The sequence below is a fragment of the Sinohyriopsis cumingii genome, chromosome 1 (genome assembly GCF_028554795.1).
Source record: "Sinohyriopsis cumingii isolate HCF-2022 chromosome 1, ASM2855479v2, whole genome shotgun sequence".
In the NCBI taxonomy this organism is placed as follows: Eukaryota; Metazoa; Mollusca; class Bivalvia; order Unionida; family Unionidae; genus Sinohyriopsis; species Sinohyriopsis cumingii.
Genome location: NC_142961.1, coordinates 50154879 through 50263573, shown reverse-complemented (window position 1 = coordinate 50263573; position 108695 = coordinate 50154879). Strand labels below are relative to the sequence as shown.

The following is a 108695-nucleotide window of genomic DNA, read 5'->3' as shown; positions in this document are numbered from 1 at the left end:
CATATACTGTGAGTTACGTTTGACATTAGACGGAAAAATAAATTAAGAAGTCACACTGACACATTAAGGCTATTCAAAAGTTTAGGAAAATTATACTTTTTAAATGATGGAAACTATTTTTATTTTGTTTTTATTATTTAGTACTGGATGATAATGGAGCTGTGGAAAGTTTGGATATAATAAATTAATACAAATTTAAGACTTCCTTGTTCGTGTAATATACGTTAGAAGAAAAGAAAAAGAACTGAACAATGAGAGGGACGAGGAATAGGCCGATAAACCAGTCCCACACCTGTAAATGATATTGACTGGCGTCCATCAGTATCAACACAGATTTGGGGGCGGGGTTGATTTATCGGACTAGTGGAGCAATACAACGTCAATGCAGTAGGAAATAAATAAACAATCAATTAGTTGCATAGCTACCTGTATGTAAATAAGAAGACGCACACGCAAAGAGTTCGAAAAAACAAAACATAGTGACAGCAAAAAATATGAAAAATTGTTGCCACAGACTAGCTCTTGCCCATTCAGAATTCACTCAAATACACCATTAACCTTAAATTTGTTCTTTTTTCCCTTGGGGTGGACCCCACTCTGGCATCTGCAACACTTCCATCTCCACCCCCACCACTCCTTCATACTGTGCATCGCGCTTATAAATTGCGTACATTATAAAATGCTTTACCAACGCCTCAAGTCGAAACGCCGTTTCCGTCTAGTGGAGAAAGAAGCAGGTAATTTGTAATATTATTCGACACTACCCTTGTTCACATGGCGCAATATAGCTTCGGAAGGAGCCAAAGTTAGATAGAACAATGGCGATCTTGTCCGTTTGCACTAGCAGCAGAGAGGGTGAACAGACCACTTGCTGGAAGGTCCAGTTTTGAAAAATAAAGTTTCCTACGAAAATTAAAAATATAAGGTCAATAATGTCAAACCGAAACCTCTAACTAAACAGAGAGTTTCTCTAATTGGGTTAGTTCATTTTGTTACTTCATTTTTGTCGTTCGTGTTTTTCACAATTTTGTATATGTTTTGTTAACCTTTCGGACATTCATTTTTGGTCACACCCTCTCTGCTACTGTAATGTGTGAGTAATTAAATCATTATTATATCAATAATGGAATCTCGCACAGCTAGATTAGCTCGAGAGCGACTAGAGTCAATTAAAAAATATATACCTGTTCGTGATGCCGTTAAGCAGCAAGTACAAGCTCGTCAGGGACAAAACTACGTGGACTCTAGAATATGCTATAACGATTCATTCATCTCAAGGATTAACTATCTCTGGTACTAATATTTGGATTGTTGATGATCTATCTAATGGTCAAATTTAGTTTATCTCGCAGTATCTCTAGTCAGAAGAACATCCCAGCTGCGGAGGGTAATTATAGACTTTACAGAAAATAATCAAACTGTTCCTGACAATAACGAAGATATAATACGAAAAAATATTAATCAGTTATAAAAAATATGACCAAAAAAAATATGACGTTGATCTCGATGTTGAATTTATCATGACGCTGAAACAACAGCAACATAATCATTGTGCGAGCTGTAACACAGTAATGATGTGGCAGTATTCAAATAATCATCCAAGACAATTTAACGTAGACAGAATTAATAGTAAGTTAGGTCAGACACTCGACAGTGTGATGCTTTCCTGTCTTGAGTGGAATCAATGTCGAGGCGCTAGTTTACAAAAGTTAATGCGGTGGTAATTAGGTGTCTTCAGGAATTACTTGTAATTGTTCACGTATAGGAGCAGCTGAATCTAGTCTGTAGATTGCAGGTCTACCCGTGGATCTTACCACGCTAAAAATGTTATGTGTCGTAATACTCCAAATAGGATCAATCGCTCTTTTTTTTTTTACCACCTTCAAGTTCACCAGGTTCACATAAATATCTTACAGTCACATTACCAAGTACTGGTTGTTTTGAAAAATCATGTCGTAGTATTGGTATATGTTTTTTTTTTTTGTAATTGCATTGGTAGGATTCATAGAAATTGCATGAGTGATTTCCTTATTTAACGCATCTTTCACATTTGGTAATCTTGCAACCCATTCACGAGATCCCATATCTTTCTGAATTATTTCCTTCGCATATTGATATCCAAATAACCGTTCAGCAAGTGTTCAATTAAATCGTTCAACAATTGCCTGATCACGATGAATTGCAGTATGTCCTCGTCTAATTTTGACATTATGTTTTTTTCATCAGGGATGATACTGCACCAAGACATTCTAAGCCAGGATCAACCTGTAGTAACTGTGGCCGCCATCGCAAGGGTCCTTGTTGATAAATTCGTTCAAAACAGATACAACTTCAGCGGCTGTTTTAGTTGATAATGGTTCTGCTTCTTTATACCTACTTGCAACGTCAACGACAGTCAACGCCTATTTGTATGTATGTGATTGACGTCTACCAATTTTAATAGTATTGTGTTTTAAAAATAAAATATCTGCTGATGAACTTCATTAGGAGTGCTGACATCAAAATGTGCATGCTGAATTTGTTTAGGTGGTGGTAGAAATTTGCCATGTTGCCTGTCCTGCTAACCAATTTGCAACAACATAACGTGTAACATTTGCTGCATCAGCAAGTTTACTAATCGTTGCTCTACTCCTCCTATATCATCTTGGGCTATAATAAATTGATTCCAATATAATAATCGGTTTGATTAATTACCGGCCCCTAATACTAGTTTACCTTTCATCGCAGATCTTATCAACCAATTAACTAATGATGCTCTGAAAGATTTTTGTAATGGAATTTAATGAGTGAATCAACTAAACATCTGCAATATGTCGTTACTGTAAATCCTTATTTTTATATGCTACATCATGAACATGACATGCTTGATCAATCGCATTTGCTGGATACTCTCCAGGTCTTGGCTGATCTCGCTCCTCAAGTCGGATATCAAGTCGGGTTCCAGGACCACAAGATGTTTTTCTCCTGGATATTTAGCCCATGGAGCTCCTGGTAATTTTCCTAATGAAGCGAAAATATCATCACCTGTTTTCATACGAGACGGAATAAATATATATTTTTTGTACCTTTTTTACACATTTACCTGTAAGTGCACGCTTTTTTATTTTCTGTTATTACTGTTGTTAATCCACTGGTGGGTGGGAGATGCTCTACATCCAACGCAATATAGATCCATATTATTATTTATTATATTTGTATAACATGGATGTCATTGATTTCACAGCGGCACGAAAGCAAGAACCAGTAAAACATATTTCAGCATTACCAAATTCCATCAGAATGATAATAATAGGCCCATCTGGGTCTGGTAAAAGGCAATTATCACTTAATCTGATAATGAGATGGCTCAAGTGGGATAAATTATATTTAGTGGCACCATTCGTAGATGATCAGCGATGCTACGATGTGCTTAAAGATTTTAAAGAAAATGCAAAATTGTTGGACGAAGATGGTTGTTGTTGTTGTTGTGGGGTTTAACGCCATTTTTCAGCACACGATAGGCTATGCATAGCGGCCAGTGTTAATGGTGGAGGAAGAACCCTGGAAAACCCCGGGAAGAACCACCGACCCACGAGAAGCTACTGGCAAACTTTCTCACATACCCACATTGACCGAATCCTAGACTCGAACCCACTCAGACAGACGTGAGATGGCAGTGATCCGTAACGCAGAGCGCTTTAGACCACTCGGCCACTCGGGGCCCCCGACGAAGATGGTAATGCTATTATTAATTTTATCACCGATATTGATGAAGCCCCATCTGCAGATGACCTCGATGGATTTATTAATAATCTCGTAGTATACGATGATGTAATGCTGGACAAACAATCAAATCCAGCTCGGATATTTATTTCGAGGCAGACATAAAAATACAGATGTGATTTATGTTACTCATCGATATCCACAAATACCTAAAGTGATCAGAGATAACTGCAATATTTTAGTTGTGTTTAATAGAGTCGATACACATACTCTGCGAAATATTCATCAGACATGGTGTTCAGGAGACATGGACATGATTAAGTTCAGAAACTTGTTTTCAGAGACACAATCTACTCCACACGGATTTAAAACAATAAATTTACATGATCCTCGATCAGGATATCGTATAGGTCTTGATAAAATCTTTGGTTGAGAGACTGATATAATAATGATTTAATTACTCACACATTACAGCAGCACAGAGGGTGCGACCAAAATGAGTGTCCCAAAGGTAAACAAAACATACAAAATTTTGAAAAACAGAACGACAAAAATAAAGTAACAAAATAAACTAACCCAATTAGAGAAACTCTCGGTTTAGTTAAAGGCTTCGGTTTGACGTTATTGACTTTATATTTTTCATTTTCGTAGGAAGCTTTATTTTTCAAAACTGGACCTTCCAGCAAGTGGTCTGTTCACCCTCTTTGCTGCTGCACTCCACCAGAGGCGAATCACTAAATCGATCAAATTTATGTATATTTCTACAGTCAATGTTATTTCTTCATTTGAAGGACATTTTAAGAAGCTATGTTTAAATGGGCCTAAGACAGCATTTATCTGGAAAGGTGTAAATAAAAGCATACATTATAAGTATTCTGGGGCAAGATTGAGAACCAAATGGCGCGGTCTGAGGGTCTAAATTCTTTTCAGAGTGCCCTGGCAACTACGTTTAAACCTCATTCAGACCACCTCGGCTATTTCTATGCTTGGATTGACCGTAGGATTTAATCGTAACTTCGAGGTGAATCTATACATTTCCGGAGTCATTAAAATTAGCAAAAGTATTCACAGTTTATAAGGGAAATGAAAAGAATGATCCAGCCAACTAACGACACACATCTAATCTGTTTTTCTTCTTCTCCAAAAAACATTAAAGAAAAACAAACTTGTCAGCAAGCATATTTTCGGATATCTTAATAAGTACCAACTCCTCCAAAAATTACAATTAAGTTTTCGACAGAAACATTCATGTCAAACTACATTGACAAAACTTTTAGACCAATGGCTGCTTGGGATTCGATCGAATAACACAAAACAAAATAAAGGGACTAATGTTTAGAACTATTTTGATATACTTCTAAGATACATACGTGTCCGCCAAGATGGTCGGCGTCGGGATAGGTTTCGCGTTTACTTAAGGGCGATAATGCTGAGTGGGTGTTAGTACCGTTTAATCTGCCGCCACGATGTGAAAGATATTTTTCTTGAAGGGTTGCGCAAACTCTAACATTTGGACTGACTTCCTCTCTTGTATCATTTCAGCGATTCGTCTTAAACATTATATAAGGATTTATGAAAAATGTGTTTACTTTTTTCTAAAGGCTCTATTGGTTGTGAGCGAGCGCATCGAAAACTGATGAGAACGCGTATATCAATGTATTGGAACGATGTTCCCCTGCATCTTAAGTCGGCCGTTTGTATAGGTATCTCCGTATTGAGAACGAGATAATCCAGTTTTGAATAGACTCGTCGCGTAACGTGATAGGTCATATGCTGCCAGTATATTTAAAGGCCCGAAGGTTGGTTGATTCGTGATTCTGATGTGTATCGTCCTCAGAGAAAGAAGAAAAGATGGAAGAGATAAATATAGAAGACGTTATTGTATTACACAGGATATAGGTGTAGTACCTGAAGAAGGCTTTCTACGACTCCAGCAATATTAAAGACGATAAAAGGAATCGTTGCATTTATCCTTGCATATGCAAGCGTCAGGGCTCGAAGATTGATCAGGCGCCGATACCAATCTCTGAGTTAAAACAGCAAGAGGGAAATGTTCGCTGCCAAAGTTGTAAATATTTCTTCACTCACGCCCCCTTACGTGTCACATTACAGATTTTCCACAGTGTATGTTTCAAACGTTTTCTTCAAGCGAAAGTTTGTTCTGAAATCGGAACAGTGTTGTAAAACAAAGCTGAAGATCTCAGATGAATTTGACTGATTTTGATCTCTGCGCTTTAGTAGAGCAATACTGTGCAACTTTTTTTTTTACAAAGTAGTTAAATGGTTTAAGTTAAACACCCACCCAAAAAATGTTTAGTTAGGAAAATCATACAAATATAATGATATTGATTCCATGCATTTTAGTAAAGCTTCGTAATGTTTCCTTTGCTAAGGCTAAGAAGGTTGTACTATCGAATATTACGATTCATCTCGCAGATGTCGAGCGCCATGTCAGTCAATGACGCCATGACAACTCAGTAAACATTATTTATATTAGTAAAATAAACATTTTAAGTATTAATGCTAATATTAAGCTGGTAAAGAACATCGTTTAAGTTTTTTATATCTAAATTTGTACGTAAAAGCAGTTTTCCCAAGTCAAGCTAAGGACTCTCAATGCAGATTGTATTAAGGCTCAAAACACGGCCACATACAATAATACCTTTATTAGGTATTTGTGTTTGTGTGTGTGCGAGAGAAAGAGAGAGGAATCAAACTGCTTGGCTAACATATTCAGAACGTCAGCTAGCTGATATATAAATCATGTTGGGTTTGGAGACACCTCCATTACAATATGCCTTCTCTAGTATTTTCCTGCAAGACTTAAATAACCCGTTTTTCATGCGACCAGATGTAATTTATTTTCTTACAGCTCTCAGCGTGTGGGCCTCGTCTTTCTCGAGAGATAATGTAACAAATCTGGGGTATGTGCTATTTATATTTACGTCTTCGTTTATAGTTTTGTAAGATTTTGGGGATTTTTTGGTTCATTATGAGGAATTTGCGTCAGACGTCATAAAGTGCGCTATTCACAAGAGGTTATCTTTATGATAGCATAAAGTAGTTTTTCAGGTATAAGTGAAATGTAACCAGAGATTTAAAAAAAAAATAGCTCTCTACCTTAGATTTATTTCTTACTCATGTGTAAGCTATCCACAAAAGTTGTTCCAGGTCTGTGATATAGAACTAATGTTATTGTGCATAAACAATTTTTCTTCTTTCAGTCACAGTGATCGTAATCTTCGATTTGTTGACCCCGAAACGGATAGAGTTTCTTCCCGAATGCGAGTGGAAGCTATCTACGAAGATTTTGTAACTGTAGACCGATGGATAACTCCAGCAATAGTGCAGAAAACGTTTTTCTAAGCTAATACGGCTTTCCTTACTACAAGTGTAACCCATTCACAAAGTTTGGCAACTGTGGATGATTGACAATTCGAATTATTATGCAGAAACGAAATTGGTAACGGACAAACGGACGGACGTCATAGCATATAACGCTCAGGCTTATGGGCTTATAGTGGGCGTCTATATAGCATATATATGAGTGGTTTTATTCTTGAAAATTCTTCAACATTGAAGAGGCCCTCAAATTTTCCCCAGAAACTGATGAAAACAAGACAATTATCAGGATATATGAATGTGGGATATTATGACTGTAATTTAATCCTTCACGAAGTTAAGTGAATAACTCTTAGTTACAAACCGAGTAATACTATGAATGATATTAAACAATATCGGTTTAATTAAGAAAATTTGAAATTTTTTGGTGAACTGAAGTCTGCTTTAGCCACACACAAAATTAGCTCCATTATTGTGGTTCATTTAAACGTTGAGAATGATCGTGGACGCGCTCAAAAACTGGTTTGGTTGGGCTGAACCCTCTTTAAGGTATTTTGTCTACAAGGTTTTTGATAATTTCAAATTCTCAGAGGTAACTTTCCTTATACTGCAGTTTGGTCATTTCTTTTCCTCAGCTGCTTTATATATAATAAATATAAAAACTGTCTTACCCATAACTATGAAATTGAAATTTTATAATTTTATGTTTTATTTGCAGAACTCTGACAAAAATATATTATAATATTGTGCAATTGAAAAATGTACTGTCCTCTCTATGGTGCTTCTTTTGAACTATTTATCAAATATTTGTTGAAAGTTCACAATTTTAAAATCTGAAAACATTTCACAAGCTTAGGAACTTGTACAATAAGGGTACAATGGGGAATATTTCAATATTAATTCTGAAATGAACGTTTAGTAAACAAATATTTGGATTCTCTGTTTGAATACTGTCAGCCATGTCTGAAAAGTTCTAACAATAAGATTATTTATAATCTTCATTGCTAAATTATATATTTATAATGTTTAATAAATTATATATATATATATATATATATATATATATATATATATATATATATATATATATATATATATATGTTGTTGTTGTTGTAGGGTTTAACGCCATTTTTCAGCACACTATATATGACGGCCAGTATTAATGAAGGAGGAAGAACCCCGGAAAAAAACACCGACCCACGAGAAGCTACTGGCAAGCTTTCTCACATACCCGCATTAGCCGAATCCGAGACTCGAACCCAGGCAGACAGAGGTGAGATGGCAGTGATCCGTAACGGAGAGCGCTTTTGACCACTCGTGTGTGTGTGTGTGTGTGTGTGTGTGTGTGTGTGTGTAAGGAAAAATAAAACTGCTGGTCTCTACGTCTTTCGAAACAGAATAAATAGGAAGAACGTGTATCTAACTACACCGCTTTAGCTGGCGGGTAGAGTTTTACTTTGATGCACTGCTGCACATACTCAGCAGTTCGCATTTGGCTAACAGAGCTGTAGGTACTACGTTTGTTTTATTTTTATATCTTGTAGACACTCTTTTCAACTGACCCCCACGGTCTGATGGGTACATTATTCAGTTCGTGTATGTGCGACAAAGATAGTCCAAGCAAAGGAAGTGTTCTTCTTTTTAAAGAATTAAAATATCACCAAACTCATAATCTATGATTCATTTTACTTCTTACATATTTTTTATTCATCGTTCCATCGTGACTTTTCGGCATTGCAACAAACTGAAGTTACGCTCGCCGAGACGAATTTGCCTGCCTCGACAAAGTTATGCTCACTTACAATTTGTGCGTGCGAAGTGATATGCGACTATAACACCTTCCTTCATTAATTTGAGAGCTGTCGTGGATGTAAGGGTAGGTTTCTGTTCACCATTCACTCGAATCAACAATTGGAATATTGTTTCATGAAAGAATTACATATATGTCTGCAAACATCAACTAAATTTTAAATCCGTCAATACAAATTTCGCTACCTCCTGAGTCAAGAGCACTTTTGTGGCATAGCGTAACTCAAGGGTTCGAATGTTATTTTTTGTGCAATTAAATAAACAAAATTGTGTGGCCTTGTTATTAACCTTGTTTTTTAATCGAAATGATGATTATCGTAGTCATTTTTGTATTATAAAGTAACTTTAGCACATCTCTGTACGTACGGGCAAGCTCTAGGTGAGCGTAACCTTGTCGGGGCAAACAAAATGCGGGCTAGTAATGTCAGAGCAAAATATAAAAGTGGTGCAGAGCAGCTTGGTAGTCTACGTTCAGTCCTTCTCTTTAAGTGATGGAATCTGCTTGATGCAAGAAATCTCATGTTTGACGTCATGGAATGTGTAAGGGTAAGCATTTTGTACATCTGCTTCTGTTGCTGAAACCATCACGTGTATATACCTCTTTTCTTGATAGCAGAATTCGTATCCTGATTAGATTTCAGAAATATAACAAATATTGGATATGCTTACTACTTGAAATCTAGTTATTTTCACTGTAACACTCCCTTTCACGAATTCATCAAGAATATTCATAATACCAGTCCACCGTACATATATCTTACCTTCTGATCGTGTTTCCAGTGTTTGCGTCGACTGTGCTCTGATCAAGCGATTAACACACGGCTTGATTGCGCATGAACGTACAGGGAATATCAAGGCTTAAAGGAGACTAGAAATCAAAATTTTCCTTCTACGTATGTAATTCTCTACAGATTTTAATTCGACTGACATGTTTATAAATTAAATATCGTAAGCGGGTAGTGATTTTATTGCATGGAAGATACCACGATTCCGTAAATTGCCGAGTTTTTCCGAGTTTTAATGAGACGACAGATCACGTGGTACCGTGACGCAATACTAGCCAGTCCTCGAATACAAACATAAACATTGGCGAGCGAGGCAGACGTAAGGAGACCACATTTGGGTTGCACATTCAAAACTTGAATCTGCAGTCTGATATAATAGTTTATGTACTGTACTGGTCAGTGTTAAAAGAATTTTTTTAGGCACAGGCCCCGGGCAGGTGACTTAAATAAACTCAAGCCCTGACTGAAATTCCACAAGCCCGGACAGTTCATACCTGTCAACTCTCAAGCCGGGAGAAAAACCTCCTGATTTTGGGGGTATTTCCTCATCTACATCTCGATCTCGTAATATCTCTAAATTTTTCGCAGCGAAGTCCCGATAACTACATTATGTCTGTCAATTTTCATTTGTCAGAAGAAGAAAAAACCAACCCCAAACCGTTTATAAATAGATATAACGTATGCAATCCACAATCTAAGCTGCCACACTGCAGACATCGTAGTGATATGACTGAAAAATTGTTAAAGCTACGTTAAAAATTCAAATCACACGCACACACGTCTAAATCCGGCACTGGACGAAATAATTAATATCACACAACATTTTTTTTCTTTTTTTTTCTTTTTCAGTAAATAGAACGTGAAAATTAAACATTATTCAAGTAAAGTTCAGATGTTTTTAAACAACTACAACAGTACTATAGTATAACAAAATTAAAAGAATACAATTGTCACCAATTAGCTTAAATGAATGATCACTGTGAAATTTTCTCTGCAAACAAAAATCGCATCTCCATTTCCGCCAAAGAAACTCGGCCAGTTAACACCTGACATTCCTCGACCGTATATGTAAAGTTTAATTACCATAATTAAATTAAAAGGAATAAAACAAAATATACCATGCAGTATATGTGGCCCTAAAGAACTAATTCTGAATAAATATTTTGTTCAGCAAACAGTGTTACATGCATTAAGACTTAAACCTGAAGTCCATGGCATCGTAAGTAACAACAAAATAGGCATCGTTTATTTTGGCAATCAATTGCTGGTGCTTACACACACACACACACACACACACACACACTGTCGAACAGGGTTTCCTTGAAGTATGTCCGAAGGGCAGTCCTTTTCACAAGATCAATGCAAGGATGGAATATGTTCATCAGTCACATCGGCTTTATTGTGATGTGATGTGATTTTGATTTTTAACGTAGCTTTAACAATTTTTCAGTCATATCGCTACGATGTCTGCAATGTGGCAGTTTATAGTGATGTCTAGCACTGGGGCATCATGCCGCAGACATGTAGCATGATGTCCCACCCAGTCACATTATCCTGACACCAGGCCGACCAGTCCTAACACTAACCTCTTAATGCTGAACGCCAAGCGAGGCAGCTGTTAGTACCATTTTAAAAGTCTTTCGTATGACTCGGCCGGGGATCGAACCCACGACCTCCCGCATCCGAGGCGGACGCTCTAACCACTAGGCCACCGGAACGGTCACATTGGCTTTATTGTTTGCGTACTTAAATCAAAACTTTAGCTATTTTGCAATTTAGCCAGAGCTGACCAGAATATGCAAAATGGGCTTGTCCTGGGGGAATAATAAGGCGTATCACATGGAGAAAAGGTACGTCCCATGGGCGCTCGCACATTGGGGCAAGGGGTTGGGTCAATAGTCCCCCCCCCCAGTTTCTATTGTCAGCCATTTAATGTGAAACTTTGACCTCTTTTCTTTTAATCGCTGTTATTTAAACTGCCCAAGGAATAATTTTATATCAGTTCCAATCATTACAGATTACCGTTTATACATACTACATGTATACAATGATTTTTTTTAAAATTTCTAATTTTTATAAGATTACTGAAAATTGTGTTTTCTCGAAACACGACAGGTTTAGAATATTATTTTTGGCAAAGCCTCCATTTGATTAAAATCAAATCTAAATTTCACCTTGGACAGTATTGATTTCATTTAGATTGTGCCGTGTTAAGGCATGCATGTCAACATCTTGAAAATACATTTACTAATTTCACCAGCGCGATCAAAGTTTCCTCAGGCAAACAATTTTTGTTTCGACAAGCCTGACGGGCACCTCATTTTGAATACAGGATGGGCCGGAACTAAAACCAGAGGGACCCAGGGTGTCGGGCTATCCGATTTATTTTTAGCACTGCTGGTGTAGATAAAAGATCTGTGAATTGATTGTTACATTTTGTGGTCACTTACTCGGCCTTCTGCCTATTTTCGTAACTCGCACGTTCAACACTTTTCCCAGGATTTAAAATATTCAACGTTATATCTGGAACAGAGCCAACTTTTTGTCTAAGCCTAGCATTTGCGTATCCTTGAGCTGCCATTTTTTCTGAATCCCTGTCGTAACAGTTCTTTGAGAAATGTAACGAGCACATAGGGCTGTATGGTGTTGCTTTGAAATCGACTCGTCTGTAATAATGTATCCATTCTTTCAGTATGCCTTTATCTTTCGGAAAAGAAAAAAAAAATGTTGTCCACTGGCTTTTCTTAATGTTTTATTACACCCGTAAGCAACGCAAAACGGTATTGTCTTTTACTCTGGCAACTCCCACTTGGGCTGCTGGAGTCGCTGCTATGACGTCACATCCCGAAAGTAACCCAATAGGCGCGGAAATTTTGCATACGAGGTCACGGAAATTCAGCTCCTAGAAGATAGGCCAATATTTTAATATTGGCATTTCGGTCGCAGATGATACTTCAGAATAAGGTTTACTGCTATAGTACCTTTATTATTATCCAATATTTCCATTGGTTTCTGGTCTCATTTAAGCACAAATTTGCTGTTGTTTGATAGATCCAATACATAATTAACGTAGCCAATTTACAGTATTTTAATGATTGATGATGATGATTCTTATAATTAATACAATACATAAAAATAGCATGGGTGTCTTTTAGCATGATCCTTTCTGTCAGATGACGACTAGATGATACATTATCAAACAACATTTACTTGGTATAATTGACGAAATAATAGCAAACAGAACAATTAACTCAGACAGTGCAAGGAAAAATGCTTTAAAATATTGATCACCAAATTATTTTCCTGTGATTCGATCTATTCACTGAATACCTTAAATCTGATTCACTGACCAAATTAAGTGTTTGCTTAACGAAATACATATTCCCATTATTCGGCATCTCCCGTCATTAAAAAATGTCCAGCAATGGTTCGATGTCTTAAATATTCTCAAGACCGTGAAATTTGGATCGGTTACATTGTTTTAAACAACATAACAGTGACGTCTAATAAATTACGTTTTCTTTGAAGTCGGAATTTCCAACCTTGACAACGAAATCTTCTTATTTTCTTCTGACGTAATAACTATGTATTCCCAAACAATCTTGATATAGCTCAATCAAGCCATTACCATAACTCGGATATTTGTCAAATGAGTGTCATTTGAAAAATGTTCGTCGCCGGAAGAGATTTAAGCGTTGAAATAAACAAAAAAACCGGAAATCTCCAATAAATTACACTGATTTCACTCTGCTCTCATTAGCAGAGTAATTCTGAGCAACTAGTTACAAAACCTCCAAACAATAAAACAATTTCTAAGGAAAATAAAAATAAAAAAATTGAAAAAAAGCAAGACGTGTACAGTGCACTGGATTGTATTTCTTTTGTTAATCCCCAATGTGCAAATCAACTACCGGTCCATCCGAAACACAATACAAAACAAAATTATAAACTGATTTCGTACGATGGTCCCATTTCAGTCACAATCCCATGTTCTTTCAGGTAATGAGTCACACTTTGTCCTTGGTTTAGAACATCATAGCCTCTAATTATTGGCGGCCGTTTATACGTATATTCAACAAAGAGAAATTAGTTAGCTCTTCATTTGAATTTAAAGGGCACTTTATATAAATTAGAGAGCTCTATACAGCAGTTGGATACCTATCTAATTAAATGATTGCCATCAATTAATAACTCTTGATATCTATACTTAATTATTTATTAAAAGTCGCATGATAAACTATTGGGCTAGACTAGTTAGTAGTCATGATGAAAAATGTCTCATCATATGTTTTCTTTCTTATACAAAGAGTTTTGTGATAATTCATTTAACAAAAAATGGATACTAAAGTAAAATATTTGTGTGATGAAAAAAATCAATTCTTATGTCACTCAAATAGTTTATCTATGACTAAAAGATCAATACGTCGTCTAAAGGTCTTAATTGCAGGTTATTAAAACTAGTGTGGATTTAGAAACGATATATCTCTCATTACCCAAAAATATATCTAAACCCTAAAGTTTAGGACAGCAAATCACAGGTTGCAGGTTTTCTGTTGAAACTGGCAGATGGGCTAATGTTTCCTATAACGAAAAATAATGTGTGCGCTCTGTCAAATAAGTTACGAATATCACTATCTCCTATCGTTTTCTTATTCTCATGATGAAAGATGAACATTTATACCTTCTTTTTACATATTTCTAGGACTAACGAAAAACAAATATTAATTAATTAATGAACAAAGGTAACATATGACTCTTAAAAAATATTAGCAGATTATTAGATTGAGTTTTCCGAATTTTGTAATCTCTGTTAGGCATTATAAAATAACATCACACATTCATGTTCTTTTTCTTGTATACCTCATATGTTTCAAACTTCAGAACATGAGTGTAATAAAATCCTCTTGCGTTGTCTTGTCTTGTCTTGAATTGTACACCTCTTTAATTAAACTGGAGACCTACACAAATTAACAAAAGAGGTCATTAATTCAACCGCAGAGCTCTCTAATGAACTTAGAGAGCTCTCTAATTCGACATCGTAAATTCGACAACTCTGTAAATTAATATGTATAAAAAAATGTTCAAATGAATTAGAGATCGCTTCAATTAAGTGATAGAGCTCTCGTATTCCTTGGGGTGGGGGTGGGGTGGGGGGTGGTGTCAGGTCACACAACAGTGTTTGCAGGCATCCAATCCCTGATTCCTTAAAATAAATAATAATTATTCTCTTTAGAACTTTGTGTCGCACTCGAATGTACACACATGGGTATAAAGAAGTTTTAAGCTATCGCTAAATACCAAAATGGCTGCACAACATGAAACAAGTTGGGAGACTAATACTGCAAATACTTGTTGTATTGAGCTTGAAACTAAAGGATATCAACCACATACATATATTTATGTAATGTATGACATCATGCAAGACCAACAGCATTCTCAGTTCGTTTACTACAGTACTTTAGACCACTCGCAATTGCGTATCTCTCATGGTACAAGAGATTGCACTGGTCCACTGAATAGTTGTACCCTCTAAACAATTAGAAAGCTCCATACTGAATGTAATATATTTATTATTATTATTATTATTATTATTATTATTTAATGTTTATACACGTATATAAAATATTGCCTATAAAACTCTACTAAACATTTACTCAGAAATATAGGTCTAGGCTCATGACTTTCTCTCATGGACAATGGGGAGTCTTCGCCTGCCGATTTGTCGATTCACTTCCTTCCACTTTGACCTGGAACAGACCACTTCGATGGCCTAAATTGTTAGAGTGTCTGCCTCTGATGCTGGAGATCTTGGGATCGAACCCCGGCCGAATCATATCAACGATTTTTAAAAACGGTACTAGAACAGCTGCCTCGCTTGGTGCTCAACATTAACAAGTCAGTGTTAGGTCTGGTCTGCCTGGTGTAAGGATAATGTAACTGGGTGGGACATCTTTCTACATGTCTGCATCATGCTAGACATCACTATAAACTGACACACTGAAGGCATCGTGCGATATGTTAAAATTATTAAAGCTACGTTAAAAATGTAAATCACACATCACACGCATGACGTGGAATGAATTAAAGTGAAGACCCTTGGGAAGCAAACATGGGAGGATAGGTTAAAATCTTGAATTTAATGGCTTTGTACGTTTACTGCATTCTGCATAAATTATTAAGACACTGTTCGCAGGGTGGTCGAGTGGTTGTTTTTAAAAAATTGTGTTATAAAAACAGAACTTTATCGAAATAAATACCATAAAAATGTGTTATAGTATATTCACACATTTAGTCAATCGCGGTTATATTGCTAAGTTCCGTTTTATGTGCAAAATATGGCTCTGCAACGTCGATGTCTATGCAATACATGATTGTTTAACTTTTAGTTTAGTTCACAAATGAATTTAATATGTCCGTGAGATTTCATAGGTCACAATATTAATGACAGTTTCTGAGACACACAAAAATTTGTAGATCCCTAAGGTATTAAACTCGATGTTTTAACAGAGACACACCATTATAAGTATGTTCTAGTCTGGTACTGGTACATTTGTATTAGCTACTTCAAAAGGGGTGGACATATTCCGCTTGATTATCACCAGAAGTTGGAGAAAAAAAATCGCATATTGCATTGATTCTGACGCTCCAAACGTCATTTTTTCATCCATGAAACAGAAAGATGCGATAAAGTCGCCACTGGATGCAGGTTAAGCGCACTATAAAAGATTCTAATTTCATATATTTAACAAAAAGGAAAGTAGATAACTACACTTTGTAACTAACTTAGATAATACTCTATATACTGCGAAGTCCTCCCTCTCTCTCTCCCACTCCTCTTTTTTGAGAATAGAATAATCAACATTAACCTTAAACCCCTGTCGAAAATAGAGCGTGTTGTTAAGTTTCTATTTTTCTTCAGTTGACGTTCTTCAAAATTAATAAATTTTGTTTTATTCATCTTCTCTATTTCATTGTCTTTAACACATTGGTGGATCCCTGCACTTTTGGTATTCAGGGTGTCAATTCGCAAAGAGAAGTAGGCGTGCTATACAACAAGGTGCTATAACTTCACCAATGATGGCAAGCAATTCAACCCCCTTCCAACCCCTCAATTCTCTCGGTTACAACCAATTTATTATCATTATAAAGCTGCACACCATCTATCTAGAATCGATCTATGTGACATTAAATTTAAATTCAATGTCACATAGATAGATAGATAGATAGATAGATAGATAGATAGATATATAGATAGATAGATAGATCTGTGTGTGTAGCAAACCAAAGATATATAATTTTATATACATTTTATTACAAATAATTAAAAACATGAACACATTTTTGTCTATACCACGTATTTTTTTCTAGTTCATATTTTAGTTGGTAATTCAAGGTAATAAAATTACATTAAATAATAGTTCTTTCCACAGTTAGTCTCCATTTAAATTCAAGTCACAAAAATAACTACCTATTGGTATTGATCCGCAGACAAACAGACAGACAATCATGGATTACATCATAGACTGCTAATGTGTTAGTTTTCAAAACTTTAAGATTTAAAGATAAGCAATTTACTTTAAAGTTGACTGCTAAACGGGTAAGTATTCAGTGCAAACTAACAATCATTCCAATTAATGAATGACACTTTAAGTCTCACTGCATTAAAACGTCGATCAAATGATGTGTCTTTAACCATTTAAAAAATCACCCCACCCCCCATGATTACTTTATAATTGTTGGTTTAAAAAGTCTCGTTTTTATGGGTTCTTATGAACAACAGTACCATAAACGGTACATTGTACGCCCGTGTATTATATTTACTTCTTTTATGTAAATCCTCCTTTCGTCGGTCGGATACTTGACCTTTCGAATCCGAAATCAATAGGTCTTCCTTGAAATAAATGCAAGCTATCCACAACATCAAGCTGAGGTAGAAGACATAGAATTCGTCAGGTCTGCGGAAACAACTTTTTCTTTCAGTCTCGGTGGCCATGACCTTTGGTTTTATTTATACCAAATCGAAAGGTACATTTACTACTTCAAAGGCAAGCCGTCAGCAGAGTCAGGTAATGCCACAAGGGATAGAACTTTAGTTACTTTGTGAAAATCGTTTTCCTTCATGCATCCTTTCAGCCTTTGACTATTCAACCCCAGATCAAGATGTGTCTACCTTGTCTTAAATGCAAGCCACCTACAAATTTCAGTTAAAGCACGTGGTACAGAACTGAAATAGTTTTATGGATATGGATATTGTTTTTCCTTCTTTCAGTCTCTGTAAACTTGACCTTTTGACCCCAAAATGAAAAGATGTCTTCATTGTCTCAAATGCAAGTCCTACACAAAGTTGTATGAATCAAGGATGTGATAAAGCACTCAGGATTCAGACATATCACACACACACACACACACACACACGAACGTGCTTTTGATGGTAATGCCTGCGAACTTAAGACTTAATACAGCGACGCATATAATACAATAGTTCTCCGGTAGGAAAAAAGGACTTTAGTTGGAATCTTGTCCTTTATTCCCTAGAAGAGAGGACCCGAGAACAACAGGTCCGTCCAAGGAATACAATTCAGACCGTCAGCTAGGAACAGTGAAGTGTCTGCCTTTGCAGCCCATTGCTATCATTTAGGTTTCGTGTCTATTTCAACTTTTTTAATCATTGTTTCTGAATATGGGTTTACTGGCTCAAATAAATCAGTCAGAGAGCAAAAAAGATGTAATATGGTGTTATCACATTTGTCATCGTTTACGTTCAAAATTGCGTCAAGTTTTCTCGAAATCCTCGGACTTGGCTGATTTTTGTTGGAGTTGGTGACGTTGTGAACACGACGGCAAATCTATGACGTCCTCATTAGTCCTGTTGAGAGACTGTTCACTGTCCGTCAAATTGTGTGTGCTATCATACATTGTTTCACAACTACTGTTATACATAAACTGTGTTTTCACTTCTGCTATACGTTCATTTAGAGTCAACAGCTGTTCCATCAGACTCAAATCCTGATCCATTAATTCAGCCTGAAAAAGAAAAGAAATAGACTAATTTGTTGTTAATCTTCAAGTTATTGATCATTAAGATGAAAGCATTCAAGTTTACGGGGGGGGGGGGCCACGTGAAATTTCTTATCTCATCCCTTCCATTATAACGGTGTATAATTTCCCCACCATAAAAGTTTCACTACATGCTTAATCACTATGCACATACAAAGTAATAATTTTACTTTTCACTACCAAGCTAAGAAATAGTTAATCATCAATCAAATTTTCGATTCCAAATATTTAGACTGTTCAGACAAACAAAATACCAAAGTTCTTGAACCAAATAAGCAAGATAAACCACATAAAAAGTGTTAATAATATATTATCAATGAAGGGTATAAATTTTCACTTCCACGTATGTATGGCTTCGTATTTAATTACTGCCAAACGTGGTTATGGCGCCGTGCCCTGTCTCGCACTATTATTAGGCACTCTTTCTACAAAACATTCATTAAAATTAGAGATTCAGTGCTTTGTTTTACTGATCTGGGTTTCGATTATAGTTTACTTGACAGAAGAACTATTTCCGATTGACACACATTTGTCACAATGACAATAATAAAAGTCAAAAGTTCGTTCTCATCTAGTGATTATCCGTCATTCGATGCCAAAAATGACTTCATTGCGTAGGACGGTTGAAAGACTCTCTAAACAAATTCCTTAAAAACACAACAAGAAATTAAATACAATGTAGTTGAGAGAGTCGATTGCGTGGCTACTTGGAATGGGGGTGGGTGTATTCCTTGGTTCTTCTGGTGAATTGTTATTGTTATTGTTGTAGGGTTTAACGCCATTTTTCAGCACAAGATAGGCTATACATGGCGGCCAGTATAAATGGTGGAGGAAGAACCCGGGAAAACCCCGGAAAGAACCACCGACCCACGAGAAGCTACTGGCAAGCTTTCTCACATAACCACATTAGCCGAATCCGAGACTCGAACTCACGCAGACAGAGGTGAGATGGCAGTGATCCGTAACGGTGAGCGCTTTAGACCACTCGGCCACTCGGGGCCCCCTCTCTTCTGGTGAATATTATAATAAATTTCATCCATCAATGACCGTCCTTTGTCCAAATTTTCCTCACATTCGGCCTCATGTATGCTGTTTTATTAATCTGCTGGTATTTTTATATTTCTGTAGTATACTAGTATTTTTAATACCAAGTGACAAACGACAAAACCAGTAGACGCACACTATTATATAGGAGTTCCTGTCTCTTGTAAAGACTTGTCATGCATATCACTTAGATGAAAATAACAATGTAAAATGTGTGTTTTTACTCTTTGTAACAAAACACAAAAATTTGTCAGAATCTGAATGAAACAATAGGCACGGTGTAATGCAGTGGTAAAAAGGAACCCTTCATCATAGGAATTGTATAATAGCACAAAGTGGAAGTGTGAGATACACGACACAACATATTCAGATACTTAAACATGTACCATGCTAGCCATATATAAAGCTATCTACCGAAATAAAAAATGTATGCTGACTATTTTTACGTAGCTTTAACATTTTTTCAGTCATATCGCTATGATGTCTGCAGTGTGGCAGCTTATAGCGATGTCTAGTACTGGAGCATCATGTCGCAGACATGTAGCATGATGTCCCACCGTCACTATCCTGACACCAGGCCAACCAGTCCTAGCACTAACTTCTTAATGCTGAATGCCAAAAGAGGCAGCTGCTAGTACCATTTTTATACGTCTTTGATATGACTCGGCCGGTATTAGAACCCGCGACCTCCCACATAGAAGGCAGACGCTCTAACTATTTAGGCCACCGTAGCAATAATAATAATAATAATAATAATAATAACCGTTATCCTCGCCTTCACCAATAGCTACATCAATAATTAAGTATAGAAACGACTATAATTTAATTTTCTATCGTCAGATCAACAGGAACATTTCGAAAAACAGTAGCAACTACAACGACGAATATGACAAACAAACAAAATACCATTTCATTCCTCAGTCTTTCCATAGCCCTGTCGAGACTAGTCTTTTTCGTGCCCCCGCGAGATTGACCAGGCTGTTTTTGTGTACGCCTATGGACCAGCTGTTTGAATTCCGCTGTCGCCTTCACCCTGTTGAGGTAAAACTCTCGACAGCTGTTTGACAGGTTAATCGCCGCCTCGTAATCATCAAGGATTTCTGGGTTGTCCATTTCTTCATCCATAGCATCAACTGTGCTAGACTGTATCTTCCTGATATGTTTCTTACTACGACCTCTAACTGGTAGTGTTGTCTTTTTCTCGTCAAATCACTTTGTTGGAAATCCTCAAGTAGATTATTTTGTGAAGACGACCTTCTCGTGTGTTATATGTTTTGCCTCCTTTCAAAAGTCAAAGGGTTTTTGAGATCCCTTTCTGGTTCTAGTTTTCTTCACCCAGTTTTGTACGAATCTTGTTCACAACTCTCCCGCTGTCAAAGATTATGAAATTCGCATTGAAATAATAATCTCCTATTGATGACGATTTTTTTTATGGTGAACGTAAAGGTTTCATAGAGTCTTGACAGAGACCCTGTTCTCTTTTGCCGGTGTAATATTTCAACTCCAAACGATGGAAGTTACACTTACTGCTTCGAGTTTGTTTACATGCGGCTAATTTCTTTGAATCTAAATGAAGTTCTTTCTTTCATACGTATCAGATCTTGTCAATATTAACGTCGCACTTCATTTTGTACACATAAGAAAATATCTCTGAAACATATTTCTTCACTTTTCATTTGTACACGTATCCAAATCTATATGACTGTGAATAACAATACATTTTGCTTGTATAAACAATATGTAATATTGGAAAGTAAAATCATGTTACTCTCAAAAGCAATGTTATGTTTGTGCCAAACATTGTTCTATGCAAGGGTTTATCAATGAATACCTGAAACACATGCCATGGTGCGAAACAGTGACTCTACACAAACAACGATGAAAGTAAAACGATATCACCATGGACAGTATACAACCCACGGTATATGACAACATTACAATATTATGAAAGGATATGGGTGTTAAGTCATTACCGTGGCGATGATACCTACACACGTTTGTGGTTTGGTATGTCTTACTCACCTGGAGATTTCATATTTTGTAATGGAACTGTCACAGAATGACTAAGTAACAACACTTAATCTGCTTTATTACAGTTAGATTGAACTGATCACGACAGAATAAGACACAATTTACAGCGACTTGTTGTAATATAATATAAGAGCACAATTTCACGTAGAACTGTTCACATGAGAGTGGATGGCTTCAAAAAGAATCCATCGTCGGTCACTGTACTTTTACTAGTGCCTGTCAATGCGAAATCATACGGTCAGATACAATGTATTGTTTAAAAACTGTAAAGAAAATACAATTACTTCGAGACACCAATATTTTATATAATTTTGTTGTAATTTATAATAAATACAATGTGAAGCAAATCTATTCAGGAGAAGTCAATTAGGTTTTAAACCTGGTTGCTCTGTAAAACAAACGTTTGTTCGATAATGCCTTGCTGTCATCTTTGATCACAGTGTGTCTGGAGAACCTCAAATGGGTAAATTAGTCTAATCACACCTGTTGCTATGGATACGACACCAAACAACAGATAATGGGATGCTACCAGAATTCATAAAAATTAAACAGATCGTGTAATAGGTGATATTCTTCTAAGGTTTAAATATACTTCATACAAATGGTTCTGGAGAAGTGTTCACAAATAAAATGAACATCAGGTTACTATGGGAACCAGATGAACCCAAATTTGCTAGGCAGGGCAAATCAGGGAAATCTGAATTTCTGGAGAAGAGATATAATTTAAAAGTCAAAATGTAGTCAACAATAACAGAGCTCAACTCTGCTGTCATCTGTCTCCATTGTAAACGTTGTCATGCAGTAAATAAATTCAGACGAAAGTGATCTTGGCTCTAGTTCTAACTAAACATGTTTTTGCAATCTTTTATCTTACATTTGAACCTTTAATCACTTTTATAAAAATTATTTTTAATTGTCACAATATGGCCAGTATTATGCGAAGTCATGTCCACATACATACTGTGACAGGACATAAAAGAATAAAAAGATCATACTTTACTATCGTATCAAGTAGACGTAATAAGTTGATAAGAAACTGATTTAGGTTGTTCATGTGTTATTTGTATACAAAAAATCATTGTTCTTTAAACTCTGCTGAATAGCTATAATCAATGTCGAACACCTACACGCCAGGTATTAATGTGTCTTAGTCACAGGCTGTGGGTAAATCTAAAAATGACAGCCAGTAGAACTTAGTTCATGCATCGATAATTGCATGGATATGATTACAGGTGAGGCCCCACATCAAAAGAATGCAGCATGCAGTCCACTCACCTAATCTCTACACTCATTCACATGTACAATACACAATTAACCTGCTGTGGGTAATATATCATACTATAAAATGTATATTAATTAGTAAAAAACGTTTACCACTGAACAAACATATATTCCCACTACGAACTGCGTTGGTCAGAAAGGGATACCCGAGGAGGCTAGGGTGTATATTTGTCTAGCACGGATGAATCGACGTAATCATAGACACGAATACTTAACTCATGATTGTAAAGATGAAAATGTAGATAACCATGTCCTTGTTTTGGTTTTAAGAGCGTATTAGTAACAGAGATGCATTAAACTATCAAGTTTCATGATTGGAACATAAACAGTGCATGAAATTGTAGAGACGATTCATGTAAACTGGTTGCTCTGCATTTGTTTTAACAGAAATTATAAAAATATACGTATTTTAGTAGAGTAACATTGATTTTGATAACTACTTATAAAAAATATGTACATGTGTGTGTATGTCCGATTGTTGACGTTATTTGCTATATTATTATTTAAAGTCGGTAACAGCTCCAAAGAGCTAATGTTTCTTGTTATGTAGATACAGTTCCGACTCCTAAATACAAGTTGTCTATGTCTAAATGACATTACACGGGCCTGTTAATTTCTCACTGCTAGAGGTGTCCACTCATTAAGAAAAGAACTTTCAGCACGTAATTGGAAGAAAGTGAGCGTGTGTGTGAGTGTGATTTTGATTTTTTGAGGTAGCTTTAAAAAATTTCCAGTCATATCGCTACGATGACTGCAGTTTATAGTGATGTCTAGCACTATTGCATCATGCCGCAGACATGTAGCATCGTGTCCGACCCAGTCACTTTATCCTTCCTGACACCAGGCCGACCAGTCCTAACACTAACATCTTAATTTTGACTGAAAAGCGAGGCAGCTGTTAGTGCCATTTTTATAAATCTTTGGTATGCCTCGGCTTGGATTCGAACCCGCGACCTCCCGAATCCTAGGCTTACTCTCTAACCACTTAGGCAACCGGAGCGGTCTTTGAAGAAAGTAACTGAGCATGAAATATAGGTCACAGAAACCTATTTTGGCAATGTGATGAAGTACTTTTCAGGATGAGTCCACTCACCGATGTGTTTAAGCTAGATGGGATAGTATGCATGTTATATGCAAAACAGGATAGTATGCATGTACCATGCCAGATCTTAAACTTAACCCATGACGGTGAAAAATTAAGTATGCGTCACAACGGGTCTCTTTTGTTGTAAGGGGTTTAATAGTAACAGAAATACATATCGCTACGAATGTCATGATTCATTCAAACATGAACAGCACCTGAAAAATTATCAACAAACTCAATATTTAACCCATGTCAACAAAGCATACTTACAGTCGATATTGGCCTTCTGCTTAAATGAGTAGTGCTCATAAAGATGCATAGCCAATGTTCACGAGTCTGTACAGGATAGCACACACAGAGCATGCCTAAGCATATGCGCTCATAACCTAAATGCAACGATTTAACAACCTAAGCCACAAAAATATTGAAATTTAGGTCACAGTGACATTTTGTGAGCACGGTGCACTTCTAAGAGAAATGTATACAATCGTCTTTGTGTGTGTGTGTGTGTGTGATATGGATTTTTAACCTAGTTTTAACATCTTTTTCAGTCATATCGCTACGATGTCTGCAGTGTAGCAGTTTATAGTGACGTGTTGCACTGGGGCATCATGCCGCAGACACGTAGCATCATGTCCCACCCAGTCACATTATCCTGACACCAGGACAACCAGTCTCAACACTAACTTTTTTAAATCTGAGCGCCTAGCGAGGCAGCTGTTAGTACCATTTTAAAAAGTCTTTTGTATAACTCGGCTGGTGTTCGAACCCGCGACCTCCCACATCCGAGGCGGACACTCCAATAATTACAGCACGAATAGCAAAAACGTCAAATTGAACCTGTCAATGAAATGTGAAATATGGGTAGCAGTGACCTACTTAAAGGTGCAGGTGTAGTACAATTCAAGATGCACCGAAACTTTACAAGTTCAGTGGTTTTCTTTCTAAAACCGATCACTTCTAATAAGTCATTGTAAGAATTGCGAACTACAAGCAAGATTTACTTACCTCCGAAATTGAAGAACTTTACAAAGTGCAAAACTCCGCACCTCCAAATATGAACATTTGACAACGGGAGTGCTCCAATAAACATCGACAATTTTACGCTTTGCAAAAACACGTATTAACACACTTTTTTTCAAAACATTATGCTTACTAGTAGTTTAAATTACTTCCAAGAGATGTATCAGACTGACTTTATTATGTCATAAAATTAATAAAGTAATACGGTCACGTGTTAAGAATGAATTTGTCTTTCTTAGCATAAAGAGGTGACCGCAGAGTTGGTCGGCGTAGGGATAACATCCTAAATTGGATGGTAAATCACCAGATAGCAGAAACACCCTATTAGCGTGAAGATGCACATTTGTCATGTTACACGATTTCAGGCATGACACTATTAATGACCAGATGAAACACAATATGTTTGTTCACGAGCTAAATGCAAAATCTTAACGTAAGCCAGTAGAATGATAAATAAATGTACGCCACAATTAATTTTTTGTGTGATAAGGGTGTGATGTGTGTGTGATTTGGAGTTTTAACGTAGCTTTAACAATTTTTCAGTCATATCGCTACGATATCTGCAGTGTAACATTTTATAGTGATGTCTTGCACTGGGGCATCTTGCCGCAGACATGAAGTATGATGTCCCACCCAGTCACATTATCCTGACACCAGGCCGACCAGTCCTAACACTAACCTCTTAATGCTGAGCGCCAAGCGAGGCAGCTGTTAGTACCGTATATGTAAGTCTTTGGTATGACTCGGCCGGGGATCGAACCCACGACCTCCCGCATCCGAGGCGGACGCTCTAACCACTAGGTCACCGGAGCGGTGATAATGGTGTGATACCATTTGGGATGTATACCATCACCTGGTTAGATGCTGCTGGCTTTAACAACGACTAAGATTGAAGCCAAGGCTGTGAAACGTGAAATATGTGTCACTTTGATCAACTTTTTGGATAATATTGTTATACTCTTATGTTACGTGTTTAGGCTGGAATAAACAGTAACAAAAGAAAGTGTGAAAACAAAAAGCTTTGAAAAATGTAACAAATAATTTATTTCCCTGGAAAAACGCTGTGAAAATGAAAAAATTAGAACTTACGGCTTTAACAATCAAATCCAAAAATAATCCAAGAATAATCCACGAATTAAATTTTAGAAGTTCTAATAATGAAATGTTCTAATGAATTCAAGTTCGAGTCCCGACGAAGAATCCAAGATGGAAGGCGATGACGTACACTGTAGCCTTTGTGGTGTTGTAAGGTCTACATTTCTGTGTTATTCACAAACAATAATCCGGTGTTTGATTTTGAATAAAATGTAGAGAAATGTCTTTGTCCAAGAACTCTGTATGAGCACTCAAATTTCTCCAGGAAAAAGAATTATCCTTTAGAATCCAAATAATCTGAATAAAAATTGAAATGTAATCCCCAAACTGGTCACAAAGAAACGAACATCTTGACATCAAGTGTTTTAAGCCCAAACTGACCAAGTATCTCTATAAACAAAGATTATACAGTACCCTGAAACGCAAAACAGATTCCCGGACGAGGGTCACGTCATCACATTCTAGAAAGATTTAGAAAATATCTACAAGTATAATGGCACGTAGCACAGTACAGCCTCGATTTCACTACCACCATTCACACATCAAAATGATTCTAAACAAATCTGTTTACTTGACCCTCATTCAAAGGTACTAGTCAAAAATAGAAACAGTGTTTCTATTTTTAAGTATTTATGAAAAGATTCAGGTCAAACTGAAGTTTCTGGAAAATATCAAATTACTAGTAAAGAAAATTACATTACATTGACATGTAAAGAACAAATTAAAAAAATATTTAAAACTTACAATTAAATTAAATCAAATATAAATTAAATCCAATATACGTAACCATAATCATCACGATACATCCCCTCAAACACATTTAATGAATCTATATTAAATGCAGGGCACAGTGCTGTTTTTATATGGTAATTATTTGGTACTAACAGAGATGCACTATCATGAACGAAGTTTTAGAAATAAAACTTAAAACTTAATTTTACGAAAGTCAGTGAAGCCTGAATCATAGGTCGTACTGAGTCAGCGAAACCCAAAATATGGGCAATACTGACCTACTTTTTGATGAGAGCGTAGTACACCATACTGAATGCTTTTCAACCATAGTAAGATCTAAAAACGACAAGGGAACTTGAGGGCCAGTGTTCATCGTTTTGGGATGAAGGGAGTAAAGCCTATGTCTTTTGTGTTACCTGCGAAGTAGTTGGAGAAGAGTGTTGAGGATGGCAGCTCACTACACTTGCAGCATGCAGTGTTAGATCCCGTTACTTCCAAGGTGTCGCTGAGATAATATGTGGGTTAGATTGCTCCATGAGGGTACCTATATAAATGGACGTTGTCCATAGGAAGTGTCTAGCAGTTATATGCAGGTTAGATTGATCCATGAATGTATGTATAGGATGGGCGTTGTCCACAGGAAGTGCTTAGCAGCACTATGCAGATTAGTCCGCTGTATAACTGGTTTATGAAATGGGTTCTTGGGTATTAAGGCAATAAACTGGACATGGTATGTAGGAAGTGCTTAGCAGCACCATGCAGATTAGTCCGCTGTATAACTGGTTTCATGAAGTTGTTGTTGTTGTTGTTGTAGAGTTTACATGACGGCCAGTATTAATGGCGGAGGAAGAACCCGGAAAATCCCCGGAAAGAACCACCGACCCTCGAAAAGCTACTGGTAAGCTTTCGCACATACCCACATTGGCCGAATCCGAGACTCGAACCTACGCAGACAGAGGTGAGATGGCAATGATCCGTAACGGAGAGCGCTTTAGACCAATCGGCCACTCGGGGCCCAGGTTTCATGAAGTGTGTTCTTGGGTATTAAGGCAATAAACTGGACATGGCATGTAGGAAGTGCTCAGCAGCACTATGCAGGTCAGTGAACTGGACAAGTTTGTTTTCTGGTGGCTGAAACTGTATGATTGATTGCAGACATGGCCTATTGCAATCCGATTTATATGGCCAAGTCCGTTCGTGAAGGAACATAGCCATCTTGGCTGGCATGACACTGTCGAATTCTTGAGGTTGAAACTTGGTACGTGATATTGATACACGTAGCTGGATCGTAATTCTGCTGTGCAAGACTGTAACTGTTGCTGCTCTCGATCATGCTCCCCAGTAAAGTATAGGGTTTTGAACTCTTCTGCATGCAAGCTAATACTTTCTCTCCCTCAGTCTATGTTCTTCTCCATAGTGTCCAAAGAATTGTTGCCCATTGACTTATGTCTGTAAAATGCAAAGTCCGACATGCATTCAAGGAATGACAACCAGAGAAAAACAACAAATGTTGAGTTATTGTCATACTGGTCTCGCCCATGCTCTAAATATGTAAGACAAAATAGAGCTGACCCAATGTACATGTAGGCCAGTGTCCTGCTTTATGAACTTAAAGTGTCCATGCAGAGCTACTCATAATGATAAATATTTGTAAAAAGGCGCATGTGGCATGTACAGGCAGAGAATTAGAGCATCACTATTAATATTTACTAAGTGGACGCTAAATAATCAAGTTAAGTCATAAGTAACATTTGGAAAGGCGAATTTGACTGCCTATACAGGTAGAATTACGGAAACATCACTTATAGCTAACAACATGTACAAAGCAGAAGGCAAATATCAACTCTAGTAACAACTTACCCGCAAGAAGGCCAAATTTTGACTGCCTATACTGGTAAAACCACTGGAGCGTCCTTATAACATTATGAGCTGAATGCTACTGGGTAAATAATGCATAGAAAACTTACGTGTAATTGACTGACCACTGCGGAAGCTATACAGTAATATAAATGAGTTTTCTATATCATACACAAAAAACTGCACACAACGAAGGCACTGAAGCATCATTATTGATACTTACGATGCAGACGCTACAATATCTATTGAGACAGTATTACCATTAGGAAAAGGTCCAAAAACGTTCTCATACATGCCACCACCACCCTAGAGGTACAAGTGTAATTATTTTTATTACAAGTGGCACAAAAATGTGTAATTTGGGCATAAAAGTGTAACCCATATATTACATGCCAGAATTACAGCACGTATAAAAATTTACATTTATGCTACTGACCTGGTTCTGCAGGTGGTCAAGATTACTGTCACAAAGGGCAAGAAACAGGGATTGGAATCTTCGAGATTCCTAACAAGCTAACGTCGAGGAACAAATGTACACCACTTCCAACTACCTTCTCTCCAGTCGTCCTTCCAGATCTGTTTGCAAATTTCTTCCGTGACAAAGTACAAACCATTAGAGATAAGCTTGACGACACAATTTTAATTGGCTCGTTGTCACCATAAAGTTGCGATACAGAATTTCAGCGGCAACAGTTAGCAGCATTGAACCTGTCTCTATGGATTTAGTACGAACAATTGTGATGAAGAGTGCACCAAAGTCATGTGAACTTGATCCAATTCCAACATGACTGCTGCTTGAGTGCTAGGATCCAATACTGCCTTCACTAGCTGATGTTAATACCTCTCTCATCCGGGGAATTCCCGTAGTTTTTTAAAACTGCCATTGTAAAGCCTCTGCCGAAGAAACCAACACTCGACCATAACGATTTAAAGAACTACCGCCCAGTTTCTAATCTCCCATTGATACAAAAAATCCTAGAAAAAGTTGTTCTATCCCAGCTTGTATCTTACCTAAATTCAAACAGTCTTTTTAGCCATGTAATTACTGAAACTACTCTTCTAAAAGTAGTTAATGACATTCTCTCTGCGTTGGATAGTGGAAAAATTAGTCCTCACCCTCCCTGATTTGTATGCAGCATTTGACACAGTAGATCATGATATATTACTTCACCATCTTCAGCATGTATTTGGCATTCATGATACAGCCTTACTGTGGTTCAAGTCCTACTTGGTTAACAGGACACAAATTGTGTTTGCAAATGGAATACACTCCAGTCCATTTGATCTATGTTGTGGTGTTCCACATGGGTCTGTTTTTGGACCTGTTCTCTTCATTCTATACACTCAGCTGCTCTCAAGTGTCATAGATCATCCAGTGTCTCACAAATTGTACACTGATGACACCCAAATATACAAATCTAGCCACCCTACTGAAGTTGATGCTACCATCCAAGGTATAGAGAGGTACATTTTCGATGTGAAATCATAGATGACATGTAACAAGCTGCTGAAGAATGATGATAAAACTGAATCCATTCTGATTACAACATAAAGACTTTCTCATTCACATCCTTTACCTCAAACAATAAATATCAGCAACACCAACATTAAATTCACACAGTCGGAAGGAAACCTAGGTGTCACTCTCGACAGTGCTCTCTCACTGTACCAACATGTCATAAACATATCCAAGGCTGCATATCTTAAGCTGAGACGCATCAGCTCCATTTGCAAATATCTTTCAGTTGTTGCCACTAAAACACTTGTGTGTTCATTAGTACTTTCAAGACTGAAATATTGTAACTCAATTCTGTCTGATTTCAATATCTACTCCAGAAACTTCAAAACACAATCAGAGCACACATCCCTGCTCTGTACCCTACACTGACTATCCATTCAATTCAGAATCATACACAAAATTTGTTCTCTGTGCTACGTTTCAACGATGGGCTCCAGTCTAACATACCTATCCAACCTCACCCATGTGAACACACCAGCAAGATACTTACGCTGCTCTTCTGACATTCGTATTCTCATTATTCCCGCTAAGAAATGCCCACTGAATGTGGACATGAAATGCCCACTGAATGTAGACACAAAGACACGGTGATCTCATTCAAGGGCGCTCTTAAAACTCACCTATTTTGACAAGAATAGAATTAAAGACCTAATAATGTTTCCTTACCTTAAATATTTTCAGCACGTTTTATGTTTTCTAATTTCATGGTGTTTGTTTTTTGTAATCATATCATTATGTGTTTTTTTATGTTATAGGTGTTGTTTAATGTTAGCACTTGGAGCTTCGAAGATTAGGTGCAATACAAAGTCCTCATTATTATTATTATTATGATACAAATACAAAATATACAAATTATTTATAATCAGCTCATTTTAACTAGTCTACACATGCAACTTTCGCTGAATAATCGTGAACTGGAATTCTGCAACGGGGATTATCAGAGTGCTGTGGTGCATTACTATCACATTCTTCATTTAAGGCTTGTAAAGTGGTGCTGAGTTGTCCATTTTCATCTAACATGTTTTGAAGCTTGAAAAAATCCATCTGCTATAACAGGGGTGTCAAACTCAATCGCTCAGCGGGCCAAAACTCAAATCACACGTAAGGTTGCGGGCCGAACAGGATAAACATTCAATAAGCGGAAAATTAAACCTTTTTTTAAACATTAATATAAATTAAAACAGAAAAAAAGTTTTAATAATAAAAAATCATTGGCATACCCATTTTCGCTCTTATGACAATTTGTCAGAGCTGGATGTTCGGCATCTTTTCTTGGCTACAAGTTCGTTTATGTTGGGAGTCACACACTTTCATCATGCAGCGCTTCAGAAACTCTCCTTCTGTAAATGGTCAGCCTGATTTTGTGATCACCTCCGCCACAATAAAACTTGCTTTCACAGCAGCTTCAGTTTGTGATTTTGCTTTGGTGAAAAACGTCTGCTGTGATGTTAGATTCCTCTTCAATTCTTCTACCTTCTGTAGCTTCTGCTCTGCATTAAGGCTTTTTAACTTGTCTTGATGTTTAGTCTCGTAGTGCCGTCTCAGATTATATTCCTTGATCACAGCCACATTATCTCCACAAATTAGACACAGGTTTACCGCCAATATCAGTAAACATATATTCAGCCTCCCAGCGGCTTTGAAAGGCTCTGTTTTCAGAATCAACTTTTCTCTTGGCCATTTTAAGGCTAGCTTTGATTTAAAAAAAAGATTGTGCATCTACCGACAGACGCTTGATTGATATCACGTTAGCCGTAGCGGGAAAAGGTGATGTAATATCCGGGCACTACACTACTTTCATTTCTTATGCGCCAATCCAAAACGAGCAACTGAACGTTGCTAGGTTACTGTAACGACGCACATCCACTCACTACACAACTTTTATTTTCGCTTATTCTGATCGAAGCGAGAACGCTCTCAGGTAGCCTATCGTTCGGCAAGGCTGCTAATTAGGGAATTTGATTTGCACTTTATATCGCAGGGCCATTAAAAAATATTTTTGCCTAAAATTCTCTCTCGGGCCGGATATAATTGTACGCCGGTCAAGACCTCTCGGGCCTGATATAATTGTACGCCGGGCCTGATGTGGCAAGCGGGCCTTGAGTTTGACACATATGTGCCATAACATTTTCCATGATACAACATCCATATCTCACACCGTAGAACTCATGGTACTAATTCCGTTCCCATAGTAAACCTATGCAAACACCATGATATTAAAAATTCAATAACTTAAAATTTCTGAGTGGTCATGATCAAACCTATATTTATCAGTATAGATGAAATCTGGATGTCAGCTTCTGTGTTGAGGAAAGGATATGAGACGTGGCATTTTCTGGACCTGCATGTGTTTGAAACATGAGCTTTCAATTCCGCACCAAAGTCAGGTGCTAATTTTAGTAATGAGTGTTCCAAACTCAAGAATGTTAAAGGACTGAAATTCCATCAATAAAACAATGTCTCTATTTTATCCACTTACAACTAGGATAAGCTCTCAAATAATTCTTTTTCCTAAAACATAACTTACATTATTAACTAATCCTGGCCAGCCTAACCCATATATACTCTATTTTATGTTCACCCATTTCCAGGGTGGTTCCCATTTTTCCACATAATTAGTAAGTTGTATCCTGTAAAGCATTTTGTATTAAATTTGGCACCATTTTATTTAAATGTAAAGACTGGTCTGCTAACTCGCTTATGAATGTAACAAATCTGAGAAAAGTTCGTATTTGGAAAAACCTGCCCGTTTTCTTGGAAATGGGTCATATACACTTGCTAAATATAGAAGGTAGGTACTCTTATGCTTTATTTTTATTTTTTAATGAATCAAAAAAGTGTAATCCATATACCACTCGGATAAAACGTAATTTGGTTGGAAAAAAACGTAATGATTATGCCAAAAGCATAATTGTTTGCATTTATTTGTGCTTAGCAGGTAACGTCAGTAAAGTGTCATGTATACAACCACAAATTAGATGCTAAGACAACATAGAAACAGAACTCTAAGTATCTTGACTCAGCAGAAATTATACAGCAATAATAAGAGTTTTCTATATCATGCATCACACATGCATCTTATAGCAATGTGAGGGACGCCATCACAACCTGTGCAGGCATGTACCAAAGGTGCCTAAGTGTTAAAAGTTGGACATTTATAGAGCACAATTTCCTTTGAAGATAAACTCCCATTTGTTATGAGGTAGAAAACATCGAAACTGCTTGTACGGATTTTGCGAGGCCTCTCTGAAGAGAACGTGCTATTCAGCACAAACAGAAGTAACTGACCCAGTATGACAGGGAGATCAGTAAGGTGGGCAGATAACTTACTGGCTTATAACTAACAAGTTTCAGCCTGGATTTGAGAAGAAGCAGTAGTTCTCGTAAGGTGTCATGGTTGGGTAACATATCTGAATAAGAAACACCTAGGCAGCTGAATAGAGTTGGTCTGGGTTGGTATTGAACCCACAACTCTTTTAATTCAAGTTCAACACCTTACCAACAGAGCTGCCATGGCTCCCTAACATAGAACCAGCAATGTAATACACAACACCACGTGTAACGAAAAGATATAATTATTCTGTGTTTCATCCCTTAATCTCCACTGCATCCTAAGTTAAAGACTGGAAGGGAAAGTGTGACAAAAAACCTAAAATTTCACTAATGAACATGAACTTCAATATACAATCTCAATTTTGTATGCAATACGCCTGTTATTGACAATATGTATTAAAGTATACCAAATGTCATCCATTAATCTTAGCTTTGAAGTTACAGAGCAGAACAGGTAGTGTCATGGAGTACTCGAAATAATCAGCTGTGAACTTACCTTGCAAATAGGACCCCTACTGAGATCTGTGAGATACCTTCTAAACATGACGGGTAAATATACCAAGCTTTACACCTCAATCCCCCAAACAGCTCAAAAGTTATAGAGAGAAACGAAATGTTTGAAAATTTGTAAGACTGAGCTATTACTCAGACCTTGATAATAACACAATCACACTCCCCATACTTTGTGACTCATCTTTCACTGATGATGTACAAGTATACAAAGTCTCATCCCTTGAAAGTTATTGGAAGGAAAGGAAAGTGAGGGAAATGTACAATGAACTGTGACCATCACAGGACTACTAATGAGGAACATGACACACCTTTTGATGATGGTGTACAAGTATACTTAGTCTCATCCCTTAATCTCATAGCTTGAAAGTTATTGGAAGGAAAGGAAAGTGAGGGAAATGTACACTGAACTGTGACCATCACAGGACTACTACTGAGGAACATGACACACCTTTTGATGATAATGTACAAGTATACTTAGTCTCATCCCTTGAAAGTTATTGGAAGGAAAGGAAAGTGAGGGAAATGTACACTGAACTGTGACCATCACAGGACTACTAATGAGGAACATGACACACCTTTTGATGATGGTGTACGAGTATACTTAGTTTCATCCCTTAATCTCATATAGCTTTAGTGTTATAGAACAGTAATAAAAGTGTGATGAAAACTGATGATCTGTCCCCTCCCCCTTGTCATGGATAGGCTAGGGACAATAATTTTAGACTCACAGCAATTCATTTTAAAGTAAGGATGTAGCAGTGCTCCAAGAATATCAAGATTTCTTCGAATTCATTTATCAGGGTGATATTTCTATAAATGTGTCCATATTTCTATAAATGTGTCCAAGTCCAAAAGTTTGGAATTTTATGAACCCATTTTATCTGACTAGTCATAACCTACTATGTATTTGTGTTGTCTCTGTAGAAATGTGTTATAAATCATAAATAGTTGTGTATTTTGTCACCAAGTAAGAAAATGCATCCATGTTGAGTGTGTGTTTTGGATTTGTAATGTAGCTTTAACAAATTTTCAGTCATATCGTTATGATGCCTGCAGTGTGACAGTTTATAGTGATATCTAGCAATGGGACATCGTGCCACAGACATGAAGCATGATGTCCGACCCAGTCACATTATCCTGACACCAGGCCGCAGTCCTAACTCTAACCTCTTAATGCTGAGCTTCTAGTGAGGCAGCTGTTTGTACCATTTTTATAAGTCTTTAGTATGACTTGGCTGGGGTTTGAATCCGCATATGAGATGGATGCTCTAACCACTAAGTCAACAGCACGGTGCCTCCACGTAATGAGATTTTATAAAAACATGGTTGGAAAAGTGCTTGTTTGATTGAAAATCAATCCAAAAAATAATGGACAATAAATCAAATGATAACCCAGATGTTCATGATGAGGGTAGCGGTACTAAATTTGATGATTCCAATTATAAAAATGATTTAAATAATGGATAAGAATCATCTAAAGCTGACCAAAATGATGACATGTAGCTTCATGCACTGTTCAACAGCAATTCTGAGAATGAAATGGATTTAGAGGGCTTAAAAAGGAATGGGTCAGGGATGATATTTCACCTTGGTTGCAAGCACAACTGATAGAAGTTTAAGAATGTGGTATTAAGTTTTGCTAACCACTGTAATTTACTATAGCTTTTGAACTAATAGTTCTAGAAATGTAAAATCTGCCAAAATACTGGAAATTTAATTATTCTGGTTTTATTTAATAATATTAGCAGCAGGTCATTCATCTGTATGGTTTTCTAATGTTTCTTTCTTTTTAAGTCTTTTAAGTCATATTTCAAAATGCAGTTGTGAACATTTACATTGCTAAATTATAACAAAACATGTATTACTGTGTTGAAAAATGTATTACCTTTCAGAGATATATATCTCCATATACTGCAATAAGACGATAACAATATTACATTTTAACATTGTGATGGTCATCATAATTTCTGCTGCTCTTCTTGTGCAATGCTTCATTTGCTAGAAAACTTAGCTCTTATTAATTGGTTACTGAGTTTATAACCAATCCTCTGTACAAGTATCAGCTGATCTTGAAAAATCTCTGGTAGACTCAATTTGACAATAGGCCAGAGATTTGTTTATTGCATGTTTAAGGAAATAATTACCATTATCATATGTGAAGATAGATGGTATTGCATTGCAACGCACTGAACTTTTTTGAATCGGTTTTAGTAATTCTTAATGATAAAGCTGGCTTACTTTCTGAAAAGCCTCTGTTAAAATTGCAGTAGGATAGCCTCTTCTTTCATAAAATTTAACTAAATTGGAGACATCTTTTTTTAAGTCCGATTGTTGAGAACAGATCCGTCTAATACTTATATTTTACTAAATGGACCGGATATATTGCAGTGGTATGGATGGTAGGAATTGTAGTGTAGATAACAATGTTTATCTGTAGGTTTAAATCAAATTACATCAAGGTTCTCTCTGGTATTTATATACGTCGTAAGTTCAGGCTGAGTTGTGTATGATGAAGCAGCAAGCTGATGTTTATTAGCTTTTTCGTGCTCTTTATTTCATAGGCGCCCAATAGCTAAATCATGTTACACAACTTGCAAAACGTAGTTTTCACCTTTACTAGATGGTTTCACAAATCTAAACAAGACGGCACAATTGTCCTTCTAGTTGTTTTTTTCTGGTCTTTCCTGGGGAAAATTCTGAATATTCTGCTTTCCTATTCAACATGATTAGAAGCTGAATATTATGAAAATGAGATACAGTGACAGCGGTAACTGTTTCCGAAATCCAATATGGCAGATAAAGACAGGCATTGTAGCCTCGATTTCGAATGAACCAATCATATTGTAGAACTGTATTCCTATATACATGCGATACATTTCTATCAGAATGGAACCGAGTGCCCGTTCTAAACTGAAAATTGCAGGGAATTTTTTAAATATTTAAAAAAAATAAAATAGAAAACGTATTTTTTTTTAAAAAAACGTACACCCATATTCAGGTCCAAAATACGGGACAAATATGGAAAAAAAAACGGGACAGTTGGCAGCTATGGGTCACAACATAAAACACCTGGATGTCTCCAATGTTAAGGCAAGAATGACAATTATTTCTCAAAACATCAACAATAAATCTAGCTACAATGCAGAACAGATTTCCTGATGTGGGTCAATCCTTTGTAAAAACCTGAGTTTGTAACAACTGCTACATGTTATTTGTTACATACTCTGAGTTGGACTTGATTCCACATCATGAATCTTACAATGAGATAGAATAAAAAATAATAAGAAAAGGTTGTTTACTACAAACTATCACTGGTTCTGAATCAAGGTCAGGAATTAGGTCAGTATTAGACACAATTTTTCTATGAAGTTGTTGACATCAAAAATTTAAAAAATCATTCTAAACTGTAATGGAATAACAAAATTTTAAACAAACAAACAAACAATTACATTAAATTAAATCAAATAAACATAACACTTGTGTTCTTTTTGCAAAAAACTAGCATCTAGGAACATGATTTTGTCCATAGAATATTTTATTGTAAACTTAATAGTTTTATGGTAACTGTTACAGTATGAGTGGAATTAATTTTATTCCATCTCAGAACTGATCCATATCAAAAAAACATTAATAAACCTTAGATAATTGAAAGGTTTATAAGGTGCTGATTTTTGCATTCTCTGTTCAAATTCACTCATAAAAATATTGGCATACAATGGGGCCACTTTAGTTCCCATTGCAGTTCCACCAATTTGTAGATAATGGGTGTCATCGAAAGTAAAGTTGTTGCAATGCAATACCAATTTTAATAAAGCTAAAATACAATGGTTAGAGAGACAATAATTCAGTTTATTTAAAGTGATTAGAGAGTTGATAATTTGGTTTATTTAAATCTAGAGTTCTAGCTATCGAAGTTAAACGTTAATGATGTGGTATATTAGTGTAGAGAGAGGTGACATCCATTGTGACCAAGAAGAATTCATCAGGTAAACTGTGAATCGCTTGAACTTTACTGATAAAGTCGGTTGTGTCCTTGATATAGGAAGGTATTGATTTCATGAACAGTTCACCTATGAGGTTACTAACATTTTCCGCTGGTGAATTGTTCCACTGACAATTGGTCTTTCAGAGATTTTTCCTGTAATAAGGCATATATGTATTTTTAGGAGGGAGATGAAACCTCCAAGCACTGTTTTTGTCACTGATGAGGTTAAGAAAAATCTTAACATCTAATTCATATCTGATGATGACCATAATAGATACAAAGTTTCACAGCAAATCCATCAAACTGCAGGAACAGTAACTTAACAATATTCACAAAGTTTCATAAAATCAATAAAAAATTGCAGGGTTCTTCTAATGAGACAATGTCATACACTGCATTAAGCACAAGAGAAAAGAGGCAATAACTCTAACAAAAATATTGCACATGTATAGCAATTTATGTACATGAACATCTTCAGTTCATTACCATACCATTCACCAAGTTTCATGGCAATCCATCAAAAATTGCATGGCTAGTTACACTAAAGAGACCATAGCATGCAGTGCTACCAGACAAAGACCATTAACTCTAACAAAAACTGCATGGCTAGTTATGCTATAGAGATCATGTCATGCACTGCTACCAGACAAAGACCATTAACTCTAACAAAAACTGCATGGCTAGTTATGCTATAGAGATCATGTCATGCACTGCTACCAGACAAAGACCATTAACTCTAACAAAAACTGCATGGCTAGTTATGCTATAGAGATCATGTCATGCAATGCTACCAGACAAAGACCATTAACTCTAACAAAAACTGCATGGCTAGTTATGCTAAAGAGATCATGTCATGCACTGCTACCAGACAACGACCATTAACTCTAACAAGAACTGCATGGCTAGTTATGCCAAAGAGACCATGGCATGCACTGCTACCATACAAAGACCATTAACTCTAACAAAAACTGCAAAGTGATTTGGTGACATGCGCATCATTAGATGATGCTTATGATAATTAGCAAGTTCATGCAAAAAACTGAGACAAATTTTGCAAACAAGATTGTGTGCCAGTTGCAAGGACAGACAGACAGATGGACACAAGACAGGATAATAAACATTCTTTTCAGATAACTGTTAAATGACTATAAAACAATTCCCATGCTCTGAAGTGTTAGAGAAGAAAGTGAAATATGATCAGATGGGAATCACAACTTCAGCCATATTTTCAAACAATATATAATTCTACTCTTAAGAAGAAGCTAAAATCAGGAATTGATTCATAAAGTTGATTGTATTGCTATCAATAAGGCTCATGTATATGCTGTGAGAGACTTATTTGTGGTCAATGTGATATGAAATGTTTCAAAAAATGAACACGTAAGTGGTATGGACAATTTGTTAACATGCTAATTCAAATAAATTTGCTTCATCTCAGTTGCTAGATTTTGGTCTGAAGAAACTGTCTATGGCCCTCTGTTTTCTTAAATCCTTGGGATCATCCTTTGGTTTTAGTTTCTTGGAAACCTAAAAAAGATAATACAAATATTCTCACCTGTAATGGCATTAAGATGACGAAAGATTGTATCCTGGTAAATCAGGGTATATACTTTAATCATACAGTAATACTGTACTATAGTTTAATCTGAAAACAGCAATTAATGCAGTTGATGCCATTGCTACAAAGGTGATACTTATGTCTCCCCATTTATAGGTGTTACGTTAATATGATCCTTTAATTCTTGCTACAAATTATCCCAGAGTAAATAAATGAATTCTAATATAATTTATTATCAGCTGTAAAGTCAGTAAATTTACCTTTACTGGGCTAAAGAATTTACGATTTACTAATTAGCATAAGATGAGTCCAGCTGCAATCAACATTGACTCTGATCTGCTGCCACATAATACTCTAGCAGATCAGAGTATATGTTGTTTGTTCTACTGGTTACTATTAATCAACTGCACAGACCCTGATCGATTGGCATATTATGTGACTGAAGATCTGAGTATGTGCAGTTTGCATTAGGACTGGACTGATAAGTAAGAACATACAGCATGCTGCTTCTCTAATCTAAACAAACATGAATTTTTTCAGTCATCTTGCCATATTGGCAAAATATTTTATGCTTGTGATAATTGTGTGATTTGCATTTATGTTAGGTGTGTGTAGATTCTATCTGATATGAACAAACTTTAGCAAAAAGTTTGAATCTTTCTGCTGCTAGCATCAATGGTCTGAAAAATAACACCCATGTCCCACTATGCTAACACAGGTGTGCCAATCAGCATGTTTTATATGAGTAAAAGAAATGTATCACTATGCTTACACATGTATGACAACTAACAAGCTTTATATGACTATACCAGAATAGAGAACAGAAAAGAATTACCTTTGGCCTTTGATCCATCACGCCTTCAAAGGCTTTGAAAACCTGTTGTTAAAAGAACAGAATGCATTTACAAGATCATAACAACAATGAAAATGTGGGCTGCCAGCATGCAAAACAAAGGACTCTACTGGCTGTTAACCTGGTGTGGCATAAGGCAAGGTATAACAAATTCAGAAACTTCAAAATCAGGAAAAGAACTTTCAGCTTAAATAAATTTATTCACGGAAAAAAAGAAAAATAATATAAAGTATATTATGGAGGTACACATTTTTTTAAAGGTCCATTATTTATAATTGTATGTGTAACATTATATTATAATGATTGTATATCACTAGCAAAAGCAAACTTGGTGGAATAAAGAGATTATATGAGTGAATGCGTTTGGACTGCATAGGGAAAATTACTAATTACAGAAATAGGGCTTATAAATCCCTTGTGTGTTCAAGCTCCAAATGTTAAAGCTGAAGCATATATAGGTGCGATGTCAGCATGCTCAACAGCCCTACCCACACACCTCTAATTGGTAATGTGCTCTTTAAGGTGTAGCATAGCAAAGTGCCTTAAGAAAACCACCAAACAAATATGGGCAATGGTGAGTCCCTGCAAGTACTTGTCTGAAAAATTAGCCTGCAAAGCTATATTGGTATGTTGTTGGTTTGAGCTGATGACTGATCTCGCCTATTAATAACACTGTAATTACTGCAGACAGAGTTATCTGCCCAAAACATCAGAGGACATATTGACTACTTTTAGTCACTTACCTGTATTTCTCATGGCTTATGGGCTACAACCAGCTGATGACCACCATGTGATGAATATCTTGTCATGTGATTATTATCATGAGTCAGTGGTATGCCAAATTAAGAAAAATGGAACAATTGAGAGACAGTGGTTGGAGTAAATAAGGACTAAATGGAAAATTAGTCCAGCCATTTTGTTGAGATATTTATCATGTGACTCACATGACACATTCAGTGTAAGCTGAAGTCATATGAATAAATAATCTCAACTGATACATAATGACTGCAATATTTTATGAATAGGCAAAATCAGACCCTAAATGACCAACAAGCCAAATACAGGCTTCAAGGCTAATTTATTGGACAATGCAAGTGTCTACAGAAAGAACTGACCAATGAACATACATTGTATTAAGCGAATGCTCTTTTAGTACATCACATACTGGCATGAAAGAAAATGTTGAACCTTTTTCATGGCTGTGGACACAGCAGCCTCCATAAATTTCTCCTTAGTGACCCAGCGGGTGGTAGGTGATGTGGTGTCCTCAACAATTTCCTGTTCCACATCAGAATCATCAATGATGACTGCATGCACCACATAGGTCTGGTGGATGTGGGAGAAAATGTGTACCACCTGCTTGGCAGAAAAAACATGTGAAATTACCCATTATGATGTAGAGTCTACATGGACCAGCATTACCTGTTTTCTAAAGCAAATGGTGAACTAAGAATGTTGACAAAACAAGGATAAATCAATAGTAGTAACCTTTACGCATAAAGAACAAGTCAGTGAAAAACAGTGGCAATAATATTTTAGAAAGTTTTACACTCTCCATTCCTTATTGTTTGTCAAAAGTTTATTCTCTGTAAGTAATGTTTGTCCATGCTGGTACATATGTAAAACTAAAGATCTAAAACAAGATTTCTATAATCAGTTGTTTCATAAATAATCAAATCTGGGCTTTGAAGTTTGTTTGTTTGTTTTCTTCTTGTTTTTTTCTTCTTCTTCTATTTACTTGGTATCATTGTAATGCTTAACTTTCTGAAGGCCATTCAATTAATATTGGTATGGGGTTGGGAAAGTATTTACTTGGTATCACTGTAACGCTTAACTTTCTGAAGGCTATTCAGTTAATATTGGTATGGGGTTGGGAAGGCTATTCAGTTAATATTGGTATGGGGTTGGGAAGGCTATTCAATTAATATTGGTATGGGGTTGGGAAGGATCACTAATGAATATTTTTGGAGATGCTGCCAAGATTTTATCTAATACAGGTAGCTCCCCCATTATCATAAAAAATGCTGGGGGAGTAGAAGAAAAAAGATTGGGGAGAAGGAAATAACCATAGTTCAATAATTACATAATGCTTCAATATCCATCTTACTTTCTTTATGCTCCACTTGGTTAGAACCCTATTGAAATCAAAATCTTTAAAAGATGTTGCCTCTGTTTGTACAAGCATTCATCTGTTGTTTCTGAGGTAACCTGTTCCTTACCAGTAAATGAACAGTGTTCTTTGCTGAGAACCCACTTTTACATTCTGCTGCCTGAAAGGGGCATAAACAAAGCTAGCTTAGGCAGCTGGAACAGGCTGGGATATTGTTATTAATGGTTATTATGTAAAAATGTCCACAGCTCACAGGTATTGTCTTTTGGATGCTTATGCTCCAAAATAAGATTTTCACTAAAAGTTCTACCAAAGTTTCACTTTCCTGAATCAGTGCTTTGCTGACTACTATGCCTGATTTGTTATCTGTTCCATGATGCTGTATTACGGTTTTAAGTCCATCAATGCTAAAGTCTGAATTTTCAGACAAAGGTATTCTGATCAAATAAATACCTTTACTTCCTAATATCATTTTTCGATTCTTATTTATCTTAACTCTAATAGGGATTTATAGCATTGTAGCACAACATCCCAAACAGCAACAAGTGCTACAATATCTCTATCAGTGTTACTTATGTTACAACAAGTGCTACAATACCACTATTAGTGTTACTTATGTTGCAATAAGTGCTACAATACCACTATCAGTGTTACTTATGTTGCAACAAGTGCTACAATACCAATAGCAGTGTTACTTATGTTACAACAAGTGCTTCAATACCACTAGCAGTGTTACTTATGTTGCAACAAGTGCTTCAATACCACAATCAGTGTTACTTATCTTACAAGTACTACAATACCACTAGCAGTGTTACTTATGTTGCAATAAGTGCTACAACACCACTAGCAGTGTTACTTATGTTGCAATAAGTGCTACAATACCACTAGCAGTGTTACTTATGTTGCAATAAGTGCTACAATACCACTAGCAGTGTTACTTATGTTGCAACAAGTGCTACAATACCACTAGCAGTGTTACTTATGTTACAACAAGTGCTACAATACCACTAGCAGTGTTACTTATGTTGCAACAAGTGCTACAATACCACTAGCAGTGTTACTTATGTTGCAACAAGTGCTACAATACCACTAGCAGTGTTACTTATGTTGCAACAAGTGCTACAATATCTCTATCAATGTTACTTATGTCACAACAAGCACTTTAAAGGTCAATGGTTCAACGAAAACTGTATACTGTGAAGAGTACATTTTCATGAGGGACTTTAAATTTGTTGGAGTTTCCTTGCATTGTTGCTCCCCCAGTGTGTGCATGCGTACAAATTTTGTGCAATTCATGCAACTGCAGGCCCTGACAGCATTTCTGTATTTTGTACATGAAGGGAAGTTTCAGAATGTGATATCCTCATTTAAATTGTTTTTGTTTTTTTTTGGTGGGGGGTAATTCATGTGTTTCAGAATACTCCACCACCAACCTCCTTTATTTCTGTAAAACCTTAAAACACTAATCTCTCTTTCAAAGCTTAGTGACCCTAGCAACAAAGCCTCTCAGTGACTGTGATCCTGTATCCCATTAAACTGATTATATTTATTTTGTTTGTAGCTACTTGACTTATTTCACTTGACTTCAACTGACAATTATTTAGAAACATATTTAACATGGTTTCACATCATTAAATACCTTATTTCTTTGTGCATTATTATCACTCAACCATGTCTAAACATACTTCAGTATAAAGATAATCTCACTTATAATGTAGGTCATTTTTATGTCCATCATTGACAATCAGAAGGAGAAGCAGTGTATGTTGATGTTCTTCATGAACAACACTATGGTTAACTTCTGAGCCATTATGAATCATACCCCAACCTCTACCTCCAAAAGTATTTTATTGGCACAATTACATCTGAGCTGAATACTGTTTAATTCGTTAACAACTTTCAAAAATTTCAAACAATAACTTGCTTTGCACATAAATGTAACATGAGTGTGATGCCAACTCTTGTACAAGTAAACATCAGTACATGTATATTGCATATACCATGCAAGATACCTACTGCTGTGATGGTTACAATAACAGACAAAAACCAGTGACAGAGTTATTTGATTCATCAAAATGTCCTCTGAGTTTAGAATTTTTAAAAATCATTTTCTTATTCTATGCCAACACAATCCGTATAACAGAGGCTTAAATTTGATTTATTTTAAAATTTACATTTAGGTAGTATTCAAAATTTTAGGGCTTTGATTACATATAAAAAAAAAAGAGACAATGCAAACATTATTTGTGTGTGTGATTTGAATTTTTTAACATAGCTTTAAAAAAAATTCAGTCATATAGCTTCGATGTCTGCAGTGTGGCAGTTAAATAGTGATGCCTAGCACTGGGGCATCATGTCACAGACATGTAGCATGATGTCCCATACCAGTCACATTATCTTGACTCAAGGCTGACCAGTCCTAACACTAACCTCTTAATGCTGAGTGCCAAGCGAGGTAGCTGTTAGCACCATTTCTGTTAAGTCTTTGGTATGACTCGGCCAGGGATTTAACCCATGACCTACAGCATCCGAGGCAGATGCTCTAACCACACGGCCACTGGAGCAGTATGCATACATTACGATGATGATCATTATTATTATTACAGAAGACAAATAACCATTAACATATGCAGACATAATCTAAGTAAAAATAAAAACAAGCAAACACTTAAAAGTTACAAGAACATTTTCACTTCTAAAATTCAGAAATTTAAGCAATTTTGAAATCAACACATTATTTTACTACTACTACTATCATGAAATGGAAGCCGACAATGGCCTATAATTTACGCATATGAACTCTTGTAACCATATTTGACAAGAAAATGTATGCATGTTAACTCTTGTACCCAAGAATGACAAGATAATGTATGCATGTAAACTCCTGTAACCAAAAATGACAAGATAATATATGAATGTAAACTCCTGTAACCAAAAATGACAATGTATGCCTGTGAACTCTTGCACCCAAGAATGACAAGATAATGTATGCATGTAAACACCTGTAACCAAAAATGACAAGATAATGTATGAATGTAAACTCCTGTAACCAAAAATGACAAGATAATGTATGCCTGTGAACTCTTGTACCCAAAAATGACAAGATAATGTATGCATGTAAACCCCTGTACCCAAGAATGACAAGATAATGTATGCCTGTGAACTCTTGTACCCAAGAATGACAAGATAATGTATGCCTGTGAACTCTTGTACCCAAGAATGACAAGATATTGTATGCATGTAAACTCCTGTACCCAAGAATGACAAGATATTGTATGCATGTAAACTCTTGTACCATGTCTGATACGATGATGTATGCATACAAAATCTTGTACCCATGTCTGACAAGAAAATGTATGCATGTAAACTCTTATACCCATGTCTGACAAGATAATGTATCCATGTAAAATCTTGTACCCATGTCTGACATGATAATGTACCCATGTCTTGTACCCATATCTGATCTATTCTTACCTCTCCAACTTGTATTCTGTTTTGTGAGCTGGAAAGTGTCAGGCCATATTTCCTAATTATCTCTCCTAGTTCAGCACTAGCATCCTCAGACTCGAGCAGAAGGCTTGGAAACTCCCACATTCCTGCTAATAGGCCTGTGGGGTAAATAAAGTCCTTAAAGAAAAGACACACATAGTTTGATATTGATGTAGCTATGTTTAATAGACTGCATATGCATGCATGTATGCATGTATGTATGCATGTACAGTCAAACCTGTCCTAAGGGTCACTTGTATTCAGCAGTCATCTGTTCACAGTGGCCATTCTAATTTCTCCCCTCGCAAATTTCCTATATAAATTCTCTGTATTTAATGGTCACCTGATTTCAGTGGTCAGGTGTTTCCTACCCAAATAAATGGTTTCACCCCGCCTTAAGAGGTCACTGGAGCATAGCAACAATGACCATTCCAAGTGTGTAAATTAAACACTTCCTTTGCTTGATAAGTAAGTTACTGCAGAGATAAAGGCATATGATATGAAACAATGTTTTAAGTGTTTCATATCTAGATTGTACTTCCCATACTCCAATCACATTGTCAACTCATAGGTGTCAACATGATGGCTTCAAAAGCAAGGCAGTTTTAATCATTTCTGGACAGGATTGAAGCAATTCATTTTCTGGATAGTAGGAAAAGCAGTTGTGTTATCACAACAGAAATGGAATTCACCTTTTGTGGCATTGTAACAGGAATTGTTAATCTTCACCCATTTACCTGTGAACTAAAGCTATCTTAAAGTCTGAAGAAAACACATTCGTCTTTGAGAAAAGATACAAGTTACACCCCATTTCATTAGGGTCAGGGGTCGTTCAATATTCAAAATGTTTCTGTGAAAGCAGGTGAAGTTTTCGTTCATGGGTCACACTGAATCGCAATATACAGCTTCTTTTGATTTTCTGTTCAGCACAGGTGTCTCACATAAGCCGACTGTCTTTTGATCTTGACGAGTTGAGCAACAGACTAAATCAGATATTTGTTTACAGCGTAAACAAACTAAGATGGGTCAATATTTTTAAGTTGGTGATGATTTAATTTCTAGGATGGATTAAAGTTAGCAGGATACTGTAATTATATGTGGAACATAAATTTGAAAGAGAACAACATACACGTGCATAAAAAAATCCTGCTAATATAATAATAATAATCACAATATTTGGTAGATGGTATTTGTACATGTTTTGCCTTTTCCCCACAAGTTATCACTACTGACAGGTATGCATGCATGTATCTGGACTTACCTGTACATTAGTTAAATGCTGGGTGTATGGTGACAATTAAAAGCATACTACAAATTGACAAATTGCAAAAAAAAATGAAATTTACAATAAACTCTTCCAAATAAATGTAAATAAGTAGTCCTTCAAGATGAATGGCAAAGATCTTAAAATGGTTGTAAATAATATAATGGTTGAAAATTCCTAAACTCTTCAGAAGAAACTACTCCAAATAAAAGCAAACATTTTCTTTTACAAGACAAGATAAAAGCTAAAAAGATGACAAAGTTCTGCAAAAAGTATTTAAAATAAAACTGGTTAAAAGGGTGAAGTCCTTAAAATGAAGGTTCAAAATTTGTTATTTAGAGAGTCAAAGATTTTTTTCTGGCAAAATATCGTCACTAAGATGCTTCAGAGAGTTGCATGCATTTGTGACAGAATAGTTATAACTTTTTCCTGCTATACAGCAGATGAATAGTTGTTGTAGTAGGGTTTAATGCCATTTTTCAGCACACAATAGGCTATACATGGCAGCCAGTATTAATGGTGGAGGAAGAACCCGGAAAGAACCACCGACCCATGAGAAGCCACTGGCAAGCTTTCTCACATACCCACGTTGGCCAAATCTGAGACTCGAACCCACGCAAACAGAGGTGAGATGGCAGTGATCGTAATGGAGAGCGCTTTAGACCACTCTGGGTCCCTCAGATGAATAGTAGAGACCGCAGTAAAGTGCACACCTCATCATTTTGTTATTTTGTTGTCTGCAAAAAGGAACAACTCCACTTCTTGGTATTGAAGTAAATATAAACAGCACATTGCTGAGAATAAAAAGGAACTACCTCCCCCTTTCTGTGTTTAAGAACACGGCTATTTTAATGTCACATTTACAGCAAATTCAGTCATTATTACCATATAAGCAAAACTGTTCAAGATAATACATTTTTGCAGACGTACAATTTGAGAAAATGTCAGTTTAATTTTTTGCAATTTAATGGCAAAAAGTGATAAACTCCCCGAATTTCTGCAAGGCTGTATTTTTCAAAAAATTTCTGATCAATCCCAAAATTGTGAAAAAAAAACCACAATAATTTTTTCCTTTATATGCTATTTGTCAGAATCAATTAATTACCTTTCTTTGGTCTCTGTACTACAAAATACTTGGTAGAATTATCTGAACACCTTCTGCAGAGGATACACACAGCTGTTCGTTCCTCCCTTGCCTCCTTCTTTCTGCCTTTTCTAGGATAATTCGTAACTCCTAAACTAACAAACAGAGAAAGTAAAATCAATACCATTAAATTCTAAGAATTTGAACTAAGTCATATGAGATATATTTTGGTTAGTATTTTCCACTTCAATGTAACCTTCATTGACCCAATCTGCCTAAAAGTATAAACCATTTTGGGGGCAATAAAGGCATTTAAAATGCATTGTTCTATTCACAGCCAGGGGTTTCTTGTCCACTCTCACATAATTTAAAAAAAGAATCATTCAATTCTTGCACATTAAAAAAAGAAATCATCAAAATGTAGTTTTCTGTAGGGGTAAAACTAATTTTAATGATGTAATAATGTTGCTATTGCATAGCTGTTACTTTTTCAGGCCGAAAATACCACGACCATATGATGAAGAATTTGACCTCTCATATGGGTGAATCAGAAGATTCCAGAAAGCCAGACTGTCCTGAGAAACCCTGTACTGTTGAAAGAAGTCTGCGTGGGTCACACTCTGGGCAATGATGATTGAGCCTGGTGAAAAGACTCCTTCTCTTTGGTGGGCTAACAAGTGAAGATAAAAAGAGGAGAAATTAGTGTCAGAGTGCCAAAATGTCGCTTTTATCATGTTCATCAAAGACTATTGAGTTAGAAAGGGTCATGAGCTGCGATGGCTTGAACTTTATGTGCTTTAATTTTCATGAAAGACAGGTCGCTACCAGAAAGAAACAAGTAAGCTCTCCTGATAGTTAATGCAATCCACCTAGAACGGGGAAGCTGAACCTTTAATGGGGTGGAAAAGATGCTTAATGCTTATCCTTCTCCCTTCAGAGGCTGCCAGATAAAATCGTTATGACACAACTGGACATAACCCGTTAGAGGCTGCCAGATAATAACATTATGACACAACTGGACATAACCCTTTAGAGGTTGCCAGATATAAAGGTTATGACACAACTGGACATAATCCTTTAGAGGCTGCCAGATAAAAATATTATGACACAAATGGACATAACAGAGGCTGCCAGATAAAAACATTATGACACAACTGGACATAACAGTCGATCATGACAGTTCCCATTACAGATATGGCTTTGACTGGGGTCTCAATCAGGGGTGGAGCAAACTATGGAAGCTGTTTTTTGTTTAAAAAATTTCTGGTTGACAAAGTAAGGAAACTGATTCAAAATTCCCACTGAACTGATACAGAACTGCTCTAGCTCCTTGTCTTGCAGACACTAAGGCAGGCAAGAAGACCATTAAAGGATAAGGTTTCTGAAGGAAGCTTCACCCAAAGGCTCATAAGGGGGTTTATTAGGAGACCAAAAGACACAAAAAGATTCCATTTAGGCATTAGCGAGTGAGACACTGGTCTGTGCAGCTCAATATACCTTATGAGGTCTACTATATGGGAATTTGTTCCAATAGCAGGGCCTTTTGAAAATTTGACTCATTAGCCTTTAATAGTAGAAACCTAGCACTGTTTCTCTACAAAAAGGATGAGAAGAAAATCAGCCGCTGCACTCACAGAGGGACAGCTAGGATTGACGCCTTTTTCTGGAATACCAAAAGATTATCCATTTGTCATCTTAGATACAGATTATTCCATGGATTGAATGATGCACTTGGCAACTTTGATCAAACATTTCTTGGTGGAGAGATCATCTGAGATGAGTCAAGGGAGAATCTGTGGGCTGCGAAGTTGGTATTGGGATGGTCCAACAGCAGACTTATCAGATCGTTGAACTACAGAGGGGCAATTAAACTAAGCTGAGTAGGTGAATATCTGACTTTGTGTAGCACTTGTGGGATCATCCTGAAGGGTGGGAAGGCATAAATGAACAGATGATCCCATTTCAGGCTGAAAGCATCCACTACCCAGGCACTCTGGTTGGGGACTGGGGAATATAAAAGAGTGCTTGTTGTTTGGCTTGGTGCAAAATAAGTCCACAAGGCAGGTCCCCAAACTTGGAATAAAGAGTCTGCCATGGACTGGAGAAGTGACCATCCTGTGAGAACTATCTTCCCATTTACTGACAGACTGCCAAACTATTCTTTTTGCTTGGAATGATGCAAAAACAGACAGTATGTACTTCTGAAGCAGCCCAGAGAGGGCGGTTCCAAACCTCTGTGCACGGTGAAGGTGCATGTGTGCCTCCTTGTCTCCTGAAATATGCCACCACCACTGTGCTGCTGGGGAAGACCTCTTATTTTGTCAATGCAGTCCTATAGATTTAAGAATACTGCCCTATTTCTAAATTGTTGATGTGGAGGTAAATTCTTCCCAGGACCAAGAACTATGAACAATCGGTTTATCTGGCTCAAGATGGCTCACTACCTGAATCTGACACCTCTGTGAACAGGTAGGACTGGGCTTGGGGATGGGATTGGGTGGGGGTTGTTGTTGTTGTTGTTGTTGTTGTTGTGGGGTTTAACGCCATTTTTCAGCACACGATAGGCTATACATGGCGGCCAGTATTAATGGTGGAGCAAGAACCCGGGAAAGCCCTGGAAAGAACCACCGACCCTCGAGAAGCTACTGGCAAGCTTTCTCACATACCCACATTGGCTGAATCTTAGACTCGAACCGCTGCAGACAGAGGTGAGATGGCAGTGATCCGTAATGAAGAGCGCTTTAGACCACTCGGCCAATCGGGGCCTGGGTGGGGGAATTTGTCAACCAAATCAGATGATGCTGGAAATCATGACCCAAAGAAATCTAACCTTTCGAGGGGTGTGGAATCCACACCACCAAAAGGAGAAACTGTAGAGCACACAAGTGCAATCTGCCTAGGAGAACCAGGACTACTGTGGAGTCCAAGGTCCCGAACAGAGAGAGAAAAAGATGAGCTGTCAATATGGTCTTTGTTCTACCCTCCTCCAGCTGGGCAAGGATTTCGTCTACTGTCCCGATGAATATGGACTAATCCTACGTTCATGAGGAAATTCATCGCCACATAGACAAAATATTGCGAAGAAGTGAGCTCAGATATCTCTAGATTTTACAAATCTAGTCTATGGTCACTAGAAGGCCACTGTCGATCAACAATCATCAATGTAATGAAGAACTGGGATGCCTAAAGATGCTGCAACTACTCCCATGACCCTGGCAAAACATCTTGGATTGAAGGCTAGACTAATGGCAGAGCTCAAAATTGGAAGGCCTACACATATAAGCAAAACCTTAGCTACTTCATGTTGAAAAAAGGGATGTGAAGGTAAACATCCTGCAGACTGATGAAGATGGCCCAATTCCTTTCCTGGGAACCAGGAAAATCTGGAAGTTGAAGGCTGGAGATTGGTCATTTAATACCCTCTTTATTGCACCCTTCCAAAGAAGGGAGTGAACCTCTTCCTTGAAGTGCATCACGTTTAACTATCTGAAGAATATGGGGAACTTTATTAGAGGACTGAGTTCCCAAAACCAAAGCTGGTAACAATCTTTTATGAAAGAAAGGACCCAGCAATTTACCCTTACAGCAGAGTCACTAGGGCTGTCCACCCCTGTCCTTAAGAATGGAGGAAGAGCCAGTGAACTTCCTCCCCAGGCCTACAACATGCCTTTTAAGAGCCAACCTCCAGAGATGGGTCTGTTGATTTGGTTGAGGCTGCACAGCTTTAAATAATTTAGCCTATGGACCCCACAGGTGGTCACGATGATTTCACTTCTTCGAAGAGCCAGGAGCAGATGCAAGGGACCATTGTTTTGGTTCTTCAAATCCTAAGTAGCACGTGAAAAAAAAATACATTCTCGGTGAACACTTACTAAACTGTTATAAACTTTTTATGACTGCTGTTATTATTTTGCATATGCATATTTTTTCTGATTTTTCCAACACAAAATTAAATAAAAGTAAATAAAGACTTCATGATTCAAGGGGCCGGTTTGAGTTACCCAGGAGGCCAGGTTGTATTACAATGTATAGTATTACACAGTGCAAATCACGCCTAGCATCAATTTAATCCTTGTCTATTCCCAAACATATTAGAGGCAGATTTTTCTTTATTCATTTTTTCAACCAAATCGCATTCTTCCAGATAGCACTTCAGCTATTCATTGATCCACATGCTCACGAGTTAATCTTTTTCAATGATTTATAAACAATGCTACAAATTGAGGAAATATTAATGAAAAGGTACAGACGTTCAATTGTGCAAGGCACAATTAGCATAACTGTTACATGTTCATGAAAGAATGGTAATAATAGAGGCTAAAATTCTGATATAGATCAACTAAGATCATCATCAATCTATTTTACTTTTGTGTTTTGGCTGAACAAAATCATAATTTTCCACAAAGGAAAGATGGATGTTTCGGCATCTTCTTTGTTTATAATTAGCAGATTTGTCTTTTGTTTTCTGACATCATTATAGGCCAGTCAATCAATAAAACCCTGAAACTGGCTTGGGTTGGGAGGAAATTTTGACCAGCAACTAAGTCAGTACTTTGATGTGTAATTGCCTTTCAGTTCATAATATTAGCACAATTACCTAAGGTTTGTAAAATGGGGTGAAAGGTCGCTTACATCACAGCAAACAGAGATTTGATCATTGGTGCAAACATTAGTACATATCAGTATACAGGAAAGTCAAGTGACAATGTACTAAATTAAAATATATTACTATAAGCAATATTATTCAAGAGGGAAATAACAAGTTTGGATATTGCTAACAAACTTCTATTTCTTCCAGAAGGATGAACTTTTGACACCCATCCAGGAATCTTTTGCGTTGTAGCTAGTTTTATAGCTGATGATATAAGAATTTTATTAGTTGTGCCTTAACACTTGACATGTCAAGCTGTTTTATGTTGTGTCCAGTTTGGACTGTTTTTTTAAATTTATTTTCTTCAAATTATTGAAACTCAAATGATTCTTTTCGCTGGAAATATATAAGTACTCTGATAATTCTTGGACAAAGACATTCCTTGGAAATTATAGAGAATTCAAAAACTGGAATAATATTTTCTGTGATTCAACAAGACACTGTTGACACATCAGTACAATGCTGACTACTACATATATCATTGCCTTCCATCTTGGATTCCATTGGGATTTGAACTCTGATTCATTTAGAACTTTTTATTGATAGGACTTGTTTTGTTTAATTCATGAATTATTTTTGGACTTAATTCACAATACTTTAAGCTTTTATCACTTATTTTTCACTTCGAATTTTAGGTACATATTTATTTGTTAAATTTTACAAAGCCTGTTATCTTCACGCTTTTCTGTTACCTTTAAGAGCATAGACTCATAACATTACAAAGATATTTTCTCTGACAAACTTTGACAATTATCAATCATTGCAGCTTGTATGCGGTGCAGGAATACAAATCTGCTGATATTATTTAATATCATTCCCAATAAATATTATATATTTGCATTTTTGGGGAAATTTAAAATTAAATGTTTGAAAAAAAATCATTTAAATTTTTAAAATAAAAATTAATTTTGTACTTTTATTTCATTCTTATATTTTCAAAGTCAATATGCATAACATATTACAATTTCATGTGTCTATCATTAATAATAAAGATTTTATACCAATTTAAACTTGAATCAATACTATACTAACAGGACCCAGAACACAATTAATTGTACTATATATTCTCTATATTTGTTTCCCAGTACTGTACTTTCCACTGCATGACAATCAATTCAAATCATATGTTAATCTAAAATACCTTCAAAGACCACTTCACGGTGAAGTTATTTTCAAAGGTTCACCAGCATTTTTTTGAGGCTGGACTGTAAACAAACCAGCATGCAATGGAACACAGATTTCACTTCCAGATCATCACCAAGACTTATTACTCACTGTGCACTGTCGCCGAAACACACAGAGACAACCACACCATAAGCTCATATTCTAAAGAATAAACAATGCCTTTAAATCCCTACCAAGAACACATAAATCTAACTCTTGTATCACCACCAAAAGAAGACAGAACAAAATGTTCTAAAAATAGACTGGGACTACATTCGTGGGTACTGAACCAGAACTATTAATTGTGATCCGATTCCAATTGTGAGCATTGAATCAAACCCTATTGTTGTTCCTTGCTGTCATATTGGTATAATAATGTAATGAGAAAGGTATTTATAATTTCAATGCAAAATAAAAATGTAATAACCAGTGCACTGATGTAAAAAGTCTAATGCAATAACGCATAAACAAAACAATAATCGAGTCAAAAGGGAGAGGTAGTGTTACAGCATCCCGTGAATGCTCATTTATTGCCATCGTCCAATCGAGTTAAATATGAATCTGAATTAGGCAGAAACAATAAGAAAACAGAAAATTAAATAAATGTCTTGACTTTTCAAACAGATTTATACCATTTCTATGTAATAATCATAAATGCCAACCCCGAGAGAGTTATACGAGTAACTTTTGCTAATGCAAGTTGGCTGAATGAAAGCATTTAGAGCTTACCCCATGCATCTTGTGATGTCGTCTCAGACCTATGGGTTGGCTTATACATGGGTCATGCACATTTTAGTGTTTATACCTATTCAGTTGGGGGGGGGGGCAACTTATACATGAACAGGTTTCTATGTGAGTACTTGTATATACAGTAAATACTCAAAATAAATTGGTATTATTATAGCTTCACCCCTCATTCTTTGTGTGTGTGCGGTTGGGGGATGCATTGATAACCACACTAAATGTATCCATCAGAAATGAATAAAACATAGCTAATTTTACCCCAACATTGGCTTTAGCTGATCAAATTTGATATATTCAACAAGTTTGGCTATACAATAAGGTCTATTAAGCTCCTTCTATGTATAATTTAAAATGTGACAAATCAAGTTCAGCTTATGAACACTGCTCATTTCTGTTGGATAGGTCAATTGTAAATATTCCAAGTAAAAAATATCCCTTAAAGCTGCAAAAAGTATTATAAGGGTATCGAAAACTACACGACTCTGAATGCTTGAATGAATACAACAATGTAAATAACAGAGATTCATTAAATTTCCATGCATGTTTGAAAAGAAAACAGGCATTTAGTTGTTAGGATACTCTTTTTAATTCAGGAATAGATAAAGGATCAATACTACAGTCATTATTTCATACAAGATATTCTGCTACTTCATAATTTTCAAGGAATGCTGTGCCAGATTCTGCATGAACACAGTACTGAGGATTAACACTTTCGCACAGTGATAGTAAGTACATTATGGGTATAGTGTTTCATTGTAAAAGTTATCACAAGTCTTTGAACAGCAGTGATCTGTTAATCATTGGGTTGAGATTTTCTATATTTAGGATATTTCTGTTACAGATTTAATATATATGCAGCTGATCTCACTACATCTTTACCAAATATACAAGCAGTGTTTTCAACTTCCTTACCAAATATATAAGCAGATGATCTCACTACATCCTTACCAAATATGTAAGCAGATGATCTCACTACCTCCTTACCAAATATACAACCAGCAGAGTTTGCAACTTCCTTACCAAATATATAAGCAGATGATCTCACTACATCCTTACCAAATATGTAAGCAGATGATCTCACTACCTCCTTACCAAATATACAAGCAGCAGAGTTTGCAACTTCCTTACCAAATATATAAGCAGATGATCTCACTACCTCCTTACCAAATATACAACCAGCAGAGTTTGCAACTTCCTTACCAAATATATAAGCAGATGATCTCACTACATCCTTACCAAATATGTAAGCAGATGATCTCACTACCTCCTTACCAAATATACAAGCAGCAGAGTTTGCAACTTCCTTACCAAATATATAAGCAGATGATCTCACTACATCCTTACCAAATATGTAAGCAGATGATCTCACTACCTCCTTACCAAATATACAAGCAGCAGAGTTTGTAACTTCCTTACCAAATATATAAGCAGATGATCTGACTACCTCCTTACCAAATATACAAGCAGCAGAGTTTGCAACTTCCTTACCAAATATATAAGCAGCAGAGTTTGCTACCTTCTTACGAAATATATGAGCAAAAATGTAGTAATGGTTGAGGGAACGCTTTAAAAAATCCATGAATAAAACCTTTTTCACCAAAATTTATGAAAGATAAGTTTATAACGTGAAATCTTTGAAATGGCAATTATGCCAGTTGCCTGAAATAATAATAATAATAATAATAATAATAATAATAATAAAGAAGACAATAATGATTCATAATGCATGCCATTTGTTCAAGAATCAAGTTGAACCTGCATTCAGCAGTCACCTGTTTACAAAGGCCAGTTAGTCCTTTTCCCCATGTGCAACAGCTTAGGACACATTTGACTGCACATCATTTAGAATTACTAAGGTTCAATATGAACACTAGCAGGCAATAAGTGCATTTTTACATTCATTACAAACAGCATTAGTAGAAAACACAAAACATCTGCAATTAAATTATAAAATTTCTTTTGATGTATAACTTTTGTTAGTATCAAAATGGCAATGACAAATCTATAAATCCATCTTACCAAGAAAAGCACATTTTATGACCAGCAGTGATCACTGAGTGGATTTATTTATTTCAATATGCAATGTAATTACAATGAGCTCAGACTGTTTGGATTTGGTAGAGCTGTATTTAATTACTCTGAATTCATCTAAGACATTTTGGATTATAACACTAATACAGCAAGACAACTGGCACATCAGCACAACATAGTGAACTTAATTTGGATTACCACTGGAACTCATTTGGATTACTCAACACTTTTGGACTTCTGATAGAACTTTTAGGACTATTTAGTATTTCATTCATCATACTGTAAGTTGTGTTTAATATTTCTTTCTTTTTTAAGGATATAAATCATTTTGAATTTTACAAAACTTTCTGGTTTTCAATCTTTTAGTTTAAGAAAACAGAAATGTAAGTCCAATCAATCCATCAAGTCTTGAGAGAGGAACTTACCTCAGAATAAATGTTATTCTGCAAAACTCAATTTTCTTTAAGCCACAATGATCCTGACCTCTGAACTTTTGACCCCCAAATAAATAGATTGAATCCATACTTTAAGTGCAAGCCACAAACTGCAGTTTAAGTTGCAAATTTCTTCTTTCAGTTGCAAAGTATGTAGTAGTGTTTTACAGCACCTCAACACAAATGTAGCTATGCAGTACCAATACAAGCTTAAAGTTCAAAAAAATGCAAAATGAATTGCACAAACAGTTTCAAATATGTAAAATTGGGAAAACAAAATATAAAATATAAAGATGTTAAAATTCTGTAAAATTTACATAAAATAACAGAGTATGGTTACTCACACAAAATCCTTAAAACATTGTTCAGTCACAGTGACCTTGACTTTTCCCCTTTAAATCCCTAAATCAGTAGTCTTCTTCCTAGCTGTAAGTGCAAGCCATCCACATTAGGTCAAGGTCAGTGATGTAAAACTCAGTTTTTGTGCAAAAACTGTTTTTCTTCTTTCAATCACAGTAACCTAGACCTTCCATATTTTTAAACCCCAAAATCAAGTCACCCACAATCTCAGTGAAGTTACATGTCTGAGAACTGAAATTTCTGCACAGAAACCAGTTTTTCTTCTTTTAGGTATAGTGAACTTGACCTGGGACATTTCTTACCCAAAATGCAAGCTTTCCACAAAGTATCGTCTAAGTTTGTTCTGTAGAACTAATGTTCTTGCGTGAAAACCATTTTCTTCTTTCAGTCAGTGACCTTGGCATTTGACCTTAAGTCCTTAACAGATATTATCATTTTTCTTTTTCAATTCATACTTTCAACCATTTGGTCCAAAAATCAATGTGGCTCTTCCTTCGCCCAAATACAAGCTGCCCACAAACGTAGGTCCAGATTTTAATGTGATACAAATGTTATTGTGCAGAAACAATTTTTATTTTTTTCAGTCAGTGATCTTGACCACTGGACCCTGAAATCAACTGGTTTTCTTTCCTTACCTAAAGTGCAAAGCACCCAGAAGTCTGCTACTTTAGATGAATAACTTAAGTCATTGTGCAGAAACCATTTTTATTCTTTCAGTATTGGTGATCTTTACCAGTTTTTTTGTTATCCTGAAATGAACAGGGTTCTTCTTCACTCCAAATGCAAGACATCCACAACATTTGGTAAATGCAGATGGAGGACACCCCGACTTGTTGTGTGAAAACAAAATTGGTAAAAGATGGACGAATCCAACTGGCTGGCCAGCATCATAACACAATATGCTATACCTTATAAAAAGGTGCAATAATAGGAGTCGCATATACTTACAAAAATATTCTGATATGCATCTTATTACCTCTTTTACAGTTAGTATACTTTTATTCATTTTCTACATTCAGAATAATGCTACAGACTTTTACTGTAAGCATGCTAGCCTGCGAGTTTTCTTGCGATGCAAAAAAGATGGTGTTATTCAAAATATCTCTATAAAATATTTGAACAAAAATTCTGACGAAAAATGCCTGCTCTGCAGAAGGTCTTATCAAATGATGTTACATGATGACATGTGTCATATGATGTTGCCTGATGAAAAGAGACATGTTACATGATGCTACAAGATGAAAAGGGCCATGTTAAATGAAGAAGATAGTTATATTACACGATAAAGAGAGTAATATTACATCATGAAAAGGACCATGCTGCATGATGAAAAGGGCCAAGCTACATGATGAAAAGGGCCATGCTACATGATGCTCATAATAAAATTAGTTTGGTGACCTTCTACATTTTGTCTTTATACCTCTCATCATAACTGTCAGATTCTGTAAGACACAGGTGGCACCCATCCACTGCTGAAAAGAAGAGAAAAAAAACCTGCACACAGTCTGTATTTTTTAATCATTCATACTTAATGCATACAAAGCGTGAACCATTGGAATAAAAGTGCCAGAAAAGTGAGCTCAATGCAAACATATAACCAAACCCATCAAATTTCTTGACTGCACATGCAAGATAATGTAAAAAAATAATGATATACAAATCCTTAAGGTTGATATCTATGTGCAAAACAATATAACTGCTATATTGTAATAAAAGTGATCACTTATTATTTAAGGGCAATTTATGCATGGGGACTGGCAGCACATCAGCACAATAATGGCTATATAGTGCTAAGTAACAATTAAGATATATAAACTAAAAGGTAAAAAATTGCTAAATTCTATAAAAGTTGAACCTTGATATAAAAGTAAACAGCAAGATATTAAACTTCTTTAAATGATGGTGTATATAATCAAATTATTGATGATACTGAAGGGATATATCAGGGTTGTATCTAGGCTTGAGTCAATTTGGGCACTGTCCAAATTTAAATTTGAAAAAAAGAGGGGAGCAAAGCAATATAGTCATGCTTGGGCCCTCTGAGTAAGGCATACAAAAAATGAAAATGAAAGCAGAACAAAAGTGCCATAAGGTGTCCCTTTTTTCATTAGCATTAAAAAAATGAAAAATCATAATCTCTATCTTTAGCTCATGTTATTGGGGTGTTTTTTAAATCTTGCCAGTAAAAATCTTAACCAGGATTCATCTGCATCATTCAATCACTCCTCTGTTTATCCATAAGCTTTGAACCAGCAGTGGCTGTTTGAACTTTGGTGTAAAAAAAAGTACAACTAAAATGAAGAATCTCCATACACTCAGCCTGCACAGACGTATTTGCTGAAAGTTAACATACTGCTGAACATCATGTATGATATATCGACATTATTTTTAATGTCTACATCAATCAATCAAATTAATCAATAAAACAAAACAGCATGGCTCATGATCTTCTGTCACATTATATGATGTCAGTTCTAAAATACAAGATGTTGACTCGGATATGTATTATGGGATAGTAAACATCTTATTGCCATAACATTCTGTACTGTGCAGCTCTGTTCTGACAGTACTGAATATCTCCTAGTTGGCAGCCCATAGTGGCACTGTTGCACAGCTTTTAGTCTAATTATTTTATCGGCACAATACTTTCCCTGATGCCTTTCGTTACATCAAAGTAAATCCATGAACAAACATATGGTTGTGTTTTTCACACCCTGATTATGGCCATTTCAGTTGTTTGAAGAGCTACAGCAGCCAAGGAATGCCTGTTGAACTAAGCGTGCATTCTTTATTCACACACCAATTTCATGATTGTTAGTGAAATAGGGTACAAGAGGGTGTAACAAATAGACAGCTTAAAATACAAAAGGCACTCAAGTGTTAAATTGTGTCACACTGACCTACATTTGGTATGGTTCAGTTACTTTCATCAGGATGTATCCACATACTAATTTCCATGAGTGTAGGAAAAATAGGGTAAAATATATCAAGTGTATTCCAAATGAACAGTAAAAAATAACAATGTCAATTAAGTCAATACATCATGCCACACAAACCTAATTCTAGTATGGCTGATGTATTGTCATCGCGATGCAGCCACATACAAAGTTTCACCAGTGTAAGTAAAGTTAGGTCCAAGATAGAGAGGATGTAAAGAATGAACAGTTGAAAATTAAGAAGTCACCCCAAGAGCAATAAGGTCACAATGATCTGTTTCAGTATGGCTAAGTTTCTATCCCACAAACCAACATTCCTAGGTGTTAGTGAAATAGGGTCCACAATAATGAGGGCACAAAAAGGAAATGAACAAACCAATTAATGTGTAAACATACAAGTAAACTGCTTTATCACCTCCAAACTTTGTTGGAGAAAATAAAAGATTACATCCAACAAAAAAAACAAAAAAAGAGTGAAATTCTAAAATATCAAAATTTGTAACAAACTGCATTCTTTTAGAAAGTTCATAATAATCTCTTTCTTAATAAACCTGACATCAAAAACGTCGGTAACACATGTTGGAAGTTGATACAACAAGAATGTGTTCTACTGTCAGTAAACTATGGTAAGGTACGCAGTCTGGCTGAGGTTCATCCTTCAAGAGGTAAAGCAATAAAATATTTTGGAAGACTTACCACATTCAAGCAATAACATATTTTGGAAGACTTACCACATTCAAACAATAAAATATCTTGGAAGACTTACCACATTCAAGCAATAAAATATCTTGGAAGACTTACCACATTCAAGCAATAATATATCTAAGAAGACTTACCACATTCAAGCAAATTATTTTGGAAGATTTACCACACTTATGCAATAAAATATTTTGGAAGACTTACCACATTTAAGCAAGAAAATATTTTGGAAGACCTACCACATTCAATGTCAAGCACAGTATTATCACCAGACTTCCCATTTGTAACCAACTTCTTTCCATTTTCTTGTTTCTGCTTTTGGACCTATTGAAAAATGCATGTATTTCACATGAATGCTCATTTCAAGTGAAATTAATGAAAAGAGTTCATTATCTTGAGCTATGGTAAGCAGAAATTTGGAATTGTTCAGAACTTCATGAATTTCATACTGAATTAATGTAAACACAAGACTTAATACCATAATGCCAAACCATCTGAATCATTCTATTTCCATTAGAAAGCCATTTGAAGATTTTCTATTTTTAGTATATGGAGCCATATCTGAAAGAAAAACATCATCAAAATATTTAATCAAACTGGACAGGTCATTTTTGCTTGAATGCTCTAAAATTTGATCATATTCTGCTTAATGTTTCTTGAAAAGATGATCAAAAAGCTATTTTCAGCAACCACAATAATATTTGCTACTGAAATAACATCTTTTAAACAATCCTGAAAGGCACTGATGCAGAAAGCATTGTATATAGTTATATTCTATTGTGTGACTGTTTAAAGGTTTTTCCATATTTTTTTTCATACACAGCCATAGTTGATATAAGCTGGGCATAGTTTATACCAAGAAATAAGGGCTTAATGCTTACTCCAACTACTCCAAATGTTTTGTACTGATTGATCAAGTTGTTTTTGTGAAGTCATAATTAGAAAATATTGGACCAAGAGTGATAAGACACACTCAACTAAGGGCCATACCATAAGATCATCTGATTTTGTGGCCAGGTTAGCTAAAAATGCATTGTTCTTAATATGGGAGCATCTTTTAACCTGAGAATAAGCTTTGCAGCAGTTTTTAAGAGGACAGTTGTTACAATCTGGATTTTTTGGTGTGCAGACCACTGCCCCCAGTTCCATCATGGCCTGGTTAAAATCTCCTGGGGCATCTGGGTCAACCAGCCTCTCTGCATGCTGCCTGAAACAAAACAAAAAACAGCATACTGTAGGACTGTCTCTTCATCAATAGTAACAAGAGTACAGTAAACAGTAAAATGTATGGCCGTCCCTTCTTCAATAGTAACAAGAATACAGTAAACAGTATACTGTATGGCTGTCCCTTCTTCAATAGTAACAAGAGTACAGTAAACAGCATAATGTATGGCTGTCCCTTCTTCAATAGTAACAAGGGTAAGCACCATACTGTATGACTGTCCCTTCTTCAACAGCAGCAAGAGAACAGTAAACAGCATATTGTATGGCTGTCTGTCTTCAAAAGTTCTATAGTAGGCTCAAGAAGAACATGCCTAACTCTGAACTACATTGCATGCTGGTAACCCTGACCTTGACTTTCTTGCCCTAAAGGCAAACTATTTCTGAAAAAAAAACAACTTGTTATATATGGTAAATTTTTCTTCATTTCAGTCATTGTAACCTTAAATGTTTGTCTTGCCCAGCATCTAGATTTCTTTTTCCCTACAGAGTAAACGATCCTCAAAGACTGGTGCCACAATGTGCTTCATAACTTAAATCTTTTTCATCTGTTATTTGTTGGTGACATTGAACTCTGACCTTTTAACCAAAAGGTTACAGATTTGTTTATTCAGATATCAAACAGTAAGTTTGCAAAGTCCTGTCTATAATTTTAGAAACATATTAATAGTTTGTCTCCTAATACTTATAGTCAGTCTGTTGAACTGACATCACTCCCCCACCCATTCTTTATTAACCATAATATGCATGAATTGGCTAATGCCAAGTAACAATTCAGGGAGTAATGGTAGCCAGTTGGCAAAGCGATGAATTCATAATCATGGGTTGTGGTTTTAATACCCACCCAGACCAGCCTGGGTCAGATGCCTTGGTATTTCCTTGGGAAAGACACTTAGGTCTCATTTCCTTGACATGATATAGCCAATAATGTATTAAAAGTTAAAACTCATAAAACACACCCCAAAAAGATCATGGAATGTATGTTTATTTTAATTTGTTGATCAGTTTTAACATTATTTTGTCATGAAAAAAGAAAACATGCTGTTAATATCATTGAATTCATAACAAGATTACTTGGGAATTTTTGTACATTACATATCAACGTACACCATCTAAGTATCAGTACACTGAAAAAGTACAATGGCATGTACCAATATAAAAAATACCATGGTAAACCAGTATACCAATAACACCATGCATCTCCAGTTCTTCTTACTGATTTACACCAATTTATACCCCACCATATTCCTTCAGGAACATATTTTCTTAAACATTGACTCTTTATGAAATAGTAGCTTTCCACAATTTTGAGTCTGGAGCAATTCTGTCCTGTGAAAACTGAAACAGGGTGGAGGTCAGCAAATCAAATGATGTCTGATGTTTCTAGGCTATTTTTTTCACTTTCATTTAATGTGGAACTGAATCACGGACAAAAATCAACCCTTTAAATAAAAAGATAGACACTGTCCAAAATGTATATATTATTATTATTATGTAATAAAATCATACTGTTTTTACGGGGGGTTGGGTGCATGCGCGTGTTTTTAACCTGTTTTCTTCCTGGTTTTAATGTCTGGGAGAAACAAAAACACTGAAAAATTCCCAGATTTTGTTTTACAAATACAAACTGAAAACATGGAACACAAATGATATTTAACCATCAGGGAGATTCTGTTTTATGTGCATGATTTCCCCCTTCAAAACACAATAAATATGGTAATTTCCACTTTCATCCAAATTTTAAAAAATCCAAAATAGGAAGTCTAATTGTTGCTTAAGGAAGGATAATTAGGCTATGGCCTACATAGATTCCATTGTAAAAGTGTGGAGTTGGATCATGATTCTTCAAAACAAAGATCATTGTCATCTGCAATATTTGACAGAAAGTCTTTCTTTCTCTTACCATAACGCATCCTGGACTGGCTGACTGGTACTATCACCACCTATAATTCTCAGCCTACAAAGAACTCGGATCACATTCCCATCAACTAGACCTGTTACCTGAAAAATAGGATTTCAACCAATAAATCATCAACTGCATTAACTTAAAGTTTTGGTCTTTAATATAAAAAATGTTTCTGCAATAATATGCTGGCATGCACTATTTGAGGACTTCACACTCCTGTTTTTAACTATTAAATTAATGAAATGAAATGAATATTATTATGACATAGGTTGCATGCAGCAAATTATAACTCTATAGTTATATATGACATGCTGTTTAGTATAATGTATTACGATGGGCTGCATGCAACAAATTACAAACCACAAAGCTGAATGTATTACAATGGACTGCATGCAACAAATTACATACCACAGAGTTTAATGTATCACAATGGGCTGCATGCAACAAATTACATACCACAGAGTTTAATGTACTACAATGGGCTGCATGCAACAAATTACATACCACAGAGTTTAATGTATTACAATGGGCTGCATGCAACAAATTACATACCACAGAGTTTAATGTATCACAATGGGCTGCATGCAACAAATTACATACCACAGAGTTTAATGTACTACAATGGGCTGCATGCAACAAATTACATACCACAGAGTTTAATGTATTACAATGGGCTGCATGCAACAAATTACATACCACAGAGTTTAATGTATCACAATGGGCTGTATGCAACAAATTACATACCACAGAGTTTAATGTACTACAATGGGCTGCATGCAACAAATTACATACCACAGAGTTTAATGTATTACAATGGGCTGCATGCAACAAATTACATACCACAGAGTTGAATGTATCACAATGGGCTGCATGCAACAAATTACATACCACAGAGTTTAATGTATCACAATGGGCTGCATGCAACAAATTACATACCACAGAGTTTAATGTACTACAATGGGCTGCATGCAACAAATTACATACCACAGAGTTTAATTTATTACAATGGGCTGCATGCAACAAATTACATACCACAGAGTTGAATGTATCACAATGGGCTGCATGCAACAAATTACATACCAGAGTTTAATGTACTACAATAGGCTGCATGCAGCAAATGACATGCTGTATTTCAATTGGCTGCATAGAATGTTATATAATAATGATGTGACAAGGCACTAGTAAAATGTGACTTTTGTAAGATCAAGAGACAAGATGTTTTTAAATGTGACTGTTATAGAATAATTAGATGATAATAGTAATTGTGTCTGTTATCTGACAGTGATGTGATGAGACACTAGGAAAAGTGACTGTTATATGATAATGATGTAACAAAACATGATTGTAAAATTATAACAAGACACTAGTCAATGTGATTGCAATATAATCATGTGATAAAACATGTGATTGTTATATGCTAAAAATGTCAAAAGACATTTGTACATGTGGTTGTTATAAAAAATGGGATATACTGACTCAGCCTCCTGGATTTACATGCATGTGAACCTCCAAGATAGGAGTGTTTTCCTCCCATGATGCAGGGTACCTCCTATCCCTCCAATCACTCAGTGAAATCTCCCATGTATGCAAAATTAACAAAGAAAACTTTTCAATTTTTCTAACTTTGCTTCCAATGTTGTATATTTATATTACTACTGCCTGTGACCTGTGACTGAACGGGCCCAAGCTGTGCAAGATGATTTATTTGCTACATTAAAACACCATAAAACAATTAACACCCTTTGATTCTGTCAGCATGGTCAGTTGGCTTCAGTGTTGAAGTTTGGTGACATGGATTATACTACATGTGGTCAGAAGTAATTCTGAAAGGATTATTAAAGACATTAACTGATTATGGTTGGATTATTAAGGAGCTCAGTCAGCATAAAACAGTAGGTTTGGCTTCAGTGTTCAAAGTTTGTCAAGATGTCTAAGCTTGCATCATCTCCCAATGCTAAAATGCCAAAATCTACACAAATGAAATGTCATGACATTCAATGATGGATGGAAACAGGAATTTCAGTCATTGTAATCAAGTTCAAAGGACCCAAATTTGCATTCTGTCCTTCCTTTAATACAAATTTTGAAATCTGGTAAGGTGGGAAGAATGACATCGTGCAGTATATTAAACACGACAACAAATATGCCATCACTGAAATCCATGTCCACATAATCTGCATCAAATGTGGATAAAGATCTATGAGCCGAGACAGTCTGAAAATTTACAGACAAAAAATAATCTTCTGATTATGGTAACAGGTCGCTTTTCAGATCAAGTTAAATAATGTTGCCCAACTAATAAAAAAACTTCAATAGGTTTGGCTTCGGCGTTTAAAGTTTGTCAAGATGTCTAAGTGTATGCTATCTCCCAATGCTAAAATGCCAAAATCTACACAATGGAGATATCATGAAATTGAACTCACTACAGCTGACTGCCTCCATTCTTAAGGAGGGGAGAGGAGACTTCCTACCCTGCCCTTCTGACTGCTCCAATTTACAAATGAACTGTGAGAAGGTGTTTTAAAGAGGGTCTGGCACTTTTGCTGGGATCCTGCTAAAAATGTTTAGACAGAGGACCAGCAGACGCCTTGGACTGAGGATACTTTTAACTGGTTCAGCTTGGCCTGGGACAGTGACATCAAGTAGTACTGTTCATCTTCGATTGCTAGGCAAGTAACTGTTGAGACTGATGTGCTGAATCAAGATTCCACATCATGTGGTGTCACCTTCAAGAGATTCTTGCTTTCTTAGAAAACTCTTTGAGGTATGTAACACAGTAGCGCTATGGATGTAGAGAAGTACACCAAAAGTGCCACTGACATCAAGAGCGTCTCGTCTTAGTGAACGCCTCCAGAAATCTCTACGAGTTGGTCACTCTGAGGCTCCTCCTTCGAATGTTTTAACATGGTCACCACACAAAGCAATGAGGGTGTGAAGCTATGATAACCAGGGTTCAAGCTTTAAGATCCACAACTTTGAACATCTTTAGGGAAATAAGGGCCCAGGGCATCATTCAGATCCCCACTTGGAATACTCCTGTATCCACAGTGAATGCACTTTGTACCTAATTGCTGAAAGGGTTGAAGAGGGACTGATCTGGTTTTTGTGTTAACATCTACACCATGCCCTTCACCATAGCCAAGTGGGGAAGAAACAGAAAGTTTAAAATATGCAAGAACTGGCTAGCAAATGTCAGGTGCAAAAGAAACTACAGAAAAATGTATCTAAAGACACCAGAAAAGTGAAAATCTTCAAGCATCCAGAGACAAATGTCAACAGCATGGAAATAAGTAGTGCATTGGGCTGGCACTTTGTTTTTTTCTAGGCCAATGTAATAGAAATAGGTAACACCATGAATGTTTACACACACACACACAAATTTCCAATCCTATTCATAGAAAATTTTCATTTACTAACAGCATCAATTCCAATATCTTGGATCCATTCAATATTTTGTAGTAATTTATTGGATATTAGCTTTTTATAACAATTACTAGTTTGTCTGCAAGATTATCAAGAGGAGTTTCCTATGGTAAAATTAACTCCAATAGTCAGGTAATGTCACAGCTGAAGCATCAATGGCTTGAACTGGCACACAAACACTAAGTTTAAAAAGCAATTTTTTGACATAGGATCACAAAATCTGATTAAATAGGCCATAAGCAATCACAGTAAAAGGCACTAGCCATGATTTAAAACAAATCTTGCTTTGAGCCTAAATTGGAAATTTAATTTGAAAATTAAAGTTACCTGGTTGTAGGCAATTGAAGCAATTGCCCCCGCAGTGTATCTCCCAACTCCAGGCAGTTGTTTCAGCAAACTCTCTGCATCCTGTGGCATTTGTCCTCCCAACTCATCCACAACCTAGTTTATAAAACAAAAAGAAGTAAAAAAACAATTACACAGCATGCCTCAATGATGCTTTCAGCAGTTTCCAGAAGTCATAGTAAAAATTAATTTTCAATTTAAACTAAAGCGACACTGACTTACACAATGTGCTTCCTGTGACAGAGCACAAAAAAGGCTAGGGTTAAATAACTCACTGATGTTTTGATCAGTGATGAAGCCAAGAATTAGCTGGAAGGGGGTTCTATAAAGCTGTGGGATAGGAAGCTCCCCCTTGGTTTCTATAAAGCTGTGGGTGAGGAAGATCAGGAAAGATGTGCATTTTCTTTTTTCACTTTCAAGTTCCTGGCAGCATTCCTGTTCAATGCACTATATACCTATTGATATTAAAGATAGAGAACCTATAACGTTTTTTTTTAATCCAGAACATCTGTAGTCGTTATGCATGAAAGACCTCTAATCTGAGACAACAGATCCCTCTTCAGCAGCAATTCCCTTGGGGTGTCATTCAACAGGTTGAGGAGATCAAGGAATGACTACTGACACCAAGGGGGAAGGGGTGCTTTGGATGAGTTGTGACAATGAAATTGACTCAAGAACTTGAGTGTTTATTCTGAATAGTGGGAAGGTGACATAATCATGGTTCATAAAGACATTTAATTTAAGTACTTTTCAAGGGGAAATTTAATTTGTATTGCTTGTTAGAGTTTCTTAATGATTATATGTTATGTACATCTGTATAATGTATTTGACCATATCCAGAATCAAGTTCATGGTGTACCTTACCTTGACATTTATTTTGTAAACAACAGAACACATGGAAAAATTTTTTTTACGATTGTGGATTAGATATTCAGATCATTTTAATGGTAAACATGTTTACCTGATTTTGGGTTCATTTATGGCTATGTTTACATGTTTATTATCAAGCAGGACATAATCCCAAAATGAGGGCAGGTGCTAATGAGAATATGGTACAAGTGACCTAACTAGATGTCACAATGAGCTTTTGACTCAACCAGATGTCTCACTGAACATTTAAGTGACCCAACCAGATGTCTCATTGAACACACAAGTGACACAGCAGAGAAATGGGAAAGACTGAGTGTCTTATATTGCCTTTTTGTCCATTTTTTTCCTTTATTTTTGTACAAAAAATAAATTTAAATACAAGGAGTTAACCAAACGTGTAAGCACTTTTCTAGAGCAACTAAGCACTTTTCCAGCACTTTTGAAACTGGCCTCAAACTCAAGCAATTTTCAAAAACTCAGATACTTTGCAAGAATCTGCAAAAAATGATCAAGTGGTACTTTGTTGCTGTGCCTCCTTGCAAACAAACTGACTAATGGCTGACCCCATAGATGAGAAAGAGTCTTTCTTACAAATTGGTGCAGAGTCAATTCTACGATGTCAGCACGTCCTTGCACTGACAGGTTGTCTACTAGAATATTCCACTTACCTGGAATGTGTCAGATCATCACTGAAACTGTCCACTGAAGAAGTTCCAGACTTCCAAGCAAAGAGATGGGGCATGGGTGCCTCCTTGGTGTCTGCGGTACACCATGACAAAGGTGGTATCCAAGATCACCATAACAAATATCTGATGAAACTGAAATGCCCTTAACATGCTAGAAACATAAACTTGTTTAGCTGAAAAATATTAATAATGTAACAAAATATTCCCTCATTAAAACATGAAAGACTGGGAATACAATCCTTGGTTATGGGCACATCTTTGCCAGCATCACCAGGCTTCAAACAGTTGCCAATGACCAATGCTACAAAGCTCTCAAATCTTGAGAGGCCAAACCAGTATTCCAAGACATGTGGGGCTGCCTTTAATAGATCTTTATTGTGTTCCTGCAATAACTTGGTAGAATTCAAGGCAGCATCTCTATATAAGTTCAACAGCTTCAAGAATAATGACTGGGATCTGTGACCAGGGTCCAATAAAATCCCTACCCGAGATGACTTTGAATCCAGGCAAGGAGACATAAGTGGCTAAGGAGGTGAGTCAACCCTGTAACTACCCCTTGAAACAGTGGCCACAGGGTGGTAGAGGGGATCTGCTAACTTCTCTGATGTCTGGCTACTTCTTGTCCTTGTGCCAGCTTCTGTGTTATACCCTTGGCTATGGTCAAGTGGGGGTGCCACAGAATATGGGCTTAATTTGTGTCCCTGACAGCATCTTTAAACAGGAGAGATTTCTCATGTCGAAAGACCTAGAGGGGTTTTAGACACATCCAGAAGCGGAAGGGCATCAACTCCATTTACTGCCATGTCAAATGTCCATATATCTTCATCTTCTATCACCTGCCTGGCATGGCACAACGATAGAGTTACTAAGGGGAAGAAGGCACTAATTAGAGTCCACTGTAATTTTAAGTTCATCATCCTGTCAGTGCTGGTGCCCCTGGTTGATGTAGCTGGACTTGGTGAATTGTGAAGCCCAGCAGCAAGTGGGAGAATTTCATACTTTTCAGACACCATAGACATCATAACAACATTAATCATTCTGGAACATATGACATTGGTTGACACAGTAACACCAACTTGCATCAGGGCAGATGCAAAAAATAAAAAATTCAAGGCTCAGAAATATTCATCAAGATCTGTGAGGAAGCTTAAACAACAGTAATAACTAGTCCCTAATGAGTACAAAGATGAACACAAGTGTCATCTGCATCATCTACAAACCCTTTAATGAACAAATGAGTACAACAAAGTCAGGGCTGTTCCAGTAAAACATATACCCTCCGGGGGGAAGGCACTTTCAAATTCAACCAACCCACAACAAAAGCAATTTAAAAAAATTATGATCCACCGTCAGATGTGTTTTAATTGAGAAACACTGCCCCCTACAGAAGTATATTTTTTAACATAATTTCTGGCTATGGGTTAGTGGGCGGTAGAAGCGATTTTAATATTGGGTTGGGGACAGAAGCGATTTAAATGACAGCTAGCTGGAGGTAGTCTACTGAATTCATATACATCATATATTCTACTGCATATTTTTATTTGTAGTCATTCATTATAATCAGTCTTGTCCTTTTGTTTGTTTGTCTGTCAGCCAAGTATGTCTCTGATACTGTGAAATCACAGATTTTCATGGTGGCTTATTATCTGCAGATGTCATTGATCAGTCCCTTAATACCTACTAATTTAACATCCATGAATACAGATTTTTTAATAGATATTTCTATTCTAATACAGAAATCATGAATTTGTATCCTTACTAAACTCTGTGTTTCCTAAAGTGATCAATATGTCTTGCTATTTTTCTTTGTTCTCAGGCATGCTGCTTTTGATTAGAATAATAGTTAAATCTTGTATTGCTTTAAATGTGTGGTCAGATTCTATGATTCATTGTTATTATTTTTTCCAATAAATGTTTTGGTAAACTTATATGATTTGTCAGAAGAAAAACAAGCAATCATACCTGTGGATGTGATGTTGCATCATTTGTCTACTTTTACACTATATCGTTTCTTGTAAGAACATCTTTTTCAGTAACCGATGTCTTATTTTTATGCCTTGTTGCAAGACTAATATAAAATTATAAAAAAATATAGCAAGTCAAAAATGTTTATATCATAGATTTTAAAAAATGGATGAAAGTCAGAGAATCATTTTTCCCAGAGTACTCATAAAATCAATGTCATTGCAGTTAACTGTATTGTCAACAGCATCATAATCATCACTGATGGCCTAGCAGTAACATTCTGCACTTTCAATCCAGTTGTCACAGCTTCTATCTCCCACTTCTTGTCTTTCATATGAGACTTCCATGGCAGCGGTACAAGATGATTGGTATGTGATTACTTGCTTCCAATATGTAAATGAGAATGTTGCTAGTTAGTTGTGGAAAGTCAGTGGTTCTATATAAGTGGTGTTTGGTATCTCAAAAGGACTTGGATTTTCTTCAGCAGTAAATCTGGTTGCCATATATAGATTCTCTTCATCTGAAAATGGTGTAAAGGCCGTAATGATCTACTGAAACCCCGAGATCTCATGTCTAAATGACTTCAGCTGTTGGAGATAAACGTCAAATCAACTGAGGCTCGATGTGCCCAAGTGTACTAAGGTGCTTGCTTTTACATCACTTAAACATCTCACAGAGTGAGTTTGTGTCACAGATCAACCAATTTAGGTTGGTGGTCTTTCGGGGTTCTTCCTCCACCTAATATATTGTAAAAAAATCACCAAAACCCCCAAAATCTAACCACACTGAATCAACCAACTAATCAACTGTGGCAACAGCAGCAAAGGTACTAGTCAATCATTTTTGCCACAGCTGTATGAGTTTATAACTTTTGACTTGAGTAATTTTTGTAGACCTTAGAATATCGTCGAATATCGCCAATTTATGCCTTTCTGATAGTTACCTAAAAGTCATCATCAGTTGGTGCAAATGGATTTTTCATGGTGAGCATATGAGACGGAAAAGTCTTAAGCAATCCTGCATCACAAACTGCCGAAAGGTTTACATTTTAGCTCACTTAAATTTTCTCTTAATGTTCATTGTTCCAACTAGAACTGTTATAACTTATTCAAGCTATATTCACCAATATCTGATGATATGCATCTGTAATAAATATTTGTAACAAAGTATGAGAATGCATCAATATTTTTCAATGATGCATTTGAATTGAGCAACAATCACAATCAACAAACCAAGAAATAAAATTATTCACATCTCTCAGGAAGAAGTAGGGTATAATCATAATCTGCCAAAAGATTTTTAATTTTTTTAATCTGCCAAATATATTTCCAACCATACTGATTCAGTGGACATATCACCAGAATGGACAGAAACAGACCAGAAGGTTAAAATCAATTTGATACAGCTTTTAAGTAGCTAAATTCATATTGGTTTAGTTAACTGTACACCCTTTATTGTCTTCCTTTTGATGAAATTTATTACTAAAGCTAAGAAAATAATGTTGTACACATAAAAAAGAGGCACACTTTTACTCATTGTTTTTATTATACTTCTCCATTCCAGCCTGTTCTTATGTTTTTATTATACTTCTCCATTCCAGCCTGTTCTTATGATCTTCTCCCCCCACATACTGTTTGTCTTGTTTATGATATGTATCTAAATTTCTCACTTACTTTTCCTACTACTATAAAAATGTTCTGTGAATATGCATATCAGTGTGAAACACAATGGGGAGACTAAATCCAAGATTGAAAACCTCTACATTTCTGGATGTATTCTGCTTGGATTCCATATTTCTGCACAAAACTCAAGAGTTCAGGACCCTGCACTAATTCAGTTCCCACTGTAAATTTGTGCAAACACCATGATATTAAAATTCAGTAACTTAAAATTTTGAGTGCTCATGATCAAATTTATATCAGTATAGACACATCTATGATGACAGCTTTTGTGAAGAAAAAAACAACAGCTGCACCATTTTCTGGATCTATACAAATTTGAAAGGTGTGCTTCCAATATTGCACCAAAGAGTCAGCTGCTGATTTCAGTAATAAGTCGTCCAAACTCGGGTCTGTAAAGGGATGGAAATTATGTTAATAAAACAATGTCCCTCACTTTTTTCAGTTACAAGTAGGACAAGCTCTCAAAAGATTGTTTTTACTAAAACTTACTTTCATTATCAACCAATCAGGAACAGTCAAACACATATATACTCTATTTTATCTTCACTCATTTATAGTATGGTTCTTGTTCTTTCACATCTGTAGTAATGGGAGTCCTTGAACAACTCTCAATGGTTGTAAGCCTTTTTCAACCATGCTGAATGGACACACTGTAAGATAATGTTCAAGTAACAGAAATACCATGGGATAACCAGCGACCAATAAAACTGAATAGTCAAGTTATCTCCTCTGCAGGGATGCTGCCAGGATTTCAGGATGTACTCTAAGTTTTGTATGTGTGTGATCTGCAATGAGAAAGTAGTGGTGGTGGGAATAGCCATTGTTAAATATCTCCCTAACACTTAAATATCTGTCACTCTTTCTTACTGTTCCACTCTGTTACAGCTCTACTGAAATCAAAGTTTTCGAAGAGATGTCATCTCTAGTTGTATAGCAATTATTACTGTGATGTCATTGGGCATGATCACATGGTTGTGGTGGGGTCTTGGTTGGGATGGCATAAAGACTATAGGCTTATTCCATATTTGACAGCTAATTATGATGTTGTCAAAAGAATTCAAAAATTTCTAGCAATTCAGTTGGACTCGAATACTTGATTCATAGTCAATGAACAGGTTCTAAAATTGATGTGTTTATTTTGGAGCTATGTTCCTCCATCACATTCAACATTTGGATATACCAAAGGTGAAATTGGTACAGTTGCATCCTAAACTACTATCGTGGCTACTTCAAATGTTATTTAATGTGAGACTTTAATGAATGAACTCATAGCTTCAGTGATTTTTGGGTTTTAAAAAATGAATTTCTTCTCAAACAACACAATTTGGTGCAGATTACATTGTTTTTTAATGATACGGTCAGAATTCTTGATGTGTAAAAATTGCAAAAGAAGTGAACATCAGATCAGAAAATTACTACCACTGGGAAAATACTGATAGGAATATACAGAAATAATGATATAATTATTTAAGTAGAATAAGTGGTGACAATACAAGTGCTAGTTCTACAACTTTGTGCAAAATACATCTTGTACAACTATTCTGTTGTTTCTAACAGCACTGTAATATGGCAATAATTTCTGTCCACTTTTTACTTTAGTTCCTTGCTAATAGTTTTAGATTTTACAACACTAAGCACATTTACCTTTTGACAATAACACATCATTACAAATATTTAGATTGCAAGTAAATAGAAGTTACAATTTTATTAAAAGCACTGGTACCAGTAAGACTAAAGGAAATGGTAAAAAAAAAAAAGAATCAGGATGATTAGTAGTGTAGTAAAGAATCCATATATCAGAATGACATCAAGTATTTTTTCATCAATTTCATCATCAATTAATGATACTGCTTAAAAATGTATTGTACTAGATAACAGACATTTTTAGTTATCCATTTTGCAATACAAATACCAAATGATGGCTTGGAACTAAGTGCCAAAAAATCTGCAGAAAATACCACCATGATCAAATATGTAGGAAGAACTGAACACAAACAAGGCAAATTTTTATCCATCTTGCTTTGAGTTTACACAGATCAGTCAGTCTCTTATGTTTAATGTCATTTAATTTTTGCACATAGAGAGCATGTACATTATTTGGTCATACATCTGCAGGATACAAAAGTTTGTCTTTCTCTTCTTTTGTTGCTCAGTGGTTCTGCCAACTTGAGATCTACACACACTTAATTATGTTGCATGGGGATTCTCTGATGTTCCCTATGAGCATTAATCTGATAATTGTTTCTGAATTTAATATGATCCTCCTCCTCGGTGTACAAATATTATTATGTGCAGTGAACTCCTTTCATTGCCTGCTGTCTGAAACGCATATGCATAACTTGCTTGAACAAGTTACTGTTCTTTATGGTTGTGCAATTTTCAACATCTCACATGTATGGCCCCATGGGTATTCTCTCTTGGATATCTCTGTCCCCCACAAAAAAGTTTTGAACCAGAGGTCTCGTTAGGATTTTAAAACTAAGAGTCCATGGCTCCCATTTTGGTAAAAATATGAGTCCCATCAGGAAAAGTTGCAGTCCCCTCTCAGAAAACTATGCCAATTATAAGAACTATTGGTTGCCATAGAGTTTAATTTCTACATTCTTTAAAACACTGACATAGCTCTTGCTTGTCCATCAGAGTGAGTCTGAATTTTTTCGATCCAAGGAAGGTCTTATTCAAAGCACTAAGCTAGGCATCACACACTTTCTTACTCTTGGCTAATGTCCCTTTCAAGCTATCAGTTCTAGCAACTTTAGCCCTCTCCTGAATCTCACAATCTTCGTAAGTTTGCCGTTGAACTCCAAAATACTCATTCAAGTCTGTCTCAACATGTCATGATTCCGAGGTCACATGCACTGCTTATTCCGTTACACTCGGAAATGAACACAAGAATGAAAGCTGAAGTTGTTTATTTGATGTACTGTTATAAATGACCACATGTACATCTCTGGGTATTTCTGCCTCTGAATTCAAGCACTGTAAATATCAGTAGATTTTCCCACCCAGCTGCCAGTCAAAGCCTTTGATCTTGCCGCTTAGCTATTGCAGCATGTTCTTTTGATGTACTCTTATAATGGTGACGTGGGGGGGGGGGGCTTTCAACCACTAAATTCTGTCATTGTAAATATCATCACAGCAAACTGATCAACATTTTCCCACTATGCAGGTGACTGAAGCAGGACTGGCAAGTCTTTGAATTTTACCACCCACCTAAATAAAATAACAAAATGGCATCCAAATACGCGTGATTATAAGCATTTCCAAGACTTCTGTCAGTTTTCACTAACATGAACCCTGCCAAAGATCCACTTCCTTGAATCAGTGTCTTGCTGCCTCTTATGCCAGATTTTTCTCTTCCATAATGCTGTATTAGGGTTTTAAGTCCAATATTCCCATAGTATACTTGTTTGGACATGGGTATATTTAATAAATATAACTGGCATATTGTCCATCAAACATGTACATTGGACTCACACTCAACATCAAGTTTAGGCTCAAAATCACACACTGGTATTTCCAGTGTCCAATGTCCAACAGACATACATGAAATTCATTGTCATCATAGCTATCACCAGCCAGTATTTGCCGACGAAAGCGTCGTCTGAAGACAAACCGTGTTGTGATTCAACCATTTTGGTTTCCTGTGTGGCCCCTATTGGAAACACGCCTTTGTAAAACTTCCACGATGAAAGTAAGGCTAAAACTCCATAAAATGCTTGTTCCAGGGCCAATGAATGAATCAAATTTAGTTTAACAGCCATTCATGTCGAACCGAAGTATCCAGATATCTGGATGTCGCATGAAGCAGAGTGAGACAACTGCGGCAGCACGACTTACATTGCAAAATGCACTTTTAAAGTTAAAGTTTAATTTTAAAAATTTGCATACTGTGCAAAGCAGTTTTTTTTATAGCCGCGGCATTGACGTAATTTGCCAAACGGGTATCACTGCTTTAAAAGTACGTGAATTCGTACAAATTACTTGCACTCGCGTGTACTGGCATCATTTTATAACCCAATGTTTTATTCACGTTAGACCGCGGGGGGAAGGGGTGTAGATGCGATTTTAAATATATATATTCGTTTTTTCTTTTCTTCTTTCTGACAACCCCACCAGCGATTTCTCATTTTGTTAGCACAACCCACAACAGAAGTGATTTTCCTAACCAACCTTCCACTGTAAGAGTCAAAATAGTTCAAAACACAACCTCCTACAGAAATTTTTTTGAAGTGCCATCCCCAGGGGGGATATATGTTTTACTGGAACAGCCCTCAGCAACTACAAGTTAATCCAGTATTTCACTGCCCAACAGATTTTAATGACAGAAATTTTATGTATTTTTGATTTAATGTTAATGTGGTTGTGATTATAAAAGTAGGTACACCACTCCCTCGATAACTCGCGCACATCGGGGTCCAGAAACATCGACCGCACTATAAGTGAGGCGTGAGTTATCGAGGGAACTATAAAATGAGCCCAAAACCAATAAAGTGATTGACAACATAACGCAAAAATAAGGGTGTGTGTGTGGGCAGATTATACTGTTGAATACTCACTTTATAATCGTTCTGAGATTAACTGTTAATAAATATCTTTTCATAACGGTGTACTTTATTACTTCCTCATAGGACAACATTAATTTCAGGATAAATTACAGTATATTGAGGCGATCATCGAAAACATCATTCTACGTGGTTTCCGTTCGCTTAACATGTGTACCACTTCACACATTGTGTACTACGTCACTAATTTTTATGCTGAATTGGATACATTCTAGTTTTATTGTTTGATCCAAATTAGAAATTTTTTATATACAAAAGATCGACTCTTTTCGAGAAAGTGTCGATTGAACGATAGATAGATAGATAGATTTGAATGCGATAGAAGTAAAATGGAAAACAAAAAAAAAACAAGGGTTAATCAGTGCTAACATATTTAATTGGTCTATAAATTTAAAACAATGTAAATTAGAACAATACTTGCCGTTTGTGCCACGCTTGACAAATATCAATTCAGTTTTTGAAAAAATCAGTTAATTTTTTTTGTGTGTGTTACTCCTTGGTTTCTCTGCCGCCGAGCAAAATCCCTCAGATTTCTCAACTGCATGAGCTTTACGTAGTCAACATTTTGGGTCTCCAGCCACCTTATGGCAATATCAAAATATTTGATTGCTTCCTGTGCAGAGGGGTGGGGGGTGCAACATCTGCATCTGCATCACTTTCAACACTTGTGTTACTCCAGTTAGAATCGTCTTCTGCTGAAAATTTGTTCGCTATAGAAATAATTATAGTTTCATCTGACATGTATTCGGCTGTGGGGCAATCATTGTCAGCACAAATCCACTCCTCCATATCATCAAGAGAAACGTCCATCTCAGGACCATGAGTCTGTACTAATTTCTCCCAAACAGCCTCGGCATTAATGACATCAGTTTCACTGAAACATTCAAAGTCACTATCATCGTTGTTGTCTCTGTTACTGTTTTGCTTTACGTCAAAGGCAGCTCCAAGATCCTTGATCCAGCACCCAAGGTCTCTTGTAATCGATTTTTTTTAATGCAACAAACACTTCCCCAAGTTGTTGATCAAAACAAAGCCGGCATGTACATGCAATTAGGTTCTCACAGAAGTACTCACGGGTTTCGATGTGACGGTTGATTGACTCTTTTCATGTTTTCCATGAACAGAATATGTTGTGATTATAATGTTTACACTGAAATGGAATTAAAAGATTAGAACGTGACTTTCACACAGGAAGACGTTTAATTGGTGTTTATTTCATTCTCTGTTGCCACCTGTTAGCATTCACCAGAAGTTTTCATTGATCGCTATTTCACCAGACTGTCTATTTACAGTATACTGACAACTATTTATCATAAACACTTACATAATAAATGAAATCTTTAAACAGAGGTCTCGCTAGGATTTTTCCCGCACACCTATTACGTTCGTATGGAGGACTCCCGCTCAGTGATTTTCTGTGTCCCAGATCAAAAATTGGCGTACAAATACATGTAATTAAGCGTTTTCGAGATCTCTGAAATTAATTCTTCTTTATAACCTGCAAATTTCAAAATATGGATTCTATTTTTACGGGCATTAATCACCATTTTCGATGATAAAACGAGCAATGTATCAAGGTTTAATTTATCAATTCTTATCGTAATTTTTTCATGTTCAGCACATTTTAAAGATATTTTAAATACATTTTCTCTGGAAAAAATCGGGAGCCAAGATGGACACCGCATTATAAGCGGGATCGCGGGTTATCCGGGCGTGAGTTATTGAGGGAGCAGTGTACGTGCATGTGTGTGTGTGCAAAGTCCACAAAATATTTTATGCTTAGAAGTGTATTAAATACTTCAAAGAAAACAGTTTATTTTCTTTTATGCAAATTTTAAGTTTGAGTCAGTTTATATAGGTTTATACGAGTAGATAACTTATTTTTAACTGTTCAATGTCGCTTATTTGGGTCACGTTACCTACTCCTTCTTGGGGATGCAAAACATACTTCTGGTGTCTCAAAATCATTCAATCACAATATGGACATTTGGCAGGTATGGAATTATAAAAATGAAGAAAACATTTACCAAGGATGTGAATCAAAATGTGTCCCCATCATGATCTAACTTAGGGCACAATCAGTAGTGAAAGGAGAAAATGTGATTCTCTTCTATTCCACATATGAAGCGAATCTGATAATAGGTCACTGAGACAGATATCCTGGATAAAAGCTTAACCACAGCTGATCACAGAAAACCAAACCATCATACAAACAACCTGAATAATTAATAGATGCCCCAGTCTTGGGGTGTCTACAAATTTGAAAAAATGCTTGAATGGTTTTAAAATCGAATCAGGTGATCTACACATGAATAAGAATGTACCTGTTAAAATTACATTTCTCTATGCTAAGAGTTCTTTGTTGTTGGTTTTTTGTGTGCATTCTTGCAAATAAGCATCTCATGCTATTTCGATGGAAATACACATGGAGAGGACCAAATCAAGCTGCTCCTGAGGAAAATTGTGGACCAAAGAAAGAAAGAAAATGTAAGTGTTATGCATCCTACCTTCTTGGCTCCCTCAAATAATCTTCTGCCCCTGGAGTAATAACCAAGACCTGCCCACATCTCATTTACTTCCTATAAATAAAAAACACAGGCATTTCTTATTTACTAATGTCAAACAAATAACCTGTCATAATAGCAAAGTCTTATTGCAACTGCAGGCATGACTAAGTCTGGACTGGCAATAGATGCATTATGTTAGAGTCCTTTTAATGAAACCTTTTCTCACTTTGTTTTCTATGGTAAAGAATCTTCCCTTTCTTAACACTGTTCATGAGAGCTGTAAATGTGACCCATGTTATAAGTACGGCTATCTCTTACACTATACTGTGGTATTTTTCAAACAAAAAATAGTACACAAAACATAAGAATGGTGTACAGGTACATACTATAAAGTCATATTATACCGGGTAAAAGTGGTTCTAACAAATAAGAACAAAAGTGAAATTATTATATCAGGATGTTTTAGTCTATACAAATCTAATCAACCATGCCTACATCAGTGTTGTACGAGGGGCAAGTATACAGACAGACTCAATGGTGAGGAGTGAGTATATTCACAATAAATATTAAGCTAACTTAAAGGAAAGCAAATCATTTAGAAGTCAAGAAAAAACTTTTATAAGAAAACTGTTAATTACTACTTTGAACATAAACCAGAAACCTAGACAGAGATGGTACACATTTTACCACCATTTATTTTAATATGTATAATTGTGTTTAAGAAGACTGGAAAACTACAGAAAAATTACTGTATAGTGGAAGAGGGTAAGCCTAAGTAAAGATCCCTCAATTTCTCTTAGTCCACAACTATGCTACTAAATATCTATAGTCCATTTTCCATGTTGCACTTTTATAAATTACCAACTGGCCATATAAATTTTTGTAAGTGAAATGTTTTCCCCCCTTATATAGCATAAGGCACACCATTATCAGTTTTGTCCTTGATGCATTTCTATTAATTTGGATTTCCATCTTTCAAGATTACAAGTATGGCTATGGTTGATGAGTTCTATATGGTATCCAGTGCACTACTAGGCTTGCATTTGTGAGAATCATTGGTCCCAGCTTAATTATAATAACGCTGGTGCTTCCTGTTAATTAAGATGACAAAAACAGGCATTGATACTGAAGGAGCCAAGGAAGAAAAATTGGAACACCAACCACTTATGCCTACATAACAAAATTTGGAAAAGGAAATAAATTTAAAACATTGCTGGTGGAAAAGCTATCTAATTCATCCAAATTTTTTAAATTACTAAATTCTATTCAATCTGAAGAGGTTAGAGATCTTGAAATTATATCCACAGAGCAATATCTGAACATAATAATACAGAATGTTACTTTTATCTCATCTCCCTTTCATTGCTTAACTTATTAACTCCTGGAGGTTTTTGTCATTTTCGCCTGAAATATGAGTAGGAAACACATTTTGGGGGCTATTTCTGAATACATCCTAATACATTGACTTCCAAGAGATTTCCGGTTGACATAATGCCTATTTGTGTTAGAAACATCGTTTATCGTTGGCTATTTCACTCGTGCATGAGCAGAAGGGTACAAGTTTGAGTTTTTTTTTTTACTTGACAGACCCATCATTTTTGTATCAATACCACTCTTTATTCCAAATGCCCATCTTATCCTACTTTTTTCAAAGGTTCACCTGTCAGTGTGCAGTTCAGACTGGTCTGCCTTAGATCTGAGGCTAAAAAGTATAAGATCTGTACACAAAATCAGATTCCGAACACAGACGAATTTTGGGTGGAAAAAAATCGGGTCCAAAAAAATTAGATTTTTGCCTTTGTATTTTGTAGTGCAACCAGAATGTTCAGATTATTTGGTATCATTGTAGAGCTACATCTGTCTACAAATACCACCCAGCTTAGTGTATCATACATGACTTTGATGCTACAGAGCTCAGCAGCAGGCTACTACCTCCTGAAGCATAAATGTGGCACCTGGGGTTAATGAATTAATATATAAAATACTATTGCATTTCCAGTATAATATTCTTATTGTACAACTAAGAAAAGAATGTGTAAGTGTACATATTCATATATTAATGTGCACTGGAATGTGTGTATGTATAAATAAGTATACATATTTAGTTTTGATTGAATGTACATGTGATGGATTTGTTTTACTGCATGTATCAAGTGTGACACCATCAAAGAAATGCAATATACATACTTGCTTATCTTCAATCAACTAAATGCAAAAAAAATATCATATATTTATTATGTGTTACTTTGTGATCCTGTCTGTGTATAATAGTCAGTTAACACCAATATAAAAGTTATATAATGATAGTCATTATGTGGTACCTTGTGATCACGTTTGCATAAGCATACTGTAGCTTAACCATTTCTAATTTTTATCCCACCGATTTGAACATATATGTGCATGCAGAAGTACTTCTATAAATTTATTACAGTTTCACCAAAAATTATGCAAGTTTTACTCCTTTTCTTCACATTTTGTGATGGAAGTTTTTAACCACGAACCATCTTTATGTAAGTAAGGAGGCCAGGTTTCTGGAGCTTGGGAAGTTTGGGGTGGTGGCATTGTAAGGGGTTCCTAAGGGGAGGAGTATAGAGAAATCTAAAGAGTTTGGAGAGATGCACTTTACAGAAGACTTCAGTTAATTAACTAAGGCTTCAGTATGCAAAGATTGTAAATCTAACTCTGTCATGACTGAAGGTTCCATAGTCAAATTAATGTCACACTATGTTGCTTCTTAACAATGGCCTCATCATCTGAATAACACAGATGGATAATTATGATAAATGTACTAGTTGACACTTGCATGTAGTAATACCAGTAATTCATGTTACTGATGGTGTGATTTGGACTTTTAGCCTAGCTTTACAAAAATTTCAGTCATTTTGCTATGATGTCTGCAGTGTGGCAGTCTCGAGTGCTGCAGTGTGGCAGTCTCGAGTGATGTCTAGCACTGGGACATCAAGCCAAAGACATGTAGCATCATGTCCCACCCAGTCATATTATCCTGACACCAGGCCGACCAGTCCAAACACTAACCTCTTAATGCTGAATGCCTAGCGAGGCAGCTGTTAGTACCATTTTTACAAGTCTTTGGTATGACTCGGCCGGGCTTTGAACCTGTTACTTCCCACATCCAAGGTGGACACTCTATCCACTAGGCCTCTGTAGTGGTTACTGATGGGACCGATTTATGAAAAGTTACAGTAGCTAAGAAAAAGCTGTACTTGTCAATACAAATTGAAAATATAACAAGACAAATTTCTCAACTGGACAATATGGCTGTGTCCAACAAAATATATAATTATAAATATTGCTGAACAAAGGCATTTTGATCTATATTCCAAGTTAAAGTAATTTTGTTATGACCACTGGCCCACCCAATTTCTTAAAAAAAATGGTTGGGCTTATTATCAAAATCATCCAAAGTAAATATATGCATTTTTTAAATTAAGCAAGGACTTATCAAGTATGGACTTATCATCAAGTATGGACTTGTCATCAAGCATGGAATTATCATCAAGTATGGACTTATTGTCTGCATGGGTTTATCATCAGATAAATATAAATATATGCTTGGAATGAGCTCTTTTTCACCTCAAGTGTTGCTTTTGATAAATCTTCAAGAGTGGGCCACCTCTGAAATAAAAAAACAACAGAAAATCATATGGATCATACATTTCATACATATGTAATCACCTATAAGTGAAGTCCAAATGCAATTTTTTTTTAACCCTGTTTTGCCATCACGTGTCAGCAGATCTGGGTCCATGTTGTCATACTGATTACTCCTAACAAACTGCATAGACCCATATCTTCTGGATTTTTATGTGATGGCATACTTGAGTCTGTGCAGTCTCTGCAGTTGTAGTTTACTTATAAACAAGTACATATGGTACACATATTTAAAAACCATTGCTGTTTATGGTGTATTGAAAATAGGTTTTCCTCATGAGATTCAATCATATATTTTATGACAATAACATGTATCAATGAAGTGTATATATAAAGCCACACTTGTTCATAAAGTAGACAGGTTCTAGTCAGATGGCTCTGTACATCTTATATGTATGTAACAATGTCTGCATGTCATGACATGAATGTTTTTCTTGACTGATTGCGATTTTGTGTGGGCAAAGCTAAGGTGTCTTGATGGGGATGAAATTTACCAAACTATCTTTATAAAAATCTGAAAACTTGCTGGCCATGTTGATTACACTTTGATAAAAAGAATGTTATTAATTATAGAGATACAGATAAGACAAAGCTGTCAGTTAAATACTCAAATTTAAATCTTTTGATGTTAAATATTTTTAAAAAAATATTTTATTAAACAATAAGCAAAAATATTCACATCATAATTGTTACAAAGCCATTATACATCTTATAATATCAGTTATTGATATGATCTAAATGATTTTTAAAAGAATTAAATGTTATTTTTTTATGCTAAGGTATTTGTTCAGGGATTTTTCAGTGAGCTAAGGTTGTTTTAGGGGCAGACTAAGGTTTTGTTTCAAGAGGTGGTTACAGTTTTTATGTGGAGTTTTCAATGTTTCATTCAATCCACAGAGATTTTTAAAACAGATGAGCACAACTAATTTCATATCAAATCAGTGAAGAGGCCAAAGCTTACTTTCAATCTTGCCGGGTGTGTGTGTGTGTGTGTGTGTGTGTGTGTGTGGTGCGTTATATTATAGCATAGCAACACAAAAAGGTTGCAGGGCCCCGAGGGGCAGAGTGGTCTAAAGCGCTCTCTGTTACGGATCACTGCCATCTCACCTCTGTCTGCGTGGGTTTCGAGTCTCAGATTCGGCTAATGTGGGTATGTGAGAAAGCTTGCCAGTAGCTTCTCGAGGGTGGTGGTACATTCCGGGGATTTCCCGGGTTCTTCCTCCACCGTTAATACTGGCCGCCATGTATAGCCTATCATGTGCTGAAAAATGGCGTTAAACCCTACAACAACAACAACAACAAAATGGTTACTTTCAATCTTGCTGGGGTGGGTGGGTGGGGGTGTTATATTATAGCACAGCAACACAAAAAGGTTACTTAGTGTCAAGGTAATAGGAGTGAAGTACTTTGCCCAAGGAAACATCCCAGTAGCCAACCTGGGCTGACACAATGGTAGGATCTGAACAGATACCATTTTGGTATTGAGTCATGCACATTAACCAGAGAGTTGCCACGGCTCCTTTTCAAACTTTATATTTAATGTTTCATTTATTTTTATGGGTATCAAATTTTTAAGGTTTTTGCATAAAAAAGTGCATTTTTGTATGTATCAGTTTTCAAGGTTTTTGCATAAAAAAGTGCAGTTTTTTGTGTATATCAATTTTCAAGGTTTTTGCATTAAAAAAAGGAATTTTTGTGGGTAGTTAAATTCAAGGATTTGTCTTGGACAAAGTTTGCATATTTATATATATTTAATTTTTTGCATTAAACTCTATAAACTCGTGAGATAATGTAAACAAAAATCATGATAACAAAGGTTGGTGGCTTAAATGGTTCAAATAATAAACTAGTTTGAGCACAAATTCAACATCTCTCAGGATCAAATCCATTATGCTAAGTTTTTGTCAGAGTGCTGAATATAAAACTGGGTGAACACAGCCAATAACACAAAAACAACGGTCTGCCAAATAACCCATACCCAAACACAGAATATAGAGGATGAAATATGGTCAAAGCTGAAATGGGGGTGGGGTTAAAAAGCACATTAAATTAATTTTTTGAGATTGTAAGTTTGATTGCCTTTAATCAACAAATATTGTAATTTCAACTAAAATTATAAGAGTGGTAGGTACTGCAAATTGTTAACAATATTCAGCCCCTCCCCCTTTTTTCTGCACTTGCTAAATGATACGCTGACCCATCTCCATTCCTAACCAACCTTCATCCATTTGTTGTAGTAATCAATCACCGTAGCAACCTGGGTCTGCTGAAGCATGATCTCTGACACCCAGACTGAAATATAGCGAAGTTAAGTAACAATGAAAATTTTTCTGTAAATATTATTCCAGCATCATTAAAACTTTACAAGTCTGCAGTAAAGTAAAATTTAAATTAATGGCTAATTTAGATTTACCATGAATTTAAATTTAAATTAATGGCCAATTTAGATTAACCATGAATCAAAATTTAAATAAATGCCCAATTTAGATTTACCATGAATCAAAATTTAAATTAATGGCCAATTTAGATTTACCATGAATCTAAATTTAAATTAATGGCCAATTTAGATTTACCATGAATCTAAATTTAAATTAATAGCCAATTTAGATTTACCATGAATCAAAATTTAAATTAATGGCCAATTTAGATTTACCATGAATCTAAATTTAAATCAATGGCCAATTTAGATTAACCATGAATCAAAATTTAAATTAATGGCCAATTTAGATTTACCATAAATCTAAATTTAAATTAATGGCCAATTTAGATTTACCATGAATCTAAATTTAAATTAATGGCCAATTTAGATTTATAATGAATTCATCTGAAACTTCCAACCTCAAAAACTCTTTCTCAGTCATTACATTAAACTCAACAACAAACACTCATAACCAAATTTTGATGGCTTACAGAAACATATTTTAATTTAAATCCAAGAGATTTCAGAGTAGCAATACAATTAGATACAGGCATCTGTAAGTATGTATAGTTTATTTTGTAACAACTTAAAAAAATATAAGCCCTATGACAAAGGTAATTTTAAAATTTTGTGAGTACTCTTTACTGGCAATAATTACCAGTGAAATGAAATCACATCCAAACAGAATGCAGAATGAATGTAAATGAAACCATGAGTGCATTCTGATGAAAAGAGAACAAAAAGTGAATGCATTTCATGATTGGATTTGAAGATCTTTTATTTTTCAGCCCCCCCCCCCCCAACTTATAAGTGTTTTGCATTTTAGCACTCTTCAAAATGGAAAACTCCAACTTCAGTAAATGCATTTCCATTTCATTCCAAATGAAATGATAGAAACAATAAATGGAAAGGATAACTGAAAAACAGAATGCATTTCTGTTACTGCTAACTAATAAACAATTAAATGATAGCCAAAATACAAATGTGAATGAAATAAGAAAAAGAATTCTGAATGCATTTTTAAAGAAAATGAAATGCAAATGAAAGCCAAACATCATGCAGATTGGGTAAGATTAGCAATTTTAAGGTCTGTACTAAACAAAAACTTAAAAGTTATTTCTTTATTTGATTAGAAAGCAAAAGGGCAAAGAGCTGGTCCAGAGGTGCAAGTTGCTGGCCAAGATGGGTATGATTCTTCACATTAACAATAAACATGGATGCAAAACTGAATGTCAGCTATAAACAACACTAGTTAAAATTGTGAAAAAAATTCAAATCATATGTATTATGCTCTGATGAATGCTCCTTAGAAAAAGAAAAAAGACTTCCAAACCATGAAAACTGTTATAACTCTAGGTCTTAAAATATGTAATAGAAATAAAAGTGAAACCAACAATGTAGTAAAATCAACATGGAATTTATTTCCCTACAATACAATGTGTACATTCAAGTGATACTTAAACTATTGCATAAATTCCAAATAATCATATAAGTCCTATCACAAGTCCAAAAATTATAATTTTTTAAAAACTATTTCCAGTAGTCTTCAATGTCCTGATATAACACAATGATACAATCAGGAATGTCTTTGAATTAGTTCACAAACTTCCAGAGTAATGTAATAATCCAAGTCAATCATGACCTTAATAATACCAATGAATAATTTAAATAAATAATTACTCTGAAATTATATCTGATGTCAAAAACTGCAAACTGTGATCAGATTTCCCCCAGACTGATATGAAAAAGGAATTAATTGTTTATCAGTTCCAATTTATACACATATTCACTTGAGCTACATCACAACATAATATGAATCATTCAAATGGAAAAACCTTGTCTAATTCTAAATAAGACTGCCTTCAACTCAAATTCTATGCAAACACTCTGTTCACAACTTACAATCATGGACAAAAGTTAAGCACATAATAATACTTAAATATACATAACAAAACAAAATGCACTTTTTGTAATGTTCTAAAATTTATTGCTTTTTATATGATCCTTTTATTCAAACAGCACATCAATATCTAATCATCTGGAAATACGATTTTGGTAAAGTATTAACAGTTGTTTTTTAATCTTTGCATTAACAAGTCCATGGTCTGAATTTTACATCTTTGTATGAGTTTGCCTACTGAGGTGTGGTTTAAAGAACTTTGAATATTCACAAAACTCCACAAATACTGCAAGAAAATCAGCCTTTATCTCTCTGCATGTGCCCATAAAAAAAATCTGAACTGAAATCATTTCTCTTAAATCTCTTGGCTCTTTCAGTTTCTTGTAAACTTCTCTTAAAGGATGGCACATTTACAATACACACATCAAAACACATTTTACACATCACCTGATGTCTGGCACATTTAACGTACACACATCCAACATATTTTACACATCACCTGATGTTCAGCAGCTATGCTTTAACATTAGAAACCTAGAGCATGCTGACACATATTGGTGATGATCAAGTAAATGAATCAGCATCATAAACAATGCTGATCACATATACAAAGTGCTTTATTCTACAGCTATCAATTTTCCACCCAAAAAATGAGCTGGAATTTTACTGCTACATCCCAATACTGTTAGTTTCTTGTCCCATATTACCATACTCTCAAAGGAGGCCTGAACTACCTTTTCCTTGTGGTACAATTGGCAATTGTGCAATAGCTGTAAATCATACATATGCCAATGATACCCTCATGTATCAAAAAACTTGTGTTATGCTTCATTCATGAAAATGACTGTCATGTGCATTTAAAATGATCAAAAAAATTAAATTTGGTTTATGACTTTAGATGAAGTTCATATCAGAAATGTTGAAATTATAAACAATTTATTTTTTTCAGTCACATTCTGGAATTCTATGTGAAACTTGATACGTTTATAATAACATATCATTATCATAATAATCTTATCTTTAATAATGACTTTAATAATGATAATGACTTGGTACTTAACATTTCGGTGACAAAAAATTTTAGTGACACATTTTTGTGATAATAATATATATGTACTGTGAGTCATGACTGGTCATGCTTTGAATAGACTGATATCTGGCTACTGTTATGCAAAGATGTGCTTGTTGGAAGTTAGAGAATCAGTCTAATAATTGTCCCCATGTGATCAATATAAAACATAAGCAGTCTGAGAGCTAAATCACAGACCCAAAACGGAGGATTGTTTTGCCAAGAAATGACAAACATTTCAAAGGAATATGGAAAGTGGTGCAGTCAGTGAGGCAAATGGGCAAAATAGCATTAAATAAAATAAAAAGGGCAATAAATCAAGGCAGGGATCACTATGGAGATGGCATGCTGCCCTCTCATTCTGCTTTAGTGCAGACCCTATCTGTAGTGACCAGGAATCAACTAGCATCAGTATCCATTGACTTAATATGAATTCACAATAGTTGTGAAGAGACTGATTTACTGAACTTGATAAATGAACCAAGCAGCATAGTGAAAGATCGAAACTATTCACTGAGCTAAAGAAAAATTAAAAATAACACAAATAATGTGAATGGGACATTATACACCCAGCTTGTGTTTAACAGTCCACTATGCAGATACATAATTTAAAAAAAATAGAAATCACTTTTCTTCTTTCAGTAACAGTGACTTGATCTTTAACCTTTCGATCCTAACATTTTTAGGCTTCTTGCTTACCCCAAGAACAAGTTATCCACAAAGTATGGTGCAGGTAAGTAATGCAGAACTTGGATTATTGTGATGAAACCAATTGTATTCATTCAGTTAGTTACACTGACCTTTAACCTTTAGAATGGGAAAATAACAGACTCATTTTTATTCTTTCAGTCTAACTGATCTTGACATTTTGACCCAAAAAATTGACAAGATTCTTCCTTTGCCCCAAGTGCAAGCCATCCACAATGTTTGGTAACATCAGTAAAGTTGTTGTGCAAAGAACAAAACCCATAACAGACAGATGTGCTTTTCCTGATAGCAGGTGCATAAAAACTGGTCAATATGGAAGTACTTTTAAGTCACCATGGACATACCTGCATATGCTCTCTGACTGACATCTGGATTGTATGCCTGTGAAAATGAGAACAGAAAATTCCAATGATAAACTAGGGCATTTTTAACTGTTAATATTACAAAATCCTCCAACCCCTACCATGTTTACAATTTGTGGCCTTATCTTTATCTCTAACACTTGATACAACACTGCAACAAGTTGAGCAATCTATACAGTAGACCTGACCAGTGATTTTTGTAGAAATGTGTCATAATCTTAAATCTGGAGAGAAGTGGCTCAGTGGAAACTGTTCACAGAACTTCGTTGAAATTGAAATAAAACAAACATTTCATGCTCTCCCTTTTCCACTGTTTCATTCAACCTCACAGTGTATGCAAATCTGATGAAAAATTTCATAAAACACATTACACTAATATTCTGTCACTCTTTACAAAGATATATATGTTTTCTTATTTTGGTTTTACCTATTATGTCAAAACATGGATCTCTGAACACACCAACAAAAAAGCTAAGAAAGTGCTATTAATGTCAACTACTAACAGACAAGTCAGATGAGTTTGGTCTTCTCTTGGATAGATGGAAATCTGGTCATCTGTCAGTTACTACTGGAGTAGAAGTGCACATTTCTTCAAGGGTAAAACTGCAAGGAGAGCTTGGAATATGAGACTGTAATTAAGACTGAGTCAACTATTATTAAAGATACATTTGACTCCAAAAACTGGTTTCTTCTTGAAATACATTCCAATATTAGAAAATGGGTAAGATGTAGATGGAGTTAATCGCCGTATCCAGGAGTTGGCCCTGGCTCAAGTTTCCTGATGTATGCAAGCAACTTCATGTTTCATGTGCAATACAGATTAGGGTTAGCACATAGCAATGAATGGACCATCTTAGGATACAATATTTTTCCACAAATCTAGCGGAAGTAGATGAAGCCATGTCACTATGAGACTGCTGATATGATCCTTTTGATGAAAGTTGGAGAATGTCGTATCAGGCCTCCATTCTACAGCTTAGATGTCAGCAAGGGAACAGCCTTGTCTGAGTGCTACATTGGTAACAACTGCCTTAGCATCATGTACCAATACGTTTAAGAATTTGTATGGTCTTGGATTAATTCCTTGTTGTCCATGCAGATAAGACAACTAATCCAGATCCAAAGCACCCAAGCAGGAATATTGTCCCTTCCTTCACTGAGCTTTAAGAACAAGTGAGATTTTCCTCTTCTGATCCACTCAACATGCGTCTGCACAGTTTGTTTCTGTTCAGTATGTTTCAGGTATCACTTCAGGTCCTAAGGATGCCCTTGTGAAGAAGAGTCCAAAAGAAGATACTGGTTGCAAAGAGAAATACTGATTTACCATGAGTGGGAGCCTGCTTTTAGGAATGAAACCTATTGCTGTGGCAATAAGATATAGATTTCAATGGTATTGCAGAAAGCTGAATCAGAAAGGCTTTGTACATCAGTTCAAAAGGGTGCCCTGTTCAGTAGCTTTAAAATCTTGGAGTGATTCATTTTCAGACAAGATCATGGTTTTGGTCTGGACAAATGATATCAAACTTGTCTTGGTTGGGCTGGTCTTAGTTCATGCTATGATGTCCCTTCCATGGTTTCAAACAGAAATTGTGAAATAGTAGCCCTTGATTGTCATTTTTGGCTAAGTTATTTTGCTCCAAAAGCCAAGGAAGGAAGTAAGCTCTTTGTGGTGCCAAGGTATATAAAATGTGATGTCTCCCTGCTCACACCAGTTAGAAGACTCTCCATTCCCACTTGTAGGCTTTCATAGTAATGTGTTTCTTGCCTTTGAAATTGTATCCACCTTATGTTTATTGAAATGCTTCTGATGGTTTGCTTGATATAAGCCACTCATGTAAGTTTAGCATTTTCAGCAAAGTTGTTTCAGCAGCTGTGGAGAAGTTTAGATTTTTCCAAGAATCTCCATGGGTACATTCCAAAAATTGTAGATCCATGATATTTTCCATTTTTGGAGAGCAACCAAGATTAATCTGCATTTTTGGATTCCCTGACTTTCTAAATGATCTTACAAATCAAAGGGGTTGAGGGAAATACATAGATACTGTAACAGTTCTGAGAAAGTAAATCGACTGCACAGGCTTCATATCTGGGCCTAGTGACATGAAGGCTCGGAGCTTGGTGTTCCATCTCAATGAAGAGCATGGAATGGACCATTCTGAGCCAATTAATGGATACCATTTGGACAGCAAATCTGCTAAGGGTAATCAGCCTGCCTGGGATGTGGAAAATTTGTTTATGAATTTGTTGACAATGACACTAGATTAAAAGATCAAAAGAAAGGCCATGATCTGGAGACTTGGTTCCCATTTGCCTTCAGTTGATGACAGCATAGTCATTACCGTTTCTCATGCTATGACAAAGGCATTCAATGTGGCTGTTAATGTGCATTGAACTTCATGAATAGAACCAAATCATTCTTGAAAGGAGGGCAGGAAATGAGCTAGTCATGCTGTAATCATTGTAAATCTATATTTCCTGTGGAAACTCTGGAGGTGGGATCCCTACAGCAAGGGGTAATTACCATGTTGAGATGGGACTTCATGGGATCCCAAACTTTGTTCATTTGGTTTAGTTGGTAAGGTTTTGGCCACTACTGAGACAGAAGGATAACTGGCAGTGTTCATATTAAGAAGACTTCTAAAGAGAGAAAATCTGCACCTGCATTAAGGCACAAGAGGTGAAGAAAGGAAGTTGTTAGTAAATTATGTTCCTCTGAGAATACTTACCTGATCAAATAAATGTTAGGAAACAGTCCTCGCTACATCCTAATCCAACCCTCCCTGAAAGACAAAAAAAAGTATTTTCATCCATGTATCATATAGATGAATGGGTGCAATTCTTCATTAATTTTGTAACTGCCAATATCCTGGATGCTGACATGTGTGAGCAAAACCTAAGACAAGATGCTTGCATTTGCAGGCAAGAATGGGAGGGGCTGATAGCACACTCCTCCTTCAACAACTAGCAACCCAGTTTATAACATGGGGTCAGGCATGGATTCCATTTTCCCCCGTGAAAATACAAAGAAATTGGCCTCTACTTGTTGAACACAAAAAAAATTGTGATTAAAAACTAGCAAATGAAAAGTTCAATATATCACTTGTATTTATCTTGTAAGTGGTGGTTAGTGCCCTGAAATTCAATTCAACATCATGAAATTCACAACTTGCAATAAGTTATAAGTTTTCTATACACAAAAATTCTCAGTACACTGTTTATAACAATATTCAACAATATTTCTATCCATGAACATGTCTAGAAAATTCCTACTTATGGCAGCACTTAAAAAGTTTAGTCAAGTGAAATCTGCATTTTAGTGCCATCTTTTCATTTGATTTTGATGTAATCATCAGAATCACTCCATGTCTCTTGTATTAAAAAAGGAAAAGTCAATCTACCATCACAGCTATGTCCATGAGTGTGGCCCTGAATGGCTGAGTGGTCTAAAGTACTCACTGTTACGGATCACTGCCATCTCACTGCTGTCTGTGTGGGTTCAAGTCTCAGATTCAGCCAATGTGGGCATGTTAGAAAGCCTGCCAGTAGCTTTTCGTGGGGTCATGGTTCTTCCTGGGGTTTCCCGGGTTCTTCCTCCACCATTTATACTGGCCGCCATGTATAGCCCATCTTGTGCGGGAAAATGGTGTTAAACCCTACAACAAAAACAACATCCACAAGTATTTCTGAAAAACTAATTAAGTGCCAACTATGTTTTGATCTCATATTTTTGGCACTGTGTTTCATATTGTTTCAATCAATCAAAAGTAGAGCTGCTTTGAATTATTATGGTAATAACATCTTTTGTGTCAAATCAAATAAAAGCAGTGGAATAATGACGAACAGCTAACGGTAATGATAGTGTATCAAATCAACTCATTTCCAGTTGAACACTGCTATAAATAGTATAATGTAGGTAAAATAATTACAGTATCTAGCATTAATTAGTGGTTGATCAAACTAATTAGCAAATGTAATCAAGGATAGCAAAAGAAGCAGCCAAAATGAGTTGTCAGTGCATGAAAAGTTTTGCATCATAGATATGGTTCATTAAAGAGATGTTGGTTCATTAAAGAGATGTGAGTTCCAAAATTTTGAAGTGAAAATTTGCACCATGAGGTTTGCTAATTAATGAGAATAAGTTTAACTATGACTTGCAATGAAATCATGGCATTAATATTTTACCAATAGAACAAGTTTTAAACAAACTGAGTTTCTATATTGATGGTTGTTGTTTCATGAATTACAATGTAATATATTCAAAAGTAAAATGCGTGACATAATACTCAATGTTTTTGGAGGTACACATGATGTGTCTTGAAATATCTTGCAGTAATATATTTAACAATCTCGCTATCTTGAAAATAAAGATAATTTATAAAGCACAGTGAATACTTTTCTTAGAAAATGCATTTATTGACAATAATTCCCAACACAAAATATAATTTTTTTTAATTAAACCATTTAACATCTCCACCAACACCCCTGGGTTCTCACTGTTTATGTCCAGCCAGAATGGCATCCCCTATTAAAATTTGCAGAGGTCCCTCATTAATTTTGCAAATGCAGTCTATGTTTCTGGACCAATGTGTGAACAAGTTGTCATGGAACAGCTGCAGTGTGTTCAAGTATTCTTGAAGAAATACAATTTACCGAAACCCCATTCAACCTCTACTCATATCACTGTGTAGGAACACAATGACTGCAGTACTAAAGGATGAATTCCTCCTGACACAATGAAAAATTATGTGTTTAACTCATGCGAAGGAGATCCCTGCATGGTCCTGCACATTGTAACTGCCTTACCTACAACAGTTTCTTGGGGGAATCCAGTGAAAGCTATAAGGCCACATCCAGGCATTTAGTTATTTTTTGTTTGCCTGTATATGGTAACTTGTTCCTCAAAACCAGGTTGTAGCACTAGTCTGATGAAATGCATTCCTTTTGGAACCACAACAATTAATGCAACTCTCTCACCCTGCATGTGGAATCTAGTGCTATCAGGAAACAAGTCTTGTATGATAACTGCTTCAGCAGGGTTGAAGGCACAGACTCAAACATGGCCAGGCTAGGCCACAACAAGACCCAGGCGAGTGAGCAGGGTCTGGATAGACCAAAATTGGACAATATGTCACCAAGATCCCTGTTGTGAACAATATTGTAGTTTCTGAGTGTATCTGCAATCATGAATGGTATCCCTTAATTGCGATAGAGGCTAACTTTTTTGTCTTTAAGAGGAAAACAAAGAAGTTAGTCAACTGAGGCACGGAGGTTACAAGTGGTGTTACATCATTAATGTGACACCAGTTGTTGAAAATGTACCACTTCTCCAAATACAACTTCAAAGTGGAAGGCCTTCTAGCTGTTGAGATCTCCAATAATGAAGCACATAAATCACTTCTGTGCAAGGCATCTCTAACAAGATCCAGGAATCAAGGAATGTCTCTAGACATGGAATACTGATGACCTACTGCTTGAGGGGTGTTATTGCTGCTACAATTTTCTTGAGTATGTCTGTTAACAGATCAGATCTGTCTCATTGGAGAATGGTGATTAGAATTATCTGTCTCGTTGGAAAAGGGTGATTAGAATTATCTGTCTCAATGGAGAGGGGTGATTAGAATTATCAGTCTCATTGGAGAAGGACAAACAGAATTATGTTTCATTGGAGAAGGGCAATCAGAATTATCTGTCTCATTGGAGGGGCAATCAGAATTATCTGTTTCATTGGAGAGGCAATCAGAATTATCTTTCTCAATGAAGAGGGGTGATTAAAATTATCTGTTTCAATGGAGAGGGGTGATCAGAATTATCTGTTTCATTGGAGAGGCAATCAGAATTATGTTTCACTGGAGAAGGGCAATTAGAATTATCTGTTTCATTGGAGAGAGGTGATTAGAGTTATCTGTCTCATTAGAGGGGCAATCAGAAATATTTGTCAATCATTGCCTTCATCTTCTGGGTTAGCTTCAGTATTAAAGCTCTGGGGGAGGGGAGGAACTGACCTACAGTCCCTTCCAGATGACTGATAGTGCATCAACAGTTCATGCATCTGACTCTGAATGGCAAGACAAAGCTGGTCAGTTTTTTCTTGCAGCCAGGTCAAGTATTAAAGTATTAATTCCCCCATAAAGCACAAACTTGAAAAAGATGGATGGATGGAGATAACTCCATATGAAGCAGTTGGTTTCTCCTCAGTAATGACATGGTCAGATCATTAAACCTGTTTGGGATGTGTTGGACTTAGTGTGTATATGCTACTGAGCACTCCAATGAAGGAACTCCTATACCATAATCCACAAATCCATGATCTCATCCTCCATAGCTGCCAACCTTCCAGGCTCGCAATTAGTGACAATAGAGATACAAATTAGTGAATTTGGACATGAATTAGTGAAAAATACCATGACAATAACTCCATCCACTCTGACTGTCAATACTACACTATATCAAGATCGCGAAATAAAAATAAAACACTACAGTAAAACCTGTCATGAGCAACCTCTGCTATGAGCGACCACCTGTCATTTCCGACCACAATCGTAATGCATGGATCGATTTTACTATATAAACGCTCTGTTATGAACAACCACCTGCTGAACGCGACCAGCAACCGCAATTTCTTGGCAAAATATGCATTTTGACACTGCTATGAACGACCGCATCGCCAAAAAATCAAAACAGATTGACACCACTGACCTTAACTTAATCCTTTGTAAACACTAGAGCTCGGGATAAATGTAGTATGCAAAGTGCACATTAAATAACACTATAGTTGAACAACCATATATCGGGATAAACACCTCTAACCATCATTTAATCCTTTGTAACAAAGACTGCATAAATGGCAAAGATTGCTCTAATAAAGTATTTAAAAATAATTTGTCTTGCTACAGTACCAGTTTTGTGAAATTTACAACTCCAGCGTACGGTGTCATTTGTAAACTGCAGTAAACCAGACTAAAGTACATGTCACTAACCGCCATTGTAGTGCCGAAGTCATGTGAATAGCCAGTAAGAGTAACATCAAAGGGAGTAATGATGGATATACGCAGTCAATTTAGAGGTTTGTATTTTTTTTTTATCTTTATGAAAACTCACAAAACGGCTGTAGTCCTTATGTCCAAGTGAGAAATCATTTGAAAGGGCTTCAGTGTTGGTTTGAGTACGTCGTTTGCTTTCCAGTTAATCCATAATGCCTAGAGGGTGAATGAGCTCATTGTCTTTAATACTAGTAAGTGAGAATCATTTCCGGATTTTTTTAAAATTATTTTTTATTTCTTTTGTTAGTGTTTCACCAAGCCACAATCTGTTTACGTGGGTGCAGATGGTCGGAACATTTGTTTATCGAGCTATAACACTGTTGATTTAAACTTCATCTCAGAATAAATGTATTGTTTCTTAATGAGTTAATGATGTCTTTTGGTTTCATTCATTGGTACATAATATATATTTATTCCACAATTCCCCAAAACCTGATCAAAAGCGATAGTCTTTATAACGTCAACACTAATAACAACGGCAGAATCTCCGCTGAAAAAAAGAAAAATTTTAACACTGGAAGAAAGGATTAATGTCATTGAAAGAAATGAAAAAGGTGAGACCACTCGCAAAATAGCAGTCAGCTTAAGCGTTGGTAAAACGCAAGTTCAAAATGTAATCAAAGACAAGAAGTCCATTAGAAACGAATGGCAGAAAGGTGCACAAGCACAGAGGAAATATGCCACGGCACGACGGACAGTTTACGGAGATCTGAACGAGCGAGTATGGGAGTGGTTTTGTGTTGCAAGGAGTAAAAACATACCAGTAAGTGGAAAGTTGATTCCGGAAAAGGCAGTAATTGAGATACATGTTCAGACCAAATAGCTGAGTAAAACATGTCAACAAAGAAGTATAATGGATTTCTTTTAAAAAAACAAGTGAATAAGTGTATAAAATAAGATATATACATCATATCTAACTGTTCATTTTTTGTACATATTAATGTGATGTTGAAATATAAATTTTATTCTTGTTGTTTGATAGATGTATATCTTTGTTATATAAAGATATTTTGAGAGGAATGCATGCAATATTTAACAAGATTCATGAATAAAGGATATGATACATGTACAGTGAGTATGGGTATTATTTATTTTTCAACAATGCTAACTATTGACCCTGAAAACCAGTCCATTTTCACACACCTCTTATAAGATACCACCTGTCTTGAGAGACCGCTTTTGGTTGGCAGAAGGGGGGGTCTCTCATAACAGGTTTTACTGTACATATATACAGAAATATATCTGCATTTCTATTTAATATGGTATTCATAAACTTCACTTGTTCTTGTGGTTATTTACCAAGACATGATTCTGTGGCAGACTTGAACTTCCTCAGTAACAATTGTGACCTGAAACCTGACAAATTAACATCTGTACAGGTTTGTGATTTGGGAAGGTGGGGGATTCCAACAGTATTCCTGCATCTGTCTTGCCATTGAAGCAGGAGGCACTATCTGGTGACCAAAATGACTTTTGTATCAATGACCCGAGATCAGGTGCCACAGTATCAGGAGGATCATCTGCAATGGGCACATATAAAGGCAACCAAGTCAGAATTCAGACAAAGCAAGTCCACTGCTCTATTTAGTATAATGAGCAGCTGAAGAAATTCCCTCAACATCTTGAAGAAAATAATCCAGGTATGCCATTGTTATTGCAGAGGAGGACGTTCTGAAGTGGGATATGGGGTAGTCCAATGGTGAAGGCCCAAGGGCTGAGGTGGAGGCCAAAGTGGTAGGGTAAGGAATTGGTAAACTGCCCCAGTGTAGCAAAGGTGAGATATTGTGTGAATGGAAATATGGGGTAAGCTCAAATTTTCCATGGGCAAGTTAAATTTTCCAGTCAGCTTGACTTGGAAAGTAGTGTTGTGTATATTTAATTTGTATTGTGTGTTGGCTATTGTCCATGATTATATGTTATATATATATTTAATTTGTATTGTATGATTGACTTTTCTCTATAACTCAGAGTAGGATTTGGGCTTATCATGTCTAATGTCATGTAGGGTAAACATGTTTACTGGGTTTGAGTTCTAGATACAGCCTTGATTCAGACCTGAGAATTTGGGGAAATTTTTTTTTTTACAGTCTGATGGAAATTTCTATTGAAATTACCCTTATCCTGATCCTCAAATTGTATCTTAGGTTTTTATATTAAGGTTGATTATATTAGAAGGTAAGTATTCTGTATCTGAACATTGGTCTTAGTGGAATCATTTTAGCTTGTTCAGTTGATAGGATTTATTTCAATTATTTATAGGAAATTACAAAGTGCTCACTGATTTTGGGCTAAATCACTAGTTTGGAATTACTGTCAAATCTTTTAAAGACATTTTGGATTATATAACTGTAATTAACTCGGAATATTCTATCATTTTGTACTTTTGGTACAATGTTTAGGAGTATTTGGGATTTAAATAATGTTAAGTTCTTTTTAGTTTTCACTTTGTATGTTAGAGAAATAAATTATTTGTTGATGTTTTCAAAACTTGTTTAAGACTGAAGAGTCAAAATAGCGGACTTTTATAAAATTTGTAAATCTCTGATGCTGGCTTGGCAAAAATGGTAACTGGCAAATCAAGATTTGATACTCACCCTCTATGTGAAGGGAAACCACCCTTGTCTTCTGTCTTCATAATCTAGCAACTGTTCAAACATTTTATCACTTAAATTGCTAAAGCAAGCCAAAAGATGTGCTTATCATTTTTCCTGGGAGGACTGGATTTTTAGGTAGGTAATGTTTTCCAACATCTATTTTCATTAGATAATGTTTCAGATGAAGAAACACTCTTTCATTCTGATATATTAAAAAATCCCTTCATGGCATCTTTAAGAAATTCCAAGCTAAAATACTAATTATGGTGCATGAAGTTAATCTTTTTCATTTAGTTTTATTTACAGTATACCACATATCTAGACAGAACCTGTTTTCTCCATGGTAGATCTCTCTTGTTTTTCCTGTACCACTCCAGCAAGGAGAACCGCATATTTGTTACCTCCGTTTCACTGAAGTCATGACAGAGGGGAACTGTGCTGGAGCTTGATGTGTTTCCTAAAAGATATAAATTAAGTGAAATTATAATAATTAGCATATATTTTTTTCAACTGATTTGCATAGAGCCTTTTTCATTGTGATAGCAGTATGCCCTAATTATCATTATAGTGAAATTTTCAAATCATTAGTATGTCACAGTGACAACAGTATGCCTTATAATCAATATGTGCTCATCAGTAGTGACATCTTCAAATGATGTGTGTGTGTGTGTGTGTGATTTGGATTTTTAACATAGCTTTAACAATTTTTCCGTAATATCACTGATGCCTGCAGTGTGGCACTTTAAAGTGATGTCTAGCACTGGGGTATCATGCCACAGGTATGTAGCATGATGTCCCACTCAGTCACATTATTCTGACACCAGGCCGACCAGTCCTAACTCTAACCTCTTAATGCTGAGTGCCAAGCAAGGCAACTGTTAGTACCACTTTTGTAAGTCTTTGGCATGACTCGGCTGGGGATTGAACGCATGACCTCCAGCATCCGAGGCAGATGCTCTAGCCTCTAGGCCACCAGAGCAGTTCCAAATGATTAGCATGTGGCCTTTCTCACAGTGACAACAGTATGCCCTTGTGTTCTTTCAAGCAGTGAAAAGTGCAGATATTTACTTTGAAAATATTAATGGCAACTACATTATCAGACGTTTGCTGACACAGGTGTTTATCTGTAGTTTGCCAATGTTCTGTCTGTAATGTTAGCCATACGTCCATAGTCTGTCATCCTAACATTGACAATACATCAATTGATGTCCATAGTTTGTCATCCAAACATTGACAATACATGAACAGATGTCCAGTTTGTCATCCTAACACTGACAATACATTAAAAGATGTCCATAGTTTGTCATCTAAATATTGACAATAGATCAACAGATGTTTATAGTTTGTCATCCTAACATTGACAATACATCAACAGATGTCCATAGCTTGTCTTCCAAATATTGACAATACATGAACAGATGTCCATAGTTTGTCATGCTAACAATGACAATACATGAACAGATGTCCAGTTTGTCATGCTAACAATGACAATAGATTAACAGATGACCATAGTTTTCATCCAAACACTGACAACACATAGATGTCCATAGTTTGTCATCTAAATATTGACAATACATCAACAGATGTCCATAGTTTGTCATCCTAACACTGACAATACATCAACAAATGTCCATAGCTTGTCTTCCAAACATTGACAATACATGAACAGATGTCCATAGTTTGTCATGCTAACAATGACAATACACGAACAGATGTCCAGTTTGTCATGCTAACAATGACAATAGATTAACAGATGACCATAGTTTGTCATCCAAACAATGACAACACATTAACAGATATCCAGTTTGTCACCCAAACATTGACAACACATTAACAGATGTCCATAGTTTGTCATCTAAATACTGACAATACATCAACAGATGTCCACAGTTTGTCATCCTAACACTGACAATACATCAACAGATGTCCATAGTTTGTCATCCTAACACTGACAATACATCAACAGATATCCAGTTTGTCATGCTAACAATGACAATAGATTAACAGATGTCCATAGTTTTCATCCTAACAGTGACAATGCATCAACAGATGTCCATAGTTTGTCATTTAGGTACAGACCTTTTTGTTAAAAATGTATATTTGCATGTATTTTTAAGTCATTGTTATGGTTGGTATTGTAAAATTTCTGATCTGTATTGTTTTACTGTAAATATAAACTGTACAGCAGTCCTTTGAAATGGGTTTAGGCTCCACTGGTACAATAGCTCATCTAGTGCGGTTGTTTTAATGCAACCCAAACTAATGATGGCAATAAAATTTTGTGTATCCTGCGATTCCCTTATGGCATGGGTACACAACTCAAATATTTATCTAAGCCAGAATCAATCCTGATTGGAACTAAGCAGACATCACAATAAAAGTTTTTTCTATAATAAAAGCCTTAAGTACACATGCATAAAGTAATAACATGAACATCATAAAATGTGTCAGTGGGCCAGGCCATATGATGTCACCCCTGCCTAAAGGATGTTCAGACTGAACATTTAATTTGGGAGGGGGTGGGGAAAGCATGTGAGATTTTCTTTTCAACCAGGATATTTCTTTTCTTTTACCTTAAGATAATTTTCTTTCCCCAATAATACAAATCAGAAACAATAGATAACTGTGGGCCAGAAACCTAAAAAAAGAATCCAAACCACTTCTTCCATTAAATGATCAGTCCCTTAGTGCATCCACTGATCCCACATACTTAGGTGTTCCCAGCAAATGTTGGCTGTTTCAGACCAAGACTGATTCATACCAAATGCCAGGCTGATTTCGACAGTGTAAAACATATGGTAAACAAACACAATGTAATATACATACTGGTTTTACTTTTAGTAGTTATTCCCATTATTGAAAACATTTATTATGATAATAATATGTGGTCCAAAATATACATGGAATATAGATGTATGATGTCATTTATAAAGATAAATTCTACAAAGATCTAATAAAAGCATTAGTATATCCAGACATATTGATGAATAATCAATTTCAATCTTTTCATACTTGCACAAATGTGAATGCGCATGCTTTGAAAACAGTTCACTATTAAATTGGCAATGCATAAAAATGTCATTCATGTCCTCCCCTTTACACACATTTTTTAAAATTATATTTCTTATCTCTGCCACATAGGTACTGTTTTTAGCTTTTAGTCCCTTAGTCTTGCTTATAGCTTTTATACTTGTAGTTTGCTTGTAGCTGTTGGTTAGATGTGACTGATGTCAACTGTGATCACACTTCCCTGCATATGTTGTTAGTTGCTCGCAACTGATGTCTTGTGATATTTATGCTTCGTGTATTAACACTAAATGTATATGTGTGCATTCTGTATATATGTGCAGCCTTGTCCAACACCTTGTCCTTGTATATTCAGCATCAGTATACATGTAAATTGGCATCATGCATGGTAAGCCACAACTCATTTGACATTGCATGTAACTGAAGAGTAGAATCATAGTCCAAGTTTCCCGACTCTTCCCCACAACCCAACATATATGTAAAAAAATCTAAAATGGGGCAAGAAGGATAAGGGGAAACTCAGACTACATTTATTTTATGCAAATTTCTCTGCATCAGAAACAGAAATCATAAACTCTGTGTGAAGGAATAGGGGTATTTTTATTTCTCTGCATCTGAAATAGAAAGGGGGTGGGTATGCATTTGTAGCATATTGTAGTTTAAAATAGCTCCAGCCAGCTAATATTTCTTGTTATGTTAATGTTATTCCGACTGTAAATAAAATTTGCCTACGTCTACTTGTTTAAAGAATTTTGTCTTCACCTCACTTAAAATCGGGGTTTTGTTTCCTTAAATGCTCAACGTAACTGGGAAATGAGGAATATTTTAAACAAATGTCACAATTACATCAAAAATAGGAAAGCTGACAGTGCACTAAATCCGAATGTGCTCGTAACATGTTCCAGATAGGTCTGGTCTGAATCAACCTTCACCCATCCAAATTTCCACTCAATGGTGTCCACTGGGTAGGGTGGGAGCTGTTGCACCACCCCACCCCAGATTTATGTTTTTTACAAAACTATTGTGAAGTATATGTATGCATCTGTTTGCTTTTGGCTTTGTCCCTCATGTTCTCAATATTTTAAACTGTTAGAGAACTAACCCTTTTTTGAGAGTTTTCTCTTCATCATTACTTTCTTCAGTATACTGGTCCTTCTCAAAGTAATCTCGAGCGTATTTGACTACAATAGTTTGGCAATGGTGGTTATGGTAAATTACGCGGGAAATGGAATCGTTCCTAATTCAATTATATAAACTAATTATCTTCCTAAGTGAGAATGAACAAAAAAATATCGCAATTTTCGTTTAAAATATACTTCAAATTATTTAGAAATAAATTTTCATTATAGACACGTCCAGAAATCTCGCATATTTAAATTTGGGACTGATATAAAGCGTATTCCGAATGAATTATGGCAGAATTCGGACGAAAGTTGATTCGGACCAAATTACGGGCTGATTCGGACCTTGTTAAATAAAAAGAGAAAACATGCCTGATTTAGATTCAGTAGTTATTTCACTTTACACAAAGATACTAAAAAAATGTAAAAGAATGATTTATAGGTTTACAATTTTTTCTTCGTAAATTTCTATCCGAACAGAACAGATAATGACATATCGTATTTAGACTGTCAAACCCCAAATCATTTTTCAATATTACAATAAAAAAAACAAAGTTATTCTTTGAATTAAACTGTTTGAAAAACGTGTTGAAATTGTTCATAAATCTGGCCAGTATCAACGATTTGAACACTGTCAGTCAGTAATGTATATAAATTGACCCATGGCTTGTATGCGAATAGTGTTTTCGTCGCATTATTTTTACCAAATAAATTTTATGTAAAGAGTTATGGATCAGTTACAGAGTATTAAAACGTATATTGGTGTTATCGTTTAAATTTATCTTGCGAATAAAATCTAAAACCATTTTATTTTATTTTTATTGTAACCGTTGGAAATTTGGCAAATAGTAATGGACGTAAATATATTATTAAAAATACTTTTTAAATCATTTAAAGCTTGATTTCCGAATACATATTTTATTATATTATGAAGTATATAATGGAAAAAAAAATTCCAAGTAACCAAAGATCACAGGTCATTTTACAAACACATTCTTCTTCTTCTTATGTTTCCTCAATACGTTCGGCGGTATACTACGCATATTAGTTAAATCAAACAAAGCTTCTTATCTAAGGTCTCACTGGATATTTTTGCATTTTGACCCCCCCCCCCCAATTTTTAAGGTAGAAGGCATGAACCTAATTATCACAAGCCTAGCATTTATAAATTCACACAAAAGCTAAATCTGTAAGGTGGTTTAGATTTACTTTGAGTTAGGCTTGGAAATGGGTTAGCTTGTTGGTATTACCTGTCACAATAAGACGAGCATTGGAGATCAAATGCGTAACTTGGGCTGCAAATGAGCAGCCGACTTAGCTTACGCATTTACATGTGTCTGCTACAGAGGTAAATATCTAAAAATCTAGATGGTTGAGGGGTGATGAAAAGTATGCTAATTCGTTATAGTACTAGTGAACATGATTCATGCATAAGGCACATACTGATTCTTTTAGCTGCCTTGTCACAGGAAAATATTGAAAATAGCTCTTTCCTGTCAAAAATGAATGTAAAAAAGAGGGATTGGTGGCAGTGTTGGTTCAATATAAAAGCCACCAGTTGCATTAGGAATTAACCCGATTGCCGCAGTCAGAATCTCACATGCATGCTTTCTACAAAAATCATTAGTTTGTTTTTATTTGTATCTTCAGTGTAAAATTATTCTCATTTTTCTGCAATAGGTCATTGTCGGATGAAAATTCATCAGATATACTGTCCAGTGAGACCTAAGAAGATTACAGAGATACAGTGATCGGTCCCTCAGCCAATACGAGAACTCACGAGACTATTATACCTCCCTAGCTGGTATATTTAAATTTATTTTAAAAAAATGGTACACACGCACCCTTAGTTGTGTAGATAGAGTATGACAAAGTCATATAACACAGATAACTTTGACAAAAGCAATCTCAATGTGACAAAGCGAGATTTACTAATTTTATATAATACTTATCTTATTGAGAGACACGTAATAATTGATTGAAAGCAATCTAAAATACATAAAGTTTAATATAAGTATATAATCGAATATAGTATGCCAACGTGATGTAATAAACTTAAGATTTTGTATGACAAAGACAGATTCATTGTGACAAGGTAGGATGTATTAATATTTTTATTAAGAATCGATTATGCTACAAACAGTAACAAATTACTCTGCCGCTGTCAGCAAAATCAAACGACGGTAATTAGTGATATTCCGCACCTGTAGCAGTTCGTGGCTATTTTACATTGTCTCGAGCAGATACAAAAATCTATTCATGCAGTACTATTCAAACAGTAATCATTTAATCAAACTTTAACTATATATCGGAGTCGACAATCTCAAACACAGGTATTTCTTTTACTTTTGCATATGTATCCTTTTATGTTATTTGACAATTAAATATTTTATTTACATTCATAATCATATATTCGTGATGTAACTTTTGTCTGAACACGCGCTTTTCGAAATTTGCGATTACCACACCTCACATTATATAACTGTTTACTTGCTTCGTGTCTTTGTAGACCTGCATCGTGTCCTTTGATTTTGGCTTCTTGGCTATCTTTGGGTCCTTATGGACAGTATATTTCCCATCCGAAGATGTCAGTCCTGAAACACTTGTAGTGCTTGCACTTAGGAATTTGCTGAAGAGTTGTTTCTCTTCTGTCTTTGATGTCCATGAAAGTTTGGTAATCTTAAATTTCGAAAATTGTGTGTTCAGACAAAAGTTACCCGTCCCGTTTAATGTCCTTCTTATGTCCACCATCTCCAATTTAACTAATTCGAATATCTTTTCAACCAGTTCGTCGGTTTTTCTGGGCTCCCAGTTAAGTTTCACTTTTAATCTGTGGTTCATGCTTTCGATGTTGTTGTTTGTCCAAAGTTGATCTCCGTCACTGGAAATAACGTAGTTCGCCAATTTGTCCTCAACATGCCGAACGTAATACTGCAGGAAGTTATTATGACGTTGTTTTTCAAGATTGTTTTTAAGTTTGATGTTTCGCTCCTCAAAGGTCGCAGAATCGTTTGCCGTTGCAACGCCGTTTGCTCCGAAAATCATGTCAACGATTTCATTTCTATCGATGGCACTCTTAGGGATCTTGTCAGTCATTTGTCGAAGTATATTGTCTTCTAGGTGTTTTGAACACAGTTTTCTTGAGCAGCCCGGAAATGTCATGTCTGTGGCATTGATCATTGCCCATTCGTCGTGAGTTCCCATGATCATTTCAACGTTTTTAATTTCCATGCCAAGCACCCCTCTCAAATGCGAAAAAATCTGAAGTAATTCTGTTAGGGGCCATCCCAATGAAGCATGAGTTGCCCCAGAAGTATTGGCGCGTCTACAATTCCCGTGCGCAGTACCTTGTTCGATTTGTATACCGTAGTTGTGACAAAACACTTTCCCAGTAAAAATGTTATATCGATGCCCACAACACCTTCTTTCGATGATAAAAACGACTTCAAGTCCAGTATTTGTTCATTAGTGTAGCATATTGCTGAGGGTAAGGGTTTGTCTATAGAATGAATAATCTCATCTACATACGGATGCTTATCGTTTAACATACGTATAACATTCAAAAGTTCGTCAGCAACGTTCTTCGAACCTACTCTACCTCTTTTTTCAGCCTTCACGCGAGCCTTTGCAATCTGATATTGTCGGATATCGCGTGGATAATTTAATGATTCATTCTTTGCGGGGTCCGTCAGTTTTCCATACACCTCACTGGGTTTTGATGCTGAACCTCTTTCCGAATCCTATGAAGAGTTTGTGGATTGGTTCGTTCGTATGTTTCCTTTCATATTTTTGCATTTCCGTGTGGCACTTCCGATGTAGCAAACTGTCCAGTATACTCGACAATGGCAACATTTCTTTTGAATGAACCGTCAATGTGTGTAACCCGCTTTCTGTAAGATGGTTGGCGTTTTAATGCTGTGTAGTACCTGGTAAATATGACTATATCAGTCTTCTCTGGTTGTGGAACGACCTGTTTCACAGCTTTTGAACCTTTTTCATGAGTCTCAGTGTATACCACATCGTCCTTCACTATAACCTGCACGA

The 108695-nt window shown here is 35.9% G+C and overlaps 2 protein-coding genes across 4 annotated transcripts; both read right to left on the bottom strand.

Moving 5' to 3' along the window:
• Positions 1-16930: 16930 nt before the first annotated feature.
• Positions 16931-21497, bottom strand: LOC149806848 (uncharacterized). The gene is made up of 2 exons (XM_089979744.1): positions 20646-21497; positions 16931-18662 (listed from the first exon to the last, which is right to left on the bottom strand). The coding sequence occupies exons 1-2, from the start codon at positions 20862-20864 to the stop codon at positions 18411-18413; spliced, it is 471 nt and encodes a 156-aa protein (XP_089835870.1). The 5' UTR covers positions 20865-21497; the 3' UTR covers positions 16931-18410.
• A 14571-nt stretch (positions 21498-36068) lies between these two features.
• Positions 36069-104925, bottom strand: LOC149806847 (adenine DNA glycosylase-like). Of its 3 annotated transcripts, none has more exons than XM_089958619.1 (16): positions 104633-104925; positions 100833-100960; positions 90852-90888; positions 86630-86703; positions 84334-84375; positions 80740-80811; positions 68447-68560; positions 64694-64791; positions 62632-62776; positions 61809-61893; positions 59355-59406; positions 48572-48705; positions 46188-46321; positions 41792-41959; positions 40586-40627; positions 36069-39719 (listed from the first exon to the last, which is right to left on the bottom strand). In XM_089958619.1, exons 1-16 carry the CDS (start codon positions 104658-104660, stop codon positions 39627-39629), a joined length of 1446 nt encoding a protein of 481 aa, XP_089814745.1. In that variant the 5' UTR covers positions 104661-104925; the 3' UTR covers positions 36069-39626. The 3 variants fall into 3 exon arrangements, with proteins under 3 accessions (XP_089814745.1, XP_089814748.1, XP_089814757.1); XM_089958622.1 differs by lacking the exons at positions 100833-100960; positions 104633-104925 and adding exons at positions 93596-93649; positions 94326-98900; XM_089958631.1 differs by lacking the exons at positions 100833-100960; positions 104633-104925 and adding an exon at positions 94326-98900.
• Positions 104926-108695: the final 3770 nt, after the last annotated feature.

Bases quoted from the DNA above. Each gene is read 5' to 3' on its own strand.
- LOC149806848 (XM_089979744.1), bottom strand. From the start codon at position 20,864: ATGGATGAAGAAATGGACAACCCAGAAATCCTTGATGATTACGAGGCG. The intron at 18,663-20,645 runs GTATTTTGTTTG...TTTCTTTTTCAG, and splicing joins AAAGACTGAGGAATGAAATG to GCTGAATTAATGGATCAGGA.
- LOC149806847 (XM_089958619.1), bottom strand. From the start codon at position 104,660: ATGATGAAGAGAAAACTCTCAAAAAAGG. The intron at 84,376-86,629 runs GTTGGTTAGGAA...TTTTTATTTCAG, and splicing joins ACTACAACAAATGGATGAAG to AGGTGGCCCACTCTTGAAGA. The intron at 61,894-62,631 runs GTTAAAAGATGC...ATTTTTCAATAG, and splicing joins GCTGCAAAGCTTATTCTCAG to GTCCAAAAGCAGAAACAAGA.